The sequence below is a fragment of the Microtus pennsylvanicus genome, chromosome 14 (genome assembly GCF_037038515.1).
Source record: "Microtus pennsylvanicus isolate mMicPen1 chromosome 14, mMicPen1.hap1, whole genome shotgun sequence".
NCBI classification, from domain to species: domain Eukaryota; kingdom Metazoa; phylum Chordata; class Mammalia; order Rodentia; family Cricetidae; genus Microtus; species Microtus pennsylvanicus.
Window position 1 is genome coordinate 28,555,394 of NC_134592.1, and position 121,896 is coordinate 28,677,289.

The 121,896-nt window shown below is 45.1% G+C and overlaps 6 protein-coding genes and 1 non-coding gene across 15 annotated transcripts in view; 5 read left to right on the top strand and 2 right to left on the bottom strand.

Annotated features, from left to right (window-relative positions):
• Positions 1-7,285, top strand: part of Ism2 (isthmin 2) — a 17,841-nt gene extending 10,556 nt beyond the window's left edge. Inside the window, exons 4-6 of one of the 2 annotated variants that reach the window (XM_075947561.1) lie at positions 1,176-1,316; positions 1,586-1,669; positions 4,218-5,901. In XM_075947561.1, the coding sequence (XP_075803676.1) occupies positions 1,176-1,316; positions 1,586-1,669; positions 4,218-4,735 (743 nt within the window). In that variant the 3' untranslated portion in view covers positions 4,736-5,901. Of the gene's footprint in view, positions 1-1,175; positions 1,317-1,585; positions 1,670-4,217 lie in introns of both variants that reach the window. The other variant, XM_075947562.1, reaches the window with a different exon arrangement.
• Positions 7,286-11,158: 3,873 nt separating this feature from the next.
• On the bottom strand, positions 11,159-19,508 carry Ahsa1 (activator of HSP90 ATPase activity 1). The gene is made up of 9 exons (XM_075947766.1): positions 19,085-19,508; positions 17,650-17,840; positions 15,470-15,552; positions 14,981-15,098; positions 14,044-14,132; positions 12,409-12,537; positions 11,917-12,018; positions 11,639-11,690; positions 11,159-11,546 (listed from the first exon to the last, which is right to left on the bottom strand). The coding sequence occupies exons 1-9, from the start codon at positions 19,162-19,164 to the stop codon at positions 11,374-11,376; spliced, it is 1,017 nt and encodes a 338-aa protein (XP_075803881.1). The 5' UTR covers positions 19,165-19,508; the 3' UTR covers positions 11,159-11,373.
• A 195-nt stretch (positions 19,509-19,703) lies between these two features.
• Vipas39 (VPS33B interacting protein, apical-basolateral polarity regulator, spe-39 homolog) lies at positions 19,704-46,047 on the top strand. Of its 3 annotated transcripts, XM_075947406.1 has the most exons (21): positions 19,735-19,842; positions 20,588-20,769; positions 22,232-22,324; positions 24,589-24,691; positions 25,481-25,621; positions 27,355-27,393; positions 28,833-28,897; positions 29,397-29,453; positions 30,432-30,524; positions 31,366-31,399; positions 31,963-32,065; positions 34,473-34,500; positions 35,408-35,481; positions 38,614-38,689; positions 39,238-39,372; positions 39,957-39,998; positions 40,546-40,635; positions 42,794-42,880; positions 43,488-43,577; positions 43,970-44,074; positions 45,130-46,047. In XM_075947406.1, the coding sequence occupies exons 2-21, from the start codon at positions 20,761-20,763 to the stop codon at positions 45,148-45,150; spliced, it is 1,485 nt and encodes a 494-aa protein (XP_075803521.1). In that variant the 5' UTR covers positions 19,735-19,842; positions 20,588-20,760; the 3' UTR covers positions 45,151-46,047. The 3 variants fall into 3 exon arrangements, with proteins under 3 accessions (XP_075803522.1, XP_075803521.1, XP_075803523.1); XM_075947407.1 differs by lacking the exon at positions 20,588-20,769 and having other exon boundaries at positions 19,704-19,842; XM_075947408.1 differs by lacking the exons at positions 19,735-19,842; positions 20,588-20,769 and adding an exon at positions 20,022-20,150.
• Positions 26,813-26,922, top strand: LOC142835440 (U6 spliceosomal RNA). Its single transcript, XR_012907867.1, has one exon. It is a non-coding gene; the product is annotated as a U6 spliceosomal RNA (small nuclear RNA).
• Positions 46,048-52,948: 6,901 nt separating the features above from the next.
• Positions 52,949-70,020, top strand: Noxred1 (NADP dependent oxidoreductase domain containing 1). The gene is made up of 6 exons (XM_075947543.1): positions 52,949-53,103; positions 60,051-60,250; positions 63,958-64,138; positions 64,628-64,779; positions 65,939-66,161; positions 69,831-70,020. The coding sequence occupies exons 1-6, from the start codon at positions 52,949-52,951 to the stop codon at positions 70,018-70,020; spliced, it is 1,101 nt and encodes a 366-aa protein (XP_075803658.1).
• An 8,058-nt stretch (positions 70,021-78,078) lies between these two features.
• Positions 78,079-90,114, bottom strand: Samd15 (sterile alpha motif domain containing 15). Of its 2 annotated transcripts, none has more exons than XM_075948786.1 (3): positions 88,101-90,033; positions 86,496-86,594; positions 78,079-78,736 (listed from the first exon to the last, which is right to left on the bottom strand). In XM_075948786.1, exons 1-3 carry the CDS (start codon positions 89,931-89,933, stop codon positions 78,401-78,403), a joined length of 2,268 nt encoding a protein of 755 aa, XP_075804901.1. In that variant the 5' UTR covers positions 89,934-90,033; the 3' UTR covers positions 78,079-78,400. The 2 variants fall into 2 exon arrangements, with proteins under 2 accessions (XP_075804901.1, XP_075804902.1); XM_075948787.1 differs by lacking the exon at positions 78,079-78,736 and adding an exon at positions 85,580-85,771 and having other exon boundaries at positions 88,101-90,114.
• A 157-nt stretch (positions 90,115-90,271) lies between these two features.
• On the top strand, positions 90,272-121,560 carry Tmed8 (transmembrane p24 trafficking protein family member 8). 5 transcript variants are annotated; one of them, XM_075948788.1, is made up of 6 exons: positions 90,272-90,432; positions 107,877-107,958; positions 111,736-111,865; positions 113,460-113,586; positions 113,744-114,049; positions 115,563-121,560. In XM_075948788.1, the coding sequence occupies exons 1-6, from the start codon at positions 90,315-90,317 to the stop codon at positions 115,778-115,780; spliced, it is 981 nt and encodes a 326-aa protein (XP_075804903.1). In that variant the 5' UTR covers positions 90,272-90,314; the 3' UTR covers positions 115,781-121,560. The 5 variants fall into 5 exon arrangements, with proteins under 5 accessions (XP_075804903.1, XP_075804905.1, XP_075804906.1 ...); XM_075948790.1 differs by having other exon boundaries at positions 111,736-111,853; XM_075948791.1 differs by having other exon boundaries at positions 90,301-90,432; positions 111,670-111,865.
• The last annotated feature ends 336 nt before the right edge of the window (positions 121,561-121,896 follow it).

Below are 121,896 nucleotides of genomic sequence, written 5' to 3' on the forward strand. Positions count from 1 at the left end.
CCCAGCATTAGCTGAAGGATCAGACTAGCTATCTGGCAAGCTCTGGGTTTAGCAGGGGGCCCGGTGTCAATAAGGTAGAAAAGTTATTTTTAAAAAAAAAAAAGACACCTCATGTCAACCTGGGGCCTACCCACATACGCACACACATACCTGCCCCCCCGGAACCATGTGTACCTCCACATATATGAGCACACAAGCACTCATGCCGCACACATACATATACCAAAAATACGCCCATAGAGTGTCAGGGTGTGATGACGAACTCCCTGGCTCTCCTTCCACCTCCTGCTGGGGTGGCCACGAGTGCTCTTCAGGTTCTACTTCCCACTGCGCTGGGTAAACAGCCTCCCCGACTCTCCGGAAGCCCCGAGGTCTTGTTATCGCACTGCTGAGACACCAGGGATTAAGACTAAGTCCTGACAAGCTCTTCCTGGTTTCCTAAACTGCTGTAAACAGAGCTTCAGGAGTCTCAGCTTTTCTCCCATCCCCGCCCTCCCACTCTTGGTGCCAGCTGGCCTGAGGCCTTGGGAGCTAGAGAGGAGTGTGCCAGACCTGCGGAGTTCCACACCTGGACGCAGATACAGGCCCGGGCCCGGGTGTTTGCTCTCCCTCAGATAAAGAAAGGGAATCCCAGACCTAGGAAAGTACTGCCACCCTCGATTTCTGACTCCAGCTTCTCTCTGTTACTATTTGAGACAGAGTAACCTGAGGCCCAGACTAACTTCAAAATTAATAAACAGTCAGGGGTAATCTTGGATTTCTTACCTTTCTTCCCCCTGTGCCCTTCCTGCTGGGATGGCTTGCATTCGCTACCAACCTGGTGCTGGGGATGGAACCCAGGGCTTTACTCGGGCTAGACAAGCACTATCGACTGCCTTCCTTGGTTCTGATGGACAGAAAAACATTAGCTCAGAAATGTATGGGGCTTGCCTAAGGTCACACTGATAGTGGGCTTGGTGACTTCTTGTCCCAAGTACCCCTGTGTTGACACAGTGGGTGGTTGGCGTTTGTTCTGTCTATATAGGACCTCCTGATGCATTGCACAGGTGTTTGCTGTATAAGGACATCTAACTGAGGGAATTGGCGGGGCTGGGGATAAAGGTGCCTTTTGTGAATTTGTGCTGGTGTGCCCTGGGGGCTGAGCACACTCATCCTGGCCCCTTATTTCAACTCAGACTACGAACCTCAGGAGGAGTGGAGTGCCTGGTCTCCCTGCAGTGGGAGCTGCACCAGCGGCAACCAGCAGAGAACTCGTCCCTGCGGCTACGCCTGTACAGCCACAGAGTCCCGGGTCTGCGACCTGCCCCCCTGTCCTGGTGAGATGAGCTCCAGCCCCCGCCCAGGAGTGGCTAACGTGGCTCAGGCTGTGGGCTCGGTTCCCTGAGAATGTGAAACTGGGATGTTTGTAGAAATAGGAGGGGTGGACTTTGGAGAGGGGTATGGGAAGCTCATGAATACGGTGGTCCTATCTCAGGCCTGTCCCAGATGCTGTGGGCACCGAGAGCCTAGTGAGGGCTGGGCTTTCCTATCAGGAGCACAAAGGTGCCCTGGGGCACCACCAGCCTGGCCTCCTCTCTTCCCAAAGGCACTGAAGACGAGCACGCCTTGGGCTTTCCCAGTGAGGGGTGGCAGCCCCTAGCCCACAATGCTACGGATATGTTTGATCCAGGTTAGTGAGGGGCTAGATCTTGTTGCTGGGCCTTGGGGAGCCTCTCTCTTGGGAGGATGGGGCATCCCTGGATAGCAGGAATCACTAAGCACATCTTCCTATGGGAGAGATTGTAGCCGAATATCCTTGCCACGCTCCAGGTTCCTACCAGGAAGGGGGTCTTGAAGGGAACCCCAGAGCTAGGAGATGCTCGGGGTAAGGGGAAAAGGGGGCTTCTACTTCTACCCTTGGTTATTCTTTGGAGGCCCCTGGCGGACTCTGCTAGAGAGGGATCTGTCAGAATGAGCCAGGGTTCCAGCATCCAGGGCTGCTCCATGAGGCCAGCAGGACATTGGCCAGGCTTTGGCAGCATGCACCCTGTTGGTGTTCCTGGGCCTCCCCTGCACCCCCAAAGGCATGGCTCATGAGTCTAAGTTCTACAACGTGAAATGGAAGCTTCCTGAACCTGTGTCATGTACCTGGGCCTACAACAAAGGCTGAGCCTTCCTGGAGGAGGCCTGGCATCTGTCCTCAGAGAGGTCAGGTCTCATGCAGGACACGTGGCTTGCACGGGCACAGCGCGACAGAATGCAGTGTGAAGGTCTGAGAGCCAAAAGGAAAGGGCCGCTTTTTCAGTGGGACCTGACTCCGAGGTTACGTTTTGCCAGGGAAAGAGGGAAGAGGCTACAGAGGTAGGGAGTCACAGGACGCTCAGAAAAGCTGAGCAACTCACCAAAGGCCCATGCACTAAGACAGGCAGTTAATCATCTGGGTGGTGGTGACACACAGCTTTAATTCTAGCACTCGGAAGGCAGAGGCTCGCAGATTTCGGAGGTTAAGGCCAGCCTGGTCTCCAGAGCAAGTTCCAGGGTAGCCAGGGCTACAAGGAGAAACCCTCTCTGGAAAAACCACCACCAACAAACAAACAAATGAAGGAGGAAGAATTATTGAGCAGCAGGTAGAAGCAAGTAGATTAGTTCAAGGCTAGCCTTGGCTACGGGAGACCTTGTTTCAGGAAGGAAAAGAGGAAGAGAGGGAGGGAGGGAGGAAGGAAGGAAGGGAGGGAAAGGAGAGAACAGACTAGTAAAAACAATGAAATGTTTTTTGGTTAAAAAATTGCCCTGGGGGCTCAGAGGTTAAGAGCATTGCCTGCTCTTCCAAAGGTCCTGAGTTCAATTCCCAGCAACCAAATCATGGCTCACAACCATCTGTAATGAGATCTGGTGCCCTCTTCTGGCCTGCGGGCATACATACAGACAGAATATTGTATGCATAATAAATAAATAAATATTTTTAAAAAATTGCCCTGGCTTTTCCAGGCCAGTCAGAGCTATTACACAGAGAAACCCTGTTTCAAATAAACAAACAAAGCCGGGCGGTGGTGGCGCACGCCTTTAATCCCAGCACTCGGGTGGCAGAGGCAGGTGGATCTATGTGAGTTCGAGACCAGCCTGGTCTACAAGAGCTAGTTCCAGGACAGGCTCCAAAACCACAGAGAAACCCTGTCTCGAAAAACCCAAAATAAATAAATAAATAAACAAACAAAACAAAACCCTGTTTTTGAGCTAGAGAGATGGCTCAACTGTTTTGTTTTTGTTTGTTTGTTGGGTTGGTTTTTCGGGACATGGTTTCTCTGTAGGTTTGAAGCCTATCCTGGAACTAGCTCTGTAGACCAGGCTGGCTTCAAACTCACAGAGATCCTCCTGTCTCTGCCTCCCGAGTGCTGGGATTAAAGACGTGCGCCACCACTGCCCAGTGAGATAGCTCAACTGTTAAGAGCACTGGCTGCTCTTCCAGAGAACCTAGGTTCCATTTCCAGCACCTACAAGGGGGCTTCAGTCTCAGAGGATCTGACATATTCTTCTGTCCTCTATGATCTCTGCACATACGTGATACACAGACATACATGTAGGCAAACACTCATGCACATAAAACGAAAAGTGAAAGACAAAACAAAACTGTCATCCTTGGTTGGAGATGTACTCAGTTGGTAGAAAGTTTGCCTAGCACTCAGAGCCCAGGTTCAGTCCCAGCAGGGGCATAGACTGGGCTTGGCAGTGCATGCCTGCAACCTTGGCACTGCGGAGGAGCAGAAGTTCAAAGACATCCTCAGCTACATAGCAAGCCTGAGGCCAGCTTAGAATATGAGACTGCCTGGAAGAACAAAAACAGCAAACAAAACCAAACAAAATGACAACAAGAACTTATTCCTATCACATCCCCGCTTAGCCCAGACCCCTCCCATGATCCCAAGATCTCTCCCACAGTCCAGAACCTAAAGCCATGATGCCAGTGTCCCAAAGGGGGCTGCCCGCCCAAAGCTAGTGTCCCTTCTGAGCTATGGCTTCCTGCGTCAAGTGCCTGCATGGTGTGGACTGTCCCTTTTCTGCTCTCTGTCTTTCTTGAGACCCTCTGTTTCTGACCCAGAGGCCCTCCTTGAGCCATGCCTTTGCCCCTGCTGGGGGCTTGGACTTTCTTCCCAGGGGACTGACCTGGATCAGTCTCCTGGTCTCCTGGTCTGGCGGGCAGCTCCAATCAGCACTCTCCTGTGCCTCCTTACCCTCTGCAGATGTGGACAGCTGTGAGAAGTGGCTGAATTGCAAGAGTGACTTCCTAGCCAAGTACCTGAGCCAAGTGCTCCAAGATCTGCCCAGCTGCCCGTGTGCATACCCTCTGGAGGCTGTGTACAGTGCCGTGAGCCTGCAGGATGAACGCCGGGGCCGCAGCTTCCAGTGGCGGGATGCCAGTGGCCCACGGGAGCGCCTGGACATCTACCAGCCCACCGCACGCTTCTGTCTTCGCTCCGTGCTGTCAGGCGAGAGCAGCACGCTGGCCGCCCAGCACTGCTGCTATGACGAAGGTAGCCGCTTGCTGACCCGGGGCAAGGGGGCTGGAGCTCCGGACCTAGTCAGCACCGACTTTTCACCGGAACTGCACTTCAAGGTAGATACGCTGCCCTGGATCCTATGTAAGGGGGACTGGAGTCGCTACCACACCGTCCGCCCCCCCAACAATGGCCGGGCCTGCGCAGACAACCCACCGGAGGAAGAGTATCTGGCCCAGCTGCAGGAGGCCAAAGAGTACTGAAAAGGGCTTAGAGAATGGTCCTTCTGCCTATTACCCCGTCCCTGCCAGGACTGGGCGAGTGTTAGGGTACATTTGAGAGGCCATCTGGCCTGCAAAACCTCTCGTGACCCTGAGTCAGGAAAGCCACGCATCTCAAGGATTGGTGATAGATTGGAGGGTGGGTCAGGGTTAGGGCCCCTGGGATGTGTTGGGACTGTGTCTGCGTCTGAAGGGCAGGAACTGCCCTAGTCTGGCCTCGGGGCCCTTTCCCCTTTCTTGCAGAATCGGGCCCTTCTGCCTCTCCCTCTGCTCGGGATTGAGACGGGATGGTCCAGATGCACTCAAGTTCCCAGCGTCTGTTGTGAATTCCTCAGATCCCCCACCCACTGGCTGGTTGAGGAAGAGCATGGTGGGGGAGGGTAAGAAAGGACAGTCCTTTCAAGTGGCCCTACAGCTGCCCTTTGCTGGCCTGGCAGAACCAGGGTGACCACCCTCTTTGTCTATGGGTGCCACAGAGCCTCGTCTACACCGGGTAGACTGCCCGTGCTGTGAGGTCATCAGGGGCCTTGACAGGACAGCTGAGCTGAGGGGCGTTGATCTGAGGCAGGGAACCACCAGCTGTTTCTGGTCCTCCTTGGTTCAGTCCCCTGGTGGGAGGAATGTGCAGAAGCCAGGCGTGGGGTGGGCTCAGGACTAGGGGTGGGCTCAGGAGGGTTTTAGTGCCTGTAGTGGTTGCTAAACCAGGAATGTGATGGCACCACAGTCCCAGTGTTCGATGTGGGCCCTTTCGTGGTGTCCATACCCACACTAGTGGCCCCCTTAAAGTTCCCAAACCGCGCCACCGGAAGCCCTGGAACTGGACTTGGAAGATGCACACCTATCTATGCCTCTTCCCAACCACATCTTATCCCCCAGACAGTCACTTGTCCTGTCTTCTCTGGAGCTGAAATTTTTTTTGTTTTTTTCTAGACAGGGTTTCTCTGTGGTTTTGGAGCCTGTCCTGGAACTAGCTCTTGTAGACCAGGCTGGTCTCGAACTCACAGAGATCCGCCTGCCTCTGCCTCCCGAGTGCTGGGATTAAAGGCATGCACCACCACCGCCTGGCTGGAGCTGAAATGTTGAAGACCCAATGTTTTGTCTCCATTCGTAAATCCTCCAGAAAGGGGCTTGAGTTCCAGCCTTCCACAGCTGCCCAGATGCTGTCCTGGGACACTCAGGAATAAAGCACTTTATTTTCACGCACTGTTTGATAAAGGACTTGGGGCCTGGCAGAATGGAGGGCATAGAGGGCACAGAGGCCCTTGCTTATCACCCAGGTCAAGCTCCATTGGCTGGGCTTGTGATCACCAAGCCCCCAGCCAGTCTTTCCTTTTCCTAAAGCAGCCTTCAGGGTTCCCTGAATGCAGAGACTACACTCTAACCATTAGTTATCCCTGCTCACACCCAGAAAGGGCCATCTTCAAGCCTGTCTAGGAGCTGGCTAGTCCCAGAGGCACAGAACTCCAAATCTGTGACATACAGGCAAACTTCATTTACTCTATAGGGAAATGGCACCAAGTCTCCGAGGGATGGGCTTGGCGGGGCAGGGGATCCAACCTGAAAAGAGAGGTATTTCTGTGCTTTCCCTTAGCCTGCACCCTTATCAGACACCCCACTGTCATCCCTGACATTTAGGGGAAGGGCAGAGTATGGCAAGGTTTATCTTACTCTGGATCTAAACAACAGTCTAAATCTGTTCTGGTGCAAATAGAATATTAGCGGTCGGAACAGAGGATCTCGGGTTGTCAGGAAGGAGCCAGGTTCACTCCTTTTCTGTTCTTTTGTTTGTTTTGTTTTTCAAGACTTTTTTTTTTTTGTAGCTTTGGAACCTGTCCTGGAACTAGTTCTTGTAGACCAGGCTGGCCTCGAACTCACAGAGATCCGCCTGCCTCTGCCTCTCGAGTGCTGGGATTAAAGGTGTGCGCCACCACCACCACTTGGCTTCCTTTCTGTTTTAAGGGATTAGTGTGTGTCTATAATCCTAGTCCTTGTGAGGCTGACAGGGAGGTTATGAGTTTGTTATTGTTGTTTGTTTGGTAGGTTGATTTGTTTGTTTTTTGTTTTTTTGAGACAGGGTTTCTCTGTGTAGCCCTGGCTGTCCTGGAACTCACTCTGTAGACCAGGCTGGCCTTGAACTCACATAGATCTGCTTGCCTCTGCCTCTTGAGTGCTGGGATTAAAGGTGTTTGTCACCACCTGGCTGGGTTATGAATTTTATTTTAATTTTTTTTTTTTTCGAGACAGGGTTTCTCTGTGGTTTTGGAGCCTGTCCTGGAACTATCTCTTGTAGACCAGGCTGGTCTAAGTCCGCCTGCCTCTGCCTCCCTAGTGCTGGGATTAAAGGTGTGCGCCACCACCGCCTGGCTTTAATTTTTTTAAATTATTATTTTGGGGTGGCGTTGAGACAGGATTTCTCTGTAGCTTTGGAGCCTGTCCTGGAACTCACTTTGTAGACCAGGCTGGTCTTGAACTCACAGAGATTTGCCCGTCTCTGCTTCCTGAATGCTGGAATTAAAGGCATGTGCCACCACCGCCTGGCTTTGGGTTATGAATTTTAGACTATCTCCCTGTCTGTATATACATCAGAGTAACTTATCAACTGTCTGCCAGTTGAATAGATCCAGGAGGTAGAGATACTAACTCTTCATGTTCTGATAAAATCCTCCCCTTGGGGACCAAGGGCAAGTCTACCCTGGAGAAAGTAGACTGCTGTTGGTCATTTAAGAGCCTGAAAGGACTGGCGAGCAGGTGTCCCTGTGCTGAGAGGACCCTTCCCCACTCTGCCCAAGGTCCTTCTGCAGCAAAGTGGTTAACAGGCCTAGAAATGCTGGGAGCAGGCTCGGGGGGTAGGGAGGGGGAAGGTGGCAGAGCAGCTGAAAATATGGGTGGCCGGGAGAGCAGCTTGGGTTACATGGAGACTCAGTGCCCCCTGATCCTCCCCCCCCCCCCCCCCCCCCCGCCAAACAATAAAAACCAAAACAATAGATCCTGGGGCACCTGCCTAGCGTGCATGAAACCCTGGATTCAAGCCCCAGTAACAAACACTCAAGGCTCATGACCATTTTGTTTGTCTCCGACTTGGGTCTTGCTGGCTTGCCCAGGCTGGCCTTCAGCTCCTGAGCTCAAGTGGTCCTCCTCTTTCAGCCTGAGCTTCGCTGGGGCTGCAGGCACGTCTGCCACCTTCTGCTCATTTTTTAATTAGGTTTTAGCGGACACTTTAAAAAACAAAGTAGAAACGCCCCAGCCTCTCTCCACAGGCACTGTCAATTGCGCTCCTTTCTAGTGTTATCTCGGCACTTAACCATCAGCAACATTTAATCAGTTCTCGGTGATTGTCTATTGGACTCCGAATGCCACGCTAAATGGCTGCCACGCTAAGTCCTAGGCGAGAGAAAATAAAGACAGGAAAGAGAGGTTGTTGGGAGGCTTGCAGGAAGAGTAGCCCATCAGCTATGAATTAAGAGTTTATTTAAGCTCTGCAGAGGAGAAAGGGACCCTGTGCAAGTGGCTACAGGCTTAGGGAACACCTGTGCAGGGGAAAAAGCACCAACGGTGGTGGTGGAGTCAATGAACCTCTCACAGGACAGTTTAGGAGTGGCTAGTGTCAGATCCTGGAGGCCTTGAAATCAGAGAAGGCCCTTCCTCGCCAGCTCAGCCTCAAGTCACGCACCTTTCTGCCTCAGCCAGCCGTGAGCCCAGCAAGACCACGAACTCCGTGAATACTGCCACTGTGTAGCCCCAGCCACCGAGCTACTTTTGTTCCCGCTTCTCTCTGTGGTTTGCTTCACACAGGCCCCGAGGCTGGGCAAGGCAGATGAAGTTGGAAAAAGCCAGCAGCACGGAAGTAGGATGCTTCAAAGCTTGCCGAAGACCGGATGTGCTTCTCACTTTCCTCTGCTACAGGTAGATTTTCTTTTTCATGTTTGAAATGCTTCTAAAAATGCCACCCTAACCCTAGATTTATTTAAGACACGAAAGCATAAACGTGTGGGCCACATATCTACACTTAAAGAAGTCAAAAGAATCTCTATAGAGTTAAGTCTGAGATTCTGTGTTGAACGGGTTCCCCCAGGTGACCTTTAGGTATGGAAAGCCATTGTTCTGGGGATTGCAATTTGAACTAAACCAGTATGTCATAGTATCAGTTTTGTTTGTTTTGAGACAGGGTTTCTCTGTGTAGCTCTGGCTGTCCTGGAACTCCCTCTGTAGACCAGGCTGGCCTTAAAAAGAGTTCTGCCTCTGCCTTCTGTGTGCTGGGATTGAAGGTGTGTGCCACCACCAACTGGCCCACAGTATTAATTTTGATTTAAGGGAAAATACCTGAGGTTGGGCGTGAGTCCAGAAGCCAGCAGCCACTAGGTGTTGCCAAGTGAATCCTTATTTAGTTGGTTTTTAAAGACAGGGTCCCTTCTGTAGCTAGCTCAGGTTAACCTTAGCTACTTACTCTCTACACAGACCTGAGACCAGCGTGACCAGGGCTTGTAATGGTTGATCCTTCTGCCTCTGCCTCCTGAGAGCTGCGATTATACGTGCTCGCCATCACACCCCACCTCATACCTGTGTGGTCTCACAAGATACCTGTTAGCCCCCCCCCTTCTTTTTTTTTTTTTCAAGACAGGGTTTCTCTGTAGCTTGGAGCCTGTCCTGGAACTCGCTCTTGTAAACCAGGCTGGCCTCGAACTCACAGAGATCCTCCTGCCTCTACCTCCTGAGTGCTGGGATTAAAGGCATGCGCCACCACCGCCCGGCTTTAGGTCCATTTTTATAGACAAGGACATTTGCCATGTTGACTGGGAAAAGTCCATGGTTTTAGTTTTGACTATGGACATCTTGGGATCCGAAGGCTGTTTTCTGTGACAGTGGCTGACTGGGGCTATGTCACCCGACAGGCACACTGGTGGTATCATCACTTCACGTCTTTCTCTACTGAGAGACAGAGGAGGCGGGGCTCCAGCTTTTTGTGTTGTATTAGAAAAGGCTCACTTCAGGCAGAGGTGACGCACACCTTTAATCCCAGGACTTGGGAGGCAGAGGACCAGCTTGGTCTAGAGAGTTCCAGGACAGCCAGGACTGTATTGTTTCACAGAGAAATCCTGTCTCAAAAAACAAACAAAACAAAACAAAACAAAATGGACTCACCAATTAAGGTGGGGTCCCAGGTCTCTCTGTCAAGTGCAATGCCAGAAAAGTCTAGCACTTACCTGAGTAAGTCAGGATGATCTGATTTTAGCTTTAAGATTTTGCCAAGTCATATAGGATTAGCTCGCAAGCCTCATCACTGCCTGGGGAGTAGATGATTTGCAAAGCGCTGAGTCATGCTGGAGTGTGGGCAAGCTGAGGCGGTTCTTTTCCTGCCACGTGGACCCCACTAAAAAGGATGCCCAGCACTTGGCCTGCAGCTCAGTACACCTATACTCCCAAAAGGACACTGATATCTTCCTCTTTTCTGGGTGTAATTTTACTCAAGGGATATTTAACATACTGGATACAGCTGAATTCTCCAGGGATGAACACGGCAAGACAGTAGACACAAGGTTAGCACTAGCTCTAGGTTGTAGTCTGCATTACAAATCTCAGCCGTGTTCAGTACTGGCTGTTGGATTTGTTTTGTTTTGTTTTTTCGAGACAGGGTTTCTTTGTTGCTTTGGAGCCTGTCCTGGAACTAGCTCTTGTAGACCAGGCTGGTCTTGAATTCAGAGATCCGCCTGCCTCTGCCTCCCAAGTGCTGGAATTAAAGGCGTGCGCCACCAATGCCCAGCTTGGATTTGGACTCTTAAGCTAAGCCAGAGGCAAGTATATGCTAACATACATTAAAAGGATCGTGTGGCAGTATGCCTCTAGTTCAAGGCCAACCTGTGTTATACAGCAATATCCTGCCTCAATACTAAAACAAAAAGGAAAAAAAGAAATTCAAAGATTAAGTCTTATGAGTGACAGGGCTTTACGGAAGTCAGACAATGAAAGCATACTATGTCTTGGACACAGTAGCTCTCTATAAAGCCACCACTGGTCACCTTCATCTCTATATACAACCCGCACCTGTGGCCATCTCCTAGCAGAGGGATCAGAGCCCAAGACCCATCTCCACCTTCTTGGTACCCACTCCCTGCCATGTGGGTGCTGGGAATTGAACCCAGGTTCTCTGCAAGAATAGCTAGCATTCTTAACCACTGAGTCATTTCTGCAGCCCCACAACTTTTTCAAGATGGGGTCTCATATAGCCCAGGCTAGCCTTGAACTCCTAATCCCGCTTCATACCCTGAGTACTGGGATTACAGGAGTATACTATAGCACCCAGCTCTCTTTGCAGAACGGAGGCTTCAAACCACTTGTATTTGTTCAAATTCAAAACCTTCAAGGAACTCAATACCAGGCTCCCAGTAAACACCAATTGTAAGAAATGCATGCTTTTAAAATTCTGTTTATTTAGCGTATGTACACATAAAAGAGAACTCACCCTTGGATCCCACCCAGCAGAAAACATGCACAAACCCAAGGTGTATGTGGAAGGGGGACCCCAGCCCCAAGTTAGCAGCTGGGATGGTGCAATCCTGTGATCACAAGCCCATCACGAGCGGGCTGGACTGAAGTGTCAAACAGCTGGAACCCTGCTGCTGGCCCTAAAACAAGCGAGCGCCATAGCCAAAGGTCTGTTTGATGCCCTCAAAGTAGTACCGCTGCCAGCCTTGCCGCGTCCGCTCTTCCTCAGGAGCAGGGATGCCCCGGCCTTCCATGCACAGCTCTGTCTCTCCATTCTTGTCAATGAAGGTCAAGGTGATGGTAGCGAAGTGCCCTATGGGAAAGGGTTTCAGATCCAGAGTTCCTGGACAGGTTTAAACCAGGAGACTGCAGTGTTTGGAGATGAGGGCAGCGAGCATTGCTTACCTTCTGGCCATGACTTAAACCGCCACTTCATAGCAATGTGTTTCTCAGGGACCTGAAATAACCAAGGAGCCCAGTCTAGTGAGGCACTGCAGTGCACCCAGCCACCCAGCTAGGCAAGCCACCTGCCTGTGTGTGTGTGACTGTTACTTACAAGAAAACTCAAATTCCAGCACTGTTTGAAAAGTATCACAGATCAGTTTTACCCATAAAACTGAGAACCACCACAGTAATCTAACTGAATGGCGATGACAAGCTGGGAAGAGGCAGGGATTACTCACCAGATCAGTAAACTCTCCGGTGACATTGCCATCAACCATGTGGAACTTCCCACCTTTGTCTGCTTCTAAGGCTGCAGGAGCATGGGTAAAGGCCTGCACCAGCTGCGGGGAAGCAGGAATTGGGGGAAGATGCATGGCTCTCAATGGGATACGGCACACACCAACTCCTCAACGCTTCCCTGGAGAACGCTTTGGTTTCCCTTTGTTCTGGTCCTCTACGGAGTAGGCTCGGACCTCAGGAAAAGGCACATACTTTTCCTTTCCTTATGTTCCTTCCAGGGCTAGAGCGTCAACTTGGGCCTTATACACAAGTGCTCTGTCACTGGGCTACACCCCATCCCACCCCCAATTCTAACAGACTCCGACAAGCACCAACAGAAAAACTCTAAGTGTGAAAGTGCCCTTCGCCCCTGCTGCTGTCAAGAGGCCTTGCCATTCACTCATCAGCAGAGCCCTGCAGGCGGAGGCCTGGGAGGATGGACACTCACTCACCTCCTGGGTGGTAAACACTCTATAGAGCTCCTCTGGTGAGGTCAGGAAGGTCTCTTTAAGGGAGATCTTACAAGTGGGGATTTTGACACCAACAGGCTTGGCCTGGCTTTTTGAAGGAGCAGACTTAGCCTATGAAAGGAGTGAAAGGGGTCACTTTAGAGCTGGTGACATCTCAATCCAACACAGCTGCAGGGACAACTCATTCACTCTCACAGAAGCCTGCACCTCCAAAGCTAATTACTCAAAGTGGTTAAGGGAATTTAATGTGCACGTATTTGCTTTAGTCACAGGAGAACTCTTCCAGAAACATCCTTAGTGAGGACTTCCACTCTACGACCTTAAAAGAAGCGTGTGTGTGTGTGTGCGCGTGTGTGTGAATGTACGCCACAGGTGGTGCCTGCAGAGATCACTGCTTCCCTGAGACCAGGGAATACTCTTAATTACTCAGCCATCTCTCCAGCCCCTAGGAAGAACAAGTCCTCTTGTACATATCACAAAAGCCACCAGACAAAGGACAAATCAAAGTCAGGCATTTCAGAGCTCAGTGTAACTCGTAACTCTCAGACAGAAGTACCCTGAGATAACTGGACAGGCAAGCTGAGGGCACAGCTCATCAGTAGAGGAGATGCTCCACACACAAGGTCCTGGGATTCGCCCCTTGTATAAGCAAGGAAAGGAAGAAAAAGAAAGAACAGAAAGACAAAGACAGAAAAGAAAGGAAGAGAAAAAGGGAAATGAGGGGAAAGGAGAAAAAGCAAGCAAGCTGGATGCAGCTCTTTCTGGCAAGTTCTTCACTGTATTTGTTGACAAAGGATGCAGGATTCTAAACCAAGAGCTCAGTCAGAACCACAGGATCTAGCTCTAGATAAAACATGTACTTGCTCCACAAGCAGAATGCGATGAATCAGTTTCCCGATGCATAAAGTTAGCAGTCTAACCCTACGTGAGATTACGTGAGATCCTTAACAAACTGTGAAATGGCCGGGTGGTGGTGCACGCCTTTAATCCCAGCACTCGGAAGGCAGAGACAGGTGAATCACTGTGAGTATGAGGTCAGTCTGGTCTACAGAGCGAGTTCCGGGACAGGCTCCAAAGCTACAGAGAAACTCTGCCTCAAATAACAACAACAACAACAAAGTAAAAAATGCCAACTCCCCAGTTAGAAATTATGCTAAGAGCAGCTGACTGGTCCTAAGTGCAATCAAACGTCACACTCCACATCCCTGATGGCTTCTCTCTGCTCTGGGGTCCACTATCAGCAATAACAAGAGGATAGGTGACTGGAGAGACGGCTCAGTGGTTAAGAACACTGTGGAAAGGTCCCAGCCTCCATTCCCAGCACGCACACTAGGTGGCTCACAACTGCCTGCAGTGTAAGGAGATTTGACACCCCTTTCTGGTGGCCAGGGGCACTTGGGGAACATACAGACAAGTACAGAAATAGAATAAACATGCAAGAATAAAAGGGTACCAGGTTATACACAGATGGAAAGCTACATAGTACAGTCTCTCTTTTAAAAAAAGAAAAGCACATCCACAGGGTACTCTGGCTTTGGAGTCAGGGACACAGAAAAGCTGAGGTGGCCACTCATCTCCCTCTGCAGACTTACGCCATCACCTGGGAACGCTGCTTACCTTGCACACCTCAGCTTTTGGTGCTGGCTGACCCACTGAGTCTACCGACTCTCCGTTCACTGTGGGCAAAATCATGCCCTGAGTGAACTCTGCAAAGACAAAATCATATTCATTTCTTAGGACTTGAGACAAACACAGCTGTCATAACCAGAGTTATGAAAAAGCCTGTATTCTCTTATCTCTACTCTTAGTTTATGCCTGACAGATTATCTAAGTGCACAGAATACAGCAGCATTACCTTAAAAAGCTTAAACCCCTGATGAAAACGGAAACATTACAACATTTTCAGTTTCTTCTATACAAGAGACTCACTAGTCACAACACCGGAGCCTTCATTCTCACTAAAAACAATCAACTTCAAGGCTGGTCATGATATAAATGCCAATACTAAGATCAGAAGATGCGGTAGAGACAGAGTCCCCATGACATCTGGGCTAACCCTTTGCCTCTAACCATGCCAACTTCCTGGAGGAGGAGGACCAGCAGCAGTCCAGGATCATTCTAAAAGTCTTGAGATCGTAGCTGTTTGATGGAAATGTGTGAGACTCAAATGTAATTTAAATTTTCCAGTGGCCACATTAAAAAGTTAAGGTTCAAGGTGAAGTTTCGCTAGTATATGTAACCTAACCACACATTCTAATATTACTCTAACAGAACTATCGTATCAGCAGCTTCCACTCTCTAAGAGATCACTGCAATATTTTACACTGCCTTTGGGGACCATCTTTTAGACTCTCAGAGCATCTCTCTTGGGTCAGCCACACAAGAGTTTAACAGCCAAAACTAAGACCACACAGCTCACGATCTTCCACTACCTTGGAGCTTTTAGATCAACTTTAAAATACCGCCCCTCCATCATCTGCCAGGGGGAGGGCCGTCCAGGTCCCCAGTCAGGTCTGGCAGTGGAAGAGAAGCCTCAGATTTCTAAAGGAGATACCTGTTTTGAGGGTGCTGATGTATATCCCCACTGCTTCTCTTAGAAGTTTCACCCCTTCTTCCTTCATTAAGGCCACGAGATTTGTGTCAGGCTCGTCTTTGGCAAGGCTCACACTAATCTGAGAGAGAGCAAAGGGAGGCGATGAATGACTTGAGGGACACTATCATGAACGTGAGGGCTGAGCAATCTCGGAACTGCGGATGTTTCCAAAGGAAAGGCGGAGAGCGGCCACATCTGTACAATCCCTAACAATATTCCTTCTCAACTCTTTTCTCCAGGGCAGAGAAGGCGAATGTTAGAACCCATTTCCCTAGCTAAAGCAGAGATACTGACTAGGTACAAGTTTCTCCAGAGTTTCCAAAAGCATCACAGTTAGACCCTCGTCTGCAGAAGGGACTCAGCCTGGACTACTAACAGCGAGGGACGGACCGCTTTTCTCATGAGACTACAGACAGGGAGGACTCGGACAAGGAGTTAGGAAACACAAACCTCCACTTCATCCACGCTGTTTTCATCAGACAAGTTGGGGATTTCCACATGTCCTTTGTATTGCACTCCTGACTTCGAGGTACCTGTCGAAAGCAACGCAGTTCCATTAGCAGCCTCCTTCTATGCAGGGAATGTCCTGCCAGAACACTGTCCACTTAGGCTTCTTCTAAACCTCCATTCTAAAGGCCCCTCTATTCTCAATGAATGCCACATGCCAGAAACAATCAACGGCACCCCAATGTCTTTTCTCACCCCATTATTGGAGAGAAATAATGGGTCACCACAGCATGGTACTGGGAACTATACAAACAGAGCAGCAGCCCAGCTCCTGTCTGGGTAGCCACTATCTCAGTTCTGTCAGAACACCTGCTCTGAAAACAAGCATTTATTTATCAATATGACTGATTACAGCCATTTCATATTTGCTTCTAGCTGAGATCATCATTGAGAAACAAGAAGTGGACAGAGACAACTACACGCAGGTGGAGATTTACAGAAAAAGAAAGTTCTTATCTCAAAACATCTGTCAGGAAATGTGTCCTTGGTGTAATGATCCTTCTGTCTCAGAAGACCTCCCTTCCACGACCTCCCAGGAGCCCTCAAGCTGCCATCCATTCCTGTGATGCCCACGAACAGGAGGAACTCTCAAAGAAAACACCATCCTATTCCAGCATGCATCTATTTTATACTCATCACATGTAAAATTCTGGTATCAATTCTTAGTTTCCGTATTTTAATTTTATGTGTGCGCATGCGCTCACATGCCTGATGAGAGCCCCCTGAGGCCAGAGGCATCAGATCCCTCTGAAGGAGTCACAGGTGGCTGTGACTTGTATGACGTGGGTTCTGGGAACCAAACTCCTGTCTCTCCACCCCAATTTCTTTATTTTAAAAACGTGTCACCGGGGGCTGGAGAGATGGCTCAGCGGTTAAGAGCACTGCCTGCTCTTCCAAAGGTCCTGAGTTCAATTCCCAGCAACCACATGGTGGCTCACAATCACCTGTAATGAGGCCTGCAGGAAGAATACTGTACACATAATAAACAAATAAATAAGTATTTTTAAAAAAAGTGTCACCGATGACTTTTTTTGAATGGTGTATTTATTGCCCTCTAGAATTCACAGCCATTTTTCTACCTGAGCTTCCCCATTCGTGGGACTACAGGCATGGATCACCACACCCCTGCTCCCCCTTGCAGGGTTTTTCTATGTAGTTCTGGGTGTCCTGGGTCTTGCTCTGTAGAGATCCACTGCGGGGATTAAAGGTGAGCACCACCACTACCCATCAGGAACTGTATCCCTAATTCCATCCTCTTTATAAACTTTGGGGCTTCTTACTGACGTGCACTAATTTTTAGGAGCACACATTAACTATGACAAAACTTACTCTACATCTCTAGGCCTCAATTTATCAGTATGTTATATAAAAAGGAGACCAGACAAGATGGTCACAGCTTTCCTCTTGGCCAGTTGGGGGCGCCATGTTAACAATCAAGGCTCATCCTCCCCAGACTCAAAGGAAACACTGGTTTGTACAGCACCTGCCTTTGTTGACAGCTCACCAACCCCTGGCTTCCTGAGATGGGCTGTCTGTGGACATGCTGGGGTAGAATTAGACAGTTTCTAGTCGTTATTGTTCTTTTCTGCTTCCTTTAACTTTACACTTTCTTGTTGCATGAAAAATGTGCCCTCCCTGTGATTGGACCGCACTACTTCAGATATGTTTTGTAAAAACAAAAAAAATCACAGACAGATCTACTTTCATCCTCTTTACTATTCACTTGGAAAATGTTTCATACGGCTCCATTTTTTTTTTTCCTTAAGGATATCACAGAAAGGACATGAAATCAGAAGAGAGTAAACAGCCCCAAATAACATTTACTTATCAGCTACAATAATACAGTGGTCTAACATATCAAGATTCGCACTGGAGTTAGAAAGTGACCGCAGCTAAAAGAAAATAAATGAAAAAACCCCTCCCTCTTTAAATCATTCATAAGACAAACACAAAATAAACCAGCCTGAGCCTCTATCACCTCATGAATCCTAAGGCAGAACAGGTCCAAAGATGTAGCACCCCATCAGGCTTTCCTCCAAAGCAGCACTGTCTTCTCCTTTCAGCAAGCTAAGAGCAGTGGAGATGGAGCTTCTCTGGCCTCCGACAGCCTGGCTGGTCCTTACCTGTCCAGTTGAGTTTGATGGTCCACTCGTAGAAGAAGATAAGTTTGCCTTTCCGGTTGTTAATGGATGCCTCTCCATCAAGCTTGTTCACTTCCGTCACCTCACACTTGCCCTCCTCATTTTCTACTCGGACTGCCAGGAACAGAGTTTTCAGCTTTTCTGTGGACCAATTTGAAGCATCCCTTTCCGTCCTGCAAAACAGAAGCAGAGCTATGGGCTAGCAGGCAAGGGGAGGGAAGACTTTCCAGGCAGCAAGGCGTGCAAGGTTAAAGGAAGCAGAAAAGAACAACAACATCAAACCCCCTAAATTCTACCCCAGCATGTTCACAAACAGGCCATCTGGGGAAGCCAGGGGGTGGTGAGCCGTCGACAAAGGCAGGTGCTGTACAAACCAGAGTTAAGTCGGTTCTTCCCGTCTCAGGAGGATGAGCCTTGATTGTTAACATGGCGCCCCCATCTGGCCAAGAGGAAAGCTGTGCCCATACTGCTGAAGCCAGGAGAGCAAAAGACAGCAAGCATGTCGCTAAGAGCCCCAGTAAATAAAAACCAATAATGCTAGTCTCATTTGCACTGTTTTCGCGCCCGTCTTACTCAGACTGCTTTAAATGCCCTACACATTCTATGCCATCTAGACTGTGCCACAAAGTCCACAAGAAAAATCAGGTCAAGTACTGTTAAGAGTCTTGAGACAGGGTCAGAAAAAAAAAAAAAGAGAGCCAAAATCAATTCTTTACCCCTCTATTAAAGCGATGTAAGCAAACGGAGCAGCAATTGAGTAAAACAAAAAAATACAGTTGAGTAAAGTTCAGTAGCGCTCTGAGTAACCTTGCTTCTAGGAGTTTTCATAAAGATAAGAAGGCTTCTAAGAACACCTAGGCTGTAAAATCGTGACTGCTCGGCAACCTGGAGTTACAACAGAACTTAACAGTTCCGGGTGAGAGGCTGCATCGCGTTCAGCATCCCGAAGCTCCAAGCGCCCTGCAGCTCACGTTCCAAGGCTTCTCCCGATGGACTGAGGCACAGTCCCCTATGACTTTTACTTTCACGGCAACCCACAAAACAGTAACTACCGCGCCTGGGGCTCGAGACCTCCCCAGCAGTCTCCCAACACAATCGGTAAGGGTTTAGAGCTCAAGGACGCCGCGGCCACGTGTAGGAAGTATCTCCGGGCTCAGCCTGGATGCGGCAACTAGGGCGCTCTGTTCTATTCGCTCTGAAATTCCTCCTTTGGGACTCAGCGGTCTATGGCGAACCCCTCGCCGCAACACCGCGATGGTGGCGAGGGATGGAGAGGACCCCTGCTACAAGGAAGGATCCACGCCCAACCCTGGGGCAGGGCTGTTTGGGCCCCAGATCTGTACTCGCCAAGGTTCCAGGCAACCCCAAACCCTAGCCTGGTAACAGTGCTCCTGCGGCCTGTCTTGCTGGCCCTTACCAGTGCCAGTTGTTGACGTTGGTGGCGTCCGCCCGCTCCTCCACGATCCAGCGTGGGTCTCCCTCACCCCACTTGGCCATCAGCTCACTTATCGCTCCGCTACCAGCTCCCAAGCAGCCGCAGCCACAGCCTCAGGACCGCTCGGTCCCAGCCGCCCGGCAGCGCCTGGAAACTACTAGAAGCGGCAGCAGCACCTCCTGGCTTGCTTTTCCCTCCACCCCCACCCCCACCCCCTCCCCGCCTTAACTTCCGGCTCCTCCTCGTTCCTACAAGGTACTTCCGTTCCGGTTCGCCGGTTCTGTAACTTCTGGAGTTCTAACTCTCTGTTTATTTTAAACAAAAGTCCCTGAAGTCTAAGCCCTCAAACTAACTATCCTCACGGATGGGGATACAAAATATTCGATTCATTGTTTCCTCAGGACCTAAGTCGACCCTGCTGAGCCTGTTGGGATTTGTAGTTTTGTTAAACGATCCTGCCGATAATTGCGGAAGGTCACGCTGAAAGTAAAGGAAATGACCTAGCGCGATGCGCAAAGTGCTTTTGGGAATGGTAGTCCAGAAGCCCCGCAGCCCACCGGGAGAGCGGAAGGATGACAGAGGCCACGGAACTACAACTTCCAGGATGCTTTGCGGCTCTTTCACCTTCTTCAGCCCCTCTCGCGACTGTCCCCTTCGGCCCCAGTTTAGCCTGTTTAGAAGGGCTGGTCCGGTGGCTGAGCCTGGCGCTGTCCTGAGAGGGAGGGCTCGGTCTGGAAGAGGTGAGGGTGTCCGAAAGCCCCTGTCTGGGCCGCGTGTCTAGTTGAACCCACCCTTTCCGCATCCTTATTCTTTTCCTGTCTTCTCTGAGGCGTCTCTACATTCTCACTACCGACCTGATTCTTCTGGTCGGGACCATTCTTGGGAGTTAGTATGTTGGGAGCTGGAGCTGCCAGCGAGCCTCAGCAGCCAGTTGAGAACGCAGCATTTGGTTCTGAACGAGCGTGTCCTCTCCCAAGGACCCTCCAGGCTCTGGTGTTGTCGTAGATGCGTGGCTTGCTGGACGTTCCTCTGTAGCCCAGCTTCTCAGGTTCTTAAACATCCGCCTTAAAAGCTAGCCTAGCTTCTAGTAGCTGCTATCTACAGTACCCCCAGGCAAGGAGTGCCTTGGTTGTGGGGTTTTGTTTTTGGTTTTGTTTTTTCCTAATGATCTGTCTCCCTCCCCTTGTGGACCCTCAGGTACTTGGTACAACAAGATCAAACCTCGGAAGCATTTTAAATCCCGTTGAAGCACCCTTTTTGTTCACTCTGAACATTGTACAGGATTGCTTTACGCCTTCTTAAAATCATTAGATTGTTACTGTTTTACTTGCCAAATAAACCACAGTCCAGTCTCTTTTGCCACTAGAAGTACCGATTGATACAAGGTATCCATTGCCTGTATCCATTGCAGTAGTCTGGTTAAAGGTTCTAAAAATTATCTCGTGGAATATTGTTTTGTTAGACACATTCCTTGTTTATTCGTAGGACCACTGTAAAGATCTGTAGTTTTCCTAAGAGTGAAAAAAAAAGGTAGAAGGGTCATGAAAGACAGAAGAACCTGGGCTGTAGTTGGGACTCGGAGTGATTAGGAAAGCTGTTTTCCTGGTCAGTGGGAGTCTTCCAGGGCTACCTTTTCGGACTGCTCTGAAGACAAATGAATGACAGAGGTATTTATGAAATTGCACATATGCTAGAGACACGTACATGTTCTACACACATCTTCAGTATTTGTGGCCTGCTTTAGAATTTCGCTTAATTTTGAGGATTGCTTTTTAAACTTTTTTTTTCTTTTTGGTAGAATGCTTTGCTAAAAGGTGTGAGGCCCAAAGTTAAATTCCCACCACTGCACATAAATAAATAAATAAATCTCTCTAGTTTTAGCTGGGCAGCGGTGGTGCACGCCTTTAATCCCAGCACTAGGAAGGCAGAGGTAGGCAGATCTCTGATTGAGTTCTAGGCCAGCCTGGTTTACATAGCGAGAAAGTTCTACATAGAGAAACCCTGTCTCGAAAAACAGACACCAAAAAAAAAAAAAAATTTTGTTTTGTCTTAGGTACCATTTAAGATTAAGTAATAAAAGCTAATGATGGACACATTAGCTTTCTGTCAGGCAGTAAGACTTTGCACGTTTTTCTAGTTTAGTCCTTGTTCTTAATAAGGCGGGATTATGCCTGCTGTGCCCATTCCACACGAGGAGATGTCAGTAAGGTATTGGATGCCTAAAAGGTTGTAAGGTCCAGTGTTTATTAGCTGCTAGGCATTTTGTTAGGTTTTCTAAATACTGTTTATTTTTTACTATAAGCCAGTAAGGCAAGATAGCATTCCTCCAAGGCTCAGAAACAGAGCCATTGGCCTTTTGACTTTGAGACCCTATCAGGTGCTGTGGAGTTTTGATTATTGGGTTAAACTACAGTACCCACTTTTACCCAGTTTAGTTAAAAAGAACTTGTTTTCACCTAATTTTAGAACAATTATAAGAAGAATTTGGAATCTCTTGGCTAGTATTATTTATTTTCTTTCCTTGGTTGTGATCCCAAAAATTGGCCCCATAATTGACCACATGATTAATAAAATAATCATGACTTCATGATACAGGCAAGATAATTCTGATTCTTTTAGTTGTTTTCCCTTCATTTGTGGCAGGCACTTAAACAGCATACAGGGAGAGAGGGACATTTCGTTAGCTGTGATCAACTATCATCTTTCCAGAGCCTAGAAGGGTGTCTCAGAGGTGGCACTCAGTAAATATTTGTTAATACATGAATTTACTTGTTCCATTTGGGCAAGCTTTGGCTGATCTTTGTATGTTCGGCAAAACTATGGTGAATTCTTAGAGCATCTGCTTCTCTTATAACATCCCCTCTGCTTGGATACCCTAGCTGTCATGTGATCCTTCAGGAGGAAGATGATGTCTTGCCCTTTTTATAGTTCTCATAACACCTGAGAGTACTTAAACTCTATTACAAAATGAATGTTTGTGTCTGATAACATGATCTGATGAGTCTGGCCTCTGTGGCAGGTACTCTGCCAGATTCTTTCCTACATCCCTTATTTCTGGGAGCAGTTAGTAGTGCAACAGTTTCTGGAGAGATCCAGAAGGGACCTACACCTGCCTTCCTTTCCCTCCAGATGAGCCGGACAAAGGGTGATGAGGAGGAATATTGGAACAGCTCCAAGTTCAAGGCTTTCACTTTTGACGATGAAGATGATGAGCTCTCACAGGTAGGTGTCCACAAGTGCTAAGAGGCATAACTTCTTCTCGGGTGCCTCTCTAAAGCTTCTGCTCTCCAGTAGGCTCAGAATGTTAGGTAGATCTTCAGAAAAGCCTGCATCGGCGCCCTACCCTACACGAAAGACTTAAGATCATCAACGAATGCCTAGAAAAGCCCCATCCTAGCTCAGTTTTCAAGGCTCTTGATATGGTGGGTAGCTCTGTGCTTTGGACCTGGGATAGGCAGCACATCATGGTGCAATCACATGGTAGAACAAACTGTTTGCCTCAGCCAGAAAGCAAAGAGAAATAGGACAGCGTGCAGCATGGGGGCTCTACCTCTTAGGTTCTACTTCCTCCTCTTAGGGCTGCCCTGAAGACCAAACTTATAATGTATAGGCTTTTTGGGGACTCAGCCAGGAAAGGTGCTTGCCACAAGCCCAGTGACTTGAGTTTAGTCTCCAGAACCGACTCCTTAAAGTCGTCTTGCTTCGTGAGGTTCTGTCGCTGTGACAAATGTGGTGACCAAAGGGAATTCAGGAAATGGCTTACTTCAACTCTCAGCTCTCTGGTCATACTCCATTCCCGAGAGACGTCAGTGCAGGAACCTGGAGGCGGAAGCTGAAGCAGAGGAGCTCTGCCTATCGGCTTGCTTAGCCTGCTTTCTTGTAGCACCCATGACCTTCAGCCCAGGGCTGGCACTGCCCAAAGGCGAGTCGGGTGGGGGCATCTTCTCAGCTGAGGTCCCCTCTTCCCAAGTGCCTCTAACCTGTGTGAAGCTGACATAAAGCTAGCTACCACAACCTGTCCTTCTTTGTAGTGGAATGAATGTACCTGTATACACACATGATACATACATGCACACACACTAGATTAAAATTAGCAGCCTTCATGGAGAGAAGCCCTTAAAAAAGAGCTGACTTTATCCTTACAATTACCTTTTTAAAAAATTACAAATCTTTTATTCATGTGATTAAAATTTTTTGCTGTTATTACTATCTTTTTTTTTTTTTGAAACAGGGTCTCATGTAACCAAGGCTAACCTTAAACTTGATAGATAGTTGATGAAGACCTTGAACTTCTGATCTTCCTGCCTCTGTCTCCCTTTTAACTCTTGTTTGTTTGTTTTCAAAACAGGGTTTCTCTGTGTAACAGCTCTGGCTGTCTTGTAACTTGCTCTGTAGACCAGGCTTGCTTGACCTCAAAGATCTGCCTGCCTCGGCCCTCTGAGTGTTGGGATTAAAGGCGTGCGCCACCACCACCTGGCTCCTTTTCTACTTTTAAAGAATTTTTATTATATGCATTTATGTGTGAGGGTGCACATGAGCCACAGTTTGTGTGTTGAGGCCAGAGGACAGCTCGTAGGAGTCAGTCCGTTCCACCGTGTGGATCCTGAGGATTGGTGGCAAGCAAATGCCTTTACTTGATAGCCATCTTATAGGTTCCTGTTACTTTCATTTTCTCTTTTCTTTTTGCCTCATCTTTCTGTCGTAGCGTCTCACCGTATAACCCTAGCCGGCCTCAAAATCACAGAGATCTGCTGATCTCTCTCTGTCTCTCTCTTTTTTTTTAAAAAAGATTTATTTATTTATTTATTACGTATACAGTTCTGCCTGCATGTACACCTGCAGGCACCAGATCTCATTACTGATGGTTGTGAGTCACCATGTGGTTGCTGGGAATTGAACTCGGGACCTCTGGAAGAACAGTCAGTGCTCTTAACCGCTAAGCCTTCTCTCCAGCCCCTGCTGATCTCTTGAGTGCTGGGATAAAATGTATGCTGCTGAATCCACATACCCAGGTTTTTTCTTTTTATTAAAAAATTATTTTTTGTCTTTTATTATAGCTGCCTCTGAGTGCTGAGATTGCAGGCATTACCACCACACCCAGTTTATATCATTGCTATTTTTAAGATGGAATCTTGTATGTTACTTAGAGTGATCACACATTCTTGGACCCAAAGCATCTTCCTGCTTTTGTTTCCTGGCAGTTGGAACCAGAGGCACACACCCCTGCACTTTGATAGCTTGTTTTTGAAAAATGACCTATTTGGGTATAGTCATTTTTGGAGATGTAAGACTCGGATTTTGCAAACAAATCGTAGATAGAATATGAATAGAATTCAAAAGTGATTGAACCTCCACAATGGTGTCTACAATGCAACTTGATTTCTAGGTGGGATTTAGACTACAGATAGTCTTTGGCACGCACTAAGTTAGCGGTGAGACAGGACGGAGTGAGCACGGCCAGACGACTGCTTTATGTCCCTCTTCAGTTAAAGGAATCCAAACGGGCGGTGAATAGCCTTCGAGACTTCGTGGATGACGATGATGACGATGACCTGGAGCGAGTCAGCTGGACTGGGGAACCCGTGGGAAGTAAGCTGAAGAGACCCTGCGAGGGGATCTTGTCAGGAATGACGGCCAGTCAGCCCGGACGTTAGCAGCAGGCAGAGCCACATGGAGAAGCACCAGTAATGCCTGTGTGACTGAATCCGCTGTGCAGTGGGTGCTTGGCTGGCTGCTTCAGACTCATGGGGCCTCGTTAACACTGCAGATTCCTAGGCCTTATGTGGTCATATTTGGGAGCTGTTAGCTTCAATAAACGAGCTGTTAAGTCATAACGTATTAGCAGAACTACAGCCCTTAGCCAACACGTTTTAAATATATAATACCACTTAATTTCTTCATAGACTCTGTTTAGGTAGTATAGCGTGATTTGAAAACAAAGAAAGGAATTGGCCGGGCATGCCTTGAATCTCAGCACTTGGGAGGTAGAGGTAGGCGGATCTCTTGAGTTTGAGGGCAGCTGGTCTACAAAGTAAGTTCCAGGACAGCCAGGGCTACCTGTCTTGGAAAAAAAAAAAACTGCAAACAAAAAAAGAGTGAACTAGAAAAAGCCCCAACCTAACACACACCTAACCTACTAAATTAGTTACTTTAGTAACTGTTCAAGAAACAGGAGAGGCAGAATTCTTTCCCAGTATCTGAGGGCTGTTTGGAGCTCCTTCCATTTGTTCATTCTAATGATTAGCCTACTTGATTGTATCTTTCCGGGCCTCCTGCTGGCCAGGACACCAGGGTCTCTTGAATAGGCTTAGATTTGTTGACTATTGGGTGTCAAGGATTGATGTTGAGGAGACTTACTCAGTTCTTACCATCCTGCAGGCATCTCATGGTCCATCAAAGAGACTGCTGGGAATAGCGGGTCAGTCCCTGAGGGGCGTGACCAGCTAAAGGGCCGAAACAGTTTCTACACACAGCTCCCCAAACCTCCATCCGCCTACTCCCTGAGCAGCTTCTTTAAAGGTAAGGAGTGGGTGAGGGACAAGGATGTCCTTCACTCATCAGGAAAGCTCGGGCTACCGTTTTCATTGGCTGGAGTTCTCATCTGAGCAGGCAGCTTAGTGCTAGGACTGGGAGGAATGAGAAGTCCTCAGCATGTGTAGAACATAAATGAAATTGACAGCCCTGTGTCAGGTACCAGAGAAACTGCCTAGATCAATATTCCTCCCTGCCTTTTATCGCCATCCTCTAGGGAACCTGTGTGTGCAGCCACTTTGGGAGTTAGTGTGGCAGTTTTTAAAAAGTTGACCTAAGGATTAGCATCTGAACCAGTTATCACTTCTAGGTAATTAATAAACGAACTGAATGCAGGCACTTGAGCAGATGTTTATATGCTAATGTGTGAAGACACACTGTTCACAATAGCCAAAAAGATGTAAATAGTGCATATGTTCCTTCTGCACTAAAAGGATAAGTGAAACATGGAATACACATAAAACAGACTTACTTAAATGGGAATGAAAGGTATGTGTATAATAGGGGTGAACTTTAGGGAATTATACAGGGTGCAATAAGCCACAAAAGAGCAAACACTGTATTAACCCCACTCATGTTGATAGATGTTAGCTTGATTTGGGAAATAACCAGGCTAGCTAAAAGATAAACAATTATATTTTTATGTATTATAAGAGGAAAAACTCACAAAACAGGAATGAGAAGTCCAAGCTCAGCTGTGCCGCGAGGGAGCCACAGAGAGCATACCTGGGCCATGTGCCACATTTTCCCCCCGGGACCCACCTCTTAAAGATAATTGGTTAACAAGGCTTGCCCATCAGATTTGGATGGATGGATGGGTGGATGGATACGGAAGGTAGAATGGCAAGTTTGTCAAGAATGTCCAAGTTTGTGGAGGGAGTGGAGAATTACTGTTCACAGGCAGAGTCTCAGGGATGGTGAGAGTCACTCTAGGACAGCGTGAATATACTTCATGTCACTAAATTCTACACTTGAAGATGTTGAAAGTCACTGGGCGGTGGTGGTGGTGTGCGCACCTTTAATTCCAGCATTCAGGAGGCAGAGGCAAGAGGATCTCTGAGTTTAAGGCCAGCCTGGTCTACAGAGCAAGTTCCCAGAAAGGTTCCAAAGCTACAGAGAAACCCTGTCTCGAAAAACCAAAAACAACAATAACAAAAATCTATGAAAGTGGTAAATTTTGTGCTAGCTTAGACAGCACATATACTAAAATTTGAACAACATAGAGAAGATTAGCATGGCCCCTGCAAAAAGATGACACACAATAAACCCAAAAAAAGTGGTAAATTTTATGTATATTTTACTATACTTAAAATTTTTCTCTTTCACCCTTGTTTTACTAGGACATCAGAGTTCTGAAGTTGAATAAAAGATTTTATTGTATTTTATTTTGTTTTTTATTTGTATGAGTGTTTTTTCCTTTATATATGTCTGTGCACCATTTGCATGCCTGAGGCCTACGGAGGCCAGGAGAGGGTGTTGGTGCCCTTCAAACTGGAGTTACACATGGTTGTGAGCCACCATGTGGTTCCTGGGCATCAACCTGGACCTCTGGAAGGGCAGCCAGTGCTCTTAACTCTGAGCCATCTCTCCAGCCCTGAATAAAAGCTTTCTAAAGCTTTTCTCCATAGTGTATGTCAAGCTCTATGTGCCCCATATCCTCACCAAGTATGGGTGGTCTGACTTGAACTGTTGACATCTTCCTGCTGTGTTCTTTCCCTCAGGCAGAACTAGACCTGGGAGTTTCCAGTCCCTGTCTGATGGTAAGCTTCAGCCCCTTTTCTTGGTTGCTATTTAGGGTACAGCCTGGAGAATCACGGAACAGGTGGTAATTGGATGAGTAGATTAACTTCCTCTGAATCTAGAGAAAGTGTCTGGTGCTACGCGAGGAGGTAGAAGTCACATAGGCTTCATTGCCGGGGATGACTGCTTGGGCTGCAGGCAGGAAAGAACGGAGTTCTACCTTTGGCCATGGAGATGCCCCAGGAGACAAACGGGTGGGTTGTTTTGTTTTTTTGAAGGAGGTTCATTGGGTAGGTAGCACAGTGGGTAGAGGAACTTACATCTAGGCTGGTGTCTTAGTCACTGTTCTATTGCTGTGAAAAGACACCATGATGAAGGCAACTAGTATAAGAGGAAAACACTTCATTACAGCTGCTTACAGTTTCGGAGATTTAGTCCATTATATCCATGGCAGGAAACATGGCAGCATGTGTTGCAAGGGGAGGGCCTTTTGTTCGTCCCAGCTGCCCAGAACCAAAATAGCCACACAAAACCTGTATTAATTAAATCACTGCTTGGCCCATTAGCTCTAACTTCTTATTGGCTAACTCTTATACTTTAACCCATTTCTATTAATCTCTATATCACCACATGGCAGTGGCTTACCGGCAAACATTCAGCAGCATGTCTTACTCTGGAAGCGGATCCATGATGGCTCTCCCACTCCACCTTTCTTCCTCCCAGCATTCAGTTCTGTCTCCCCACTTACCTAAGTTTGCCCCATCAACAGGCCAAGGCAATTTCTTTATTCATTAACCAAGAAAAGCAACACATAGACAGAAGGACCTCCCACACCAAGCATGCATGACACTGGAGCAGTATCTGAGAACTACATCTTGATCCATAGGTAGAGAGAGAGACTCTGGGCTTGTCATGGGCTTTGGAAACCTCAGAGCCTGTCCTCACTGACACACTTCCTCCAACAAGGCTACGCCTCTTTATCCTTCTAATCCTTTAAATAGTGCCACTCCCTGGCTGCTAAGCATTCAAATACATGAGCCTATGGGGGTCGTTCTTATTCGAACCACCGTGGCTGCTTGACCTGCACTTGCTCCCTGATCCCAGAGTTGTTCTTGACCTCCACACTTCTGGTATGCCATAAACATGCCTGCACATGTACTTACACACACACACACACATGCATGCGTGCACATATAATGTGGGAAGGAAGCAGGAGAGAAAAGAATGATAAGAAACAGGCAGCATAGCTGGGCGGTAGTAGGGCACGCCTTTAATCCCAGTACTCAAGAGGCAGAGGAAGGTGGATCTCTGTGAGTAAGAGGCCAACCTGGTCTGCAGAGGGAGTTCCAGGACTGTCAGATTACACAGAGAATCGCTGTTTTGAAAGAAGCCAAAAAAAAAAAAAGGAAAACGAAACAGTGCACAGTGCCTTCTAAACTGGTTTCTGGTTCCTTTTCAGCTCTGTCAGACACACCTTCCAAAAGTTATGCTCCAGAACTGGGGAGGCCTAAGGGGGAATACAGAGTGAGTTATAGAATTTCTCTTCCCTTTTCCTCTCTATACTTACTTAGTTGTAAAATTACATTTATTTATGGTGTGTGTGTGTGTGTTGGCCACATACCAGGTACAGATGTGGCACTCAGAGGACAACTTGAGGGAGTTGGTTCTCTCCCTGGATCATTAGGTTTCCATCAAGTACCTCTCTGCAAAATCATGTCACCAACCTTGATTTTGTTTTTCTGAAATCTGGTCTCCCTCTGTAGCCCAGGCTAGAGCCTGGCATTCACCAGATAGTCCACACTGGTCCAGAACTTACAGGAATTCTCTTGTCTTAGTCTTTCAAGTGTTGAGATAATAGTTGTGAACAATCATGTTCAGTTCAGTTATATCTTAATATTAGTGTGACAATTCTTTCCCATAGAGTATTTCTCCCATAGGTCAAAGATTGAATTTGAGGCATAGATTTGGTACACTAGTAAGTCAGAGCCCTTAATGTATGATTCATGTGTTGCTAATATTCCAGGACTATAGCAACGACTGGAGCCCCAGTGATACAGTGCGACGTCTCCGCAGGGGCAAGGTAAGGCTACTGACGAGAAAATTCTTATAGGAGTCTTTGGCAAGGTGAGTAGCATATTCCACAGGAAGGATTTCTTGACTTGACTTCCTTTCCCGTTCCCATTTCTGATTTGAAGTGGTTTTTAGGAGCAAAGCAAATCTACTCAAGTTAGGAGTGAGCTGCAAAATCTTTGACTCTCTGGGGTTTGGAGTGGCTTCGCCAGCATAAGGGAAACAGTGGAGGATGAGCGTAGCCATGGTGGTAGAGCACACCTGTAATGCTGGCACTCAGGAGGCGGGGGCAGGAAAATGGCGGGTGTAAAGCTACCCTGGGATGCAGAGTGGAGGCCCTCTCTCAAACCTCCTCTTACCCCACAAGAAAGAGAGAAGTTTTTCTACATGGTGTGGGATAAGTGTTGAGGTTAATTGTTTTCTTTTTTTAATATAGATCCCAATCTTTCTTAGCACTGTTGGAAAGACTTTTTCTCATTGAAATTTTGGAGTTTTTTTTTATTTTGTTTTTTTAAATCAGTTGATTATTTAGTGATAGTCTTTCTTGTGTGAAATTCTAGGAGAGCAGATGAGTGTTTTGGTGGGTTAGGAACAGGAGGGCATTAATGTCAGCATGGACAGAGGGACTGTTTAAGAGTGATAGAAGTTTTCTGTGTCTTTGTTGTCGTGGCTACTAGGATGTAGGCACTTTCAAAGCTGAGCTATACATTTGCATAGGGTGAGTTTTATTGTATGAAAGTTACACATGAAGAAAAAGAGATTCTCTGTTGGCTTGGTCAAGACTTGAAGGCATCAGCATCCTCCAGGGCATCACATAGAACTAGGGTATGGTGGGACCTGCAGGTTCACAGAGCATAGAGAGCAGTGTGTGAATACAGAGGTTCTCTCTGGATGTTTCCTTTCATTGTTGCCCTTCCCTCACTCTCCAGTGACCAAGGAATACGGGCAGTTGTCTCCCTTACGTACTCTCTGTGTTCTTTCTCGGCAGGTCTGCTCACTAGAACGGTTCCGCTCCTTACAGGACAAGCTGCAGCTCCTAGAGGAGGCAGTGAGCATGCACGATGGAAACGTCATCACTGCAGTAAGTGTGAGCTGTGTTCTCAGTTGTTCAGTAGCTCCTGAAAATAAAATCAAAACTGGTTTCACAGTGGGGTGCATGTCAAGAGCCTGGCTTTCTTTCGGAGGCATAGGGTTTTCAGAAAGTTTGCTCCTGGCTCAGCCAGTGGGACATGCATTCTATGTGGTATTGTTCATTGTCACCAGAAATCAGAAGGCTGCCTCTATCTTATGCAAAGTACCCAGGCAGCAGAACGGTGTGAGAGTAGTTTCTCAGCAGACAGGAGGTGGTGTGATATCAACCAGTGTTACCTAGAACATGGCTCAGTTCCAGGAGTCCGTCCTTTCCTCCTGCCCTACAGAGAGGGTGCACTCTTGCAGTGATTTGTTGACAGACTTTCTCTGTCCCACCAGTCAGCTCTGTCCTGCCAGCCGGTTCCCAAATAGCCACACAGAGACCTATTAATTAAAAACGCTCAGCCAATAGCTTAAGCTTGTTACTAACTGCTCTTACATCTTAAACTAACCCACATTTCTTATCTATGCTCTATCACATGGTGGTACCTTTTTTCAGCACATCATGTTTATAGCCTGCTTCTTCTGTGACTAGCTGGCAACCCCCATGACTCCTCCTTCCCAGCATCCTCTCAGATTGCCTCTCCCTCCTTAACCTCTTCCTGCCTAGCTATTGGCCAGTCAGCTCTTTATTAACAACAATAGCAACACATCTTCACAGTGTACGAAAGGATTATTTCCACATTAGTGATTCCTAATAGGTCACTGGCCTTGTTCCTAGCCATGGGGTAGTCAGGGCGGCCTTTGGATATGATACATAGGATGCACAGTCTCTGTTTCTTTCCTTCTAGGTTCTGATCTTCCTGAAGAGGACTCTGAGCAAAGGTGATCATGGTTTGAGGGAGGTCTTCATTCAGCAACACCTGCGGCTTTTATGTCAGAATTCACTAGGATCAAGTCTAGTTCAGAGGCAGCTGGGGTGGCCTGTGACTTAAGAGGACACCTTCTGGGTGGGGTTGTATCTGTTGAGAACACACGGGCTGTGTGTTTGAGGCAGAAGTACCTGCCGCTGGTGTGACTGAGAACTCCGGGGCTGACTGAGTGTTGCTCTAGACCAGCAGTTCTCAACCTGTGGGTCATATCAGACATCTACATTACAGTTCATGACAGTAGCAAGATTACAGTTCTGAAGTAGCAATGAAAATAATTTTGTGGTTGGGGGTCACCACAACATGAGGAACTTAAAGGGTCTCAGCATTAGGAAGGGTACGAGCCATGGCTGTAGAGAGCAGAGGCTATTGATGGTGATGGGTTGAGATCAGGAAGAGACCATTAGCTTTGCTGGGCTTTCATGAGATGCTTCAGATGTGCGAGTGGAGAAGCCAGTCTCGGACTTGAGTGTTAGGTTGTTTCACTTCTTTCTCCACCTAACTTCTTCCTACATGCAGAGGTCCTCTTCCGAGAACTGGAGGTACGCCAGGTGGCCCTGAGACATCTCATTCATTTCCTTAAAGAAATAGGGGACCAAAAGCTGCTTTTAGATCTCTTCAGGTAAGATCTGAGCTTCTGGTCTGTGAAGTTTATTAGGTGCATTTTCAGATAACTCAGTGGGGGGCAGGGTGCAAAAACATTGAAGACATTGTCCTTTTCCAGAAACACCTAAAAAACAAGCTCTTGAAATGTGCGGGGATAGTTACACCAGGATAGTTACACCAGGATAACTACACCAGGATAGCTACACCAGGATAGTTACACCAGGACAGTTACACCAGGATAGCTACACCAGGATAGCTACACCAGGATAGTTACACCAGGATAGTTACACCAGGATAGTTACACCAGGATAGTTACACCAGGACAGTTACACCAGGATAGCTACACCAGGATAGTTACACCAGGATAGTTACACCAGGATAGCTACACCAGGATAGTTACACCAGGACAGTTACACCAGGATAGCTACACCAGGATAGCTACACCAGGATAGTTACACCAGGATAGCTACACCAGGATAGCTACACCAGGATAGCTACACCAGGATAGCTACACCAGGATAGCTACACCAGGATAGTTACACCAGGATAGCTACACCAGGATAGCTACACCAGGATAGCTACACCAGGATAGCTACACCAGGATAGCTACACCAGGGTAGCTACACCAGGATAGTCACACCAGGATAGCTACACCAGGATAGCTACACCAGGACAGTTACACCAGGACAGTTACACCAGGATAGCTACACCAGGATAGTTAGCTACACCAGGATAGCTACACCAGGATAGCTACACCAGGATAGCTACACCAGGATAGCTACACCAGGATAGCTACACCAGGATAGCTACACCAGGATAGTTAGCTACACCAGGATAGCTACACCAGGATAGCTACACCAGGATAGTTACACCAGGACAGCTACACCAGGATAGTTACACCAGGACAGCTACACCAGGACAGCTACACCAGGATAGCTACACCAGGATAGTTACACCAGGACAGCTACACCAGGACAGCTACACCAGGATAGCTACACCAGGATAGCTACACCAGGATAGCTACACCAGGATAGTTAGCTACACCAGGATAGTTACACCAGGATAGTTACACCAGGATAGTTACACCAGGATAGCTACACCAGGATAGTTACACCAGGATAGCTACAGGGTACAGCCTGGTTGCACGGCAGGGGTGCTCGGAGTCAGCCCCAAAGTCAGCCATACTCGGACTGTGTGTGTCCTATTACGCATTATCCTGTTATCTTGTGCAAGTCACTACATTTCCTGAGAGTGGGGTTTTCCCCGTGTAAAATGGAGGTGGTGGTATCTACCTCACAGGGTAACAAACACTAAAGTGAGTAGGCCAGAACAATCTGTTGTGTTAATCAGTGTTTGCCAAGCATTTTCTTATACATCACTGGTTAAAGGTTCCCTCTTGTTCAAGTGTAACCAGTGATAAGCACAGTAGAAAAGGAGGTGTCAGATTCCCCATGGGAGTCTCATGGAAGCGCTAGCTAGGATTTGGGTTGCACTAGGAGGCCAGGTGAGAGGTGGACTGTCTGCTTGGTGGCCCTCTACCATCTTTTTTTTCTCTCATTCCACTCAATGGGGGTGATTTCCTGCTCCTGGATTAAACTGTGTGCATGTTTTATCCTTTCCTCAGTGTCAGTGAAGGTGTTAGAACCCCCTAGGGTTTGTGGCCTGTGGTCAGGCTGGTGTGGGAGAGCAGCTTTCCTGGCTAGGTTAGAAGGAACCGGCTGCAGTAGATGTGCCCACAGAGGCAGGCTGGTGCTCTTCCTGGCTTTCCTCTCCAGTCGGAGAAGTCTTGTCAAGCATCACTTCTGTGCCATGCAGTGTTGTTAATTACGATCTCTTTAGAATAAGGAGGGAACAAAGACCAGCTACATTATTCTCTGCATGAATGAAATGAATTGTGTAGAATGTCTGTTGTCAAGATTCTTTTGACAGAAAACAGTTTTTTATGTAAAGAAACAAACACACAGGTGGCCAAGGGCTAGTGCCATCTGTTTAAGCTCTTAGTGCCCTGCCCTGCCTGTTTCATTTAGTCATAACTAATATAGGGAACAGTAGGTCCATAAGTCACCCTGTGTTTTGAAGGGGGTTGAGGTGGGAGAAATGTAAGAGTAGGGGCTGGACAGATGGCTCAGTGGTTAAGAGCACTTGGCTGTTCTTCCAAGGGTTCTGAGTTCAATGCCCAGCAACTACCTTGTGGCTCACAACCATCTGTACCAGGATCAGATTCCTTCTTCCTCTGTCTTCTCTGAAGACAGAGCACTCATACACATAAAATACATGAATAAATAAATCTTAAAAAAAGAAATACAAGCGTAAGGCTTGTGTCATTATGTAGAGACGATGAGTGGAACTGTTCTCTCTAGAGCTTGTTGGAATGCCACACCTCAGTAGATTAAACTGCCCCGCTTCCTTCTGCTTTCCCCCAGGTTCCTAGACAGAACAGAAGAGCTGGCGGTAAGTGTGGTATTTGTTTCTGTTGGGAGTCTGTTTACCAGGCATCTAAGCCAAAACCCAGCCTAGCCACCAAGCTGTCCTGTCAATTGGATTGTTCCCTTTTCTTTGTTGATGCAATCTAGAAGACAGGTATCCTGAAAATGACACTGCCAACCCTATTCCCCAATCACACACATAAACATCTATAGTCTAGAAGAACTCTATGAGAGTAAAGAATTTGGGTTTCTAGAGCATAAAAAGTCTACTTACAAGCTGAGGAGATGGCTTAGCAGATAAAATGCTCACTATGCAAGCATGAGAACCCTTTGTCTGAGTCCCCAGGATCTGTTGAAAGTTGGGTACAGTAGCTATGTGTCTGTAAGTCCAGTGCTGAGGCAGTGGAGACAAGAGGATCCCAGAAGCTTGCTGACCTGGAAGTCTGGCCTCTGGTGCAGTGAGAGTCCCTGGCTCACAAGTTAACAGTGTGTATTGCTCCTATGTCAGGCAGCTCATAACTCCCTGTAACTTCAGCTTCAGGAGCTCTAATGTCTTCTGCTCCTCATGCACCTGCACTCAAGCATGTGTGGACACACTTAGAATAAATCTATAAAGAGACAATGTGGAGAGCAATAGAGAAAGTACCAGATATTGGCCTCTGGCTCCTCCACATAAGAAACACAGGCAAGTACACACACACATGTACACACACATACACATTCACTTAGTATTCTTCCTTTCTCATTCTCTTCCGTGTGTGTGTGTGTGTGTGTGTGTGTGTGTGTGTGTGTGTGTATGCCACTCTCTTTGTGCTCATATATGTGCTTAGAGAAGTGCTATGCCTCTGAGTGCTATCTCTGCTCTTTCTCTTCCAAGGAAACATGATAGCTTAAAATTCTGTTTTTTGTTTTTGTTTTTTGTTTTTTTGTAGCTGACCCATTATCGAGAGCATTTAAACATCCAGGACCCCGAAAAACGAAAAGAATTTCTGAAGACATGCATTGGGTAAGTATGGGGAAAGCCGTTCTATGTAGATGTAGTTAGGAGAAGAAAAGAGGATAAGCTGAGTGGTGGTGGCACACACCTTTAATCCTAGCACTCAGGAGGCAAAGGCAGATGCATCTCTGTGAGTTGGAGGTCATGGTCTACAAGAACTAGTTCCAGGAGGACAGGCTCCAAGGCTACAGAGAAGCCCTGTGTCAAAAGACAAAAAACAACAAAAGAGAATGGAGTGGAGTGGGTGGTTCAGATTTAATCTTAATGTAATAAAATTAAAAGGTAATAATTTTTTATGTACCTTGTGCATTTTTTTGTGCTATGGGTCTTGAAGCCTGAGAGTGTCAGGACTGCTGCTCTAGTGCAAGCTTTCATCTCAAATGTAAATCTTCATTAAGAGCAAACAAAGCCCCAGATGTTACTGTTCTTCTGATAGAATGCTAAGTGCTCTTGGAAGTAATTAATTTTATTGTTGCCCTGCCTTTGCTATAGGAAAGGCTTCCTCAGGTTAAGCTGAAATGAGCTTTTTTTTTTTTTTTTTTTTTTTTTTTTGGTTTTTCGAGACAGGGTTTCTCTGTGGTTTTGGAGCCTGTCCTGGAACTAGCTCTTGTAGATCAGGCTGGTCTCGAACTCCCAGAGATCCGCCTGCCTCTGCCTCCCGAGTGCTGGGATTAAAGGCGTGAGCCACCACCGCCCGGCTGAAATGAGCTTTTTGAATATGTGGGATTCTTCTCTGTATGCTGTGATTACCATTAATGAATAAAGAAACTGCCTTGTCCTGTTGATAGGGCAGGACTTAGGTAGGCAGGAAAACTAAACTGAGTGCTGGGAGAAAGGAGGCAGAGTCAGGAAGAAGCCATGTAGCGCCACTGGAGACAGATGCTGGGAACTTTACCTGGTAAGCCACAGCAATGTGGCGATACATAGATTACTAGAAATGGGTTAAATTAAGACATAAGTGTTAGCCAATAAGAAGCTGGAGCTAATGGGCCAAGCAATGTTTTAATAAGATAGTTTTGGTATTATTATTTTGGGGCTGAGCAGTCAGGAACAAACTGCTCTCCATACTAGAAATTGGCGCCCAATGTGGGGCTTGAACCCACAATCCTGAGATTAAGAGTCTCATGCTGCCAGGCACCAACAAGCAGCCTCCCTACAACATTTCAGTATCTTTCTATGCTCCTCATAGTCTCCCAGTGGCCCCTGCTCCTCAAGGCCCATCGTTCACAGTTGTTTCAGCCATTCTTCATGGCAGGATTCCTGGGTCACATTTAGAAGTGCTTGACAGCTGGGTGCTGGTGGTATCCACCTTTAATCCTAGCATTTGGAAGGCAGAGGCAAATAGGTCTGAGTTCAAGGCCAGCCTGGTCTACATTGAGAGTTCCAGGACAGCCAGGGCTATACAAAGAAACCCTGTCTCAAAAAAAAAAAAAGGACAAATTTGCTTGTCTATAAAATCCCTAATTTTAATGTTACCAGACATATAGCTATGACTTACCTGGGACAGTAATTGATTTCAGAATTCTTTCTGCGGTGATAGAGGAACAGGCAACACTGTGTCTAAAGTAGTGGTTCTCCACCTGTGGGTAATGACCCCTGTAGGAGTCACAGATGAGATATTTATATTACAATTTATAATAGTAGTAAAATTACAGATATGAAGTAGCAACAGGAGTAGAAATAATTTTATGGTTGGGAGTCACCACAACATGAGGAATTGTATTAAGGGTTCACAGCCTAGAAAGAAAGGGTAGATTTAAGGTGCCTTCCACTGTGTGTGTCCCAGACTGGCTTTGAACTTGCTAAGTAATCAAGAATGACCTTGAACTCCTGAACCTCCTAGCTCCACCTCACAAGTGCTGATTTACAAACACGTGTCATGCTACCACATCTGCTAAAGACATAGATTTCTGTAGATTGGTTCAATCTTTGGATATTTGCCAATCTACCACCATGTTGTATAATTTAATTTGCTTTTTATTACTCTGCTCTAAAAATAGTTAACAGATTAAGTAGAGTTCAGCACAGCAAGGCACAGAGCTTTGTGGGCACTTGATGATGGGCTCACTTACCAGCTTTGTGACTCACTCCCCAAATAAGCTGATCCTTACTCCTACCACAACACAGTCACTTAGAGCTGTGCATTTTGTGAACTTTCAGGAGATCCCTTTTAAGTTTTCAAAATCACAACCTCTCTCTCTCTCTCTCTCTTTTGAAATAGAGTATTAAGTAGCCCAGGCTGGCCTTGAATTCCCTCTGTGGTCAAGTGTGGCCTTGATATTCTGCTTCTCATATCTCCGCCTTGTGAAAGCTGGGATAATAGGCATTTACCACCTCACTAGTCTCTGCAGTGCTGGGGATTGAACCTGGGACTTCATACACGCTGGGCAAGCCCTGCACCATCCACGCTACATCCCAAGCTCCAATTGGAAAAACTCATGCAACATCCGACTAGGTCTGCTCTGTCTCCTGCTTTTCTCTCTTGGGACACTGTAAAGGGGCATTGAGAGCAGATGTGTTAAAACCATGATGTTACACAAGTTCGAATTGGTCTTAATAGTAAAAACTCAGAGTCAGATATTAGGGGGTGAAAGCTGAAAGGTAAGAGAAGCAGAACAGCAAGCTGCTAGTTCTTACCTCTATAAAATTCTCAGATCAAATGGGATATCATGTCTCTACAAGTCCTCAGACTGAATGTCTTCTCTATGAAACCTCATAGTGAATCCTGAGCTCCTATTTCCTCCTGCCTTATATTCTTCTCTCTACCCAGCCATATCACTTCCCATCTCCACCTCCTTAGTCCTGGGATTAAAAGTGTGAGTCACCACTGCTTGGCTCTGTTACTCTTTTAGACTGATTCAGTCTCTTGTTACCCAGGGTGGCCTTGAACTCATAGAGGGGTCTATGCTTCTGCCTCCCGAGTCCTAGGATTAAAGATGTGTGCCACTACTGCCTGGTCTTTATGGCTAACTAGTGTGGCTAGCTCCGCACTTGGATCTTTGAACAAGCTCTATTTGTTAAAGCACAAAGCATCACCACACTGTGAGCCTTGGAAGGGTTTAACAGCCATTTGGTATTGTTGGGTTGGGTTTGCTTTTCACATTAAAAAAAAAAAGACACTAACTTGTGGCCCTTTACCAGTTTGCCATTTTCAGCAGAAGATTCTGCACACATACAAGACCATTACACGCTCCTGGAACGCCAGATCATCATTGAGGTTAGACTCCTCTCTGCTTTCCGCATTCAACGTCTAGGCCACTCCTTGGCTCTGCACACCCTGTTTTCCTGCACAGCCTCTTAATTCTGCTCCTTTTCCTTGATTATTCTTAGGCATGCTGCTAGTCTGGAAGTATTTCATATTTCCTCTTTATTCCAGATTGTTTATATCATCTCCACTGCCAAAATTCTTCCCTTCCTTCCCCCTTCTTTTCTTCCTTTTCTTTTTTTCCTTTCTTTTTGTTTTTGAGACAGGCTGGCCTAGAGCTCACTATGTAGTAAGGCCATGAATTCTTGATCTTCCTGACTCCCTCTCCCAAATGAAGGGATCACAGGCATGCAATACCAAGCTCAGCTGTTGAAATCTCTTAAATCTTTGATCCGTTTATGGAATTTAGTCCTCCCTGGGATATCCTAAGCAATTTCTGTGTTTTTCTTTTTTTGCTTCATTCTAGGGTGGGAAACACAATTGTTGTAGTAGGATAGGTTTTTTCCCTGCCTTTCGCCACGGACATTGTTCCTTTTTTCACTTGGCTCACTCCGTCACAGGCAAACGATCGCCATCTAGAGTCTGCAGGGCAGACTGAGATCTTCCGAAAGCACCCCCGCAAAGCCTCCATTCTCAACATGCCGCTGGTGACGACGCTTTTCTATGCCTGCTTCTATCACTACACGGAGTCCGAGGTACAGGCGGAGTAAGCACGGAGCATTGTTCAAATCCAGTACTGTGAGGTATCGTCAGCGGGCTTGTGTAGTCTTAGAAATCACCCAAAACTTCTCAGGCCCTCATGAGAGTGAGAGAGCCAAAAGGGACAAAGGTTTAGGAGGGTTTGTGTGGCCATGTGTGGCTGACATGCTAGCAGGATACTGGGTGTCTCTGGTGCTGGCTCCCTTAGAGAGAGAACAGTATCATGGCAATGGATTGCTCTCTATTTACAATGATTCTTTTTTTTTAATCTTAAGTGGTTTATTTTCCCGCATACATGTCTGGGTACCAGTGCATGCCTGGTGCCTATGGAGGCCAAACAGGGTATCTGATCCCCTGGGACTGGAATTACAGATGGTGGTGAGCTGCTCCATGGATGCTGGGAGTTGAAGCCAGGTCCTCTGCAGGAGCATCCGGTGCTCTTGACCACTGAGTCACCTCTCCAGCCCTCTTTTCTTTTTTTTTTTTAAAGTTTAGACCTGAGCCAGGCAGTGGTGGCGCACACCTTTAATTCCAGCACTTGGGTGATGTCATCAAAGTTTCTTCTCCTCTTTCGTCCTAGGGGACCTTCAGCAGTCCCATCAACCTGAAGAAGACATTCAAGGTAGCATTTCATTAGTTCTTTTGTAGAGTAGGGTCAGAGTTTTGCATGGAGTTGTATGTTACGTGATAACCCTGTACACGTCCAGGGTTAATGGTGGAAAGTTAGGAGTTTGTGGGAAGTGAGAGAATCTTAATGTTACTGTGTGTAGCAGTGTGGGGCTTGGAAGATTGGTGATCTTAGATGACCTGAGAAATTCATTGATTTTGGTTTTCATTTTACATACCAACCCCAGTTCCTCCTCCCTCCCCTTCTGTCTCTCCTCACTTCCCCCATTCCATCACCTATCCACTCCTCAGATAAGGGATTCAACAAAGTCTGACATACCAAGTCGAGCAGGACCAGGCCCTTCCCCCTATATCAAGACTGAGCAAGGTATCCCACCATAGGGAATGGGCTCCGGAAAGCCAGTCCATGCACCCAGGATGAGTAGAAATCCATTAGTTTTAAGGGATCAGTACCAGCAAATGTAGATACTTTTCTAAAATTCTGAAGCACTCAGTGGATGCATTTCTGTTTGCCCACACCTCTTCTGGCCGCTGCCCTTCAGATCCCAGATAAGCAGTATGTGCTGACAGCCTTGGCGGCTCGTGCCAAGCTTCGAGCCTGGAATGATGTTGATGCCCTCTTCACCACAAAGGTAGGTGTCCTGACACTTGTGCTTCTGAGGTTGCTGGAGCGAGAAAGCCTTCGTAGGCCTCTCAAGTTCTAGGTGCCGACGAATTTTCTTCCAGCCTTCAGTGTTCCAAAATTTTAGATGTAAAGAAAATGTGAAAAAAAGAGTCTAGTCTCTACCTACTAATTTATTGGCATTTTGAATTTTTTTTTTGTTTGTTTTTTGAGACAGGGTTTCTCTGTGTAACCTGGCTGTCCTGGAACTCACTTTGTAGAGACCAACCAGGCTGGCCTCTAACTCACAGAGATCCACCTGTCTCTGCCTCCCGAGTGTTGAGATTAAAGGTGTGCATCACCATAGCACAGCTTTTGCTTTTTTGTATACATTTTTTTCAGAGCCATTTGAAAGTAAACTGTGTGTGTATATATATATCTCACTTTATTTTTCAAGTATTTATCTAAGTATTATATCTCAAGAAATTTAATATTAATACAATTATATTATCATAAATATCTGCTATATATGATCACTTTTAAATTAGAGGTCATTACTGTTTTTAGTTGTGTATTTTTATGATTTATGTGGATGAATGTACCATGTAAATGGAGTTGTAGGTGGCTATGAGCCGCCATGTAGGTGCTGGAATTGAACCCCAGGTTTCTACAAGAGTATAAAATACTCAAAATCTCTGAGCTGTCTCTCCAGGCCCTGTTTTTAGCTTTTGTTATTTAGTTTCTGTGTTATTAGGATCCAGTGATTGTATTCAATCCTTGGGGTGTGGCTATAGTCTCTGTTTAAATATTGTGTACTGTAAAGTGTATAGTATGGTATTTTGACTTCTATAATGGAATGATTGCTGTAGTCCAAACTAATAACATGTATTCTACATCATCACCTTGTGTGTGTGTGTGTGTGTGTGTGTGTGTGTGTGTGTCTGTGTTAGTAATCCCCTGAAATGCTGCAGTTTTAGCAAACTTTTAGTTGAAGGTATATGATTAGCTACAGGCTTCCTGCTATACTGAAGATGTATTTATCCTATATTATTACCATACTCCTATTTTTCTTTCCCCTGAAAAACATTGTTTTTTATTTCTGTGTATTTGAAAATTATTTTTGGTTTTGTTTTTTAAATCTCATATAAATGAGATCATTTAGCTTTTTCTGTGTCTGGTTTACTTTTCTTAGCATAATAACCTCCAGGTTAGTCCATGCTATCATACATTGCAGGATCTTCTTATGAATGAACACCATTCCATTGTGTATATATGTGTGTACACAGTTTCATTTTCTGTTTTTCTAATGATAGACACCCTTTTCCTATTATAGGCCATTGTGGATAATGCTGTAATTACCATATAGGAATGATGACATTAATTTTTAAATTATGTCGTGTGTGGGGGGGTTTCTTTCTCAGGATTGGTTTATCTGAGGTCTTTTGTGGCTCCTTACAAATTGGCTTAAATTTTAAATATAAAGCCGGGCGGTGGTGGCGCACGCCTTTAATCCCAGCACTGGGGAGGCAGAGACAGATGGATCTCTGTGAGTTTGATGCCAGCCTGGCCACCAGGACAGGAACCAAAAGCTACGGAGAAACCCTGTCTCGAAAAATAAAAAAAAAAAAATTAAATATAAATATTTTTTCATTCTAACCTTGAGAGTTTTCTGCTTTTTCTTCTTATTTATCATTTAGTTATGTTAACTACTAATGCAACCAACACTGTCTACAGAAGTATATAATGAGTTAGGAGGGCTGGGGCTGTGCTCAATGGTAGTGGAGTGTAATAGGTAGCATACACGAAGCCTGGACTCATTTTCCAGCATAAACAAGAAGAGGTTCTTTGTCTACCTGCTCCAGCCTCACTGGGGAAAGTGCTGATGTCATTGCTTCCCAGACCTCACTGCCCTTTACAAATGAGCGAGTCCATGTGTGTGTAAAGATGGCGGAGTGGAATCTTTCTCTACTGACAAACTCATGGTGTGTAGGGTGTTCATCTTTTACTCCATTTAGGAGCATTCTACCCTCTACATTCCTTGACTTTTCTGAAAAATCCATCTCTCACTGTTTCTCCACCCCTCATCCTGTCTGTCTACTGTGCTTTTCTGATCCGATCATGAAACACAAGCGAGATGAGGCCAGTGTCTTGGGGATGTCTGGCTCACCTGCTGCTTTCCTTTCTTCCAGAACTGGTTGGGTTACACCAAGAAGAGAGCACCCATTGGCTTCCATCGAGTCGTGGAAATTTTGCACAAGAACAGTGCCCCTGTCCAGGTAATGGCTCTGAAAAAGAGCTAGTGATGGGGACCTGAGCTGTTCTCATTTTCTTTATGGTAGGACGATGGCTGTGCTGGACCTTGAGATAGAAACGGGCAGGGAGGAACATTCCTGTACAAGTACTCCTAGACCTTCCTTGAGGAGCCATATGGAGAATTACGCACTGTTCCTGTGATTTAGGATTGCTTGTAGGCACGGATGTCAAGGGACAGTAGGATGCCCTGGACCAGCTCTAGAGCACGGATGTCAAGGGACAGTAGGATGCCCTGGACCAGCTCTAGAGCACAGATGTCAAGGGACAGTAGGATGCCCTGGACCAGCTCTAGAGCACGGATGTCAAGGGACAGTAGGATGCCCTGGACCAGCTCTAGAGCACTGCCTTGTGGTCTGTGTATCTGGCTGTAGGGTAAGAAGGACTGTTCTTCTCCTTCTCCTGAGGCAGCAAGGACATGATGCATCACCTCATTTCCCACGGCAAAATCATGGTTCATAATGGCACTGGCAGACATTGGGTATTGAATTCTTCCTCCTCCTCTAGAAATTATGTTTTTCTACCTAGGGAGCCCTGTGTTTTCATCATTAATCAGAGTCCTTTCTCCTACAGATACTGCAGGACTATGTCAATCTGGTGGAAGATGTGGACACAAAGTTGAATTTAGCCACTAAGCTCAAGTGCCATGATGTTGTCATTGATGTGAGTCCCCAAGAAGGAAACCCTGAGTGAGATCCTGGGTGGAGAGTTGGGGACACAGCATTTGCCCCAGATCCCGAAATATTTCAGCAGTTTTGACTGAATGGACCAGATAGTCCGGCAAGAATGAGTTTGGATACCAACACTCTTGTTTGTTTTCAGTCTTCCAACCGAGTTCTGTCAGCTTTTAGGTTGAATTTGGAGTCTTTAGAACTGAATCAAGCTGTACAAGCTCTGTAGGGTACCTCTCTTCAGGATGGGGTTCTGTGGATGCTGTACATCCTAACTGTAGTTTGTTGTCCCTTCCCTGAGCACAGGGGCAAAGAAACAGTGACATAAAGAGTGAGTTCCTCAGAGAAGGCTGAGTAGGGATTTGATTGTGTTTTGGTGTGCAGACCTGCCGAGACCTGAAGGACCGTCAGCAGTTGCTTGCGTACAGGAGCAAAGTTGATAAAGGATCTGTTGAGGAAGAGAAAATCGATGCCATTCTCAACAGCTCGGTAAGTATCTCCACTTACCCTCCAGTGAGCCTAGGAGACTGTTCACAAAGTAGCATCAAGGGTCCGCTCCAAAGACCTAGGCAGGTGCACTTATCTGAGCTACATGGATACAAGACTCAGCTGTGAGCTGAAGTAGCAAAAGCGGTGTTCTTCACAGCAGAAGTCACTCTTGAGATATGAAACAATAGAAGAGTAACCTAAGACCTCAACATGAAGCTTAGTTGTGAGTGCTGATCAAGGTTTAACCTAGCAGATAGCAAGAACTACAGAGCACATGATACGGACTCAGTATCCAGGCTATATGCTCCCTTAGGACATGGTGGTGACCTGCCTGTCGGCAATAAGAAGGGAATGAAATAGAATCAGTTGTCTGGGAAGTCCAGCCAGTTATCTCTCATAGTGAAATCGCTGAGCTTTTCACCACCATGGAACTTAGTATTAGGAATTTTGACACCTGTGCTTGCTCACTAGCGAATCTGTGCAGCAAGGAGGGCAGAGCCAGATTAACACTCTAAAATACAGAACAGGTATTTAATCTATCTATATCTGAATAAATGAGCTCTTCTTGGGGCTAGGGAGCACTTAAAGTATATGTGCATACACATGGATCTGAGTCCAGTCCCCAGCACCCACATAAAGGTTGGGCATGGTGGCACGTGCTTGTAATCCCAGCTCTAGGGAGACAGAGCCAGGAGGATCCCTGGGACTCACTGGTCAGCCAGCTAGCTAGCCTAACTGACAAGTTCTAGGCTAGAGAGATCTTATCTCAGAAAACAAGGTGGATAGCGTCTGAGGAATGATACCCACGCTTGAGAGTTTAACACAATCTCTGCTGATGCATGGCTACAGTCCTGACCCTTGGGAGGCTACAGCAGGGAGATCAGGAGTTTGATGTTAGCCTGGGCTATACACTGAGTTCAAGGCTAGACTGGGCTATGTAGAGACACCCAATCTCAAACAACACAACAGCCCCCAATCCAATCCTTATTTTCGTTCCCTCTTTTATTTCGTGGTGATGAGAACTGATCATGCCTTTGTTGTTTACTTTTCGACAGCAAATTCGATGGAAGAACTAAGTGTCACTTGCTACCCTGAAACCTTCCTCACTTCTCATTTCTGCCTATGGAAACAGAGCTTTCTTCTTGGGAGGGTCACAGCATTCAACCACTTGAGCGTGTCATTCACAGGCAGTGCCTGCTGCTTTGGGGACAGAAACCAGCATCTGAGACATGATCTTCAGGCTGATCTGTACACGGGACAGCTCTAAAGGCTAGTATCTGAGGCTCACAGGAAGGATGCTCTGCCTCCGGTGCTTACTCAGGTGGGAGCCCATCCTGGGTAAGATGTCAGAGAGACATGACTGCTCCAGAAGGACATCTGGACTAAGAGCTACAGGTATCACAGGGTGGTCGTGACATTCCTCTCAGCCATTATGACCAAGGACCTGGTGTTGGACATTGGCATTTCTGCTCCACAGGAAGTCAGAACAGAACTAAATTGGCTCTTCCAGGGCCACAGGAAGGAGTACCAGTATTGCTCAGGACTTGCTGGAAACCAGATCATTTTTCTCAAGCACAGGGCCACACATCTTAGAACAGACTCTTCCTAGACATTGGGTATCTTCAGCCAGCACCCATCTGCCATCCCTGTCCACTTTTCGTTCCTAACTTAGGGTCCCATTCTCATGTGCACACTGGGCGGTGTGCCATCTGCTTCACCTGGTCCTCGCCTTCGGCCTCAGTCTTACATGGAATTCATATTCACCAGTGCTGGAGCACTCTTCTTATAGGCAAAAATCTTTCACCAGAAACAGCCACAAGACTCCCCTGGGCTACTGTGGCAGCACTTTACTTGGATATCTCGATAGGGGTTTGTTCCCCACTTGGTCTGCTGGGGACTTCAGCCATATTCTGCCCTGTGCCCCCTGAACTGGATTTCCCTGCACTCCTAATAAAACTGCTGCGGTCTTGGTGCCTCCTCTTCCCCATCTGTTACTCAGGGTATGGTGGGTCTCGTGTGCATCTGTGACCGCCCCAGCTGTCAGCATATGATGGAGTGTGACAGTGTCACCATGAGGCAGGAGACAGAAGGCCTGACTCTCCTCAGCTCTGCTGCTCACAGTCCAGAGCTGGGAAGTCCCTTACTCTGGGAACCCATCTTCATCTGTAGAAAAACCGCACTCTGGTCTGCGACTGGAGCGTTCTACAGGCGTGAGGAGTGGGTGAAGTGGTAGGAAAATCAGCCATGCACACAGTCTAAGACAGTGTGCTTCTTAGCTGGAGGCAGTTTGTGGCTGCAGGAAATATTTAGCAACGTCTGAAGGCGTTTTTTATTGCCATACTTAGGTATATTGTAGATATGCTGTTATGTGCAGAAAAGGCCCCCATAGCAAAGGATTATCCTGCTTAAAACATTCGTAACAGCTGTTATACCCTGCTTTAGGGCTGGAGAGATGGCTCCGTGGGTAAGAGTGCTTGCCACCAATTCCGGGGAGCTGAATTTAATCTTTAGGTCCCACACGGTAGAAGGCAAGAACTGACACCTGTAAGTTGTCTTCTGACCCTCACATGCTTGCGCGCACACACACACATGCGTGCATACAAATATTAAATAAAAAATCCTTTTAAAAGGATCAGTTCCCAGCTTCTGCATTTAGCAATTATCTACAGCTCTAGGTAGCCTCATCCTTTGTCACTTTCCTGAGTATCGTTTTTACTCTTGAAGAAATGAGTTTAATTACATCAGACTTCAGTAGAGAAGCAAAACAGGAGGGGTGCAGATAGGTTAGATCTCTCCAACCTCACCACATACTTCGTTCTAGGGATTTGGTCCAAGTCAAGACCAAATTTGGCTACCAGTCTGTATCAAGTGGTTGCTTTTGTGTCTGGGGATGGAGTTTGGGTTTTATAGGGAAAGCAGTGAGGGAGGGAAGGTGGCTGTAAAGTGAGGGGCAGTAGGGCTGAGATAGAACAGGAGTCACTGAGTCAGGGCTACAGCTGTGGTGAAATCTGGACCAGAGTAACCTGGGGAGGAAAAGGTTTATTCGGCTTACACTTCCTTATCACCAGTCATCAAGGAAGTAAGGACAGAAACTCAGACAGGGCAAGAACCAGGAGGCAGGAGCTGATGCAGAGGCCGTGGAGGGGTGCTGCCTTCTGGCTTGCTCCCCCGTGGCTTGCTCAGTCCACCTTTTTATAGAACCCAGGACCACCAGCCCAGGAATGGCACCACTCACAATGGACTGGGCCCTCCCTCACTAATCTCTAATTAAGAAAATGCGGTACAGGCTTGCCTGCAGCCTGATCTTAGGATGAGGGTCTCTCCTATCAGTTAACTCTAGCTTGTGTCAAGTTGATTTAAAACTTGCCAGGGCAGTTCCAGAGTGGGACATGTGCTCCAACCTTAGAATAATATCCTGCAGGAGCAGCTGGTTTTTGTCGCAAAGTCGAAAATGCCCTAGCCCAGGAGTGAGCACTGAAAGAGGATCCAGGAGCAGGCCGAGCAGCCAGCCAGAGAGTCATGATGCGGCCCTGCAAGCCGAAACGGGAACTGGTTGCCATTTCATTCCCACATTCTAGACTCTTCACAAAAACATCCCAGAAACACGAAAGAAAGAGGTTCTAAGATACATTTCAGTCCAGCCAAGTTCACATCACAGCTACAACATGGAGTCCCCGTTTTTGAGGATGTAAAAAAGAACACCTAGAATTCGTGTCTGCAGGGTGCTGCATTGGTCCTGCAGGACTGGCAGGTTTTGAGTTCCTCTTTCCTTTGGAACAGAAAACAGCGCTTGAGTAGGATGTGACATCTACTGTGTCACATTCCTGTAAGGGGATAGGAGAAGCCAATAGATGGCAACTAATGATACAAATATATTATGTATACAACACAACATTCTACATCCATGTATGCCCACACACCAGAGGAGGGTGCCAGATCTCATTACAGATGGTTGTGAGCCACCATGTGGTTGCTGGGAATTGAACTCAGGACCTCTGGAAGAGCAGCCAGTGCTCTTAACCACTGAGCCATCTCTCCAGCCCTGCAATTATATTTTTATGAATTGTCTGAAATATATAAATTCATATGTAGGAAACATTGGTGACTCCAGGAGGTTGGAAGTGGGAAAGAATTGGGAGTAATTGCTTAATGCAAATAGAATTTCTTATGTGGCATATAAAAATGTTTTTGAAACAGGTAGTCACACAACATTCTCAATGTAATAAAGAATTATTTGTTTTAGAATGAGTAACTATGTTACGTGAAATTCACCTAGTTTTTTTTTTAATCTAATGAGATTTAGAGACTGTGTAGTTTAATCTCTAATTTTAGCCTTGATGACTACGAGATTGATTATTGAACATAAAAAGACTGGGTACTGCCAAGGGCTAGAGAAGCCGTGTGACAGAGCGCTTGCCCAGCAGACGCAAGGTTCTGGGTTCAGCCCCAGCGCCTCACATTCCCTTTATAGAGTGTTATGTAAGGCACATCCCTGCAGGCTCACCTGCATGGAAACTGAGTCACGGGAGTCACACTCAATGAGTCATCCTTCCCAGAAAGGGGCTGAGGGTATTGTTACCCAGCATGCACAGTTCCTGGTTCAATCCCAGGCACTAGGGGGAAATCATTAAATAACTATCTGCTTTTGTAATGGCGTAAATGAATGCAAACAGATTGTAAAATATATACACAGCTTTAATGGGGAAATTAGACTTACAGTACCCCGGTTCCCGCGGAGAACAGGAAGCAGAAGGGAAGCTGCATGCATGCCCGGCAGATTTATGGGTAAACATTCACCTAAGGCTGGGACCAGCGTGGTAATGAACTCCACGTAAAACCTGAGAGAGCTTAATTTTAATCAGAGAAAAAAACAGAGTTTAACACAGCTTTTGGCTGTTAGTTGGTGGCGTGTTAGAGAGATTTCCTGATTCGGCATCAGCAGCAGAAAAAATGCTGCGTCATTTTAAAGTGCGGCTTCCAGGGGCTGTGCTGCCAGCGAGAACTCTGGCTTTAAAGCATTTCAATGGATTTTATGGGACTGGATGTTTGTGTTCCCGCTTGGGATTGGAAGGAGAGTGCTCTGAGACCTTGCCAATGGCTCAGTGCTCCCCGCCTGCACCTGGGCAGACTGCAGAATCAGGCTTAGGCAGGTGGAAGAGCATGGCGGATTCCTGCCGCCATTCAGAGACGTGTTTTCAGACTGCGCAGTGCTCTGCGTGTCAGATTTGGCTGTAGCTTGGATGAAAAGAATTTCTGTGCTGCACGCTCAGTCTCAGAATTAAAGTGCTGAGTGCCGCTCCTACCTGGCGGCCTCAGAGGTAGCATAAAATGGTACATCCTCCATTTTGAAATTTTCCTGACTCAGCAGCAGGAAAAAACTGGCTGTTTTAAAATGCCAGCTTTCTGGGCTATGCCACCATTGCGATCTCTGTCTGGCTCCTGCGGGAGACAGAGCTTTTGAATGGAGCATTTGGAGTAAAGTGCTACGATTTGTTTGATGGCAACTAGACTCGCTGTGTGCCTAAAGGGAAGTCATTGTGTGCTGTGGCTCAGAGACACAAGCAGCTCCACCACGCTACTGGTGCAATGTGCAAGGATCAGAGGCACGAGCGGCTCTGCCATGTTGGACCGGGCAGGGCAAGCAGGCAGTACCTGTTTTTGACCTAGGAATTGTCACAGCTTAGATTCTTAAGAGCTTAGTGATTTAAAGGCGCAAAACAAAGTGCTACTGGATAGTAAAAAAAAAAAAAAATTACAGATTCACAATAAAACAGATTCAGACACTGTTGGATGAATGTAAGTAGGCTTGGGAGAGAGAAGAAAAACAACATAAAGAATAAAGTTAATGTCTTAAAAAAGGGTAAAGTCTTTAAAGAGACAGAGTACAGATAGTTAAGAGATTAAAAGAAATAAAGAAAAATAAGCCACGTAAAAATGGAAAATTCACAGAGAGTCTGGATTATGTACATTGTGTTTTCTTTAAAATTTTTGACTGTGAAGGAGCTAAGTACAGAGAGACATTTCATTATATGGGCTGCCAAGTGGAACCAGAATGGATATCATGAGGGTATGATTTCAGAATTTGGGTCTAAGGATATGATGCTTTGGAAAGGGTCTTCTTTTGTTTTCACAGAGGATGTGACCCTGTGGATTACATCTATTCCAATATGGTATGATAGACCTCGCCCTCCTGAAAGGTTGCCTTGAACACCCTCAAAAAATTACTTCACTCAACTGTCAACTGAGATAAACCTGGCACACAGGTTACACCCTAAATGATCTGATTAACAGTGCCCCCATTCAGCAGGAAGCAGTTTGGAGAGAAAAAACTGTGCCCATGTTCCCAAAATATTGTTTATAAATGTTCTTTTACATTTAAAGGGGAAAATGATATAGGTATGAATAATTTGCATTGGTATGGATTTTAAGGTCAATTTTGTTATATGTATTTCTGATCTTGATTAAGGTATTGTGATTGTGTAGTTCATTTTTAAAATGTAATGTATAATTAGGAAATATAGGTTGTTGATGGATAATCATAAATAATAGTCAAGTTTGTAGTCATGTTACTTAGATTTTTTAGATATATAGAGATATATTTCAGATAGGCATTCTTCATATCTCTCAAAGGCTGTAGAATATGGCATTTAAAATATTTTAATAACTTAGGACTTTTCATGACAATGAGACATGTCTGCTCCTGGCGGCACCAATCTACTTCAAGAAGAAGATGGGCATCAAAGAGGATCCTTATGGAGCTTGATAGCCATTTGGGCAAGAAACTGCTCTTGCCTGGACTGTTGCATAAACTGGACACAGAGAACCCACAGAGAGAGGACTGCTGAACTTGTCTAAAGGTGAGATGGTCTTTCGGGGTTCCTGAATCATGAAAGAGTCTGCAAGACATTCTGCAGGACACAGCAGAACGTGACTGAACTGTCTTTGAAAATTCCTGCTTCATGGAAATGTCTGCTGGATACTATGGGCCTGAAGGCTGAAGATGGATGCCCCAACGGTACAGAGGAACTTTGGGTGACTGTACAGGCAGCGAGATGTCTCTGTCATTTCTAGAGCTTTGGATTTCTTGTTTGCTTAGGTAATATTATATCCTTCTGGAGTCTTTGATGGAGTTGAAGAATGGTTAGTTGTAGTTATAGTTTTCCTTAGTTATGATAAAAGATAAAATAGATATAAATATTGTAACTGTAATTCTTGTTTAATATCTGTTTTGTTATATGTAATCTTACTATGTTAAAGTGAAAGCCTTTCTTTTTTTGTTTAAACAGAAAAAAGGGAAATGATGGGGGAGAGTCTTCTGTTTTGTGTTAATTTCATTGGTTAAATAAAGAGACTGCCTTGGCTCTTTAATAGGACATAAAATTAGGTAGGCGGAGTAAACAGAACAGAATGCTGGGAGAGGCCAGGCGATGGTGGCGCACGCCTTTAATCCCAGCACTTGGGAGGCAGAGGTAGGCGGATCTCTGTGAGTTCGAGACCAGCCTGGTCTACAGAGCTAGTTCCAGGACAGGCTCCAAAGCCACAGAGAAACCCTGTCTCGAAAAACCAAAAAAAAAAAAAAAAAAAAAAAAAAAAGAATGCTGGGAGAAAGAAGCTGAGTCAGAGAGTCGCCATGATTCTCCCACTCCAGACAGACGCAGGTTAAGATCTTCTTCCCTGGTAAGCCACCTCGTGGGCTACACAGATTATTAGAAATAGGTTAGATTAATATGTAAGAGCTAGCCAATAAGAGGCTGGAACTAATGGGCCAACCAGTGTTTAAATGAATACAGTTTCCGTGTAATTATTTCGGGTAAAGCTAGCCATGCGGGTGGCTGAGTGGCGGGAAAGTAGCCCACCGCTCCTAACACAACATGCTTTTTGCTGGTTTTGTTTGTTTTGTTTGTATGAAAAAGAGAAGACTGGTCAGATGGCTCACTGGCTGCTCTTCCAGAGGTCCTGAGTTCAATTCCCAGCAACTACATGGTGGCTCACAACCATGTGTAATGAGATCTGGTGCCCTCTTCTGGCCTGCAGGAATACAGTCAGAACACTGTATACATAATAAATAAACAAATTAAAAAAAGAAAAAGGAAAACAAATAGAAATCGAGAATCTTCTGTTGGGGAAAAATAAGTTCCACCCTGGCTTGGGGTAGCATTCCTTCAAGTAGCGAAGGAACTGTGTCTTCCTCACATTCAAGCCAGGAAAGTTTGTGGCCATGTCTTGCTCCTTTAAGACCAGAGAATGGAATGAACTGGTTGCTACGGGGTCATAATGACAATTCTCTTGGGTGGCTCACCTTACATATGTAGTTTTCAGCTGCCCAGACCAGACGTCCTGAGGAGTAGGGCATATCTCAGTTGGTAAGAGATTATGTAGATTGGTTTGTATATGTCTAGGTTTATTTTCTAAGACTGCAGTGCCCACGCTGTAGCTAAGGGATCAGTGGTACCCAGTTTGGGCTCTTTTCTGCCCTACAGGGAACACAGAGTTTACTCAAAGTAGAGATTTTCTTTGAAACAAGGTTCTCTGTGATCCGCAATATTTCTAAAGCTCACAGAATGGAAGAGAAAAGCGCCTAGCAATGAGAACCCACGAAACCTACCGCTATCCTAACTCCTGCTGAAAGATGCACCCGTAGCCAGTATGGATAAATCTTCCTGTGAATTCCCTTTCAGGTTTCATGAATCCAGGGTTCATGACCCGTAGGTATTAGGCCGCCTCTGGAAGGAGCGCTGAAGCCCACTGCCATGAGGACACGTGACCTAGTCCCAAATCAATGTGACTTACGCCCTTGCACCCGAACCCCTGTTCTCCAGGGTGGAGGAGTCATGTTGTTTGGTTTCTGCTCCTGCAGGAGATGGTGGTTTGGAAATGGATATACTAGACGACCTTGAGTCCCTGAAGTTTGAGTATGGGGTTCCAGAGGATGAGCGCTACTGGCTGTATTTGCAGGGACGGTATCGGGGACTGATGATCAAGGGCTGCGCTCATGCAGTCTTCTTTTGCAAACTGTTCTGTACTTTAAGGTAAGCTAACTGATAAAGACAAGCATCGCTGCTGGGCGCCCAAGGGACTTGCACTTTTTAGACTGGAGGTTAAATTGGGCAGAAAAATTGTTTTTCTAACCAAGTCCAGTCCACGTTCAATCACTTCTCATCTGAAATGAATGGCAAAATCCATTCAAGGATGTTTTGTGCTTACATAGGAAAGCTTGGGCTGGTGGTGACTGCTGGGCAGAGGGTGGCCGAATTATTCCATTTATTTACATATTTACTCCCCCACACCACCAGCTCGCATTCCACGGCACTAGTGACCAGTCACCCTTGTCTGTTACTTCAGATAGAGGCAGTTCTTTCTTCTGAGACTGACCTAAGAGTGGGTGACAGGAACAACTGAACTAGATCAGAGAAACATTATATCTGAACAAGTAAAACTATTAAACCAACCAGGTTCTTGAAAACAGTAACTGAAATGAATGAATTCACCAGAGGAATTCAGCATCGGGTATGACCGAGCAGATGGAATCAGAGAACTCAAAGATGCGTCAGCTGGAAGTATTAGTAAAAGAAAAAAAAAAGGAACAAGTAAAGAGAAACACCATAATCAAATTTGATAAATAATAGCAAAAGCAAGAAAAAAAAAGGCAACTTGTGCACAATGTAGCTTCCATCATGTTGAAGCAAACTCTGATACAGCAGATAAGATTTTAAATAAAAAACTTATACGGGACAAAGAACAGAATTATTACAATGATAAAAGATCGTTTTCTATGAAGATATGTGTCTGATATCCAAACATTCAGCTTTGTGAAGCAAATACTGATATACTAAAAGATATGAAAGATATTTCAACACCTCATTTACAGCCATCGTTACAGGTTCCAGGCAGAAGATCAAAAAGGAAACAGCAGGCAGAAACACCGCAAAGCAGAACACTCAAGAATCAGGAGAATAGATGCTTTTGTGTGTGTGTGTGTGTGTGTGTGTGTGTGTGTGTTTCTGTGCTCTAATTTGTTTTGATTTGTGGCAGGGTCTCACTCTGCAGAGAAACCCTGTCTCGAAAACAACAAGAAAAAGAAAGAAGAAAAGGAAAAAAGAAGAAAGAGATGTCAGGTCATCTTAATTCATTTCCTAGTTCAGATTTCATAAACTCCGGGAAAGAAGAGAATGTAAGCATGCACGAGAAGCCATCCCACAGGAACCCATGCCTATGCAATGCCCAGTTAAAATCAAACACCTCATCCTAACACAGGGCTTCCCATTTTACCTTTATAAACCAACATTTGCCTATGGGCCACGTCTGTCTCTTCTCTATCCACAGGCAGCCTTTTGTCCTCTGGGACAAATACCCCTGCCCTCTTTCTCTTGTTTCTTTCTCCTTCTCCCTTGTCCTCTGTCTTCTGTGTTTGTCTCTTTTTCCTTGCCCTCTGTCCCTCTGGAGCAAATAAATCTCCTTGGTGGTGAGAACTTGGCTTTGGAGGTGCTGAGCCGATACTTGTCCTTTCAAGAGTGGTTCGCCTTCATTTTGTGTAAAATAAGGAGGGGAGAGTGTCAGTCACCGGGAGTTAGTCACTATCTCTGCCTTCTGACTTTATGCCTAAATACCCTTTGTAAAAACCACATTTACCAAAGAAAAACCAAAGTCATATGATTTTAGTTCAACACAGAGAAGTAGTTGACAAAAGCCAACTCCTCCATGAGTACAACACTCAACACAGGGAAATTACCTCAGTGTACTGAAGGTCTTGTATGAAAAGCCCAAGGTGACATCACATTCAAAGCAGAAAGCTTTTCCTCTAAGACCAGACACAAGGCAAGGAGTCCCACCTTCCCTAATTATATTCACTTAAGTCCTGGAAGTCATAGCCAATGCAGTTAGGTTAAACAAACAAACAAATAAAAAATTTCATAGGTGACTCTGCCTCAAAACCACAAAAAACACCTGACAGTGGTGGTGCACACCCTTAATCCCAGCACTTGGGAGGCAGAGGTAGAACAATCTTTATAAATTCAAGGACAGCCTGGTCTACGGAGCGAATTCTGGGACAGCCGTGGCTACACAGATACCCTGTCTCAAAAATCAAAACATAAACAAAAAGCAAAACAAAAAGAGAAAGGAAGGAAGGAAAGATGGAAGGAAGGAAGAGAAAGAAATCACTCAAAAACCAGTTGCGTTTATGTATGCTGACAATCAACAGCTGAAAAGGATTTTAACAATGCCAGCTAGGGTTGGATCTCAGTGGTAAGAACATGAGTCAATAAATAGGACACTACAAAACCACAGGCAATGGAAGCAAAAATAAACAAATAGGATTGTTTTGAACTTAAAGGCATCTATACAGCTAAGAAATAAAGAAAAGCATCTGGATAGCAAAAGAGCTGACCAAAATGCTTGAAAACCATTTATCTGATGAGGTGTAAGCATTGATTATATGCTTGGGGACAAAGCTCAGTTGGCAGAGTGCCTGCCTAGCATGCACAATGCACAAGTTTAATCCCTGGCATTGCAAATACTAGGTGTCAGTCACCTGTCAACGGGCCTCAGGAGAATCAGATGTTCAAGGTCTTCTTCAGTTACGTACCAAGTTCAAGGCCAGTCCAGATGACTTGAGACACTTCCTTTAAAAAATAAAAATTGTACACAATGGAGTATTACACAGCAGAAAAAAATAACAGCTTGAATTTTGCAGGAAAATGGATGGAACTAGAAAACATTATTTTGAATGAGGTAACCCAGACAATAGACAATTATCACATGTACTCACTCATAGGTGGTTTTTAAACATAAAGCAAAGAAAGCCAGCCTACAAACCACAATCCCAGAGAATTTAGACAACAATACGGACCCTAAGAGAAATTTACATAGATCTAATCTACATGGAAAGTAGAAAGTATAAAAAGACTAGATCTCCTGAGTAAATTGGGAGCATGGGGGCCTTGGGGGAGGATTGAAAGGGGGAGGGGAGAGGCAGGGAGGGGAGCAGAGAAAAATGTAGAGCTCAATAAATATCAATAAAAAAAAAAGAAAAAAAGAAAAAGAAAAATTGGCCAGGCAGTGTTGGCGAACACCTTTAATCCCAGCACTTGGGAGGCAGAGGCAGGCAGATCTCTGTGAGTTCGAGACCAGCCTGGTCTACAAGAGCTGGTTCCAGGACAGGCTCCAAAGCCACAGAAAAACCCTGTCTCAAAAAAAAAAAAAAAAACCCAAAAAAACAAAAAAATAAAATTGGCTGGGTGGTGTTGGTGCATGCCTTTACTCCCAGCACTTGGGAGGTAGAGGCAGGCAGATCTCTGTAAATTCAAGACAAGCCTGGTCTATAAGGTTCCAAAGCTACAGAGAAACCCTGTCTTGAAGAAAAAATAAAATAAAAATAAATAAATTAATTAAATTAAATAAAAATTGTTGTGGGATATTTGATTGTACTGTGACACTCCGAGACTGTTAATAAAGTTAACCTTGAATTGGGGTGGAACCAATGACTAGCTGACCGGAAATAGCCATAGAGAAGCCGGTAATTTGGATAGAGAAGATGAAAACGAAGTGTTGTGATTCAGCTGCCCTCACTCCCCCTGACTGACAGCAGAACTTCCTTGTGGTCTGTAATTGACAAGGATGTTTGTGTTCTTTCTGGCTGGTGGGTCTCCACAGGAGTAGAGGTATAAAAGGTTGCTGGGCAAACAAACTAAAGGTTGCTGTTTTTCCACCTGAAAAAAAGCCTGCGTGTCTCAATCCCGGCACACACACCCCTCCTCCGCCAGTCTAGCCTATCCAGGCTGCGCTGGCTGCAGCAGGAAGGAAAAGGTGGGACTAGAGTTTGGAGTTTCTTTTGGTTTGGGGATGAGTTGCTTCTTGGCTTCTCTGGTCTAGCAGATTTTCACCCCCACATCTGACTTCTGAGTCTTTGTTGGTAAACAGAATGATACAAACTTAGTTTAAATATACTTATCTTGGCTGCAGGCCATGGCCTGTGTGGCCAGCAGGGTGCTGACTGGGGGACCTGTGGGGCTGCAGATGACAATCAAAATATCAGTAGATTCATGTGCAGCCCCTAAACCAATAGAAAAACCATCAAAAATCTCACTTGGGAGGCACAGGCAGTTAGATCTCTGTGCATTCGAGGCTAGCCTGGTCTACAGAGTGAGTTCCAGGACAGCCAACGCTACACAGAGAAACCCTGTCTCGAAAAGACGAAAATAAATAAAAGTCCAGTATATATTGTGAGTGTTACAGCTCTGGAGGTAAAGGTATCCTGACTCATCGGGAGGTCAGACTATAGCTGAAGTTGGGGTACAGTGGGGGTCTGTCTGCAGCCCCACAGGTCCCCCTGCAGGATGTAGCAACCCTGCTCCTCTCTGAGGGAGCCATAACAGCTGAGCTCTGCTGTGTTCCTCTAAGGGAACGTGGTAGCAAAGCTAACCATTTCTTCTGCTCCGCTCAGCTCCAGTCCAAGATGTTACTACTTCTGCTTCACTCTGCTAAGGAGGAAATCCCTGCAGAAATGTAGCAATCTCCTCCAGCTCCAGCAAAGAGCTACTCTTTTCTGCTCCACCCCCAAGGAAGTTTCCTAGCAAATGTAACTCCTCTGGTTTTTGTGTGTTTTTTTTTTTTCTGCTCAGCCCCCTTAAGAGAACATCTCAGCAAAGGTTCTGCTCTGCACTGGTGAAAGAACTTCACTCAAAACTATTTTAAGAAAGAGATTTATTTGGGAAGAAGGATCCCAGAAGAGTGGCTACCTCTGCTAGGGTGGTATAGGACAGCTCACAACTGGACAGACAGAGGGGGCTTGGATATGGCTTCTTAGGGGCAGAGTTTTCCCAGGGAGAATATTTTCTTCCTTCCTTCCTTCCTTCCTTCCTTCCTTCCTTCCTTCCTTCCTTCCTTCCTTCCTTCCTTCTTTTTCTTCCTTCCTTCCTTCCTTCCTTCCTTCCTTCCTTCCTTTCTTTCTTTCTTTCTTTCTTAATTTCTTTCTTTCTTTCTTTCTTCGAGACAGGGTTTCTTTGTGTAGCTTTGGAGCCTGGCCTCCAACTCACAGAGATTCACCTCCTCTGCCTCCCTCTTGAGTGTTAGGATTAAAGGTATGTGTTACCACCACCTGGCAGGGGAGAATATTTTTTGCTCAGGGATTGGTTCGTTTTGTGTTCAGTTGGTCAGGGGCAGAGCTGGTACTGGTTTCAGGACCAAACTTTCTTTCACTGACCCTTTTTAGTTTTTTTGGCTCTAGTTTTAGGACCAGGGTGTATTTCTTTCACTGGGTCTGGTTCCAGGGTGAAAGTGTGTTTCTATGACTCTGGTTTCAGAGTCAGGGTCAGAGTGTGTTTCTTTGATTCTGGGTTTAGGACTAAAGTGTTTCACTAGCTCTGGTTCCAGGGCTAGAGTGGGTTTCTTTTACCAGCTTTGGTTTCAGGGCCAGGGTGGGTTTCTTTGGCTAGCCCTTTTACCCTACATTTATAAAGACCTCCTACAACTCAGCAATAAATTCAACAACCTGATTTTTAACCTAAGACTCTTCAAAGAATGTATAGAAATAACCAACAGTTACACAAAAGGTTGTTCAAAATTGATAGTCATCAGGAAAATGCAAATCACAACTGCAATAAGATACTCCTTTATACCTGTTAGAACAACCACTATTGGAACACCAGAAATGAACAAGTTTTGGTGTGGATGTAGAGAAATTGGAACATTTGTTTAATGTTGGTAAGAGTGTAAGAATTAAGCAGGATTGCATAAGATCAAGCAAACCCATTTCTGGGTATATATATCCTAAGAATTCCCAGAGATATTTGTATGCCCATGTTCATTGCAGCCTCATTTAAGGTATCCAAGACGTGCAAGCAATTTTAATGTCCATTGATGATGAATGGGTGTGACAATTAATGCTCCTGGCCATGATGGTCATGGATTCTAACTCTCTGGAACCAGGAGCCTCAAGTTATTGCCTTGGTCATGACATTTTACCACGGCAATAGAAAAAGTAGCTAAGACAACCCTTAAGATACTTTTGTTAGGTATAACAGTAACAAGATGGATATATAAGGGTTACTAAGATGGCTAAATGAGCTAGCTGTGTTATATATGTCTAGAGTGGTGGCTCACACCTGTAATCTCAACACTCAGTAAGCAGAAGCAGGGAAGTCAGGAATTTAAGTACAGCCTGGGCTACATGAGATTCTTTCCAAAACAAAACAAGAAACAGATCACATTATATACATATGATGAAATATTAATGTTTGACCTCAAGAAGGAAATTTTGTAAGCTGTGAATTGCATGAAGCTTGAGGACCTGATCCTAAGTTCAAAATGCTAATGCTGCACGATTCTGCCTACATGGTGTCCTTAAAAGTTTTTAAGTTTTAAAGTTTTTCTGATGGGAAAACAAACCGCAAGTAAAATGGTAATTTCCAGATGTGGGGATGGGAAGTGAGCCGTTCAGGAATATAAAGTTTCTGTTTTGCAGGGATGCAAAGAGTCTAGATATCAGTTGCATAGCAATGTGCATAGATGCAAACATATTGTGTACTTAAGATGGTGATGATACATTCTAATCGACAGCTGTGTGTGTGTCCAGCAAGTAGACCATAATGCTCAAAGAATTGGTCCATATGTGCATCACCATATAATGTATAACAGTCATAGTGACGTTCAAAGCTAATAAAATACGAGATATACAAACTTCGTGTTTAAAGGTCCAGGAAAATTCAAGATAGAAAAACAAAAAAGTATTTTCATCGATAAATTTTTCCACACAGTTTTGGGCCCTTGGAAAAGTGAGGTGCTTTTTCAGGATGAAGGTTTTATTCCCTACTAAGACGGTAGAAATGGCCTTCAATTGAAATGCCTTGTTTCTGAAGTATTACTTTGTCATTAGACTTCCACATGGGAAAAAAGAAAAAAAAAACCAAACAAACCTCAGGGACTCCTGGGGGAAACTACAGCGTGTACATGGGTTTGTGTGTGTTTGTTCATTTTCTAGAGAACTGTTACACCAGGCCCGACTCACAATGCAGCCTCGGGCTGTATCATTTAATGCTGTCTCCGTGGAGGATGAGACGTTAAAAGTGGGCATCATCGGATGTGGCCACCTCGGGAAGCAGCTGGCTACCGTCCTGCTGAGACTTGTCCCCATCCCTGCTGAGGACCTGCACATCTCAACTCGGAGGCCCGAGTCCCTGGGTGAGGAGCACTGAGTGTAGTCGGGGTGGGACTGGTAGCTAGCGTCAACAAAGCTGTTTTGAGAGGTCCCTTTAAAGCAAGGGTTCTCTGCGTGCTGGCCCTAAATTTTAAACTTGTCAAGATAACTTTTCTCCACTCATTTATATCTGTTTCTCCTTCCTGTGCCCTTGGTGCGAATTATCTTTCTGGGTATGAGATAACGGGGGGATTTTGCATACAGTATTCAAATCTAACTGGAATATTAAGAGTCTGAAAAAAATGTCATCGAATATTTCTATGTATCCTTATATTCAAAAAATGACATCTGGGTATAAAAATATAATGATTCCAGTTATGGATTAGCATGATAGAAATAAGAACTCTGATTGTTTCTGAGGAAACGAACTGAAAAAGGACCTGGAATAATTCCCGGGGAGAAGGAAATGCTTTCTGTCTAGAGCAACCGTTCTCAACCTTTCACAGCGGTCACCTAAGATCACTGGAAAATATGGCTATTTACATTATGATTTATAACAGTAACAAAATTATAGCTATGTAGCAATGAAAATAATTTTATGGTTGGGGGTCACCACTGTAGCACAAGTAATAAAAACCCAGAGACAGATATTGGGGTTCAGCCTGAAGATCAGCAAAGCAAAGCAACCAAACCACTAAAGAGCTCTTAACTCTGTGAAATCATCGAACTGAAAAAGAGCGAGTTTTTGTCTCATCCTGCCTTATAGTCCTCTCTAGTGCTGGGATTAAAGGAAGGCATGCGCCACCACTGCCTGTAAGGCTGTCTAGTGTGGCTGTTTTGCATTCTGATCTTCAGGCAAGCTTTATTTATTAAAATACAAATGAAATAAGGGGGAGGGGAGAGGCAGGGAGGGGAGCAGAGAAAAATGTAGAGCTCAATAAATATCAATAAAAAATGTATAAAACGGGCGATGGTGGCGCACGCCTTTAATCCCAGCACTCGGGAGGCAGAGGCAGGCAGATCTCTGTGAGTTCGAGACCAGCCTGGTCTACAGAGCTAGTTCCAGGACAGGCTCCAAAGCCACAGAGAAACTCTGTCTTGAAAAAAAAAAGTATAAAAAATACAAATGAAATATCATGACACATCACAACATGAGGAACTGTATTAATGTCTGCAGAATCAGGAAGGGTGAGAACCACTGTTGAGAGGGAACTATGAGCTACATATGTGCTCTTACCAGAACTGCTCAGAATGTACGCCTCAGAGCTCCGTGTGCTAGCTCAGAATGTACGCCTCAGAACTCCGTGTGCTAGCTCAGAATGTACGCCTCAGAGCTCCGTGTGCTAGCTCAGAATGTACGCCTCAGAACTCCGTGTGCTAGCTCAGAATGTACGCCTCAGAGCTCCGTGTGCTAGCTCAGAATGTACGCCTCAGAGCTCCGTGTGCTAGCTCAGAATGTACGCCTCAGAACTCCGTGTGCTAGCTCAGAATGTACGCCTCAGAGCTCCGTGTGCTAGCTCAGAATGTACGCCTCAGAACTCCGTGTGCTAGCTCAGAATGTACGCCTCAGAGCTCCGTGTGCTAGCTCAGAATGTACGCCTCAGAGCTCCGTGTGCTAGCTCAGAATGTACGCCTCAGAACTCCGTGTGCTAGCTCAGAATGTACGCCTCAGAGCTCCGTGTGCTAGCGCATGTAAAGTTCATGGCAATGAAATGCACGTCGACAGCAGAAAACAGTACGCATAGTGTAGAAATATTTTCTTTCTCTTTCTATCTTTGTTGAGACAGGGTTTCTCTGTCTTGGCTATCTTGGATCTCACTTTGACAACCAGGCTGGCCTCAAACTCACAGAGATCTCCCTGCCTCTGCCTCACGAGTGCTGGCTGAGATTAAAGGTGTCTGCCACCATGCTTGGCATCTCCTTCTCCTTTCTAAGTAGTATAGCATGGCATGAGTATTGAAGTTTTTTCTTCCTTTCCTTTCCTTTCCTTTCCTTTCCTTTCCTTCCTTTCCTTCCTTTCTTTTCCTTTCCTTTCCTTTCCTTTCCTTTCCTTTCCTTTCCTTTCCTTTCCTTTCCTTTCCTTTCCTTTCCTTTCTTTTCCCCCAAAACAGGGTTTCTCTGTATAGTTTTGGAGCCTGTCCTGGAACTCACTTTGTAACCAGGCTGGTCTTGAACTCACCGAGATCCACCTGCCTCTGCCTCCCGAGTGCTGGGATTAAAGGCCTGCGCCACTTCCACCTGGCTACGGTTTTTCTTTTCCTATTTGTTAATGGAATTTCCCCCTAATTTTTGGTCACTGCAAATACAGCCTCTATTAATGCTTCTATACAGGTGTGGACTTTTACTTTCATGGTTTTCTGACTTGTTAAAGAAACATCAGATGCTTTGTTTTGTTAAGCGTCTAATGCTTTTGCTCTCCAATTTAACCTAAGGAAAGATCACATGTGAATTTTTACCAACGTGGCATAAGAACACATTTCATTATGCCATTTTCCTTTTTAAAATTTTTATTTACTTGTGTTTTATGTCTCTGTGTGCTGCATGTACATCTGCATGCCAGAAGAGGGCATCAGATCCTATTATACACAGTTGTGGATGTGTTCAATTCCCATGTGGATATGTGATATTGACTTCTAAAAGAGCAGCCAGTGCTCTTAACCCCTGAGCCATCTCTCCACCCTCTAATTGTATCGTTTTCAATACTGGAAACTATCCTTCATTTATGTACTTATTTATTCATCATTATTATTATTAGTTGTTTTTTTTTTTGAGACAGTGTCTCTGTGTAGCCTTGGCTGTCCTAGAACTCACTCTGTAGATCAGGCTGTCCTTGAACTCACAGAGATCCACCTGTCTCTGTCTCCCAAATGCTGGATTACAGGCGTGAGCTACCACCACCCAGCCCAGCATCACTTTTAACAATTTTCGTCATTGGGATGAGCAGTTACCTCTCCCAACATCTTTTGCATTCTGTTTTTCGGTAACACTTAAAGAGCACACCAGATGGAAGTATCCATTTAAATTCTTACTTTCAGAAATCCATGTTGGAGTGAAGATAATCAGATAATTAAGTGCCTGCATGTTTAATGCTAGTGTGTGAGTTATCATATACACAGCCTTCCCCTCTCCATTGATGAAGATCATTGTTGTCTTGTATACATTACAAAAACTGTTACACTTTCCCCAATGCCCCCAGTTTCTGTTTACATTCTTTCGTGCTCCTAATTTTACCCACTAACTCAAGTCAGGAAGCCATCCAACTTTCAGAGAGTCACATAGCATCCTGAAGCCTCAGTTGGCTCCTCTATAATATGGGAACCATCCTCCTTGGTCTAGAGTGCCTGTGTGAGAGCTGCCTTAAAGAATACACAGAAAACACTTCATTCATTCATTCTCTGGCAAGTGCTAACTCTACAAGAAATGGAAGCAGAATGCTTCTTAGAGATTTCTTCTCCCTAACTTAAATTAAAATAATAATAATAAAAATAAAAACACCTTATGTTTGTTCTAAAATCAAGACAAAAAGAACCAGGCAAGAGCTGTAAGCTTTGCCACAGTGGTCGGCTTCGCCCAGGGGAGGGGCCTTTTTTACGTAACTCACAGAGGCATCTAGGAACAGCTTCTGGTTTCTGTGGCAACGATGCTTAGGCTGCTTACTGAGACACATTTACCTCTATCCTCTCCCCGTGGCTGATGCTCAGGATACATTTCTCTGCGTTGTACGCTCTCTCCTGTCCTTTCTCCCTCCCAGTTGAGTTCCAGAAGTTAGGGGTCCAGTGCCTGTATGACAACGCTTCTGTGGCGAGCTGGGCCAAAGTCTTGTTCCTCTGTTGCTTGCCATCTCAGCTGCCTAATATCTGCTTGGAAATCCAAAACAAACTCGAGAAGACCTGCTTCGTGTACAGCCTTGTGTCGGCGATCCCGCTACCCAGGTAACGTGTCAACGTTCCCTACCTCTTGAAGTTAGTCATCCTCAGGAAAAAGGAGCCGCATGACCTGCAGAAAGACCCAGCCAGCCTTTCTAGCTCCATCCGCCCCTGAACCCCGGTTTTTACATAAACAACACTTAGAATTGGGATATTTTCCCTGTTTAAAACGTGAATGGCATATCGTTTCCCAGGTACTCGCTCCCCACTCTGTATCAATGAGAAAACAGCAGATAGCATGAAAAGCTATGAAAAATAGGTGTCAAGCGTCCCTTTTGTACTCCTGCCTCTAGCCAAAAGCTAGGCACTCGATAGGAGGATGGTTGGGAGAATCCAATCCATCAGGGCCCTTCGCAGACACCAGGCCCAAGTCACATCACCGAGCCGTGCTGTGCAGGGGAGGAGGGTGGCTGTTCGGCTGAGCTGCCAGCGCAGTAGACTGGATAGCCGTTCCTTCCCATCTGACGCTGTACTCCCTGACTCTGTGGCTTCCAGGCTGAAGTTTCTACTGAACCACAGCAATATCCTGCGGCCTCAGTATCACTTTACTGAGCCTTTTGGCGACATCTGGGGAGAGACTAAGGAAATGACAGCTGTTCTCCAAGATCCAGAGGTCATTCGGGGTACCTACCCCTACAGTGATGTTGGTAAATGCTCAACTGTGTAACTACTTTGGACATTCTCTTGACAGTTACCTTCTTGTGTGTGTGTGTGTGTGTGTGTGTGTGTGTGTGTGTGTGTGTTGGGGAAAGCACAAAGTAGATACATTTAGTTATTCGAGTTTGGTATGTGTCTTAGGGTTTCCATTACTGTGAAGAGACACCATGCCATGGCAGCAACTCTTATAAAGGAAAAACATTTAATTGAGGTAGCTTATATTTTCAGAGGCTCAATACATGGTCGTCATGGTGTGACATGGTGCTGGAGAAGGAGCTGAGAGGATACCTTGACCCACAGGCAACAGGAAGTGAGCTGTGCCACTGGGCCGTAGCTCAAGCATAGGAGACCTCAAAGCCCGCCCCTACAGTGACACAGTTTCTCCAACAAGGCCACACCTATTCTAAGAAGGCCACACCCCCTAATAGTGCCGCTCCTTCTGAGCTTAGTGGGCCGTTACATTCAAACTACCATAGTATGAAAAAAGGGCTGGATAGGTAAAAGCAGCCTTTCTTAGGCAGAGCTGAAAACCCTAACTTTTGGATCCTTAAGTCTGAACTGGAAACAACCAGGGAAAATAACGTATGTGAATAAGGGAATGAGCTGGGCTTGGTGGTACATGCCGATAACTCCAGTCTTGGAGAGGTGGAGATGAAAGAAGCTGGGTGTCAAGGCTCCTTAGCTATAACCAAATTTGAGGATAACTAAAGCTACATGAGAGCCCGTCTCAAAAAAACAAAAGACAAAAAAACAAACAACAACAACAACAAAAACCCCAAAAGATCCCAGGAGAACAACAGCAATAACAACAAAAACCAGGAGAACACAATGTCTGGGACAAGAAAAATGGGTTTCCCTCTCATCTTGCAGTATCTCCCAGTTCCTGCTGCGGGCAGGGACCGTTGTGGAGATCCTTCTGCCATTAGCAGTGCTCAGCTCAGTCCTGTCTGCTCCCCTTCAGTATGATCAGCTCCGAATGTACTGTAAAGGGCAAAGGGGGCTCATAGCCAGCGAGGAAGAGCGTTCATCTCCTGGCACACCGCTAACCAGTTTAAGGGAGAAGGTGGCCTCGCTGTCCCTCTCTCGGTCTCTCCTGGGTACCCTACAACTTCTTTCTGCAGTGCTCACTGTCATTTTCTTCATGTCAAGGGGGAGTGATCCTCAACATCAAATGGCTGGAGGGGGTGTTCTACGCGGCCATCAACGTCTGCACATCGAGGAACGTGTTCCACTCCCACGTGCTCCAGATCCTCAACAAGCTCTTTCTCTCCGCCCACTTGGAAAGCTGCGAGACGGACAAGGCGTCCTGTCCCAAATTCCAGCTAACAGATTTTTTGAACAAAAACTACGTCAATAGTTTTTTGCATAGAAGGTATGATGTCAGACATCTGGCCATTGGAATCTGTCCCTCAGTCCTGTCTTAATGGAGGATGCTTTCTGAAAACATTTTTTGGGGTGGGGCAGTAGTGGCACAAACCTTTAATCCTGGCACTCAGGGGGCAGAGGTGTGAGTTCGAGGCCAGCCTGCTCTACAAAGTGAGTTCCAGGACGGCCAGGGCTACACAGAGAAACCCTGTCTCAAAAAACTAATAAAAAATGTCTTGGTGGGGGGGCTTGGAGAGACCACACGGAGACCTGTAGGAACTTGTTTTCTCCTTTCGCCACGTGGATCCTGGGATTGAAGTCAGATCCCCAAGCTTGGCAGCAAGCATGGTTGTAGCAAGCATCTTTACCCGCTAAACCATTTAGCCTGCCTCGTTCACTTCTTTGTTTTATCCTTTCCTCTCCTAGCCTCTGCGTGGTTTTGTTTGTTTGTTTGTTTTTCTTTGTTTGTATTTGAGAGTCTCCGGACAGCCGAGGCTGGCCTTGAACCTGACTTCCTAGAATTTCAACTTTGCCAGTTCCAGGCTCGCAAACGTGCCCCGCCACATCGCCTGACCCTGGTCTGCATTCCCCTTTAAAGCTGGTAGAAATAATACACTTTTCTAAAAACAAAACAAAAGAACAACAGCAACAACAAAAACTTTAAAAAAAAAGTTTTAAAAAAAAAAGTCTCCCTGCCTCTTAAATCTCATTTTGTAGATAGTCATCTTGAATAGAGTATGCTTTGTCCTTTCATCTAGGCACTGACAGATATTAGTATTATATTGTAATATGTATGCTATTATGTATGTATGTAATATGTATGCTTATCTATTACTCCAGTGTTAGAAACACGGAGGCATAACACCACTTTTGCCTTCTGTATCCGCCTAAAGCTCTGATGTTGGTGTTGTCTGCTTCACCTAGGAACAGCAGCCACACAGGCAGCCTTTCAGACACATTGTGTAAGTTACAAGTTGCCCGGCCTTCCTGTGATAGAGTATAATTCTTCCTTCACTTCAGATTTTGCACGGTGGGCTGCTAGAACATCTGTGTACTCCTTTGAATACTTGGACAGGTATTTCTGCTGGATAAACATACTGATGACTGTCTGAGTTAGAGGACACATATGTACATAATCGCTTAGCAAAACATCCATACCAATGCCATATGCGAGTCCTTTATTTCTCGATAGCGTGGTAATGATAAAGACAACCTTTCTGGTCTTTGCTAATCCAATACGGGAAGCTTGCTGCTGCCATCACTAGTGATTTCCATGTCCCCTGACTCACTGGACTCTGAGCTCCTTTCCTTCGTGGACGGCTGGGTACGCCATTCTTCTTCAAGCAATTGTTCCTCTTGGCTGGCATGCCTCTTCTCTGATAGTTCCCCTGCTGATTAGATCTGAGAGTTCTGGGGATCAACCCTGGGTCCTCTTTTCTTTTCTTTCATCATCTACACTTGTTCCTGGGCAGTCTTTTCCAGTTTGGGAATTCATTTTTTTTTTTTTAAGTTTTTCGAGACAGAGTTTCTCAGTTGTAGCCTTGGCTGTCCTGGAACTCACTCTGTAGACAAGGCTGGCTTTGAACTCACAGAGATCAGCCTGCCTCTGCCCCCTGGATGCTAGGATTAAAGGTGTGCACCACCACCACCACCCGGCTTCAAGTTGCCATTTTTACTCTGGTGGCATAAAACTCTCCATTGGTGCTGTGCCTGGGTAACCATGAAGCTGCTATCTCCTGAAACCCAATGTGTGGAAGCACCCCAGTTTCTGTGGGGATCTTATCTAACTACTGCTGCCTCACCAAGTGCTGCAGGATGGAACCCCAGGACCCCAGACCTAATCAGGGATTCCGGTTTCTCTTTCCAACCCCATATTCTGGTCACCTGCTGATGATGCTCTCAGCCTGGGATTTCCCTCACCTCTCTGTTGTTTCATTTCCTGACGCTTTAGGTTTATTTTTTAATTTTAGTGGCCCATATCCTATAATAACTCCATGAGAAAAAGGTCTATTGGAAGTAATTTTGGAGATTTGTTAGTGTTTGAAAAGGTCTGTGCTCTTACCTACCATTTTACTGAGAATATGGTTAAGTAGCAGATTGGAGATTGAAATCGTTTTCCTGTAGTGTTTTTAAGCTCTGTTCAATCATCTTCTGCTTTGGGACACTGTTGGGAGGGAGCTATAAGGCCTTTCTAACTTATCTTGTTCTATTTGTGCTTTTTGGAGACAAGGTCTCATCTAGCCCAGGCTGCTCCTGGGCTTCTGATTCTTTGGCCAAATTCCAGGTGCTGGACCATGTTACACTTTTTAATTGGACATGTCTCACTATGTATCCTTGCCTGTCCTGAAACTTGCTACTTAAACCAGGTGGGCCTTGAACTCACAGAGTTCCACCTGACTGTCTCCTGAGTGCTGGGATTAAAGTTGTGTGTCAGCATGCCTGACTAAAAGCTGTCATTCTTCATTTTTAAATGATTTATATGCTTTATGTTTATCGGTGTTTTGCCTGCATGTATGTCTGTGTGAGGATGTCGGGTTCCCCGAAACAAGAATTACAGACGACTGTGAGCTGCCATGCAGGTGCTGGGAATTGAACTCAGGTTCTTTGGAAGAGTAGCCAGTGCTCTTAACCACTAAGCCATCTCTTCAGCCCCAAGATTGTCATTCTTGAGAGGCAAGAACTTAACTGATTAAACCAGCCTACCCCGCCTCTGCAATTAATTTTTTTAAAAATATTGTAAAATATAACACATGTGCAGAAGACGTTAATATTCTGTTTGTGTGGAGGCCCAAAAAGGTGGGCTGACTACTGAAACTTTTGTTCATCTAAGTGACTGCACCTCTGATCCTCCTCGTCATCTCTCCGCCTCTAACATGTGGCAATCACTGTTATTTTCCCTGGAGCCATAGTCTTGCCTGTTCCAAAGGGTCACATACCTGAATCATATATGTAACATGTAGGCTTTTCTTGTACCCTAGCAATATACTTTGAAGCTTCTTCTATGTCCTTCCATGGGTTGGTAGGGTACTTTGCTTACATATCTAATCGTACCCCAGTGTATTTCACTCCATTGTCTTCCCATTTGCATGGCTTCTGAGAAGTCAGTTTCTTACCTCTGTAAGACCCTCCTATAATAAAGTAGTTTTCCTCTGGCTTCTCTTAGGCTTTTGATTTTATCTTATGATTTCCTATGATTCGAGAATATGTCGGGGTGTAGTTTTTGTTGCCATTTTATTATTGGCATTTATTCTGCTTGGTGGTTTTCACTTGCCGGGGCCTATGGCTTGCTATATGATATTAATTTGGGAAAAATTTCAGTCATTATTGTTTCAAGTATTCTTCTTTCTCTCCTCCCCTTCTAGTATTATCTGTCTGTCTATTGTCTGCCTGCCTGCCTGCCTGCCTATCTATCTATCTATCTATCTGATATATATGTACGTGTACATATATAAATCACATATACATCTTTGGTGTTTGTTCCATAGTCCTTGCATATGCTGGTCCATATAGCTCAGTTGTTCTGTTTTCATTTTTTCACCATTTCTGTCTAGAAATTTCTGCAGTGATGTGATATAGTCAAGTTCAGCGAGTCTTCCTTCCATCTGGTGTTTCATACCCAAGTGATTTGTATTAAACAGACTCACAGAAAGTAACACTGTCTTTTTCTCCACCCCAGGCCTTTCCCCTGGTTTGATCTGACTGCTGTGCAGCTCAAGGATACGCCTTTTAGCCAGCATCTCTCAGCCACGCCTACTCTCCAGAACCACCTGACTCTTCTATATGCTCAATCATTTGGCATCACCCCAACCGAAGAAGAGCTGTCAAAGGTTCCCAAGGGTTCTTCACCCCAAGGGGATGAGGGTTGACAGATACCCACGCAATGTGTTTGAGAATTATACTAATGACTTGAGTATAGCATAAAATAAGAGGTCCATATGCATCAATATACTGGGTTATCTAGCTTTTAAAGCAACCTAGTGCACTGCCTCCCCCATAAGCCCTTTTTTAACACAAATTATTTCTCTTCTAAAGGCTAAATCCAAGTAATTATGTCATAATCAGATGATCAAACAGGAAACCTTTTCCCATGATAACATAAGGCTAGAAAATGATGCAGCTTGATTCTTCTGCTTTTTGAGTAGAGAAATAAATGTTGGGCGAGCAATCTTAGTTGAATTATGATTAATTCGTGCTTGTTTTAGTTATGTTGGACTATTCTAGGATGGCTATTTAAAGCTATTCCCATTTAAACCTTTTAAATCCATAAAGCCCTAAAAATATTACTGGTGAAGGTGTAGCTCAGCTGGTGGAGTGCTTGCTTGGGATGTGCAGAACTGTGTGCTCAGTCATAAGCACCCCCAAAATTCAATGAGGTGGCACCTGCTTGCCACTCCAACACTTAGGAAGTGGAGGCAGGAGGATTGCACACTGAAGGTTGTCCTTGGTTATATAGTGAATTTGAGGCCAGCCTGGGATAGAGGAGACCATGTCCTCAAAAAAAAAACCAAAAATAACAAAAAAAACCAAAAACCAAAAACAACAACAACAACAAAAAAAACAAAAAAATCTCCCAGTCAACCAACCAGCACCACCACCACTAACAATAAAAAACAAAACAAGCCTTTAATCCCTGAATTCAGGAGGCAGTGGTAAGTTCAAGGCCAGCCTGGTTCCAAAAAAATTGAGTTCAACGACAGCTTGGGCTGTTGCACAGAGAAACCCTGTCTCAAAAAACCCCAAACAATAACAACACAAAACAAAACGAAGGAAAACGAACGCAGATTGTTGCAGAGCGATGGCACCCATCTGTAATCCTCGTGCCAGGAGTCTGCAGCAGGAAGCTGGCCACTCCCGAGCCACAGGTGAGACTCTACCTGAAAACAGGCAGATACAAACAAAAAAGTGCATTCAAAGCTGGCACTTGCAGTAAATCCTTGAAAAAGGTTTGCAAAATATTGATCTTATTTCTATGGTGTGCATTTGCTTCATGTTTTACAATTTTTTTTTGTCAATTATAATAGAGCTTGAAAACAAAAACCGTGACCCCACCATGCTAAGAAGTGAGGTTCCCAGCTTTGCGGCTGACAGAACCGTGGTTTTCGTTTTTCAAATGCTCAGGGGCTTTTGAGTACAACCATTCACAATACATGGAAATCATCATGGGATTATAGTAGCCATTTACATTTGTTGTTTTGCATGGTCATGCATTAAGTAAATTCAAGGGTTCCAGAATGCTTTCTTTTTATTTATTTACTTAGGATGGTTTCTGATAAAACTTCCTAATCCAATTTGGCGGGGGGGAGGGGGGGCAGGGTTGATTTGTCATCAAATATAAATATGTAGCACAAATATTAGTTTGTTCTGTTCAGGTGTGCCGTTGACGAGGTAGATCATTGCCCTCTGCGCTGTTAGCATCAGAGTGGATTTTAGGAGTAAGACATGAGAACCCAGGCACTGAGGAGATGGCTCAGCGGATAAAGTGCTTGCTGCACAAAGAAGATGGCCAGAGTTTGGATCCCCAGAACCCAAGTAAAGCTGAGCTGGTGGGTGTGGTGGTTGTGGGTAAACCGAGAGAGAGGAGGTGGATTCAGGAAATCCATCAAGTGGCAAGCCGGCTACCCTGACTAGCCCAGTCAGTGAGCTCTGAGAGTCCCTGCCTCTGTAAATCATGTAACAGTGATGATGGGGGAGACTCATGACAACAATTTCTGATCTTCAAATGCACCCACACATGTGGTCCCCACTAACAGGCACACACACATACATATGCACACAAAGAACACACACACAAAGAACACACACATACATATACATAAAGAACACATACATATACATAAAAGACACACATACATAAAGAACATGCAAAGAACACACATGAACATGTATGTACATGTAAATAATGCATAAAACACACAAAACATGCACATACATAAAAGACATGCATACAGAAACATACAAAGAGCACATACATACACATAAAGAATATATACATATACATAAAAGGCATGCATACATAACACACAAAGAACATACATAATACATACATACACATAAAAGACACATGCATACATAAAGAACATACACACTGGGGGTTGGAGAGGTAGCTCAGGGGTTAAGAGCACTGCCTGCTCTTCCAGAGGTCCTGAGTTCAATTCCCAGCAATCACATGGTGGCTCACAACCATCTGTAGTGAGATCTGGTGCCCTCTTCTGGTAAGTAGGCATACATGCAACCAGAATACTGTATATATAAAAACAAAACAAAACAAGAACACACACACTTGCAAAAAAAAAAAAAAGGCTCAGTAAGTAATGGTGATTGCTACCCCACCATACAAGCCAGAGTTTGTTCAACAGAGTCCCGGTAAAGGTGGAATGAGAGAACCAATTCCACAGTCATTCTTTCACCCCACACATGTTGATGACGTGCAAACCCCACACACATTACACACACAAGTTTAAAAAAATTTTAAAAGCAGAGAGGCCAAGAAAAAAAGAACAGCTGAGCTTTACTGCTATAAAGGAAGCAGCCGGGGGGTGGGAGGTGGAGGCAGGAGAACTCCTTGACTACATAGCAAGACTACAGCCAGTCTGGGCTACATAAGATCCTGTCACAAAACAAAGAAAAAGGGGAGCCCGAGTTATTTAAGCAACAAGAAGTATTCAATAATTTTTTTCCAGAGAAGTCCAGACAAGAGTTGACTCCAGTTTCAATTTTGTGGTCTCTGAGTTATTACATCAGAGTCCTGCCCGTCTCTGCCAGCCTCTTTCTCCTCTGATGCCTGCCTGAACTTGTTTCCCTCTTTTTCCTTAAAACAGTTTCTTAGGCCGGGCGATGGTGGCGCACGCCTTTAATCCCAGCACTCGGGAGGCAGAGGCAGGCGGATCTCTGTGAGTTCGAGACCAGCCTGGTCTACAGAGCTAGTTCCAGGACAGGCTCCAAAGCCACAGAGAAACCCTGTCTCAAAAAAAACAAAACAAAACAAGCAAAAAAAAAAACCCAGTTCCTTAGAAAACATAATTGTGAGGGCTGGGGACATAGCTCAGTCAGTAAGGTGATCTTGTCAGCTCTGTGGGATTAACAGTAACCATGGGAACAAGCCTCTAGACCAGGCTGTGAGGGGTTTCTAGATTGGGTTAATGGAAGAGAGACTTGGAGGTAACAGAGGACTCCTACGTGTGAGCAGCCCCACGCTGCGGGCTGGGGTTCAGGAGGAAATAGAAAAGAAGAGGTGTGAGCAGTAGCATTGTCATTGCAGATACAATGTGACCAGCTGCCATGGCTTCTCCGACACAGCGGACAGCACCTTTAATCTGTGAGCCAAACGAACCCTTCCTTACATTGCTTTTGTCAGGTATTTTGTCCCAGCAACCAAAAAAAGAATTTATGTTACAATCACAGGGACCTGAGTTCAATCCCCAGAGCCCACATAAAATCCCAACCACTTGTAATCCCAATGTGGGGATTACAGAAACAGACCCATACTTGAGTCTCTCTGGCCAGCCAGCCTTGCCTGCTTGGTGAGCCCCAGTCCAGTGAGAGACCCTGTCCTCAAAAATGAGGTGCACATGAAGCTGGAGAGATGGCTCAGCCGTTAAGAACACTTGATGCTCTTGCAGAGGACCAGGGTTTGGTTCCCAGCACCCACGTGGTGGTTTGCAATCCTTTGTAATTCCAGTTCCAGAGAATCTGATGCCCTCTTGTGGAGTTACTGGGCACTGCACTCATGTAGAACATAACCACACACAGGGAAAACACCCAAACACATAAAATAACACCAAACACATAAAAATAGCTCCTTAAAAATGAGAAGCACCACCAGAGGCTGACCCTTTGCTTACACACACACACACACACACACACACACACACACACACACACACACACACAGTGCAGATCTTTGAAGCCACATATCAATCATTCAAAAAGCTGAATAAGCCTCTTGACAACTTCATAACTCAGGACAGTCTCTTTGGGAGCCTTGGGGCCATTGTCTGAAGTGTGAGCAATGAGGTCATGTGTCCCTATCTTAGGAAGTGTTTCTCCACCTGTGGGCCATGACCCCTTGGGGGTGAATAGGGATTGCCTGTGACCATCAGTAAACTCATATATCTACATTATGATTCATAACAGTAGCAAAATTACAGTCCCGAAGTAGCAATGAAAATAATCTTATGGTTGGGGGTTACCACATCATGAGGAATTGTATTGAGGGTCGAAGCATTAGGGAGGTTGAAAGACTGTTTTCTCCATTTGGATATAGATAACTCACCTGTATTAAAAGACTGCACCTGGGCTGGAGAGATGGCTCAGTGGTTAAGAGCATTGCCTGCTCTTCCAAAGGTCCTGAGTTCAATTCCCAGCAACCACATGGTGGCTCACAACCATCTGTAAAGAGGTCTGGCGCCCTCTTCTGGCCTTCAGGCATACACACAGAATATTGTATACATAATAAATAAATAAATAAATATTTTAAAAAAAAAGACTGCACCTGCCTATTTAAGAGAGGGCTCTGTCCCTGCAAGTTCTTAGCAGCTGCCTGTGCTGTGCTGCCAGTTCTCAGGCCTGTCCAAGAAAGAAACAGCTTTTTATTTTTTTAGTGAACTAATGAAGTTTAATTAGGATTACCTCCAAAAGCATGAGTGAGGGGGAACTCTTGGAACAAGGGCAGTGGCTATACCACTGAAGGAACTGTCCCTCCTTCCGCAGTAAATATCAATGCCTGTGGACTCTCAGGGAGGGGTGGGGTTGTCAGAGCAGCCTCCCACAATCAGTGGAGTGATGGAGTCTTCTGCGCATGCCCTCACTACATGATGGGAAGCTGCTCGTTTTAAAGGTGGCCAGGCTCTGTGTAACACACTGCTCCATTGCTATAGCTTTGTCTTGCTGTTCTTAACCTGCCGTCTAGATGTGTTTCTGATATTCTCTCACCACGTGGAGAATACCTGCCATTTTCTAATCCAGCCTTCCTGCGTTTATAGTTATAAGCACCGCAGATGCCGTTCGATGGCTTCTGGTACAAGGCCTGCATTGGCTTTGTTTCTTGGTAAGTGTAGAAATGTGTTCTTTTTTCCTACAGTCACGTGGTTTCCTTCCTTCCAAGACTTAGGTATGTCTTATACAAATTTCCATGTGGTAGCATTTGGATTCCTATTGTTTCTCTTTATATCTATCTATATATATATATATATACACACACACACACACACACACACACACACACATACACACATGCCTATGTGTGTACATATATAGTATATGTATTAGTGTTTTTGTCATGGGTGTCCGGTTCCCTGGAACTGGAGTTACAGACAGTTGTGAGCTGTCATGTGGATGCTGGGAAGGGAACCCGGGTCCTCTGGAAGTACGGTCAGTGCTCTTCACTGCTGAGCCTTCTCTCCAGCCCCCTATTCTTTCTTAATTACTGATCAAATGCTTGCACATCTTTCAGTTGGATCTTCTTCTAAGGTCGTTACTTTTAGTATTTTTTTTTAACTTTATGTATTGTAGAAATTCCCTTCAAATGTGTTTAAAGCATTGCTCACATTCTGCTTTGTGATTTTTCTAAGCCTAAATTATTTTCTCTTAAACAAACCTTAGAAGGTGAACGACACACATCTTTCAGGAAGCACAAGCTTTCCTGAAAGACACTTTCGAAACTGGGCTCTTTTCCAGGAAAGGTCCGCAGTAGCCCAGACAGGCACTGCATGGGCATCTTTCTCCTTACAATTACTACTTGTCAAATTAGGAGGCACTTAAAAGAAAAGATGTGTGTGTGTGTGTGTGTGTGTGTGTGTGTGCGCGCGCGCGCGCGCGCGCGTGCGTGTATGCAAGCATATGCCACGTGTGCAGGTGCCCGTGGAGGCCATAAGAGAGCATCAGATCCCTTGGAGATGGAGTTGTACTGAGTGAGCCCTCTCTCCAGCTCCAGAAGGTGATTTTTTTTTAAATAATTTTTTTATATGTATGAGTGGTTTGCCTGCCTGTATGTGCACGTGTGCCTGGTGCCCAAGGCAGATAGAAGTCAGGTCCCCTGGAACTGGGGTTTGAAGGGGTTGTGGGTGCTGGGAACTGAACCCAGACCCTTTGTGGAGCAGCTGCTACTCGTGGAGCCCTCTCTCCAGCCCAGGAAGGCAGTTGCTCTATGACTGCTCTGCCTTTGGAGTTACAGTGAGCCTTCCTTGGAGGAAATAATAGTTTTGGGTTGTTTTTTTTTTTTTTTGGAGAATTTTTATGAACACTGTAATTTCTGACAGGTTTGTCATATTTAACATTTCCTCATGATTTTGCAAAAACAGAAGCCCTGATGAATGCATCTTTTCTCACAAATAACCTTTTTTTTTTTTTTTTTTTTTTTTTGGTTTTTCGAGACAGGGTTTCTCTGTGGCTTTGGAGCCTGTCCTGGAACTAGCTCCGTAGACCAGGCTGGTCTCGAACTCACAGAGATCCGCCTGCCTCTGCCTCCTGAGTGCTTCACAAATATCTTTTAAATTAGTGTGTGTGTGTGCATGTGCGTGTGCTACATGTGTGTAAGTGCAGTATGCACGTAGACATCAGTGCTACCTTTGGGGACTTGGTTCTCCCCTCCTGCTACGTATGGGCTCTCGGGATCTGACTGGGGCCTCCAGGCTTACACGGCACGAGCTTTTACCCACTAGGCCTTTCTGACCTTCTCTATCACTCCTCTTGTCTACTGCTGGTTCCTCAGCCATTTCGAACAGATGTGAAAATAGAGGATTATTTATCCTGGTCGAGTCTCGGCGGCTTTTCTGTCGGACTACATGATTCAGCCTTCTGTGCTTTGCCCCGGCCTGTTCTAAACCCGGCTCTGCTGATTTGAATGTTTGCACATCCCTGATCCTTTCCACCTGGTTTGGAAAGGACTCAGTCTCCGAGCGAGCGAGGCTGCAGCGAAGATGTTTCTCAGGCTCTTCTGCCATTTGTCCGTTTACTTGCACTTTTTAAATCAACCCCAGTGTAAACAAACGGAAGACTGCAGAGACGCTCTGCGTGCCATGGTCCTTCTCATCTTCTCTCCCTGCTCTGAGCTTGCAGGACTTTCCCAGGCCCGGCTTAGCTCTTCCTTCCTGAAGCTGCTTATTCTCACAGTCACCGTCAAGCCCTCCCGTTCTTCCACTGCTGTCACTAGTTACCTGGTTCTTGTTTCTGGCTCCATTGCTCCTTCCTTTGGATGGTAAACTGGGGAGACAAAAACACTCTGGAAGCTGACTGATATTTGGGGATTATTTTAAGCTCTTTTTTTTTTTTTTTTTTTGATTTTCGAGACAGGGTTTCTCTGTAGCTTATGGTTCCTGTCCTGGAACTAGCTCCTTTTTAAAATAAAAAATGTCTAGCTGGGCAGTGGTGGTGCACGCCTTTAATCCTGGCACTCGGGAGGCAGAGGTAGGTAGATCTCTGAGTTCGAGGCCAGTCTGGTCTACATAGTGAGTGCCAGGACATCCAGGGCTACACAGAGAAACCGTGTCTCGAGAACCAAATAAAGAAATAAATAAGTCTTCTTTACTATAAGCATGCTTGCCTGGGTGAGTCGGTGAGACCACAGTTGTCAGATGCTCACTTGAATCCCCTGGCAGGGGAGTTCCGGGTGGCTGTACCCGGATGATGGCCGCTGCACCAGGGTCCTTCCACAGCACAGCCAGCACTCTGAACTGCTGAGCCGGCTCTCTAGCCCCTCTGTCTTCATTTTGATTCTCAGAATCATTCTAATTAGACTAAGATGTATCACAGTTTCTCTCTTAGTATAAAATTATTATCATTCTTATCTGACATAGGCCAGGGATCATCAGGCCCAGGCTGTTGAGCATACAGGAGTGTGGGTGACCCACCCTGAATCTGCAGCATCACTGCAAAGCCCCACCCCATCTTATAAGCAGCATCATAGAATCCCTGAAAGAGATTTGTTTAAAACCATTTTATTTATGTGGCTTTCTGAGACATGTTACATATCTTAGACTGGCCTCAGATTCACGATCCTCCAGCCTAGTTCTGGGATTCGAGGTATGTATTTTTTTTTCAGTTGTCATTTCCCTAATAAATCTTAGTACTGGGTGTATTCAAATTCAACACAAATTCTGAAAATTATGTAGGAAGATAAATATTGTTAGCTTTAACAGAGAGCAGAGGCTGTGAGTCAGACTGGAGCCAGCAGCCCTGTCTCATTGTTGATGGAGTGGAGAAACCCGAGAAAGACCACACCTTTTGCCCCAACTAATTTAGTTTGATATTTCAAGTTGAGTGAAAAGGTTTTTTCTGCTGCTTCTCACCCAGTGGCACCCACTCTTTTCCACAGCTGGTGTTTTGCAGTAATGCTGCCTTGTTTTCTTCCTGGCTGCAGTCTGGCAGTGAGGACTCATGCTTCTCCACGGCATCCAACTCTGGCTCACTCTCCTGCAACCCTGCCGCTTTAACAAACTCAGACAAGGTCAGGGAGTCGGAGATGACTCCACTGTGACCTTTCTGCTCTAAGAACAAGCCGATGTTGTCCCTGTAGGGAAGGCTGATGCTGCGGCTGAACAGCGGCTCCTCGATTCCCAGAAGCTCTCGAGTGTGACGAGATATCGTCTGAAACGAAAGGATAATATTTTAGAGGGACTAACTTGAAAAGACAAGGAAATCAGAGCTTTATTCAGTGTTGTCATGTCTCTTCAATACTAAGAAACTATTTCAGTGAGAAAATAGAGGAAAAACCAAATGGCTTACTAAACTGACCTAATAAAACTTTTTTTTTTCTGAGACAAGGTTTCTCTGTGTAACCCTAGCTGTCCGGAACTTGATCTGTAGACCAAGTTGGCCTCAAACTCAGAGAGATCCTCCTGCCTCTGCCTGCTGAGTGCTGGGATTAAAGTCACGTAACATTATGCCCAGCTAAAACTAAACTGTTGAGCGCTGAATGCTCTCGAGTTCTGGGATTGCATGCGTGAGCCACACCCAGCATTTGTGCTGAATGCTCTTGAGTGCTGGGATTGAAGGCGTGAGCCACACCCAGCATTTGTGCAATGTTTTGGAAAAGACAACATTAACAAGGACAGATAGACGATTGCCAAGAATCAGAATCTAAGGATGGGCTGACAGTGATGGGGACCCAGAAGAAGTTTGAATTCCAGGGAACTGTTTCATATGGTTCTCTAAGCGTTTATTGACATCCACAGACTTGCACACAACAAAGAATGACTTCACCATATGTCACTGAAAAGTCAGTGTCGGGAGAATAGGACGGAATGCAGGTGAGGACAGTTACAAACTTAGGGTGTAATTACTCTGAAATGGGTAGAAAGGCAATGTAAGTTACTTTATTTAACTTTGGAAAAGAGTGTATAGATACTGTAAGTCTTTTTTTTTTCTTTTTTGGCTTTTGGTTTTCCGAGACAGGGTTTCTCTGTAGCTTTGGAGCCTGTCCTGGAACTAGTTCTTGTAGACCAGGCTGGCCTCGAACTCCCAGAGATCCACCTGCCTCTGCCTCCCAAGTGCTGGGATTAAAGCCGTGCACCACCACCGCTCGCCAAGTGTTTCTGCTTGTGCAACTTTATAAGAGGAGGGCATCGGATCCTACTACAGATCATTGTGAGCCACCATGTGGGTGTTGGGAATTGAACTCAGGACCTCTGGAGGAGCAGCCAGTGCTCATAACCACAGCGAGCATCTCTCCAGTCCAATACTGTAAGTCTTAAAGACAAAAAAGTGAACACAACATTATGATTAATTTGGTAGAATTATCTCTTAAAGAGACACATGCTTCTGTATGGAAAGAGCCAGGCTTCTCACTATCATAAAAAATTATAAATAAGCAATAGGGCTTGGAGCTATGAAGGCTGGAAAGGCTAGAACAAACCTAGGCTGTGAAGAGTCAGAGAGGCCAGTATGTGTATATTATCTCAAATACAGGTAGATCTCAAAACAGACATTTGCGTAATGGGCTTGAGAACACTTGGGAGAATGACACTTGAGTAGCAATATGCATAACAAGTGCCCACATTGAATATTCTCTGATAAAAATAACCAGAGCTCCAGCACTCGGGAGGCAGAGGCAGGCGGATCTCTGTGAGTTCGAGACCAGCCTGGTCTACAAGAGCTAGTTCCGGGACCAGTACCAAAGCTACAGAGAAACCCTGTCTCGAAAAACCAAAAAAAAAAAAAAAATAACCAGAGCTTTGTGGAGACGTGGTTATTTAGGGCTGTAAGGAGGGAAAGCAAAATGAGACTGAAGCTTCCTGTAGTCCCAGAAAGTAGGGAGACACTTCTTGGGAGGAGAGGGCATGTCAAAAGAAGACAACTCAATCTAAACATCATCCAGTAATCAAAGATGGGATTTCTTTTTGAGAGAAAAAGCAAATAATGATCATTCTGCTTTGTAATCCAAACAGTAACTGACCATGAAACCAAACTGGTAGAGATGAGGAAATGAATTTTTTTTTTGTTTTTGTTTTTCGAGACAGGGTTTCTCTGTAGCTTTGGTGCCTGTCCTGGAACTAGCTCTTGTAGACCAGGCTGGCCTCGAACTCCCAGAGATCCGCCCGCCTCTGCCTCCGAGTGCTGGGATTAAAGGCGTGCGCCACCACCGCCGGGCTGGAAATGGATTTTTTAAGTGAGGGAAAAGGAACTGTAGAAGACTTTCCTGTGAAAGCATTCCAACCAAACACAGAAGGAATGAAGGGGGGAAAAAATCATTATTAAAATGACAGGGTGGTAACCGTGTTTTCTTTTAAAATGAAAAACTGTCTAGTGACTATTACTGATATGTAGCTGTGAATCTGTGCTACCTGAATAGTTTACAGTAAGGCAAACTTACTAAAGCTGCCCAGACTGTGTTTGGACTGGTTGGTTGTAATGACACATGGTCTCATCGTAAGAGCTAGTCTTACTTGAAACTCTATGTATAGGAGGCTAGCCTTGAACTCATCAACACCCTACCTTTCTTAGACTGCATAGTGCTGGAGTTACAGGCATGAACCCCCATGCCTGACTAGAGCCATTCACAGTTCACTTTAGAATCATAAATAATTCATCCTAGATAAGCAATTCACTTATATTATTCTCCAAAGGTTTGTCATGGAGTTCTTATATTCCGAGACTCTTTTGTCTTACTGTTCAATACTGTGAACCCAGGACTTCACAGATGTTCTACTACTGTACACCTTCCTTTTCATTTTGTTTTGCGACAGGGTCTCACTAAGTCACCCAGGCTGGCTTTGAGCATGTGATCCTCAGCTTTCTGAGTAGCTGGAAAGTTAGATACCACCACATCTTCCTTGGGGAATCATTTTCCAAGAGAGAGGAAAGACACAAGTGTGCTATTCTTTTGTCTAACCTCCCCTTAGAATAAAATAAGACTGACTGATGTAAGCGCTGCTCTGAGGGAAATGTGGATGTATTAGTTGCTGTAATCACAGCAGTGGAGTTAAAAGTGCTTCGTGTTAGGGCTGGAAGTGTAGCTTAGTGGTAGGGTGACTGCCTGGCATGCTCAAGGCCTCGAGTCCAGAATCCCAGCACTGCAAAACCAAACCAAGCAAGCAAGAAACAAACAGATCTGTCTGTAAGGAGGTTGGTAATAGCTGACCACTCATGCCAGCTGTGGTAGATAATGCTTATAATCCTAGCATTTAAAGTATGGCAGAAGGATTTCCATGAGTTACAGGCTGGCTAGTTTGGGCTACATAGTGAGTTCCAGGATAGCCAAGACTTTGTCTCAGAAAAGAGAAGCCCTTCAAAACTTAAAAAAAAAAAGTATGGTTCCTAGGAAGCTAATGTGTGTCTTAGTCTGAGGGTAGCTCTTTGGTGTATTCCCATGTGTCAAGTAACCCTATGCCACTACTGAATGACTTGAGTTTTGTGTTACTCTAGTGACATCAAGAAGAAGCCACAGGGCAGACGCAATGAAGCAAGCTGCCAGGTCAGATATGCTGAATCTTTCCCTGACTTTTCATGACAATGAGACACTCTGCTCCTGGCAGCACCAATCTACTTCAAGAGGACGATGAGCATCAAAGAGGCTCCTTACGGAGTTTGATAGCCATTTGGGCAAGAAACTGCTCTTGCCTGGACTATTGCATAAACTGGACACAGTGAACCCTCAGAGAGAGGACTGCTGAAATTGCCTAAAGGTGAGATGACCTTTTGGGGTTCCTGATTCATGAAGGAGTCTGCGAGACATTCTGCAGGACACAGCAGATAGTGACTGAACTGACTTTGAAATTTCCTGCTTCATGGAAATGTCTCTGGATACTATGGGCCTGTAGGCCGAAGATGGATGCCCCAATGGTACAGAGAAACTTTGGGTGACTGTCCAGGCAGCAAGATGTCTCTGTCATTTCTAGAGTTTGGAAGTTGCTTATTTCTTGTTTGCTTAGGTAATATTGTATCTTTCTGGAGTCTTTGATGGAGTTGAAGAATAGTTATAGTTTTCCTTAGTTATGATAAAGATAAAATAGATATAAATATTGCAATTTTTACTTGATAACTGTTTTGTTATATGTAATTTTGCTATGTTAAAGTTAAAGCCTTTCTTTTTTTTTGTTTAAACAGAAAAAGGGGAAATGATGGAGGAAGGTCATTGGTTAATTAATAAAGAAACTGCTTGGCCCTGATAGGTTAGAACATAGGTGGGTGGAGTAAACAGAACAGAATGCTGGGAGGAAGAGGAAGTGAGGTAAGATGCCTCAGAGAGACGCCATGCCACTGCTCTCCAGGGCAGACGCAATGAAACAAGCTGCCAGGTCAGACATGCTGAATCTTTCCTCGTAAGGCTGGTGCTACACAGATTATTAGAGATGGGCTTATCAGGATATGAGAATTAGCCAGTAAGGGCTAGAGCTAATGGGCCAAGCAGTGTTTAAAAGAAAAAAAAAAGAAGCCACATTTTCCTGATGACTTACACAAGTATGCCAAAGTTTCATATTAAAACTTTTTGAGATAAAAGGATTGGCAGTCGGCTCATCATTTGCTTGGAGGATTTCATTGGATTTTGAAGACCCCTTGTTACTTGCCCAGGATCAGGATTCTGACTACAGCCCATTATTCCTTTGGAATCAGAATGTCGAGTGAGCAACATGACTTTGGTGGATTCAATGTTTTCTCATGACGAAGAGTTGAAATTCTTGGTACTTAAATGTTGCAGGACTTTGGTTACCAGGAAAAACCAGGAGTCAGCTGCTGGAGTGAAGGCCGGCTAGCTCAGAGGAGCAGGAAAGCACCTGGCTGACCGCCCTCCTCCGCCCATGTCCCTCCCTTCTAATTCCTGTGCTTCTCTCTCTCTCTCTCTCCCTCCCTCCCTCCCTCCCTCCCTCCCTCCCTCCCTCCCTCCCTCCCTCCCTCCCTCCCTCTCTCTCTCTCTCTCTCTCTCCCCCCTCCCCACTGCCTCCTGCTCTCTTTTTTTTTCTGCCAACTGTTGCTTGCTCTGCCTTTTAACCTATGGTTGACTTTATTTAATCCTGCGTACAATATTCAAGCAGAAAGCTCTTGGATTAAAGGTGTGCGCTACAGGTTTTCCCAGTAAATAATGCAATCTTGGGGTTGACAATGTGATCATATATCCTGTACACTCTAGGTAGATGTTGGAGTCACAGGGAAGAATGTATCATTCTTTTAACATAAAAAGAATAGGCATTTGATCTTGAGATCTTGGCAGCCATGTGAAGGCAAGGTTGGAAATACCAAATATGGTAAGTGGGCTTGTCTATGCTATGTACATGGAAGTTTGTGGCAATTAGAATTTTCATTTAGAGAGGCAGAGCATGAATCCCAGAAAGCATTTAAGTTCTGATCTTATCTGAATGATCTTTTGCCACTGGGACTCAGTTTTCTCTCCTGAGGATTAGATGGATCCATGTTTAGCACTTACCACATGGTAAGTACTCAGCAGAGCACAGTGATTAGCTGAATAAATGAGCTGAATGTTCAGTTAGGACTCCATGTTTTAATTGTTCAGAGACTCTCTAATTGTCAGCAGAAAGACTTGAATATTAACAAGTGTATTTTTCTTTTCTGAGTCATATGATTTACAGAAGAATATGCTCCTAAAACTTGATAAAGAGTTGTGTTGTTGGCTGTTTTTGCTCTTTCTCTTTTACTCTTTACTCATGACTTTTTGAGGGGACCACCACCCAACTACCAAATAAATCATGGACACGCAGGCTTAATTCTTAATTATAATATAGTTTATAATTAGAATTAAACACTCAGTCTTAGCTTGGCTTATTTCTAGTCAGCTTTTCGTAAATTATCCTATCTTTTGCCTCTGAGCTTTTAACTTTTCTGTATTTCTGTATATCTTTTCTTCTTACTCTGTGGGTGGCTGCGCGTGGCTGCGTGGCTGGGTGGCTGCGTGGCTGGGTGGCTGGGTGGCTGCGTGGCTGGTGGCTGGGTGGCTGGTGGCTGGGTGGCTGGTGGCTGGGTGGCTGGGTGGCTGGGTGGCTGGGTGGCTGGGTGGCTGGTGGCTGGTGGCTGGGTGGCTGGTGGCTGGCCCCCGGACCTCCTCCTCCTCTCCAGATTTCCCCATCTATTTATACTCTCTTTCTGCCAGCCCCACCTATCTTTTTTCTTGCCTTGCTATTGGCCATTCAGCTCTTTATTAGACCATCAGTTGTTTTAGCCCACGGAGGTGTTTTTTGTTTAGGTAAAAAATGCACAGCTTCACAGAGTTAAACAAATGAGACATCAACAGAAACAACACATCTTGACATCGTTAAACAAATGTCCCAGAGCATAAACAAATGTAACACACCTTAAAATAATATTCTACATCAGAGTTGTAGGAAACATGTCCCAGAATCTTTTATTTTAATTAAAACATTTGGAGGGTTGTCTTAGTCACTGTCCTGTTCCTGTGAAGAGTCAGCACGAGCACAGCAACTGTTATAAAGAAAACATTTAGCCGGGTGGTGGTGGCTCACCTTTAGTCCCAGCACTTGCGAGGCAGAGGGAGGCAGAGCTCTGAGTTTGAGGCTAGCCTGGTCTACAGAATGAGTTCTGGTACAAGCTAGGGCTACACAGAGAAACCCATTTAAAAAAAAACAAAAACAAAGCAAAACAAAAAGAAAGCATTTAATTGGGGGCTTGCTTACAGTTCGGAGATTTAGTCTGTTATGGTCATGGTGGGAAACATGGCAGCATGCGGGAAGAGATGGTGCTGGAGAAGGAGCTGAGAGTTCTACATCCAGATCCACAGGCATCAGGAGAGAGAGAGAGAGAGAGAGAGAGAGAGAGAGAGAGAGAGAGAGAGAGAGAGAGGAGGGAGAGAGGCAGGCACTGGGCATGGCTTGAGCTTTTGAAACCTCAAAGCCAGTGACACACTTCCTTTTACTATGCCAACAACCCACTTTGTCCTTCTCAAATAGTGCCATTCCCTAATGACTAAACATTTAAATATATGAGTTTATGGAGGTCACTCTTATTCAAACCATTCAATGGTAGAGACTGGGAACCTATCTTTAACAAAACTGAATCTGAGCTGGGTGGTGGTGGCGGCACATACCTTTAATCCCAGTACTTGGAAGGCAGAGGCAGGTGGACCTCTGAAGTTAAGAGGCAGGAGAAGTCTGAAGTTTGAGGCCAGCCTGATTTACAAAGCAAGTTCCAGGACAGTCAGGGCTACACAGAGAAATCCTGTTTCAGAAAACAAAAGAAACAAAACAAAAAGAAATGGATGAAACCTAATACATTATTCTATTCCAAATAGTCTTCATTTCAAAAGACCCTTTAAAAAAACCAAATCTAATTCTGAAGATCATGTTTAGAAACTACTGCAGAAGAACCTTTATGGCCTTCCTATACTAAATAGACCCTATTGTATGTGTGTGTGTGTGGGGGGGTAAGTGCTATAGAAAAGGTTCCGAAGGAGTTATGTATGCTACACAGTGTGAGGCTGTTAAATACTACAAAAGGAAGGCATCCCGAACACAGGAGACTGGCCAAGGACCAGTCAGTGCTCCATAGGTGAGGCCTATGTAACTTGTCTGAAAGCCAGGCAGCAAAGTAGGTAAGATACATAATGTTACATAAGCACCAAACAGGTATCGAAGACAGACAATGTTACTGGGCGCTCTGGAAGAGAGGTTACTACGGGACAGCAATGTGAAGAACAACTTTCTGTGGAGGTGAGGAGGAACTGGCCCTTAAAGGATGATCACGTTCATATTCGCAATACAAGGGCATGGGACCTGAGCGAAGACACACCGGGGGCAGGCACAAGCAGGCAGGAGGCTGTGAGTTGGACCGGGCAGTCTGGAGAAGTTCGGTGGCAACCGGGAGAGAATGAATGTGGCTGGAGCCAACTTACGGAGGACCTGGAAGCCCAAGCCAGGAGTTGGGACCCTAATCCATATCTCACCTTCATGTCTTCGAAATCAGTTATCCCCATCTGAGGCAGGTTGCAGCAGTTCACGTAGATGAGTTTGGGACCATTGATGAAGTTTGTAGTGAAACACTCCTGTTGGTACGAGAAGAACAGCACTTACACAGGTACTACTATAACTGGAAGAAAAGAGGGACAAAATCACATTAAAAAAAATAATAGCCAGGTGGTGGTGGCACACACCTTTAATCCCAGCACTTGGGAGGCTGAGGCAGGTGGATCTCTGTGAGTTCGAGGCCAGCCTGGTCTACAAGAGCTAGTTCCAGGACAGGCTCCAAAGCTACAGAGAAACCCTCTCTCAAAAAACCAATAAATAAATAATAAATAAAAACAAAAGTGCTGAGTTAAATTTCATGTTGTGGCTTCAATCTGCTTTTGCATGTTGTCACTAATTTTTTTTTTTGTGCGGGGTCCGAGCTAAGGAAAGGTGTCACTCTCGAGCCCAGGCTGACCTGGAACTCAGTTGATAGCAGAGGCTGGCCTCCATCCTGTGGTGATATGCCTGTCTCTGGTCTTAGATTACAAAGTTGAGTCACCATGCTCAGTCTCAAGGACATTTTGGAGTAAAGGTTTCAGATCCTGTGCTTTGTCACAACCTAATGTCATAGTTGGCATCAATAAATTAAGAAGCACATACTATTTTTGATAAAGCTAATTTGGGCTGATGGCTAACAGGCCTTAATACTCTGAAGTGATCATGCTACATATGTCGTATTGGGCAGCCAGTTAAGAATGACAGCACAGGGGGCTGGAGAGATGGCTCAGAGGTTAAGAGCATTGCCTGCTCTTCCAGAGGTCCTGAGTTCAATTCCCAGCAACCACATGGTGGCTCACAACCATCTGTAATGGGGTCTGGTGCCCTCTTCTGGCCTTCGAGCACACACACAGACAATATTGTATACATAATAAATAAATAAATATTTTTAAAAAAAGAATGACAGCGCAGGGCTGGAGAGATGGCTCAGAGGTTAAGAGCACTGCCTGCTCTTCCAGAGGTCCTGAGTTCAATTCCCGGCAACCACATGGTGGTTCACAACCATCTGTAATGCGATCTGGCGCCCTCCTCTGGTGTGCGGGCATACATCGAGGCAGAATGTTGTGTACATAATAAATGAATAAATCTTTAAAAAAAAAAGAATGACAGCACAAATTCAGGGCAAGGGAGTTGCCACTGAGACATCTTGACAAAATTGCAGAAAGGCCTGATTTAGCCTAGGTGTGTTAAAAATATAGATTTCTATGAAAAGAGGACTTCACACATTTTTTTATCTTTATGCAGACAATGAACAGAATAATAATTTGGATGAATAGGAAAATGACATATAACCTTTTTTTCTAAAATACAATATAGATACCAGTGATAGGGAAAACATGTATGTCTAATATGTGTTAATGTACTGGGTTCAGTCTTCAGCACCACACACCCAAGACAGAGAAAGACACACACAATCCAAAATTCACTTTCCCCACAGTCCACGACATATCTGCATTTCTAGTGAAAAAGAGGCAAGAGAACATGTCAGTTGAGAGGAAAAAATGGGATCCGAGGATGTGCCTTCAAAAACCATTGTTTTCGTGTACCTTGTATTGAGGGAAGCCTAGCTCGCCAATCCACTCTGCAACATTCTCTGCGGTCCACTTAAGGTGTTCAAATGGTGGGCCCACACTTTTGTTGATCTTGGTTTCCTTCTCTGACCCCTGGGGTAAAACTACAACTTCCTTTTCAGTAATTGAATCTCTCAAGTCTATGCAAGACTCTGAAGCAGGATCGGTTGGATGGACTTCATTGATTTCAGTCTGAAGCACTTTGAGGAGTTCGTCGTAAGGTTCATAATCTGTACCGCCTGATTCAACACTTTCTCTGGGAGAGCTTACCATAAACTCACTTTCAGATTTAGCCTTGTTAGTTTCTTTTTCTGCCATCTCTTTGTGATATTCGGGAAATACTAGCTCATCCTTGCCTACAGTATACTTAAGTTTGCTTGGTCCTGGCCCGTGGTCCTTGGGAAGTTCTGTAGCTGACGTTCGTGGTTTGGGTTCGTTGGATAACTCTAGCTCCTTGGTTGGTGCTGGCTGTGACTTCTCTTGCACTTCTGGTTTGGTCATCTGTGGTGGCCCTTGACCTGTTTCCTCAGTTGATTTTTGTAGTTTCTTCTTTGGCAAATCTGCATCCATCTGTTCTTGTAGCACTGGGGCCTTCTTCTTATTTGACTCTATTAATGTTCCCTTTGATTCTGACTTCTCACTTGATTTTCTCTGCTTTTCTTTTTGACCTGCTGGTTTCCTATCCTCTGATGTCTCTGGAACTTTCTCCTCAACTGACTTTTTCTGTGTCTCCCCCTGGACATCAGGTTCTATCTCTTCTGGGAGTCCCAGAGCAGCCACTTCCAGTGTCTCTGGAATCTTTTCCTCAATAGAACTTTGTGTTTCCTTTGGAACTTCTGATATTGCCCTTTCTGAGAGCTCTAGCCTTGCTTCATCAATTGGTTTTCTCGATTCTTCCCCAGAAAACTCTTGCTTGAGTTTTTCCAGTAGCACTGGAACTTTCTCTTTAATTGACTGGCCTGAGAATTTTGGCTTAATCTGCTCAGGCTGCTGTTCGGTGCCTATCTGCTCTATGGACTTTATTCGAATCTCTTCTGGAGGCTTAATATCTACTTCCTCGGTAGATTTTCTTAGCGTCTGGCCTGGAAACTCTGGCTTAGTCACCTCAGATGGCTCTGTACTTTTCTCTTCAGCTGACTCTTCTTGTGTCTTTGTAATTTCGGACTTGGTCATCTTTAATGGAGGTAGATCTTCCTCTTCAACCGATTTTCTTGGTTTTTCACTTGGAAAATCTACTGTGTTTTGCTCTGGACCTATTTCTTCATCTCCCTTACTACGAGACTGCTTTGGAACCTCCTGCCCAGTCTCTTCTGGTAACGTCAGTATTTTCTCACTGCTCGTATGCTCTGGAGTCTTGGTTTCTGTTGGTAGTTGTGTGTCTGTTTCTGCAGGTGCTTCTGTGAATAGTAAATCTACTGAAACGTCTGGTGGTTGTAGGTTTGGCTCCTCATGTTTCTCGTCCACTGGTGCCTCCAAGTCCTCTCTTCCTGCTTCCCATGATGTCTCTAACTTCAACACTTGCGTTATCTCTGCTTCAGTTTGGCTAGGTAGGTCCATGTTGGTCTCCTTGGGAATTTCTTCTTCGGGCGTCCTGGCTGACTCTTGCAGTACGTTTTCTGCATTCCCTGGCTTCCCCTCTTCAAAGTCATCTTCCACAGTTTTAAATTTCTCTGGCTCTAGGTCGATCTCCTGGAGCATCTCAGGGGTTACCTCTACCACGGTGTCTGATATGAAAGTATGCAATTTACGAGATCTTGGAGATTTAGTTTCATCTTGGTCAGAATCATAATCTCCTGGGACTTCGGCCATTACGCAGTCAATTGACGCGCCCAAGGCCTCCTAGCAACTTCAACTTCCGACAGCGTCTCTATGGATACCACGATTTCCGGCGGTGTCTTCCTGACTCTTCCAGAGATTTTGTCGAGGCTTACAAGAGTCGACCGTAAAAACAGGCGATCAAAAGCACGTAGTAAACCACCCCTCCCCGTTCCCCCGGTCGTCCACGTCGCCAGCTTCCACTGGCCAGAGCTCCGGCAGCTCCCCCCCTCTCCACGCCGCCTCGCCCGCTCCTTCCGGCCCCGGGCTCCGCTCGGCTCCGCTCGGCTCTTGGCTGCCGCGCTCGCTTTGCCTTCGGCTGTTTCCGGAGCCGCAAGCGCCTAGCTGCGGTGACGCTCCCCGCGCGGGCTGCAGATGTCGGACCGGCAGGCGGCTGAGGGGCCGGCCTTCTGGAGCCCCGCTGCTCGTCGAGGGTCGGCTGGAGGCGTCGGGGACCGACAGGGAGTGGAGGGGAGCCAGGCGGCCGCTTCAGGTACGCAAAGGCCTGGGCTCTGGAAGGGTGGGTACCGCTGAGCTCGGGGCCGCGCACGTCGGGCGACCCGTATCCCTACCGCCCTGGGGACCACGGCTGCGCTCCAGGTCATTTGTACTCCTTTTCGAAACGTCTTAGTTCCTGTCTTGCTTCCTTTCGTAGTCCAGCCGGGTTGGCAGTCCGGCTCCTTCCGCCGCACCTCCTTGGCGTCCGTCTGCGTCTGTGTCCACCTCGGTCCGCACCGCGCTCACCTCCCGCTCCTGCCTTTGGCTCCGCGCGCGACCCCACCTCTGTCCCCCCCCCCCCCAGGCTAGCCTCTCCGCCGGCTCCTGCCGGCGTCTTCCTGGTCGCCCGCCTTCCTCTGTCGGAGCCCCACTTTGCTGCGCCTAGGCCCCCCGCGCCCAGCCGCGGTCCCCTGCATCCTTCAGACTAGGAGAGATGGAGTACAGCCAGAATTGGGAGGTTTTGAAGGAGCATCGTAGTCGGAGCAAAGGCAGGAACTAGAGGCTGCAGTAGAAATTTTGGAGATCTCATTTTCCGAGACTCACCCTCCTGTTGTGCCAGTGTGTCCATTTCGGGCCACACAAGTTCCTTCGTGTGAATTTACTTAAGTGTCTAAAGACTAAAGGGACAGCATACCACGCTGTCACCTTTCAGCCTTGTGATCATCACAGGGGCGTGCCACTAAAAGGATACTCTAGAGGGGGAGCGATCTGGTCCCTTTAAGTAGCAAGTAACTGGTTTTTGAGCTCTGAAAGTGACTGAGGCACCACCGTGGATCCTGGGTGCTTGGCTGGAGTGTGGTATCTCTGTTTTAATGACCTTGGACAAGTGGCTTAACTTCTAAACGCGTCTGAGTTTCCTCTTTAGTAAGATGTGGGTACTAAAAGTACCCGTGTCTCACAGCATTGGTGGGAGGGTTGTATGAGCCCCTGTGACTGAAGTACTTGATCTGAAACCCAAGATGCCCGCTGTATAAGGCCGTTGTCTGGAATGAGGATAAAGTCTGTTTTTGCTCGGCCGAATTTCAGAGCTGCCGCAGAGGTATTCCTGAATGTCCTTTTCAACATGTGTCCTTCATGCTTTTCTAAAATCACCTATGCCATGGTGTTGCTACACACATACATTGGGTTTTTTTTTGATATTGTGCTATATTTGATATTTTGGTAATAAAAAATTCTAATCAGGGTGGACTGTAGCTCAGTGATAGAGTTCGTATGTGAGGTCCTGGGTTAGGACCTAGCACCACAAAAAGAAAAAGAAAAAAAATTCTAAGCATACTTTCTGAAAGATGATAAAGGCTACACAAATAAGCCCTTATATAGAATTATGAGGTATATGTCTCATAAACCCCTGTCCCCCATATATGCCAGTATTCATAAATTACATATACTTTAACTTTTATTTCCTCATGAGTTTGTCGTGAACATACTCAAGTGTCTTTTTTTTTAAAATCAGACCTGTTTTCTAACATATTCCTGGAGTACTCTTAACACGTGGTATTTAAAATGTTTGTTGGGCTGGGAGTTCGGCAACTACTGGCTGAATCTGTAGGTGAAGGTCTGATTGTAAGGGTTTGACTGAACAACCAATAGGACCTAGGCTAGCCAAGGCTGCCCCTGGCTTAGTGGTGAAGCTCTGATACCGCGGGAGACATTCGGCAATATCTGGGAACGATTTTGGTTGTTGGAGCGGTAGGCAGTGATCACTGACAATTACAACAAGCCTTTCGTGCTGCTAAAATGTCTGTGAAGGTCTGCTTAAGGTGTCAGAAACGCTGCTTTTGAGAGAAACTCAGGCCTGGACTTCAGCTGTGTCTCCAGAGCTCAGTGGGGGTGCGGTTTGAACCAGAGTTTTTTAGGCTTGGGAGTAAAAACCTTAAAACTGCTCAAAACTGGGAGTTTGCTCCCACATTCCAGTAGAAAATGAGCCGAGTTAGTAGAGATCATAAGAATCAGGGGGTAGCTGCTTTTGTCACCTGCTCTTAGAAAACAGCAGGGAAAATGAACAGCTACTCATTTGAGTATTTCAATGTACCTTATTCCTTCAGGAGTTCGTCAGTATCCAGAATAACAAGTACTTGGTTTGTTTTTTCCCCTTTTCTTTTTCTCCTTCTTTCCTTCCTTCCTTCCTTCCTTCCTTCCTTCCTTCCTTCCTTCCTTCCTTCCTTCCTTCCTTCTTTCTTTCTTTCTTTCTTTCTTTCTTTCTTTCTTTCTTTTTTTTCCATGTAGTGTTTGTACTAGTTGTTGAGATTTTGGTAAAAAGAAGGGTTTGTATAAGTAAAAGTCTCTGGTGGTTGTGATGTTCTTAGTGTCTTAGGGACTGTGGTTGTTTTTAATACTTTTTTTTTTAATTCGGGGGGGCACCTGAGCTCTTCAGTTCCCCAGAGGAGAGAGAAATCATTCCTTGTGTCTTGAAACCCTCCGAGGAATACGTATTACATCACTTAAAGGCAGGCCATTTTTTAAGTCTGCAGAGCACTGGGGAAAATCAAGGGCAGTGTTTATTATAGTCTCACCAGGAACTCTGTTTGATGTAGATGACCAAGCGTTTGTTGTTGAGCACTGGACGTGGTCAGGTGAGCTTGCTCTGGTTCTAATGTAGGATGAAGAGCGGCACTGGGTATGTCGCCCCTCTGTTTTGCTGCCTTGTTTTCGGTTAAGTTCATGAGGATCTGAGATTCGGTAACTCCCTGCGGGATGGTTCAGAGTGGTGGAAGTTTATGCTCAAAAGACCTTTTTGTCTTTATTTTTTAATTTCCTATTCCAGTTTTTATATTAGCAGGCTAATATTTTGCTTACCTGTGGCTTTTAAAAGAACACTTGTGTTTTTACAATGTTGATAGTTGGTTATCATATCATGCTTTAGTTTATGCAGTATAATACATGTGTGTTATATGAAGGATCGCTTCAGTGCCGAAGAGAAATTGGGCTGTCTGGTCACTGGAACTGACTGAAACTGAGTTAACGTGCTTTTCTTTAAGCCTGTCAATCTAACCGCATCACCTGCTTTTGGGTCTTCTGCTCTGGGGGAAAAAAAAAGCCGAGATAATTATTTCTGCAGCTGTGTAGTGAAGGGGACGTCTTATGAGTTCTAAAGAAACCTAGACTTATTATTCACCTGCTTTGGGGAAAACCTGCTTTTTTGGCTTACTTGTAAAGAAAACACCAAAATGCACAGTAAGCTCAAATCTACAGCTTGATCAGAACGCCTGAGCCACGCTCAGTAACCTGAAAAGAAAATCGTATTTTGAAAGTGGTCAGGAGCCATATGTGGTGGCGCACACCTTTAATCCTAAATGCTTAGGAGGCAGAGGCGGCAGGTGGACCTCTGAGTTCGAGGCCAGCCTGACCTAGAAAGTGAGTTCCAGGACAGCCAGGGCTCAAAAAAACCAAAAACCAAACCAAACCAAGAAAGAGAAGGAAAGGAAAGGAAGGGGAAGGGGGAGGGGAGGGGAGGGAAAAGGGAGGGAAAAAGAAAAAGGAAAAGGAGAGGAAAGGAAGAAAGAAAAAGAAAGAGTGGTTAAATTATTTGAAGAAGGCTTCTGTTTTGTGCTTTACTTTGCAGTCGAGACCATCAGTTATGAGTTGTTACTCTGCATCTTCCAGTTCTCCTCCACACATTGTCTCCAAGATTTTGGCCAGTTAGGAACCGTGACAATAACCTTGTCACATTGGAGAATACCATATTTCACTATTACTAGGTTGCTATTTAAAATTTTTATTTCAGTCTTAATGTTATACATGATTTTACTAGCTTGATAGGGTAAACTTTTATGATCATACTAAGATAAACAAATATATATTCATTAAAAGAAAAAACTCCTTTCCCTGCTGTCATCTAATTTTAAAACCTGTCCTGTTTTCTTTAGAAATGCATGGAGAATTAGCCTATATTTGACTGGCCAATTAAAGTCTGAACTGCTGGGAAATTGGCTTTTCCTTTTTCATCGTCTAGATTTCAGAAACCTAAAAGGATATGTTTAGACTTGAGTTTTCCTGTCTCTCTCAAGCAACATTCCATCTTCCCACACTCTATTCTTCTGGAAATAAACTTATGTTTTTCTTTCCTCTTTTTATTTCCTGCTCATCTGAATCCAGTTGGAAGCTGTTTTACCAGAAGTTCTTGCATAATTTAGGGCATTCCTTTTTTTTTTCTTTTAAACATTGCCTGGCCCATTAGTTTTAGCCTCTTAACCCATTTTTAATAATCTATGTAGCACCATGAGGTGCGTTTACCAGGAAAGATCTTAACCTGCATCTGTCTGGAGTGGGAGAACCATGGCGACTCCCTGACTCAGCTTCTTTCTCCCAGCATTCTGTTCTGTAATAAGACATAAAATTAGGTAGGCGGAGTAAACATTCCTTTTTTTTTTTTTGAGACAGGGTTTCTCTGTAGTTTTGTAGTTTTGGAGCTTGTCCTGGAACTAGCTCTTGTAGACCAGGCTGGCCTCGAACTCACAGAGATCCGCCTGCCTCTGCCTCCCGAGTGCTGGGATTAAAGGTGTGCGCCACCACCGCCCGGCTAGGGCATTCCTTTAAACTTAAAAAATACCTTTTCATTTTCTTTTCCTGCCATTCATCAAGCTGCTTGAAAAAAGATGCCATGAGAAGTGATTCTTAATATCTGAACCGTGCACAGGCTGACTGATCAAGAGAAATGGAAATGACTCACTGCGTTGGTGCAGGTGCACAGAAACACACTGATGCTTCCTCTGCAGGAGTGGTGCTCAGCCTTCCTAATGCCGCAACCCGTTAATATAGTTCCTCATGTTGTGGGGGCCCCCAGCCATAAATTATTTGTTGCTACTTCGTAATTATGATTTTGCTACTACTGTGAATCATAATGTAAATATCCAATATGCATAGAATGTAAATATATAATTTATTAATTATATTATATTTCTATATAGTATATAATGTAATGTGATATAATATAACATATTACATCACATATTATTATATCATATTACATAAAATAATAATATAAGATAATATGATATACGATTATATAATATATAATAATATAAATATCTGATATGCAATCCTTGTGAAAGGATCATTCAACCCCCAAAGGGGTCGCGACCCGCAGGTTGAGAAGCACTACTCCACTAAGGTCCAACAGAATTGGAACGTATTTTCCATTGACCCATTTCTTTGCGCAGACTATTCTACACGTTTATTCCTGTTTAAGAATGTGGACACAAGGTTATTACAGCATTTTTGGAGTGATAAAAGACTTGGAAAAAAGTTGTTTATCCATAGAGAACTCGTAAATCAATGACTTGTTTTTTATCAAATGGAATATTTGCTATAGAGAAGAATGAGAAAGATGTTTGTGTACAGCTGGGGAAAGTATCTGAGATGTATCTGGAAAGAATAAGATATGCAGAATAGTGTGTCTGATGTCCTGGTGTGTGTAGGAAATGTGAGATTCATGTGCGTATGTATGCTGTATCCTTCACAGTACTCACACAAACATACACATAACCTTTACATGCACAAAACCTCTCTGGAAGACTACTGAAAACCCAGTAGCATCAAGTCCCTCTGGAGATGGGGGCTAACATAGAAGGAAGCTTTCATGGTATACTTTTACCACTTTTGGATTTTGAATAACAACAATATATCACCTTTTCAGAAAAAAATCATATACAAACATGTTTTTTAAATATTTATTTGTTATGGATACAAAATTTTGTTTGCATATATGCCTGCTAGAAGAGGACACCAGACCTCATTACAGATGGTTGTGAGCCACCATGTGGTTGCTGGGAATCGAACTCAGGTCCTTTGGAAGAGCACGCAGTGCTCTTAACCGCTGAGCCATCTCTCCAGCTTCTACAAACATGTTAGACGATTCTTCACTGTGTTTCTTTTCTAAAATTGGAGTCTTTTTGAGTCTTTTTTTTTCCCCCTTGAGACAGGGTTTTTCTGTAGCTTTTGAGCCTGTGCTGGAACTAGCTCTTGTAGTCCAGACTGTCCTCAAACTCACAGAGATCCACCTGCCTCTTAGGTGCTGGGATTAAAGGCATGCGCCACCCCCACCTGGCAAACCAAGTGCTTTTAGGTTTTTCAAGACAGGGTTTTTCTGTAGCTTTGGAGCCTGTCCTGGAACTTGTTCTTGTAGACCAGGCTGGCTTTGAACTCACAGAGATCTGCCTGCCTCTGCCTCCCAGTGCTGGGATTATAGGCATGTACCATCACCACCTGGCCCTAAAATTGGGAGTCTTTCTGCATATCAGGGACAGATATTTTTTTAAAAGTCATTTTTTTATGAAGTAGAGGTTATCAATATCTTTATGTATTAACTTTGTTATAGTTTACATTTTATTGTTTTAAACCAATTCATTGTTAATTTAAAAATATATTAGGTTTTTTTTGTTTGTTTGTTTTTTCAAGATAGGATCTTGCTACGTAGCTCTGACTGCCCTAGAACTCATTATGTAGACCAGGCTGGACTGGAGCGCCACCTGCTTCTGCCTCCTGATTGCTGGGATTAAAGGCATGCACCACCATTCCCAGCTAGGATTTCTTTTAAAAATAAAAAGACCAGCTATCTACTTTCATAATGTACCATTGCCAACAAAATCATCTCATTAGTAATTATTTTGGTAGTACACCTAATTATTTCATTAATTTTATTTTATTTTATTTTGAGATAATCTCACTCTGTAGTTTTGGCTGTTCTGGACAGGCCTCAGATTCACTGAGATCTGCTTGCCTCTGTCTCCCAAGTGCTGGGATTAAAGGTGTGCACCACCACTGCCTGACTTATTTTTGTTTTTAATTATGTGTGTGGGATGCCCTGGAGCTGGAGTTACAGGCAGTTTCGAGCCCCTTACTCCAACCTGGGAACCCAGACCTTCTGTAAGAGCAATCTGCTCTCTTAACTGCTGAACTCCTCTCTCTAGCTCCTTTTTCATAATTTTTATTTATTTATTATTGTTTTTAAATGTGTCATGTGAATGCCTGCAGGCGTGTCTGTGTACCACGTGTGTACCCACAGCCCCCGGAACTGGAGTCAGATGGTTGTGAGCCACTGTGTGGGTCCTAGGAATTGCAGCACGTGCTCCCAGCTGCCGAGCCACCTCTCCAGCTCCATGTGCTTTTACTAACGATTTTTATTAATTCTAGGATGTTTTACTCATATTTGCTCTGCACTCTTCCTCATTGCTCTTCTCCCTCTCTTGCTGCTCCCTCTCCATTCTGTTCACAGGCACCTATGGGAGTGTGTGTGTGTGTGTGTACAGACACAGAGGCCATAGATGAGAGAAAGTGTGACATTTTGCCTTTCTTACCCCTCACTACTCTCTTTACCCTCCCCCTTCCGTAGACTCCTTCCTCTTCCCACATAGTTCCTCTTTCATGTCATGTGTATTTGTATACCCATGCACATGTGAACACCGTGCACATACAAAACAGCCCAAGCCTGCCAGGTGCATTGCTGGGCTGTCGCCTGTCAGTTGCATTTGTAGACTTTGGTCTTTCCTGCCGTGTTTGTGGTGTAGTGCCTGCTGTCTGTGATAGCTCACTTCACTTGAACTGCACTTCCCTGTGGCATGGGGGCCTCTGCTGGTTACTTCAGCTGGTGAAACAGTTGGGTTCTGTCACCCTCCCAAGAATCCCCACTTGATGTCCCCTGGGGTGACTCATGTTTCAGGCGGGACTTCCTCCTGCAGAAGCACACACAGTATGGAGATCTTTGTAAGAGGACTGGTCTCCCTACATTTCAGACCCACTAAGCTTTGATACCATGCTGGAGAGATGTGGTTGTCAGTTTCTCACAGTCCACTGGAGCCCCAGAATTCTTATCTGGGGCTCATAGCAAATGTTTGGCATCAGAGTCTGACACCCCCACCCCAAAATTCAGACGGAAGGTTATCCAACTCCAAAATCATTTTCAGATGATGAGGTTAGCCCGTAGCCGTTGCCTTCATCCTCCGCCCCCAAATCTTAACTGTGTAGTTGGTTGGAGCCTCCTGCTGCTTGTTCTTTTTCATCCTGTGAGCATCTGGCCCTCCTTCCTGCTCTCCAGGACCCCCTCCCTCAGTAGTCACTTAGTCTAGAGCTGTGTCTTTCTGACTGGTTATTGTTCCCTGTATCCCCAGGGTAGTCTCTCTGATCAGACTCAGCAATAGCGCACAGAGGCATAGTAAGTGACAAGAGGAAGTCCTTTCTCCTAGTGACCCATCTCACCAGAGCAGTCGCTGGGTCCCAACCGCAGTTGGGTTTGAGGCTTGTGAGAACTGTAGGCTGCTTCTGTGGGTGAGGTGCCTGCCTTCACCAGGACTTCATCTTTTGGATGAGGTTTGCTTCCCTTCCCCCAAATTCTAGTTGTGAGACCTGAGCTGTGCGCACCTTACTAATTTTATTTATTTTTGCTGATTTTCTGCACTTTTCAGTGGTCCTGTTATTTTCTTTGTGGACTAGAGTTGCCCCTATGAGGTTTCGAAAAGAAAAGAAAACAACAAAACCCAAAACACATACCTCCCCAAATCAAAGCCCTCCCTCTAGGCCTCCTCTTCAGAGTCCACTCATTTTTCAGTGTCTTCACCCTGGGGCATAAGTTCCTTATGCTTGAACCTTTACATAGACATAAACCATATTCAAACCATAGCAGTTACCATAGAGTGACTAGCTCAGTCATCTATACAAAACCTTCTGTATTCCAGGACAGGAACCAAAAGCTATGGAGAAACCCTGTCTTGAAAAATCAAAAAAAAAAAAAACCCAAACAAACAAAAAAACCTTCTGTAGATCATATGTGTTATTAGAGAAAATAAAGGGTATCTAAATACCTAAAAGGCTTAGCTGTCTAGTGAGTCTGAGGCCAGCCTGGGTGGTTGAGTTAGTCTCTCCTGCTCGCTCATACATGAGTGAGTGGAAACACGCTTTGTGTCTGTAGTAAGATTATAGAGATAAAGTTTGTTCCCAGGCTGACTCCGTATAAAATGCAGTGTCAGGAGTAAACCCAGAGGAGTTTTGGCGTTTTCTCTTTGGAGGGGTTCTAGAGTGTATATACAAATGACAGGCTGAAAAGGCTCTAAAATACGTCAAGCATAGGAAGGCTTGCTTCGCAGAACGGCTGGGTCCTAAGCAGTATTAGAAAGCTTCCCTTGTTTTATCGCGCTCCACTTTATTATACTTCACAGATAGCGGCATCTTTTACAAATTGAAATCTTGACCATCCTGTACTGCCCAGATATGTTCAGCAAGTATGTTTTTCTACTAGCATGTTCTTACTTATTATTGTGGTTCTATTCTGGTAATTCTCACAATATTTCAAGCATTCATTGTTATGTATATTAGTGGTGATCTGTGTTCAGTGGTCTTGATGTTAATACGGAACTTGTTTTGGGGGCACCACAAATGGCTCTCATGTAATTTGGCAGCCTTATAAATAGAGGTCATAAATAAACCCAGGAGTGGTTGATACCTGCAAGTGGCTGAGAAAACAACAATTATCAATCTTTTCAAGAACAATAAAGATAATCAGATGAGGACAAGATGCACTGGATGTCTTTAAGTTTAAATTCCGAATGCAGTTTTGTATGTAGGGGCTTTTGTTAGGTTTCTTGCTGCAAGCAACAGAGGTTAATTCTAATTGCCTTAAGCAGCAAGAAGATTTATTAGAGGGGTAAGGAGGACTCACCAAACCACTGTAAGGCGAGAGTGAGACTCCAGACATCACACAGGAACAGTGTGCGTGCTCTAGCCCTGCGAGAACTCGGCTCATATGCCAGTCCTGTTTCGGGTCCCAGGCAGGGACATTAGGTTATGTGCCTGTCCCCTGACTTTCTGGGGCTGGGAATTGAAGGTCTTTCATTTGGTTCTTCACTGAGGATGAAACAACAGGGAGATGGCTGGGTGTTTAGAAGCCAAAAGGTTGGCAAATGACGGCTGCACCTGCCATCCTGAGGGAGCTGCAGATACAGCTCATGTCACCACTGAGGGTCGCTAAGGGTCAGAAGTAGACATGCCTACGAGCTATTCTACAAGAGAAGACGGTGAACTTCAGATCTATGCTGTTAAACTAGATCTAAATTCCCAAGGCTCTAGGATATGTCTCAGGTAGTTTCTTAGCCCCTAGGAAAGAAAATAAAAGGTGTTAGAAGCCAGCATCAGTGCATCAAAATTTGGCTACCTAGTTATTGCACAATTGTGTCCTCTCTAGTCTGTCTCAGCTTCTCTTACTCATTGGATCCTTTGTCCTCTGTGGACTATTTCTGAAGTTTTCTCTCTGATCAGATGGCTGTACACAAACATACAAAGTTGACCACTTCTTAGGAATTCAGGGAGAATTGCTCTAAATTAATGAAATCTGTTTTCTCAAGGGTTTTTGAGGGATAGGTGGGTGGGGGTTGAATCTGGGGCCTGGTATATGCCAGCCAAATGCTCTGCCGCTGAGAGGGGGGGGAGAGAGAGCGAGAGCGAGCGAGCGAGCGAGAGAGAGAGAGAGAGAGAGAGAGAGCGCGCACGCGCTTGCAATGCTTTGTCTCTCTTAGTTTCCTTTGCCTGCAGCATCCTTTCCATCTGACTGGGCTGGGTCCTACTTACTCATTAAGACAGTGGAATTATCCTCTCTTTCAGGAAGCCTGTCCACTTGTTAAGCATTTCTGTGGTAGTTCAGTTAATAATTCTAACAGTATCTCGTATTTACAATGACCTGCTTTCCAGTTTACTTTCTCCTGTAGACCGAGTCTTTGAAGGTACACATTTACCTCTGTGTTCACAGCATCTAAACACAGTACCTGGCATGTAGCATGCAAGGGTCTGTCATTAACTCAGAGCTTTTTTAAATTTTTTGATGTGACTCCTGGGTATTACACAAACCGACTGGCAGCTTGATAACTGAAGGACAGCCTCCATGCTCTGTTTTAAGTGGGTGAAAGCTCAGGTCTAGGGAGATCACTTGGGAAAGTCCTTGCTGAGTTCAGGTCTCGAATACCATGTAAAAAGCCGGGAATGCAACTGTAATCCTAGTGCTGAGGAAACAGAGGCAGGAGGATCCCCGGGGTTTGCCTCCCAGCCAGTTGAGCCGGTTGGTGAACTCCAGTAAGAGCCTATCTCGGAAGGTAAGGTAGGAGCCAGAGAGTCGGCTCAGGGGTAAATCACTCGCCCCATAAGCTGATGACTGAATCCCCAGAACTCACGTGAAGAGCTGCACATGGCCACACTTCTGATATCCCAACGCTTCTCTGGTGGCAGAGATGGGAGAAGGCGCAGTACAGCAGCAAGAGAGAACCTACCTCAGAACAAGGTGAGGGCAAGGACTGACTTCCGACGGATTTCCTCCGAACTCCACGTTGTGTACTCACAGATGTCTACACAGACACGCACACATAAATTAAAAACTACGTATATGGATAGAGGGCTGAGTGTGGGGGTGGACAGCTTTAGTTCCAGCTCTCTGTGGAGGCAGAGGCAGGCAGACCTCTGTGAATTCAAGGTCAGCTTGGTTTACATAGCAAGCTCCAGGACAGCCAGTGATGCTTCCTGAGACCCTATCTCAAATCAAATCAAATAAAAAGGTGGAGTGATTGGGGAAGAAATTTAAGGTTGACTTCTGTCCTCCACCCACACATACACATGTCCCTGCACACATGTCAACACCTGCACACATGATGCACATATACACAAAAGGTTAATACTGAGCGAAAAATCTAATGGTGTACTTGGTATGAGCCTGTTTTTTTTTAAAGAAAAAAGGGAAATTATTTTATATGCATTAAGGTTTTTGTCTTAGTTAGAGTTTCTGTTGCTGTGAAGAGACACCATAACCACAGAAATTCTTAAAAAGGAAAACATTTAATTGGGTGGCTTCCATTTTCAGAGGTTAGTTCATTGTCACCATGGCGGGACATGGAGGCGTGCAGGCAGACATGGTTCTGGAGAAGGACTGAGAGTCCTCCATCTTGATCTGCAGTCAGTAGGAAGTGAACTGAACTAGGTGTAGCTCACAGCCCTCTCATAATGACACACTTCCTCCAACCAGGCCACACCTCCTAATAGTGCCACTCCCTGTGAGGTTATGGGGGCCAGTCACATTTAAACTACCACATTTTTTTTTTTGTTTTTCTGTGTAGCCCTGGCTGTCCTGGAACTCACTCTGTGGACCAATCTGGCTGCTTTTGCCTCCTGAGTGCTGGATGTAAAGGCATGCGCCACCGCCATCCAGTTAAGGGTCTGTTTTGATGACATAAATTATTAAAAAAATTTAAGTAAAAACGATAGTGTGTTGTCATGCTCTGCCTAACAGATTGGTAAAGATTGTGTGCACATTGTGATATGGAAAATGGTCACATTTATGTAATGCTAGCAGAAGTGAAACTTGGAGAGAAATTGGGTAGTGGGTATGACAGTCTTGACAGCAGACCCTGTAATAAGGAATTTCATTTCTGGGGGTTTCTTATAAGGAAGCAAAATCAAAGATATATAGATATGCATATATATGTATGTTCTAACTTAATCAGAATAAACAAAAATTAAAAGTAATGTATTATTTTAGCTACTTGTCTTGATGCTATGATAAAATATCCTGACCCTGACAAAAGCAACTTAGAGAAAGGATTTAGTTTTGCTCACAGTTCAAGGATATGCTCCATCATGGGGAGTTTCTTAGTTATTTTTCTATTGCTGTGAAGAGACATCATGATCAAGGCAACTTATAAAGGAAACATTTAGTCGGGGGCTTACATACAGTTTCTAAGGGTGAGTCCATGACTGTCATGCTGCAGGTGTGGCAGCAGGCATGACCCTGGAGTAGTGGCTGAGTGTAGCGGGAATTCTTTTCTCTGTCCTGTCTGGTCCACTGGATGGTCTCTCTGCCACCTGCTGGTTCCCGCAGCCGCTTAGTGTTAATTATAAGTTTGGTGGATGGCTCAGGCTTCTTCCTGACTAGCTCTACATATAAATTAGCCCATTTCTTATAATCTATTTATCTTCATGTGCCCTGTGTAATTACTGGTAATGCTATGGCATCTTACTCCCCTGGTGGCTGCTGGTGTCTCTTCGACTCTGCCGCCTTTCTCCCTGTCTCTCTGCTTGGATTCTGCCCTGCCATAGGCCATAGCAGCTTCTTTATTATCCAATGGTAATAAAACATAATCACAGCATACAGAGGGGTATCCCACATTAGCTGAGAGTTTACATCTGACCCATAAGCCAGACACAGAGATAGAGAGGGGTATGTGTAGATAACTGGAAATGACATGTATTTTTTGAAACATAAAAGCCCACCCCCAGTGGCACACCTCCCTCCAACAAGGCCACACCTCCTAACCTTTCCCAAACAGTTCTACCAGCTAGGGACCAAACATTCAAGCACCCGGCTCCATGGGCCATTCTCATTCAAACCACCCTGGTGGCTGGAGCTTGAGGTGCCAGTCATGTGGTCCAGTTGCATTCAGGTAGGAAGTAGGATGGGGTGCTCAGCTGGCTCCCTCCTTTTTATGCAGTCTGTGACTCAAGCCCAGGGGATGGTGCTGCCTATTTTTAGAGTGGGTCTTCTCACTCCAGTCAAGATGGTTCTTCCCAGGCAAACCCAGAGACCAACCTGACCTAGGTAATTCCTCATTGGCATGTACAGAGGTTTGTCTCTGGAGTGCTTCTAGCTTGCTTTTATCTGATACAAATGTATCAACTTACCAAGTTGACAATAGGCATTAACTCTCATGGATACCAAGTTGGGCGTGGTGGTAAACAGGTGTAGTCCCAGCAATTCAGGAAGCCAGGGTCAAATGAATACTTGAGTCCAGAAGCTCAAACCTGGGCAACATAGTGAGACCCTGTTTCAGAGAAAGAAAAATAAGGCAACATTTGTCACAAGTTGAATTTTGTCAATTTCATCAATGGCTTACGTATTTCACTCTGATGTTGAATTGTGGGAAAACAGGCATTCACTTATTGCTGTTCTGAAAGCAGAATCATAGGCAGCCTCTGCCAAAGATGACAGCCTGGCAAAAAATGTGAAATGCACATAAGGCGTTATAGCACACTTTGTAATATTTTAATGGAGTAAAAACTGGAAATAACACTGATTCCCATCATTAGGGATGAGAGCATGGTGTGCATGCCCATAATCAGCTATTTTATTTTAAAACACATGAAATAATATTAGGCTCTTGAACTACTGTTATTTGTTTTGTTTTTTGTGGCTTTTTGAGACAGGGTCACCCTATGAAGCTTAAACTAGTCTCAAACTCCTGATTCTCCTGCCTCAGCCTTCTGAGTTAGTATGTTCTTATGAACGGTTGACCCCTTTGTCATTAAATAATAGCTTTGGCTGTCTCTTGTGACATCTTTTGGCTTGATATGTATGTGCATGTGTGTGTTTGATTGACTTTTAGTCTTATAGGGTCTTGTGGTTTTTTTTGAGACAAGGTCTTATTGTTGTGACCCAGGCTGGTGTTGAATTTACAGCAGTTCTCAGCCTCCCAAAGGTTGGAATTACAGGGATGCACCTCTGTGTCCAGTTTGAATCCGTTTTCTCTGATACAAGTGTAGCCGTCTGTGTTCTCTCGATTACCAGGTCTCACCCTTTTACCTTCAGCCTATGCAGTCTGTACATCTGAGGGGCAGCTCTTGTAAGCAGCTTCATTTTATCTTAATCCATTTTGTGCTGCTGTAACTAGACTGGATAATTTATACTCTTATTTTTGTCAACGTTCACATTTAATCTAGTTCAGGCTTATGAGGCAAGGACTCTACCGTTGAGTTGTATCCTCGCACCCCTCCCCCCAATGCTAGGGATTGAGTCTAGGGCCTCATTCACACTAAGCAAACATTCAGCCTTCCTCAGCCTGAGATTAAATACTTTATAGCGAACAAAGCTTTGTTTCTTGTAGTTGTAGAGCCTGGGAAATCCAGGGGCTGGAGGACAAAAGAACAGGTGATAATGAAGCTGGGAAAGCAGAACTAATTCTCTGACCAGCAGTGCACTCCTGTGCTCATGAAGACATCCCATCCCTGAGCATCCCAGGGTTGGGGAACAGGGCGGATATGACATGGATGGACAGACACAGATGAACTGACTGGTCAGTAGATCCTATGATGGAGAAGTAGAGACAGGGTCAAGGTTAATTCGTAAATATTGGCCCTTATCTTCACTTTTACATTGTTTGAGGCATACTTTGTTACATTGTATCTTATTTTAGGAAGTAGATTTAGAGCTTCAGTTTCTTTGACTTTATGCAGAGGGTTAGAATAGGGAATGTGTAAATGCACTCAACTGTGTGTACAAGGAAGTCTCAAGGAGTAAGCGAGAAAGATGTTTAAGTCCTCAGTAAGCAGTAGAGAGCAATTGAGGAAGACAACTAATGTTAATTTAAAATGTCCACACACAGCCAGGTGGTGGTGGTGCACGCCTTTAATCCCAGCACGTGGGAGGCAGAGGCAGGTGGATCTCTGTGAGTTCGAGGCCAGCCTGATCTACAGAGAGAGTTCTAGGACAGGATCCAAAGCTATAGAAAAACTTTATCTTGCAAAAAAAAAAAAAAGAAAGAAAGAAAGAAAGAAAGAAAGAAAGAAAAAAGAATGTCCAAACACATGCATGTGCTCACACAAGTGAATACAGATACATCCATGTGTGAACACCATACATACATACACATGAAAAAAAGAAAAATCAACTGTATTAGCATTCAAGCATTTATTACACTGATCTGCACTCAGGGACCTAGCAGGACATGTCATCAGCAGCATTCAAGATGTGACATCGTAGCTACTACAGCCACTAAGTATGGCCATTCCCTATGCCCATGCTCTATATCCCCCAACCCCTTGCCTTCTCTCTCTCAGAGGCCGCCTCTACACCCTCCCCCAATAAACCTCCTATGTGAGCCCAGTTGCATGGTGTGACTTTGTGGTACCCCTTGATTCCAACCCGCCAAGGTTGCCTTCTGCCATTAGACTATTACAATCTGATGGGTATCTCTATCTCAGCTCTATCTATCTATCTATCTATCTATCTATCTATCTATCTATCTATCTATCTATCTATCATTTATATATAAAATAAATGTGTGTGCAGGTATTCCTAGAATGTGCTGACTTAGATTCTTGTGGGTCAGTTACCCAGTAGTGGTATATCTAGATCATATGGTAGTTCTGTTTTTAGTTAGTTTATGTATGTATGTATACATGCATGCATATATTTATGTGTCTGTATATGTTTTTAATTAGTTTGTGTATGCATGTATGTATTTATGTGTCTGTATATGCTCGCATGTATGTGAAGGGAGGCCAGAAGAGGGCAGTAGGTGTTCTCTATTATGCTTTGCCTATTCTTTTGAGTTAGGATCTCTCCCTGAACCTGGGGCTTTCATTTTCATGGCTAGGCTGGAAGCCAGCAAGCCCCAGCAACGCTCTTGTTTCTATCTTCCTTGGTGCCAGGGTTACAGATGTACATAGCATGCCTAGTTTGTATATGGGAATCAAGGCCTAAACTCAGTGCTCCTGAGTTTGCAGCAATTGTTCTTAACCACTCAGCCCTTCTGTTCAGTTGTTTGAAGAAAGGCTCAGGTGGAGGCTCCACAGTGGCTTCACCAGCAATATATAAGCTTTTACCCCTCCTTATGATGCAGTCCATCCTGGAAGAAATCAAATCTCACTGAAGTTTTAATTTACATTTTTCTGATGGCTAGGGGTGTTGAGCATTTTTCCTTTTTTTTTTTTTGTCTACTTATTGGCCATGTGTATCTCGTTTTTGAGAACTATCTGTTCATTTGCCCATGTACTATCTAGATTATTTGTGTGTATGGGTTTAATTTATATATTCTTGACATTGACCCCCTCTTGGTAGACTGTCCCTTTACTCTGAGAATTGTTTCTTTGCTGTGTTGAAGCTTCTTAATTCCTTACAACTCCATGAGTTAATTCTTGCTATTATTTCCTGGACTGTTCAGGTTCTTTCAGAAAACTGTTGCTATGACTATATCTTGAACTGTTTTCCTGCGCTTTCTCCAGTAATTTGAAAACTTTTAGTCCTATACTAAGATCTTTGAACTATTTCTAATTTATTTCTTAAAGTTTTTATTCTATGTGTATTAATGTCCATGTGTACATAAGTACACTTCATGTGTCCTTGGAAGCAAGGAGAAGACGTTGAATGCCCTGGAACAGGAGTTAGAGGCATTTGTGACCTGCCATTTGGGTGTTGGGAGTCAAATCCAGCTGTTCTGGAAGAGCATCCAGTGCTTTTAACCTCTGAACCATCTCTCCAGCCCTCTGAATTGATTTTTATATAGGATGAGATTTATGCAATGACTTTTTTTCCCCTTAATTTTGACAAGGTTTCAGGTAGCCCTAGGCTGGCCATAAACTCTATGTAGCTAAGGCTGGCCTTGAACTCCTGATCTTCCTGCCTCAACCTCCCAAGAACTGGACTGCAGGTGTGTGTTAGTGTTTCCTCTCAAAGAATAAATTCTCTCCATGATTTTCTAGAGAAAGAAGATCTAGAAAACACCAAGGTCAGCTCTCCACTGGCTTCTGCCTCTGATCCAGAACCCTGGCCCTCACCCTACAGGTAGGGACATGCAGTTGCTTTGTCCTCTGAGAATAAAGTAGGCAGTGATTTTAAGGGGTGAAACAAGCTACAGTGTTTATGTGACTTGTCAGGTTAAACCATCGTATAACCGTTAGGCTGTCATTCTTTTTCTACATTATCTGTTTGTTTTTATCTTATGTATATGTGTGAGTGCCTTCATGTATGTGCGCGTACCATGTATATGTTTAGTGCCTGTAGGGGCCAGAAGAGGGACTCACATCCCCCAGAGCTGGAGTTGTAAGTAGTTGTGAGCTGCCTGACCTGGGGGCTGGCAACCAAACTGAGTTCCTAGGAAAGAACAGCAAATGCTCTTGGCTGCTGAGCCATCTCTGCAGCTCCTAGGCTGTCATTCCTTTTTGGTTTTTCGAGACAAGTTTTCTCCGAGTTACCCTGGCTGTTCGGGAACTCACTCTGTAGACCAGGCTGACCTCAAACTGACAGAGCTCCGTCTGTCTCTGCCTCTCGAGTGCTGGGATTAAAGGGATGCATCATCACCAACCCCTGTCAGAGTATGCACCTCATTTTTTTTTGTTTTTGATTTTTTTGAGACAGTGTTTCTCTATGTAGCCTTTAGGCTGTCATTCATAATTTTCTTTTCTAATTCATCACTTTCACTGATACGTATATGGTAGAAAGGAAGGTCTTAGCTAAGTCTTAGCGTGATAGGAAGTGTCGGGGTTCGATGCTAGCCCGGACCCTCAATTATTTCTCTTGACCAGACCCCAACATAAACTATCTCTCTGGACCGGCGTAGAGGTGTGGGAATAAAGACACAACTCACATGGCTTTATCGGGAGGGAGATTCTCAGTGGTCTCTCATGAAGTCCTGAGTTCACATCCTGAAGAATTCCTCCGTTTTTATTCTCCAAACAGCTTTTATACCAAAACATAAACTGACTGGGAAATACACCAGCATTCTGTCTCCTAGGTAACCAGGTGAATGGCTTTTTGTCACATCTGTATCTGCCTATCTGCTCTGTATGCTAGCTGTCTTGTGGGCTTGAATCGGCATCTCAGTCAGGCATCATCCAAATTACAAAGAAAGGAGCAAAACAGTAGACTATGTGACTATCCTCAGATACACCCTGGTGAGGATGGCAGCCAGAAAACATGTGTATAGCATGTTTCATCAGTGGCCTTCACCTGTGTAAACTGTATTATTCATGCAGACAGAGGCTACAGCGAGTGCAAAGCTCCCAAGCAGGAGTGTACTTGAGATACTGAGGTGTAGCCGGGATCCAAGCAGTCACTGGGAGTGATCTGGGCAAAGTGGAAATTGAGGGCATAAGGTCACAGTTCAGAGGGTCTGAGAGTTCACATTCAGGGTTGGTTTGAGGGGCCAGGCACACAGCGAGTGAGGCCCAGGTCCCAGCATAGAGCTTGCCTTCTAGTGAAGGACAAGGAACAAGCATGGACTGAGTTCCTAGGTTCTAAGAATGAATGTCATTCACCAATTTCCCACGAACGTGAGATGATTCAAGCAAGCCTGGTTTCGATTCATCACCTTTCTCAGGGGCCCTGAGGTCGTCTGGCATGACTTGGGTATTCTAAAAGATGGTTATCTTTATACTCCTGCTTTATCTGAAGAAGAGATAGTCTATGATTAAAAATGAATTTTCTTATTTATGCTCCCAAGGAAAACAATGGTACTGATAACCTTAAAAGCATGGGGCTTTCAGATAATTTACAATTTGAATAATTAGTGAAGACCTCAAAGAATTTTTTATTGATTATATTAGAGCTAAGTGTGGTGGTGGCTCACACCTGGCACCAGCGTCAGGAGGCTGAGGCAGTAGGATCACTACAAGTTTGAGGTCAGTGGGGACTACAGAGTAAAACATTGTCTTAAAAGACCTCCAAATTTTTAAAAATTGTATTAACAATTAAGGCTGAAAATTATAATGTAGTTATTTTACTCATTTGAAAATAATAATTAACTCACTACATATTACTATAAATAATGTCTTTAATGAAAAGCAGATTCTTGTTTTCACTATCCATTTTTTAATTGATTTTTATTGAGCTCTACATTTTTCTCTGCTCCCCTCCCTGCCTCTCCCCTTCCCTTCAACCCTCTCCCAGGGTCCCCATGCTCCCAATTTACCCAGGAGATCTAAACAATCAGATTCTAAAGCAAAGATAGCCCAGAAGGAAGTACAAAGCCCTTTAATGTCTGGTTTAATAAACGACAATTGAATTCCCACTTCTGCCTCTTGATTCACTCTAGCATCCTGCCATAAGCCATGGAGTCTCTGGGAATTTCCATCGCCTACTTCAGAAAATGCAGGAAAGAGAACGGTATTTTAGTAGTCTGGAAAGGTTTTAAAGTGTCAGGCACCCCGGAGGATCCTAAGTCTTACAGGGGTCCCCATACCATGCTTTTATACTCCTGCTTTAAAAATAAAACCCACGTCACCTTTTGCTGGCAGTAGATTCTGAGGAGGTCTGGGGAACTGAGCCTCTGCCCTGGCTCGTTACTCATTTTCTCGTCTCTCTGAAGCCAGGGGAAATGGAAGGCAGCTTAACTCATCCCTGTCCGTGAGCTTTTCCTAGGGAGACATGAACAAACCCAGCTGCTCACCCCAGGGAGAACACCAAGGACACAATCACTTTTACCCAAGTGTAGCTTGGTGAGCCACCGAGTTTAACTGGAGCATGGACCATGGGCAACTTATGGATGGCTGCATCACGGGAGAAAAAGTCTCACCCCTTCCAGCAGTTTTAATTACCTTTATATCCCTGTGATTAATCAGCAGACACTTTCTGTTCGGTGGCTAGTCTCTGCGGTAGGCAGCCTCATCTCTGTGTGACTTGTATAGAAACCACCTGTGATCCAAACTGTTTATTGAAATTGGGTGGAGCAAATAGTGAGAGAGAAATAAAACTAGACCCATAGAGGAGAGCAGACGGGCTGCAGAGATGGCTGCTTGCTGCGCAATCGTGGAGACTGGAGTTCGGTTCCCAGTACTGGTGTAACAAGCCAGGCATCCTGCAAATGCTTTAATTTCTGTTCTCAGGGATCAGATGTCCTCTTTGGGTCTCCATATGAGCACAGGTGCTATTCTCCCCCCCCCTCTCTCTCTCTCTCTTCCTTCTCTTTCTGTCTCTCTCTCTCTCTCTCACACACACACACGCACACACACACACACACACACACACACACACACACACACACACACACACGTTTTAGAAGGAGAGAGCAGAATGATCGTTACCAGGAGTTGGCACATAGTGGAGTGGGAGATGCTGGACATAATAATATAATTATAATAATAATAATTATAATAATAATAAATACATTTACACTCAAAACTATAAGCAGTAAATTAAGAATGTGTTTATAATACAGCAGTTAAGTATGTGAATTGATGAATATGTTAATTAGCCTCATTTGATCATAGCACAGTATTTACATATATTACAGCATCATACACAGACATGCACATTTTAAATTTGTCAATTAAAGTAAATAAATAATAAAACATGGCAACAAAAGAAGACCAGACCTTGAGTCCATCTGATGACTGCACTGTGTTTACTGTGGCTCTAGAGCCTGGAGACTGGCTTTGTCTGTTCCTGTGTCCTTACTGTGAGCCAGTCAGCTCTGGGCAGTGGTCAGCTGAAGTGACATGGACCTAAATACCAAAATCAGGAGGGGTGGGGTGTCTTTTGAATGTTATTTTATTTCAGAGTTCCTCTGGAATGGTTATACCTCTTGAAGACCCCTTGAGCTGACATGTTTTCTTCTTCTGAGAGGCTACAGATGGTATCTCCAGCAAGTAAGGATACCACGGAGGGTCTACAGAAAGCGGCTGGTGCTTCTGAGGTTCAGGCTCCAGGGGAGCAGGAGTTGCTGCCAGCAGGCCAAGCTCAGGTACACACTGAGGTAGGGGAGAATCCAGGTTCTCTCTTAGAGAAAGGGGAGCTTCTGGTACCCAACTTAGGCACATCGTGGATGGGTTGGAAATAGCACTGCTGAGATGGTGGCGCTCAGAATCCCGTCACTCCTAGCAGGTATGTCCAGCCTTTTTTTTTTTAGTTTTTCGAGACAGGGTTTCTCTGTAGCTTTGGAGCCTGTCCTGGCACTAGCTCTTGTAGACCAGGCTGGCCTCGAACTCACAGAGATCCGCCTGCCTCAGCCTCCCGAGTGCTAGGATTAAAGGCATGCGCCATCACCGCCCGGCTGTGTCCAACCTTTTGACATTGTGACACGTCCTCGTCTATCAGTTCACACTTGCACATTCTTGAGCTTCAGATTTTTTTTTTTTGAAACTGCAGTGTTTTAAGTAACTTTGGGCTTCATGCATTCCAGGGGATATGGGATGGACACCCCTGTGAGACATCTCAGTTCTAATTATTTGGATAATTAATTATCTGTCTCTCTCACACAGCCTGTCATTGTGTTAGCATGCAAAAAATGAAGTGCCAGAATGGATGTCTCATGTTCTCTAAAACCTTGATGTGAGCAGCCCAAAATCATTCTGTATTTATGTAGAGTTTATAGAAGTGGTGTTCATAACTAGTAATTCCTTTGACACAGGGGCAGGGCAGGTAGGGATGAGTTGTGTTATTATTTTCATTGTTAATGATGTAATAATTAGAATTTGTGTCAATAAAGACATTAAACATATACCTTTTACATAATGCTTGGTAGTTTATACGAACTTTTGTTTACAAATTTCATTCCCTGTTGATCACAGTCTTGTGAGATGAATACCAGAGTCCCCATTTAGCAACTGTGGAGACCAAGGCTAAAAGCTCTACTAAGACTGTGCTGCTAATTAAGAGGCAAATTAAATCCACGGTGTAAGAGGAAGGGTTTCCTGTTAACTTGCTAGCCAAGATCTGGTTCAGTTTACTTAGCTGTGTGGCTGAGAATGGAAGGGCTTGGTCTCTGAAACAGATCTTGTGAAAATACAGCCTGGGAGGGCCACAAACTTGATTTACTTGCACAAGTACAATCCCAGCCTCTTAGCTGGTTTGCTGATTCAATGACATGTTCTCTCCTGTGGGCAGGGGGCATAGATTTCTTGTTGAGTTGTCTACCAGCTGGGGAAGGAGCAGGAAATAAAGACATAATAACACAAAACAAGGAACACAGTGTAGTGATGTGGAGGGAAATCCTTCTAGAGTGCTGGCAACTTCTGGGTGGGTTAGTGAGGGCTTTTTGTAAAAGATGCCATTTTTATTCTTTTTTTGCAGAGGTTCTGAAGCGGTGCGGTGGTGGGGAGGGGGCAGGGATGGGGTAGGACTTTTCTAAAGTTGCAAGAGACAGAAGAAAAGAATCTTTAGGGGACATTTTGGTGATGTTAAAAAGTAGAATTTGGGGGTAACTTGTACTTGATAGAGAGAAGGAATGTTGATTAGCCCATTAACTTTTGGGTTGTGGTTATCAGGGAAGAGTGACACCCCCTGTATTTGGAAAGAGGCTGGTTGGAATCTACCACCACGAGCCCTCTAACCAGAATTCTGTTGTGCAGATGGCCAAGTACCAGGCTCCACAGCGACCCGAAGACACGGTCATGATCCAGTCTGAGCACACTGGAGCTGTTGATGTCCTCACAACAGATTTGGAGTCTGCAGATCTTCTGGGGGACCACAGGAAAGGTGAGACCTTTGCAGTCAGTTCGAGTAGATGCTTAAAGGACGGAAGACAGATGGAGGGACAGACAAAGGTGTGAGAGGAAGTGATGGGCGCCGTTAGAAAGAACATCCAGTTCCAGGAGCATTCCCCACTTCTCAGTAGTACTGTCTGTTCTTTCAGTCTCTCCACCTCTGATGGCGCCTCCATGTATCTGGACCTTTGCCAAAGTGAAGGAGTTCAAAAGCAAGCTGGGCAAAGAGAAGAACAGCCGTCTGGTGGTGAAGCGGGGAGAAGTGGTCACCATCCGGGTCCCCACCCATCCCGAGGGAAAGCGCGTCTGCTGGGAATTCGCAACTGATGACTATGATATTGGTTTTGGAGTTTATTTTGACTGGACCCCGGTAACCAGCACCGACATAACTGTGCAGGTCAGCGATTCTAGCGAGGATGAGGACGAGGAAGAGGAAGAGGAGGAGGAGATCGAAGGTAAGTTTAATTTTAATTCAGTTTGTTCAACGTGATTGCTAGTGGCTGCTTTATGGATTATAGCATTTCTCCTCCCCATCAGAAACCCAGTGCTGTAAGCTGACGGTGTGGTATTGATGCTTTGGTGGAAAGTCTCCCCCATCACTCCCCTCCTCGCTCTTCCTTTCTCTCTCCCTTTTAACTAGTAATTTCCCCATTCTGTGTGTATGGGCAGCAGGGTTTTCCAGATCGCACTGAAACCTGAGATTATGTTTTTTTTCTTTCTGTTTTGCAATATTTTTTTAAAAATATTTATTTATTTATTATGTATACAATATTCTGTCTGTGTGTATGCCTTCAGGCCAGAAGAGGATACCAGACCCCATTACAGATGGTTGTGAGCCACCATGTGGTTGCTGGGAATTGAACTCAGGACCTTTGGAAGAGCAGGCAATGCTCTTAACCTCTGAGCCATCTCTCCAGCCCTGTTTTGCAATATTTATTCTTGACCTTGAGCCATGGTTATAAACTAAAGGTACCCCTCCCCTCTTTCTTTCATACTGCCATTGCTGGCAGGATACAAATTCTTTACTTCATGTTAAAAGTAGTGGTCTCTGCTCCATTCTTTTTAAAACTTTTTGTTTTTTTTTTTCGTTTGTTTGTTTTTGTTTTTCAAGATAGATTTTCTCTGTGTAGCCCTGGCTGTCCTGGAAATCATTCTGTAGGCCAAGCTAGCCTTGAACTCAGAGATTCACTTCCCTCTGCCTCCTGAGAGCTGGGATTAAAGGTGTGTATCACCAGCACCCAGCTTTAAAATAATTTTGTTATTATTGTATTTTATGTGCATGTTTTGCCTGCTTGTATGTCTCTGTACCACATATGTGCCTGCTGCCTGTGGAGGCCAGAAGAGGGAGTGGTATCCCCTGGAACTGGAGTTACAGATAGTTGTGAGCCAAGATGTGGGCGCTGGGAATCAAACCTGGATTTCTCCAGCCCCTGTCTGCTCCGTTCTTATTATTTGTTGTGTCTACTCATGATGAGACATAGTGGGAGGAATCTAGAAGCAAATTCTAAGCGTTCATAGTATCCCATAGCTTTCATGTATGACTACAAAACATTTTCTTCACTTGCATTTTCAAGTCTACTAGGAAATCTGTGTATATTTAGGGGAGGGGGGTGGACCTTTTATCTTGCTATTTTTCAGGATGTCAAGTGGAAGTTTTAGGGTCATTTTGTACACTGTGTTTAAAAATCTCTATTTCCTATTTCTGTTAACTAATCCATTTACGTACTCTAAGGGTTTCCAGGTTTTGCTCTCTAAACATGTTTTCTTCATTGAGAGCCAGGTATGTCTAAGGTTGTCAGGCTGGATCACGACTTCTCAGAGGAAGCATTCCTGTTTACTGAGACTCTTGGTCTCGGGGCATGTGGATGAGCAAGACGATCTGTGGACTCTTCCTGGTTCTCTCACCTCCAGGCAGCATGTATGCAGGCGATAAACGCTCATCTAAACTTTGCCCTTATGCTCCTGCAGAACCCGTCCCTGTCGGAGATGTGGAGAGAGGCTCCAGGAGTTCTCTACGGGGTCGCTATGGAGAAGTCATGCCTGTGTACCGGAGGGACAGCCACAGAGATGTGCAAGCTGGCAGCCATGACTACCCTGGAGAGGGCATCTACTTGCTCAAGTTTGACAACTCGTACTCCCTACTGCGCAACAAGACTCTGTACTTCCACATCTACTACACTAGCTGAAGGACGCTAGGCTAGGGCAGGCTGTGTTTGCTGACTGAAGCAGGCTGCCAGCTGGTGCCTCTTGTCTATAAGCAAGGGCCTCAAGTTCTGTGTGAGGCTCCCAGGCCTCGTGCCCTGCCTGGCATGCCTGACTACTGACCCCATGTAGCTTCTCCCCTTTCTTGGCTTCTGCAGGTGGTGGTGTAGCGCTCCTGTTCTGTGGCCCCGGCTCACGCTCTTGTTTCAGACTCCAGCAAAACCCTCTCAGAAGGCCCCTATGAGGCAAAATGAGGTAGAAGGATGTCTTTGAGAAATTGATTCACGCTGGTACAGCTTGTCATTCAGGTGGACGCCCACTCTTCTCCAGAGCCTGTAATGCCGATGTTCTTTGCAGCACCTGCCCTCTTACATGTCGAGGTGCCAAAGAGGGAAAAGCACATTGTCTATGAAAGAGCCCAATACCCTGGATGGGGACCACTCCATCCAGCCTCTCAGCACTGCCATATTCCTGCCTGCTGGGCATTCTGAGTCTGTAGCTCAGCCTAGAAGCCCTCACTGCCTTGGATGGATATTATTACTCCTTCTGGGTAGACCTTCCTCCTTTCTCTGTACCAAGTCTCTGTTTATGCCATGTAGCAAGAACTGCCGAGCTGTGGTCAGTGTCCTAAGATCTGCTGGGAAGAAAAGCAGCCTCCTTCACTTGGCGTCTCCAGAGCTCTCTCCCTTACTAAGGGCGCTGGTAGTTGGTACAGCAAGGGTGGAAGGCAGGCACTGGGTTATCTCAGAAGCAGCCCTTCTGGAAGTCAAGTACTAGTGGTCGTCCGGTGTGCTGCCCCCCACCTCCACCCCCGTCTTTAGGCTAGGGGTGTTATCTAGAAAGTTTCATTTGGAGCCAAATACAGTGAGACCCAGTCAGGTTTGCAGTGATTCTGGGTTTGTGTTCTTTCCATTGAGGGTGTAAACTTTTGCCATTCACAGTCCTTAGGGAAAGTAACAATGGAATTTTGCTCTTGCTGCTGATTGTGTGTGCTCCTGACCTGACCAAAGCCTGTAGGGACAGCCTCCTGCACTCTGTTCATCCTGAGGTTCTGGGGCCACAGAATGGAGTCTTGTTGCAGTGGCCACAGCGCACCGGATGCTTGGGCTCCAGGTGGAGAGGGCAGACAGTGAGGTGTGGACCTCTGCAGTTCTCTATACCTCTTTGTCTCCTACTCTGTGTCGTCTGCCATCCTTCTGAATTTTGAATAATTAGGTTTATTTATTACTCTGTGGTTTTTAAAGCACATTTCAGTTTGCCTTTGAAACAGTTCCCATCTGTTTCCCATTGCTTTCCGTCTGCTCTGAGCCATTGAGGCCACCTCTTCCATGGCGTTCAAGACGATTGTAGAGCTTGGAAAATGGTTGTGCGTGTCATTCCTGCATGCCAGCCGCCCTGTGGTGTTTTGGGAAGAGCCTGCCCTTTGTGAGAAGGCCGACTCTAACCTTGTCCGTGTGTGGGTCCGTCTCAGCACCCCCCATGAGGAATGGGTGTGATGGACGTCCTCGCACTGGAAATCGACTTAAGGAACTGATGATCCTGTCAGTGACCAGCCGAGCACCCCGGGTACCGGATGTCAGAGTCCTCCTCCGAGGCCCTCATGATGTTTCCTTTGCCACATTTCATTATTGTGTGGTTGCCTTGTGCCGAGTCCCTCTGTCCTAGAGGAGTGATCATTCCCAGAGCAGCTGAGCTGAAGCTGAGTGGTGTTTTCCCTGGTCGAGTGTAATCTCTGGAGAAACAATCTTGGGAGCTATTTTCAAGTCAGCACACTCCCGCTTACTTTTGCTGTTCTCCTGTCCTCAACTCCTAGCCCACTCTCAGAAGGGCACTGTCCGGCCCCAGGTAGCATGGCCCCAGGGCTTTTGTTCCGTCTTGTCTTTTGTTCTTATTGTGAGGTCATGGTGTCTTACTTTCTTGGAGCCCCGGTTCTCTTGTTCCAGGGAAGTCTGTGGGCTTCTGATCCCTCCGATGTGCCTGTCGCTGGCTGGTCATTCTGTCACAGTTATTTCTTACTGGCTTCTCTTCAGCAGGGATTTTGTCTCATGAACATAAAATGGCTAAAAGAAGACATGTCAACAGTATGATGAATTCACTATTCTCACACTAAATTTTTGCAGTAAGAGAACTTGAGAGATAAAGTATTATTTTCCGAAAACACAGGTAATTATGGAGAACACACATGTACCTTGGAGGTCCTAAGAAGTGTCACTTCCTTGATCCTTCCTTGTTCATGTTGCAACAACCAAATAATGAAATAGATTATCTGCTTTTACCCTTGCCCTGCTCGCTAGGGCACAGGTCGATGCTGTGCAGTTGAGAGAAAGGCTTTTGTAAGAAGGCTGAGATTGAGGGTCTTTACACAAAGTGACTGACCGTTCACATTTCCTCAGTCTATCTAAGTTTGCTCTTTATGAAGAGACAGGACTTTTTAAAAAGACATATCTAAAGTGCTATTTTTTCCAACATCTTATGAAAAATTTCAGCAAACAAAAAAAAAAAGCATACACTTAACATCCACGTCTATTTTTAAACAACAAACTGCCAGTTTTTAAACAAAGATTGTACCTTTTAGCTCCTTCTGGCAAGTGGATGGTCAGAGGATGTCCCCTTTCCAGTGAGGGTCTTCACAAAAGTGGCTGTCTCCATCTTTTAGAAAACTAGCTGGATGTCCCTTACTTCTGACTGGAGCCAAAGTGGCTTTCCCCTCTAGCTGCACGGCGGTGTGCAGGCACAGCTGCACCCAAAGCCTGCCTTCTCCTCTCAGCTGACATACCCTCAGGACGCTCACATGCAAATGCGCTCTGCACAGAACACATGGAAGCAGGTAGCCGCTTGAAAGCAGGCTGTTTTTAGTTATTGTTCTCGTGGATGAATTCACGCACTTTAAAAATATTTTATTTGATATCTAGGAAGAATGGGCTTTTAAAGTCCCGTTATATGAATACAGACAAGTTAGTCTGTAACTGTTTTATATTCATGGGATTAGATATTATTGTGGAGTTTATAATATATGCATTTTGATTTTGGTGAGTCTTACTCAGTTCCTTCTGTGAGAGAACCCTAAAGTATGTGATTGTATATTTATGTTTAAGGAGCACTCTGCAAAACGTTGCCTTTAACATCAGAGTCTGTGGTTCTAAGGTGTGGAACTGAGTGACCCTATCATTTATGTAGGGTTTTTTTTTTTTTTTAGTAGACAGGGGGGTGGGACACAGACAACTTTGTGCTGCTTCAGCTGCCTTTAAGGGTGAAAACGGAATGGAACAGAGGAGCGGAGAGCGACCGCACTATGGTATGTCCCAGAATTCACTGAGTGCTTCAGTGGCGCTTTGCTCGTCAGAACTGTTTTGTAAGCCAGAAGCCTTACTGGTTCTCCTCGTGCTCAGTGGAGAATCCTCCAACCCAGTTTGCCATCTGTCAACAGGGTTGGCTGCATGCATTTTTTTAGTAGTTTCCTCTGCTAAATGTAACCATGACCTAAGGATTGGTTTCCTGTCTCCATACTTTGGGGCGTAATAGAGGTAGCAGGATGAGAGAAGGACAAGAGTCAGTTCCACTCGGGGAGCTGAAGGCACAGTTGTGAATGTGTCCCTGTAGGCATAATTCAGATGCCTTGTGTCCACCACCACAGAACCTACAGCCATGAGAGAGCTGGGTAGCAAGCAGGCCTCCTGCAGGCTGACAGCATCACCACACAGAGCAAACCACACAGCTTTCTCTGTTAGGGCTTCTATTTGGAGTTTCTCTTCAGGCTAAGCATCCACAATGACCTCTCCCTAGATTCTTCCATATGACCAGAGGTGTAGAATGCCTGCACTTTGGGAGAAGGGCAGCGCGGGTGGGTGGGTCTCTTCGGAGCCCCTGTGGGAAAAGGTGAGCTTTCATATGAAGAAGGGACTTGGCGTCACTGCTGTGCGGGTGCTTCAATAAGGGATGCATTCTGTACAAAGCAAGTCACTGTGTTCATGCTTGCATGTGCTCCGGGCGCTGTCACACTCCTTCTGGGAGCAGAAGATGAGTATCCAAACAGCCAATAAGCTGAATATCTGATTTCCAATGACCTAAGCGAGCATTCTTTGTTCCTGGTGGTATTTAGGGGGACACTCATGCAAGAATTTCTTGGATCTGTATGTATCTGATGCTGTTAAGTGGCAGCTTTTTGCTTTGTATAACTTATGTAGCACCTCGGGGCATTCCCAAAGAACATTCAGTTGTCTAGGGTGAACTGTGATCCAAAATGTAGGAAAACATCCTAAGTGTTGTCTGGCCAGGTTGCAGTCACTGTTCCCTCTGGATGTAGCATTGCTTTCTTGGACCAGGAAGGCTAACCAGAGCCTCTGTGTGAACCGCTGTCTCCAAGCTAATCAAATACAATCAACAATAGAGTTATCAGTAGGGTATTGATAATTTGGCTCCCTTACAGGTAGTCACTCCTCATGAATAGAGTGTAGATAGGACACTGGGTGTGAAACTGTAGGGCTGGTCCCTGCTGTGAACTCATTATCTGATTTTTAACATGTGGAACACAGACGTGGCTCTTCAGTTTAAGATACAATAAAAATGGTGCCCCAGAGACCTAGAAATATATGCTGCTTTGTGAAATTTCAGTTTCCTGTCATTTGAATCGGGGAGCTTTTTGACTTATCTGGGGATAAAATTGTATGTGTGAAATGACCTATGGAAACAGAACATCTCCTGCAGTGCTGTCAGGATTGGGAAGATTCTGGATTTGGAGCTGCAGTGATGTGCAGTATCACTGAAGAACCCTTAGCTCCCTGCCGGCTTAAGGGGCCCCCTAAACTCTTCACTCAGGGTTGGAGTGTCTCGTCTGATGTCCATTCTTAGCTTCAGGCCAGGACACAGCTAGAAAACATTGTCTTAATTCCTCCTCTCATATCCTAAGCAGTACATTTTATTAAGACATTTTATGCTAAAAATACATATTGTGTCCGGTTCTGAGATTATTGTCCCATAAGTGAATTAGCTTTCATTTAATCAGTCTGAGTTATTTCCATTTAGTCCTGCCGGTCTGGAAAAAGCAATCCCATGATGCATGACTTTGGTGTATCCATGTTCTCTTAATAATCGGAAGCATTTCGAAACTTACAGAAGAAATGCTTGATGCTTTGTAATAAAAAAGCATTTGCAAACGCGTTGTAACAAAGGGATAGAGTCTAGAGAGCAGAGTGGAGAAGCGGAATGGGAAGGCAGGGAGGTGCTTGGCGCTCTCCGAACTGCAATGCCATTCGCTTATTCATCCCAAGGGCTGCTTCGGAGCCATCAGCCAGATCCACGCGTGGTTTAAAGGTGATTGTGTTTTCTTTCCGTACTGCTGTGTGTCATATGCTGCTGCCATGGTTACCAAAGGCCTGGAAGGGAAACTATATCACAGTCTTGTCTTTTTTTTTTTCTTCAAAATTCAAACAGATCCAAACTAATCAGCTGTTACAGCTGTTTTTCGGGTCGCCCTGTCATTAGAAGTGCTGCCGGAGTGTATGATGTCCACGTAAGAATGCCGCACCAGTGCTTACTCAGTTCTTCTGTTCTGCCGAGTGCTTTTCCTTCCGCCATACTGCGTATTTTCACCTCACGGCACTGAATGTGTCGCTGTGATACACGTGGATCCTGAGCCATGTTAGACAGCTGAGTTCTGTTGTTTTATAGTATGTGACAGTTTTGTGAAATGCTTTTGTGCATTTTTTGTCTTCTTTTCCAAGTTTTGAAATCTGTCATAAATAAACTTTTTCACTGTGCACCTAAATCTTTGAGTTCTATCTTAACAAGCCCTACTGATACCCACTTGAGACTTCGTCTTTTCTCTTCAGCTTAAGAGGAAAAGTAGTCAGTGAACACTGGTGGGTTCTTCCATAATCTATTAAGATTATGAAAATTAAGCAAAACTGAGACTAAATGAATGCCTGTTTGTAAATTCCTGTCAGAGGGGATGATGGAAAAATGACTCAGACATCAAAACTACTTGCTGCTCTTATAGAGGACCCAGGTTCAGTTCCCAGGACCCCATAGTGACTCATAACCATCTATATGTAACTCCAGTTCCAGAGGATATATTCTTTTCTGGCCTCCAGTGGCATTGCAC

Coding starts and splice junctions, on each gene's coding strand:
- Ahsa1 (XM_075947766.1), bottom strand. CDS start 19,164: ATGGCCAAGTGGGGTGAGGGAGACCCACGCTGGATCGTGGAGGAGCGG. Junction 17,841..19,084: donor AACGTCAACAACTGGCACTG/GTAAGGGCCAGC, acceptor TCTGTTTTGCAG/GACGGAAAGGGATGCTTCAA. Junction 15,099..15,469: donor ACAGCGTGGATGAAGTGGAG/GTTTGTGTTTCC, acceptor GCTCTCTCTCAG/ATTAGTGTGAGCCTTGCCAA.
- Vipas39 (XM_075947406.1), top strand. Junction 25,622..27,354: donor CCTGAGCAGCTTCTTTAAAG/GTAAGGAGTGGG, acceptor TCTTTCCCTCAG/GCAGAACTAGACCTGGGAGT. Junction 40,636..42,793: donor ATGCCCTCTTCACCACAAAG/GTAGGTGTCCTG, acceptor CCTTTCTTCCAG/AACTGGTTGGGTTACACCAA.
- Noxred1 (XM_075947543.1), top strand. CDS start 52,949: ATGGATATACTAGACGACCTTGAGTCCCTGAAGTTTGAGTATGGGGTT. Junction 60,251..63,957: donor TCGGAGGCCCGAGTCCCTGG/GTGAGGAGCACT, acceptor TCTCCCTCCCAG/TTGAGTTCCAGAAGTTAGGG. Junction 64,780..65,938: donor CTACCCCTACAGTGATGTTG/GTAAATGCTCAA, acceptor CTTCATGTCAAG/GGGGAGTGATCCTCAACATC.
- Samd15 (XM_075948786.1), bottom strand. CDS start 89,933: ATGGCCGAAGTCCCAGGAGATTATGATTCTGACCAAGATGAAACTAAA. Junction 86,595..88,100: donor TAGGCTTCCCTCAATACAAG/GTACACGAAAAC, acceptor TCGTACCAACAG/GAGTGTTTCACTACAAACTT. Junction 78,737..86,495: donor CTGATTTCGAAGACATGAAG/GTGAGATATGGA, acceptor CTTTCGTTTCAG/ACGATATCTCGTCACACTCG.
- Tmed8 (XM_075948788.1), top strand. CDS start 90,315: ATGTCGGACCGGCAGGCGGCTGAGGGGCCGGCCTTCTGGAGCCCCGCT. Junction 111,866..113,459: donor AAGCTCAGGTACACACTGAG/GTAGGGGAGAAT, acceptor TCTGTTGTGCAG/ATGGCCAAGTACCAGGCTCC. Junction 113,587..113,743: donor TCTGGGGGACCACAGGAAAG/GTGAGACCTTTG, acceptor CTGTTCTTTCAG/TCTCTCCACCTCTGATGGCG.